The sequence below is a fragment of the Amblyomma maculatum genome, chromosome 6 (genome assembly GCF_055883805.1).
Source record: "Amblyomma maculatum isolate TAMU_Amacu chromosome 6, ASM5588380v1, whole genome shotgun sequence".
Classification (NCBI taxonomy): domain Eukaryota; kingdom Metazoa; phylum Arthropoda; class Arachnida; order Ixodida; family Ixodidae; genus Amblyomma; species Amblyomma maculatum.
In genome coordinates, this window is record NC_139349.1 from 139,176,901 (window position 1) to 139,290,328 (window position 113,428).

A 113,428-nucleotide genomic window follows, 5' to 3' on the forward strand; every position below is an offset into this window, starting at 1 on the left:
TTGTGCGGCAAAGGCACAAAATATGTGTACCCTATATAGTATATATTTATGCAGGCCATGGGGGGTGTCCAGAGTGGTTTCATTTCAGTGCCCTATTATGTCTCTGAATCAAGTTTCTGTATTCTTGTAAAAATGCAGATAAATCTTCCGTTAATAAACTCTACCTATGCCTATTTTTCCAAGCGTCTAATTCCTACACGTTATCTCTCGGCAAGATAATCACAAGAGATTGACCTGTCAGAGACACCATCTGCGGGTTTTGCATGTAAGGCGGCTTGTCGAAAGGGTACGGCAGCACTTTGACTCTATGACAAGGAAAATGTGCTCGACCTCTTTGGCCTGCTAGCTGAGTCACTTCCGGGAATCAGCGGCTGCATCTTTTTCTTTCACATTACGCGTGGAAGTCAGCCAAAGAGGTAAGAAGCTTGAAAAAGGAATAGGGACACTAGAAAAGAATAAAACAAATTCTGGCCTCGTTTACGCCGAAAGAATGAACAACGAGCGATGGTCTGATCCGAATAAAATGGCTCCCGTCGGCAATCGGTTTCGGGCTGGAGCGCCCCCTCTCAGTCTCGCGTTCTGGGAAATGAAGTGAAACTCCAAGAAACAGTGGCCTGAGGAGAAGATCTGGCTTTGATTCTCACTAGGCTGCGGCGCTTGGCCTGGAGGAGTTTCTCTTTCTCGCTTTTCGCTCGTGTCTCCATTTTCACGCCATTGTGCCCCACAAGGAAAGAACAAAGCCCGTCGCGGAGTGCGGTCGCAGTCGGGCGTGAATCCAGAGTGCCGGCTGCTTTTGAGCTCTGCATCGAACAAAGAACACGGCTTGAACGTGCATAACGTCTTTTTTGCGGGCATTGTTACCCGTGACATGACTAATACACTTCGGCATTCAGAAAAGCTCCATTCGGCCACTGGCATATAATCGCTCATATTCGTTTTCTTTTCTTTGCTTTAATACTCTTCCCCTTTCTTCAATAACTATAATCGGGTAACAAATCTTTGACATACTGGTTATTCATGGCTGACGTAACAATAATCACTGTGTGTCCTGCACTAATTGAAATAAGAATCCGGTGCGAGTTCATGCGGCGGGAAAATGTAGACTGACACCCTGCGCTCTTTCAAAGCTTACTGCATTAACCTACCTAAATATCCTTGCTGCTTAATGCTTCGTCACAGTACAGCTCTCTCCGTATCCCGTTCTTGTTCACCTTACGACGTGGCCTGTAAGTAACTACAAAGAGATGAAATCGATTATCATAGAACCAATCGTAGCCACAAGATCATTCTTTTCAAACAGATGTAAGAATGGTATGACCCTACGGACGTCTTTCTATGACATTTTGCACAAAACCCTAACCTGATGAAGTATTCCCACCCAGCCACCCTTTCTACGTGTGTAACACTCGTCGTTTCATTCTAATTGTAATAGAAGACCTTGAACAGGGCGCTAGGCCGTCAACAGTCAATGGAACATTCGGCGATCAGTCATTGAAATTTCAGCACACGCACGAGCGTCGAAGCGAGCTTCGTCACCGTTTTCTTTACTGACCGTCACGCGCGTTGAACATGGTTGTTGTCGTCCGCTTCAGCATCGGACGCTGAACATATCATAGCCGAATACCTGTTTTAAATAATATATTTCTTCATAAATTTGGGTTTATTCCTGCACCCAGCCCAAATGTATAGCTGAAAAGTGAGACAGTCTAGTTTTAAGACAGTTGTCGCTCTACTGTGGCGCTGAGCCGCCTAATGAAGCAGCTATCATTCTTAAAGTGTTAGACTCTACTCTACACTATCTTCATGGTCTCACAAAAAGCTAAGTAGTGCCAGTGAAAGGTATGGATGGATGGAAAAACTTTATTTTCGTCAGAGAGCATGTGTGGATGATTCCGTGTTAGATGGCCATCAACCCATGGCTGACGGCGACCTGGGTGGCCCACTCCACGGCCCTGGTCTGGACGACCGGGTCTGAGCTGGCCAACACGGTCTCCCACTGCTCGAGAGGAGGATCACGCATAATATCCGCCGGTGGCGGTGCTATGCTACAGCTCCATAATATGTGGTCATAGGTTGCCAATTCCTGACAGCATTTGCACTCCGGCTGAATGTCCGGGTAGCTTTTGCTCAAAACGTATGGGTTGAAGAAACATCTAGTCTGCAATTGTCGCTAGACACATTCCTGCGCCTTCACCAATTGCTTGTCCAGGGGTGGGTAAACCCTCCGCTCAAGTTTGAAATGATTAGTAATGTCATGAAAGGATACCAGCCCATCTCCCGTGGACCTTCACGGAACGTCCGGCTCACCTACTCGGCTGACGAAACCTCGAGCATTCACGTGAGCCGTCTCGTTCCCATGATTCCCAGAGTGTGCTGGTATCCAGACAATTTCCGCCTTCGTAGTCCCTCGCCCCGTGGCCAGATTCAGCAATCGCGCCGCTGTGAGATATTCTGCCCCTCGCCAAATTTCGGATGGCTGTTTTGGAATCGCTGAAGATCAAGTCAGCATTACTACTAGTAATAGCTAGTGCTATCGCCGCTTCCTCTGCAGTTTCTGGGGAGCGGGTGTTTACAGATCCGGAGGCGATCAAGCGTCCCCACCCGTCCACCACCGCAATTGCAAATGCGTCCTTGTCCTTATACTCGGCGACATCCACATAAACTGCCCCGTTGTACTTCTCGTACTTAACATGTAAAGCTTTGGCTCTTGCCTTCCTGAGGTCCTCGTGATGTATTGGATACATGTTCTTGGGCAAAGGTTTATGTACAAGCCCTTGTGCATTTCCCGCCTAATCTGAAATTTAGTGTCACCGGCTGGAGCGTCATCTCCAATGCCGACCCTTTCCAATATGTCGCTTCCTGCTTTTGTTTTTGAAAGCCTACCGAGCTGCATCACCAAGTGCGCCTCCCGTAGTTCTTCTAGGGTGTTGTGCACCCCTAATCCCAGCAGCCTTTCGGTAGACGCATTGTGAGGCAACCCAAGGGCCGCTTTATACGCCTGCCTAATCATAGCCTCCACCTTGCCTTTTTCCGTCGCGCCCAACTTCAAGTAAGGCGTCGCATACACTATTCTACTGAGCACAAACGCCTGCACCAGCTTACAGAAGTCCTTTTCCTTAACACTTCTCTTACGATTGGCGATTCTCCTGATTAGCCTCACGGTAGCATTGACCGTATTTTTAAGCCTTTTCAAGGACTCGCTATTCTTCCTGTTAGTCTGCAGATACATACCCAGGATCCTGATCGTTTGGACCTCAGCGACCGGTACGCCCCCCACTTTGACCTCTAAAGACGGTGGGGGCACATAGTGCCTCGCATGTATCCCTCTTGGTTTGTCCCTCAGCTCAAAAAGCTCGGACTTGGGCTGAGAGCACGAGAGTCCTGCTTCCCCTGCTAGCTCCTCAACAATATCCACCAAATGTGCGTCACTGCCTCTTGTTACCCAAAGAGTAATGTCATCCGCATAAAATGTATGTTGAAGTCCCGATATCCCTTGCAGCCTGGGTGGTATCTTGACCAAGGCGAGATTAAATAGGAACGGCGATAATACCGACCCTTGCGGTGTCCCCCTGCCCACCAATGGGAAGGGATCCGATTTCATTTCCCCGACTTTAATCTCCGCAGTCCTACCCTCCAGAAACGATCAGATGTACCGGAAGGTTCTACCCCCCGGTCTTATGTCCGATAGCTTCCTCAATACTGCCTCATGGGTAACGTTGTCAAAGGTCTTAGTTAGGTCGAGCCCCAAGATAGCCTTTGTGCCCGTGCCATACCCAGAATCGACCACGTCTTTTTTGATCAGTAGCGTGGTTTTTTGGGCTTGTTGGTACATGATTCCAATACACTATAGCGCAGCAAAAGACGAGGACACAAGTGGTGTTCGTCTCTCGCTCTTGTGTCCTCGTCTTTTGCTGCGCTATAGTGTATTGGAGTCTTTTTTGAGCTGTATCATGACGTCTTGCGTTGATCTGAAACCAATCATTTTTTCAGGTATCAACTCCTTGTCCTCTACATAACCCTGAAGCCTGTTCAGGACCACATGCTCCATCAATTTGGCTAAACACGACGTTAGCGAGATGGGACGCAGATTATCAATGCAGAGCTTCTTCCCTGCTTTAGGAATAAATGTAATTCTAGCATGCTTCCACTCTGGTGGAATCTCCCCGGCCACCCAAAATTTATTCATCAAATTCGTGAGTGCCCCTACTGACTTGAATTCCAGGTTCCTCAGCATCTTATTAGTAACCCCGTCCGGACCCGCTGCTGACGTGGTACGGAGCTGACTCATTGAAAACTCCACCTCCGCAACCGTAAAGTCTGCATCTAATTCAATGTTTTCCTCTCAAGATAAATTCGGCAAGCAGCTGCCCGCCTCTGCGTTTATGTAACGTCTTCGCAGTTTTGTATAAACTCCCCAGTCGTGCCTTGATACCGATGCACTAACCTAGCCATTTCCCCTTCTGCGCAGATTTGGTTGCCGTCGGGTCTAAAAGGTGCCTCAACAACTGCCATGTTTTTTTGCATCCGAATTGCCCATTCATCCGGTCACAAATCTGCCCCCACTATTTGCACTGCAACTCCAATGTGTACGTTTCGATTTCTCGTTATAACTTGGCCATCTTTCTACGGAGCACACCATTGTGCCTTTGTTTCCTCCGCCTCCGAAGGAGACTCGCATGTGCTTCCCACATGTGTAACAATCTGGAGTCAGCTGTAGAGCCCTCCTCCTCCGTTGGAACCTCTTTTGTAGTACTCTTCACGGCCTGCTTCAGTGCCTCAACCCAGGCTCCTAAGTCCTCGATTTCCCTGTTCACTGTGTCATTCCTGACTTCCCGAAACCGGTCCCAGTCAGTCACTCGAGTTCCTTTCACCTTGTCTTTGTGCTTAGCAGCACTAAATATCGTGGAAAGGATATAGTGATCACTTCCCAGTGGCTGTCCCTTGTTTACCCACTTTGCATCCCTGATACCATTCACAAATGTGAGGTCTGGATAGGTGTCTATGCTCACGCTGTTGCCTATACTCGTATGATCTAGCGGGTTGTTCAAGATCGTCCATCGCAAGTCCTGGGCAACCTGCCAAAGTTTATTTCCCTTCGGGCTGACTCGGATGTAGCCCCACTCCGGATGAGGCGCATTAAAATCCCCCACCACGATGAGTTGAGACCTAGCCGCTAGCCGTTGCGTCTTTATCAGGAGTTCTGGCAAGCCCACCCCCTTATATTTTGGAGAAAAGTATACATTAAGGGGTGCAGCGGTGGCGTAGCGGTAGAACATCCACCTCGCATGCAAGAGGACCGGGGCTCAAATCCCGGTGCCACGCAATTCTCCACCGGATGAAAAAAAAAAATCGAGTGTTGATGGAATTGCATAAACAGGTTTGGGGTGCGACCTGATGCCGATGAACACCTCCGGCAACGCACTCCCTCACCAGAACAAGAGTTGGCCACCCTGGTGCAGTAATTGGCCGCAACCTCCTATGATAAGCTCCATAAAACCCCGGCCCTCAGTCACCAGCGGCTGTGGAACAACTGACCACGGCGGCGGTCAGACCTGTGACGCAGCAGGGGGTGCTAAGAAAGCCTGGCTCCGCTGGACAGGCCGCCATTGGAAACTGACCCTGGCAACGTTTAATGCTAGAACCCTAGCTAGTGAAACTAGCTTAGCAGTGCTGTTAGAGGAAGTAGAGGGCATCAAATGGGATGTCATAGGGCTTAGTGAGGTTAGGAGGCCGAATGCGGCATATACTGTACTGAAGGATGGGCATGTACTGTGTTATCGAGGCTTACCAGAGAGGCGACAACTAGGAGTAGGTTTCTTTGTCAATAATTATATAGCGGGTAATATAGATGAATTCTATAGTATTAATGAGAGAGTTGCAGGCATCGTAATTAGGCTTAATAAGCGGTATAAACTGAAGGTTGTACAGGCCTATGCACCTACATGTAGTTATGATGACCAGGCAGTTGAAAGCTTCTATGAAGATGTAGAATCGGCAATGCGAAAAGTAAAGACGCAGTATACTGTACTAATGGGCGACTTCAATGCCAAGGTAGGGAAAAAACAGGCAGGAGGCAAGGCAGTAGGTGACTATGGCATTGGATCTAGGAATAGCAGGGGGGAGTTACTAGTTGAGTTTGCAGAGCGCAATAACTTACGAATCATGAATACCTTCTTCAGCAAACGGAAGAACCGAAAATGTACATGGAAAAGTCCTAACGGAGAGACTAAAAATGAAATCGACTTCATAATGTGTTCAACCCCCGCCATTGTGCAGGATGTAGAGGTAATCGGGAAAGTTCGATGTAGTGACCACAGGATGGTGAGGTCCCGAATTAGCCTAAATCTGAAGAAGGAACGCAATAGATTAGTAAGAAAGAAACCCATCAACGAATTAGCGGTGAGGGGGAGGGCAGAAGAGTTCAGGATCTCACTACAGAATAGGTATTCAGCTCTAACTGAGGATGGCGACATTACCCTAGAGGCAAGGAACAATAATTTCAGAGATATCATTACTGAGTGCGCGGTAGAAGTAGGCGGTAGGATAGTTAGAGAGGATACCGGTAAGCTGTCTAAGGAGACGAAAGATTTGATTAAGAAACGACAGAGTATGAAAGCTTCCAATCCAACAGACCAGATCGAATTGGCCAAGATATCAAAGCTAATCAATAAGCGCAAGGTGGCCGATATAAGGAAGTATAACATGGAGAAAATTGAGCATGCTGTAAAGAGCGGGGGAAGCCTTAAAGCGGTAAAGAAGAAATTGGGCATAGGCAAAAACCAGATGCATGCGATAAGGGACAAGGCGGGCAACGTCATAACTAATATGGAAAAGATCGTCAAAGTAGCCGAGGAGTTCTATACAGATCTCTACAGTAGCCAAATTAGTCAGGACCGTAATGAGATTGGCGGTAGGGAAAAACAGTCAGACGTTCCACCAGTGACGAAGGACGAGGTCAAGAAAGCACTAAAAACTATGAAAAGGGGGAAATCAGCTGGAGAGGACCAGATAACCACAGATTTGCTGAAGGACGGGGGGGATATCGTGCTAGAAAAACTGGCCACACTGTATACGCAGTGCCTGGTGTCATCGACGGTACCGGAACCATGGAAGAATGCAAACATTATCCTCATTCACAAGAAAGGGGACTCTAAGGACCTTAAAAATTACAGACCAATCAGCTTACTGTCTGTTACGTATAAGGTATTTACTAAGGTAATCGCTAATAGAATCATGACAACCTTAGACTGCAATCAAGCAAAGGATCAAGCAGGGTTTCGGAAACGGTACTCTACTATCGATCATATCCATACCATCAATCAGGTGATGGAAAAATGCTCGGAATATAACCAGCCCTTATACATAGCATTCATTGATTACGAAAAAGCATTTGACTCAGTTGAAACCTCGGCGGTGATGCAGGCATTGCGAAATCAGGGGGTAGACGAGCCTTACGTGAAAGTGCTGGAAGATATATATAGTGGCTGCACAGCAACCATAGTTCTGCATAAAGAAAGTAACAAAGTTCCCATAAAGAAAGGTGTTAGGCAAGGAGACACAATCTCCCCAGTACAATTCACAGTTTGCTTAGAGGAGGTATTCAGAGACTTGGAATGGGAGCAGTTAGGGATAAGGGTAGATGGAGACTACCTCAGTAATCTGCGATTTGCTGATGACATTGCCTTGCTAAGCAACTCGGGGGATCAACTGTAAATAATGATTGATGACCTAGACAGGAAAAGTAGAAAGGTAGGCTTGAAAATCAATATGCAGAAGACTAAGGTAATGTTCAACAGCCTCGGGAAGAAACAGCAGTTTACATTAGGTAGCGAAATACTGGAAGTAGTATTCGAATATGTCTACTTAGGACAGGCAGTAACCGCAGATCCGGACCACGAAAAGTAAATAACAAGAAGAATACAATTGGGATGGAGCGCATTTGGCAAGCACTCGCAGATTATGACTAGCAGCTTACCGGTATCGCTCAAGAAGAAAGTATACAACAGTTGCATCTTGCCTGTACTCACCTATGGGGCTCAAACGTGGAGGCTAACCAAGAGAGTTCTACTTAAGTTGAGGACAACCCAGAGGGCTATGGAACGAAAAATGGTAGGGGAAACATTAAGAGATAGGAAGCGTGCAGAGTGGGTCAGAGAAATAACTCAAGTTACCGACATTCTAGTAGAAATTAAGAAGAAGAAATGGACATGGGCAGGACATGTAGTGCGAAGAGAGGATAACCGATGGTCGCTGAGGGTAACAAACTGGATTCCAAGGGAAGGAAGGCGTAGAAGGGGGCGGCAGAAAGTTAGGTGGGTGGATGAGATTAAGAAGTTCGCAGGGGTTAAGTGGATGCAGCTAGCACAGAACCGGGTTAAGTGGAGAAATATGGGAGAGGCCTTCGCCCTGCAGTGGGTATAATCAGGCTGATGATGATGATGGTGATGATGATGATACATTAAGAGCAAAGAGACTCTTATCGCCTTTTCTTTTGGGTAAAATCTCCAGCAGGACGTAGTCCTCCCCGCTGCTATCTATGGTATGCTGAATCACTGTGGTGTTACGATGGACTAGCATGGCCGTAAAGACGCTCGATACGCCCCCTCGATCACTATCTGGGGGTTTAAATGTCCTAAATCCCGGCAATTTAACCGAGCCGCTAGCCTCCTGCAAAGGTATAATGTCCGGCTTACTATCTAGATTTTGTAGGTGCAACTGCAGGTTCCCCCGCTTGCGACGGAAGCCCCTGCAGTTCCACTGCCAAACCTCAATTTGCTGGCGAGGGGCCATGGTGACGCACTAGGTTCACTAACATCGGCTCCTGGGCGACTACGGGAGGCAATCTAGCCTATAGCATAGCATTTAGGTGTTTAAACATACCCATTACTTGGGTCTGGAAACCCCTTAAGTCATTGGTGAAGGCGTCAAGACGCTTCTCAATCTTGCCTAGTCTGGCTTCGATCCTGTCGACCCGAACTTCCAACCTATCCTGTCTTTCTTCCAGTTTTCCTGCTCTCTCCGCAAGGGTAAGCATGTCCCTCCTAAGACTAGTGCCTTTAACTACTGGCTGCGGCTTGTCCGCCGCCGAAGTTTCTGCTATTCTCTTTGAATGAGCTCCCTCATCTGCCGGCGGCGGCCTTTTGACCGTCCCCCGATTCTAAACTTCCATAGCTGTACAGTTATCGTCCACGCTAGAAGCGTTCGCCTGCGCCGCTTTCTGTGGGGCCTGGGCCAGCGGCGTCTGTACCCTTTCTAATCTGCCGGTTTTAAGCGCGCGTTCCATCTCTGCCATACAAGCTTCCATCTTTATGATAGTTTCGGCTTGCGGCAGCACCTGCCTTTGTAGCTCCTTCTGTCGAGCAGTCTCATTTTGGGAGCCCGCGTTTGGCCAGCTCACCTTTTTCCTTGTGGCACTTGGACTTCTTCCATGACCGGAACCTTGCCCTCCTCCTTTGCCAGGCTCGGGTCCGGGCAGTGACGGGAAGGAAGCTGACCGGTCCCTTCTCTTGCTATCGCCTCTCGCACCACTAGATGACCGCTTCCTGGGCCTCAAACGCCGCTCTTCCTTGCCAATTTGGCTCTTGTCGTCGTTGCTGTGCTGCGAACGCCGCTCTTCCTTGCCAGTTTGGCTCTTGTCCTCGTTGCTGTACTGCGAACGCCGCTCTTCCTTGCCAGTTTGGCTCTTGTCCTCGTTGCTGTACTGCGAACGCCACTCTTCCTTGCCAGTTTGGCTCTTGTCCTCGTTGCTGTATTGCGAACGCCGCTCTTCCTTGCCAGTTTGGCTCTTGTCCTCGTTGCTGTACTGCGAACGCCGCTCTTCCTTGCCAGTTTGGCTCTTGTCCTCGTTGCTGTACTGCGAACGCCGCTCTTCCTTGCCAGTTTGGCTCTTGTCCTCGTTGCTGTACTGCGAACGCCGCTCTTCCTTGCCAGTTTGGCTCTTGTCCTCGTTGCTGTACTGCGAACGCCGCTCTTCCTTGCCAGTTTGGCTCTTGTCCTCGTTGCATTGCTGCAGACCCGTCGGCTGCTGACGGGCTAGGCGAAACTTGCAGTTGCGGCTTCCCGTGCTGTGCGCCCCATGGCACACGATACAGTCCGACGTGCAGGTCAGCGACTCTCCGTCCGGTGGTGCAGGATGTTCCTTCCCGCAACGGCGACACAGATTAGTCTTCGGACGACAGCAAACGTCTGCCCGATGTCCCACTCGTCTGCAGTTATAGCAGGTCTCGACTAACTCTCTATACGGGACCACAGCGTACAGACAGTTCCAATAAATAACTTGCCGGGGAACGCGCTTCCCGCCGAAAGTGATCTGAATCGCCTTTGACTTGCCCAAAGTTCTGGCATCCAAAATGACCATGTCTTCGTTCTTCTTCAAGAATCCTGCGCGAACTTCTGCCAATGGGCATCTGTTGTACGCATTGTAAATTACTCCGCGCACAGATTCTCCGGCGCCGCCACGTACGCCGAAACCTCAAGGTCACGACCGTCCAGCTTGAGCATCTTTACATTCGCATATGCCCCACTACGATTCATACACGGCGTGCTCACCGTCATCGTGTTGTTTGTCTCATTGACCCGCACCAGGTCTTCTTCCACCGCAGTCGCGTTCGTCAGCTCCGCTGCCGCTCTCAAGGCACATCCGAGCTCCCTCGGCGTCCCTATACTCAAGTCCCAATTCTTGGGCCGGCACACCACCTTGAAATCCTTGGCTGGCATCTTCAGAAACGGTCCCTGTTTCTTCCACACCGGCGCTTTCCCCCGCTTGACTTGGGCTGCTCCGTGCGTCTGGCGCCCGTCGCTAAAACAGGCCGCTAAAACGCTCAGTCGAAGAAATCAAGTGAGGGAGAAACATGAAGTCGGAAACATCCTTTGGGCAATTGCCTTCTCTTACGGGTGCATATAGCACCTGTATAGGAAGCTTTCTAGAAATATAATCATATTGTTACTTAACGGTATTCGTTGGTCGTGCTGAGGATAAAGAAGTGTGATAGACTCCCAGAAGAAGACGATGCAGACGGGTGCTGAGATCTGTGCTGTGCACATCGTTAGTGGTGCGGACAGCGGTCGGACTGTGAATCTTCCTGTAACAATATAATGAATTTTAAAGGATAAGTGCACATATCATCCATGCCTTTTAAACTCTCGTCTGGATGTTAATACCTGTCTATGTCTGTAGTAGTCGTTCAATTATTTTGAAACAGTACGCAGCTCTACGGAAGATGTCAAAGAAGATGAAAGGGAAAGGTCGAATGCACTTGAACACATCTTTTATCTTAAGTGCCAGCGAAGGGACTGCCAACAGAAGGCACTTATCCAGGAACGCTATCTTGTTTTTTCTGTAAACGAACGGGTGGTTTTGCCGCGCAACACGTGTGCGGGTTTTTAGCGATGCGATATGCTTCGAAAATTTCTTGCCTATCGGCTTACTGGAGTTGAATTACATAAGCGTATCAGACAAGGCCAGCAGGCAAGAGTAAACGTCCTGATCTTTGTAAGCAGTGCAGCACGAGGTAAAAAGAAATGTATTTTTTTCATGTCAGTAATTTACGGTGTCTCTCAGTGTAATCATTATGTACCGTCTTTGCCAAAAGTAACCAGGCTGCAGGGTTTCCTTCTCTACCGAGTTTGGAGCCCTTGATCTATTTCAAAAGGCAAAAAATGGTCTTTACAGATAAGAGTGATGGTTTGTTTGTTTTTTTTCCGCACAGGCAATTAATAATTTCGCATGTCCTGTAGAACGCTTAACTACAGGGCTAAGGAGCAAATCGAGCAGCCTGGTTACTTTTGGCAAAGATGGTACAACCTTTGTCAAAAGTGTCAACCCAGGGTGTCTGCTTTTCAGCCACTTCGTGCGGCTTGTATTACATTTCCAGTGTTCCGAATCCCTTGATGGTAAGATTTTTGTCCCCTCCTCTCCAATAAATCAGCGCCACTACACGACTCAAAAGCAGACCCCCTGAGCCCTACACTTTTGACAATAGCTGTACCTACCAGTTTCCCCGTAATATATCGTCCTTCATGACAAAAGAGTCTGCACTACGCTTTTTTACAGTTAATAAACTTGTCAGTGTGCACCACTGTACACTGTTGATTGTCCTCTTCGGAAGAGGCAGGCTGCATTTTGACATTCACTGCAGCGCACACTTTATCACCTTTATTTTAGGCTGAGAACACCATTTGCTCGGTTAGCCACCCTGCGATGTTTTTCAATCAATGTCAGACAGTGACCAGATAAGGGAAGCAAGCTATCTTCCTGCGTGCCACGACTGAATGCAAAAGCAGTAATCGGGTAGGCAGGAAAATTTACATAGCATATCGAATCAGTAAGAACCCGGACCCGTACGTGGCTAAACCACGGTCTGCTTTAGGAGGAAACGAGATAGCGTTCCTGGATACGTTCTTTTCCTCTTGCAGTTATTCACGTTGTTCTGCATTTCATTTTATTCGCACCCTTTCCCCCAACTTCTGTATTTCTCGTCTCTTCTAACAATGAACATTCAGTTTTTAGTCAACGCTCTTGTCGTCTTCTGTTTCGTCTGCCAATTGTCTGTTTTGCGCTGGGGTTGAAGACGAACGTTAACCAAATCACAGCCTGCTAATAGATTACATTGAGAGACTTCTCTGTGTTGTCCTTCGTCAGTACCTAATGCTCAGTGAAACAGTGCAGAATGCATCTTTCGTAAAAGAACAAGCAAACAAACATCTTTTATTACATTTGTTTCGCAAAGAAACCACAATCGAAGATCTGTAAAGCCGACGTGGAGTTTTGCGAAATACACTAGCAGCACTCGAGCGACAAAAAAAAAATGATAATAAGAATGACAACTAGAAATATTTCTTTCACGTACACGCAGCTTCAACAAAACAAACTCACAATGTCGGACGCCGGCCTTTGAACATCTCCGACAGCCCAGTTATTTAGTGCTAAACACCTCTAGCAGCTTGTATGACAACGGCAGGACTTTTGCGTACACTCCAGAAATTCGTGGGCTTGAGAAAAAAAAATCTGAATAAGGTAACATAACACACTGCGAAACTGCACACTGCATAACAAAACGTTCGGGGGTGTGCGTTCTCACCGCTAGAAAGCTGCGTGAAAGATTTTTGTAGCATTTTGTTCTATCACTTGGATGCGTGTTTGTTCTATCACTTGGATGCCTTGTCAATTCGTTTAAACAAAACACGTGGATGTTTTGTCAAAGGAACGCTCATCTTTCACTGGGGTTTAGCATTTTTCCAGCTTGTGTTCACGCATACGAGCATTCGTAACAAGGGCGCACTAATAATCACTAAGCTGACAATGTTCAGCCAAATCGAAATGCCATCACGTTTTAACCCCTTATGCCGAACCGTGCCTTTGACTAGGCTCTAATCCTTTCTTTTAGCGCAGGCTTAAAGAACCCTTCCTATTACAAGCCGCTAGTGTGTGTTCTGTTAATTGATAGTATATAACCATCCCGTGATTTGCTTGATTTATTTAAAAACCTATTTCTGCAACATGAATGCTCACGAATACCACTTTGCATTTTACTCACTATTTACTGCTGATTAATTATTGAGAAATAAATGTTCCCCCTTACATCATCGCTGCTGGCGCCTCGGCTTATTTGTGTGTCTACTTGAAATGAAAAACAACATTTTAAGCGAAAATTTCATCGTGTTATAAATTTTTAGCCCCATTACTACATTGACTCTGCACGTCCCCGCATGCCCTCAATGCTCTAAATAGCACGCTTGCCCATTCACACATGGTGCGCATGCGCACAATCTTTTTTGCGACCATGTCTCCATTTGCAATTGAACCTCTGCAGTTCGATCCGCACAGCCGCTACAAGAAGCATTTTGAACACAGGAAGAGAAATGGACGCTAACAATTAAACACGCCCAGTGATGTTCCAACGCGCGAGGAGTACATTAAAAAATCTACGCATTCAGGAGAAAATATTTCTGCCCTCCAATTAACTCCATCACTACCTAGGTTGCTGCTAGAGACAAAATCTCTGCTAGCATAGGCTTTCACCATCCTCTACCGTTTTGTAAACATTCTCGGGGTTTAGTTAAAGTTAAAACAAATTCTTTTTAGAGAGCATAGTTCACCTGCACGTAACAGCTAGGAATGGCGAATATGACGCTTTTTTTTTTTTTTAGAGAGAAATATGCTATGAAGAGATCATCTTTACTTCAGAGAATGTGACCATATCAGGTGTGCTGCTGCTTCACCACAGGCCTCTCTTTAAAAATATCTTACGGAGTGCTTATTTTCTCCTTTTTGGTCCTGTGCGCTCTCTGGTCCTAGTACATATTCCTTTCCGTGGAATGGCAATGTTGCTGTCTAGCATCTAGAGGGTGCGGCGTTTATTTAGGATCAAAAGAAAAACGAATGTACGATGCTCGAACATCCCGATATTTCCGGACGCTGGTGAAATTACTAGATTCACTGTCCAAAAACGAATTGGCATAACGTAGCCGGATTGCTTTAGTACAATTTATTGCGATACTCGGGGGAGCCTTTGTGCTGTGCGCCCGAAAAGCATTTCTTGCCGAGTTCTTTTTGACAAAGGCGAGCCTGCAAAATATTATGTTTCGGATTCTTTGCTTTCGCTGTCGTTTCAAGTGCAAGAATACGAGTGCTTTGCTAAGTGGAGGGGAATATTGTTTAGTGGGTTTGTATCTTTTCGAGAGAAACATCAATTGGAAACCGATAAGGGGTTCTTTTGTGATTATTTGTCTTTTGTGAAGACAAATAATACACAATAGTTACTCTTTCTTAGTCGTTGCCAGGCGTCTCGAGAAAGCAGTGTACATGAAAAAGTGTATCCTAGACATAGCAGTCATGGCAGTCGTTGTACCTGCAAATCTAGCTAACCCCAAAACTTGTTTTGATTTGCAGCTTTATTTATTCATTGCTATTGAACAAGATTGAAAGTTTTCGAGCGCGACGTAATGAAGCAATGACGATCTCAACCACTCAACATCAAAATCAAGTCTCTTGGTGGTCATAAGAACGACGCCAAACAAGGGTTCTCCTTTCCTGTCACGCTCCAAAATTTGAAGCTGATTATGAAAAGGGAGCCAGACTCGACGTCAAGCGTTCGTCATCAGGGACGTGGACGCTCGCCGGGGAATATAAAATATCGCACAGTTTTCGCAGCGCCAAACAGCAGCGGCGATTCTTGGATGATGAGACTCCCGAAGACCAAAGCGGCGTCGTGTTGAACTCAGGGCCTACTTCTTCTCTGAGGCGCCGCCCTGAGGGCCTCGGCTGCCGGGCACCCTCAGACGGGGCCTGAGTCTTCGGCGTTTAGGCTTAGCAGTCGTCGTCGTCGTCGTTGTCGTCGTCGTTGTGGTTTCCTCATCTTCGTACTCATACTCATCGTATTCTTCCGGCGCTTCCGTAGTAGTCGTGGTTGTAGTCGACGTCTTCTTCTTGGATGGAGAGGGCTTCTTGCGTGGGGGCGGCGGGGGCCTGAAGTATAGATGAGCGTGTTAGAAAACGAAACGACTGCCAGCAACGATAGACAAACAAATAAGAACATCGAGAAAAACGACAGGATTACGTTTGATCACATTTAGTCCCCCCCCCCCCCCCCCCCAATCGCTTTCAAACTATAGACAGAAACTTATCGATAGCCTCCGAAAGAAAGTATTCAACAGTTGTATTTTGTCAGTGCTCAAATTTGGGGCGGAAATCAGAACGCGGAGATATCAAAACGGCAATGTTAGGGGTAACTTTGAGTCACGAAGACGGCCGTATGGATTACAAACCGCGTTATCTGTAGCTTAGGTAAAACAAAAGCATAATATGGACTCGGCCCAGACAATGATAGGGCCCTCGGGCACCAGGTATAGAACGCAACAACATATGGTGCAACAAGGGCCATCGGTACAACAGGTGGCCGTATAAATGAACGTTCAGGCAGTCGCTGATGAAAGAGAATTTAGCAAAGTGGTAAATATATCTGAAAAGATAATTTAGCCGCACTTCGTTGCTTTCTTCTGCGATCCTTATTGTTTATTAACACGTTCACATATCAGGTTGCAAAACTAGACAATAAAATGCGGAGCGTGGTAAAGTTCCTAGTTTTGATCAACTATTCACTGAGTCTGTGACTCCTCCTTTCAATTCGGAATCACTTTTCAAAGAGGGAAGAATGTATTCATGACTTTTTTTTTTCTGTTAGTAGCAGCATTTACTAAAGCTGTTCGAAAGTGGACAATACAACGAAGGAGTGTGCTCGTCTTTTATGCGCGTTAGTTTCCATTATGAACGATACAAACCTGAATAAAATGCTAAAATGTTTTGTATTTTTTTGTGAAAAAATGAGTATTTTGGTAGACTGTCTGACAAATTAGCCCAATAATCAATACTCGTCCTACGTTTGGGTGTGTTCCTTTTTTTCAGGCAGTGTTTATTCGTCAATTATCTATGAACCGACTAGCCGATAAATAGCGCTCCTCCTGTGTTGATGAGTATTCCTCTTTATACATGTTCTTTCGCACTGCTGTTCCCGTCAAAAAGCCTGGTATTACTGCGATGTCTATAGATATTTTTGAGCACTTTTCTGCAGCGGCTATCGGAAGCGGCAAGGAGATGCGTTTCTTGCTTACCTGGGAGGCACAGTAGATGGCGGCACCGTAGTAGTCTCCTTGTAGAGCGCCTCGTTACGGTCGTAGTGTTTCTCCGACTTTTCGCACTCAACCGTATTGATGAAGCGGCAGGTGAAGGTGGTCTGGTCGTACAGCGTGTAGTTTGGACACAGGAAGTCGTAACGTAGCCCACCGAAGCAGTAGTGGAAGAGCTGCACAAAAAAAAAGAAGGCCAACTTAGGCTGAGTACATGCTGAGTGGCATCCTATGTATGTACATGCTTACTAACAACTTGTCCTCTTGCTACACTTCTAAATACATGTGAGCATTACGCATGGCCATGTAGTCATTTTACGATCGCGTGCCTTCGGGTCCGTAGTGACTAAACTATGTACGAATTCACAACATTCCACACAAATTTTATATGCATGAATTTCAGCTTTCCATACTTCTTTGTGTATTCATCGCTATGAAGAGTAGAAAAATTTTCCTTAATGAAAGTTACTGTCATTTGAAAGAGTGCGCTGTTGCGTACTGTGGCTTAGTTTTATTGCGAAGGCAATACTACTCTAGGTTTCGAGCCTTCAGAGTAGCGCGGCGGCAGCCACGTCTTACCCACGTGACGCTATGACCTCACACCCCACATGACACTAGGGTGACAGCTGGGCTACCAACTCAAGCGGTCGGCGTAGTACGGCGGTAGCCACATCTTACCCATGTGACACACGGGCTGGCAGGAGCTGCCAACTTGGGTCTCTCGTTTCACATGGGACGGTTATGTCAGAATCAGCCTGCTAGGAGCCTGGCATTCACGTTACCCCTATAGGCCACTAAGGCACGTTCATACGGCTTGGTTAAAGCGGTGCTTTATATGTGGGCTGAGAAAGAAGAAAACAAAGAAGAACGCTCGGTAATGCTTTCGCTCAATACTTGGTTCAGCAGCGTTGAACCTTTGCAATTTTTCCCCCGGGTCTGGTGTCTAGTCCTAGAAACAGTGTAGATTATGCAAATATGAGAAATTAACCAAACCGTTCCATAAAATTGCAAACTGTTTTATTACTGAAACGTACGAGACTGGCAAAGCATTTCCCATTATGGACTGGCCATTGATCAAATTAACAGATGTTGGTAACATTCTTACGGTTTATTTCTGTGCAAGCGGGCTGTTCGTCTTATATTCGCTTTCCTAGGTGACCCAGCGACGTTTTCAACTTGTGCTTAAACCATTATCGTATAAGTGCAACAAAACATCGTACGTAGCTTATTGTTTGCAGTATTTTCTCAGACCCGTCCCCCCCTCCCCCCCCCCCCCTCCCCCCAAAAAAAGCAGGAAACCTTAAAATTATGTAATGAGCGAAGCTGAATGTTCTCCCAAATGTTCACATTTTGCTCGAAACGGGTTATTATCTAAGCCAGCAATAATTAGTATAACTGCCGGAGCGGTCGCACACTTAACACCGGCTAAATAAAGCAGAGAAACGATCGCTATATGTATTATAAGCCGTTGAAAAACTAGTGCTACCAAAAAAAAAAATTTGGAGGACGCTTCAGCTCCACCTTTAGGAGTTATTGCGACCGCGATATCGGGCCCCGTTCGCAGTCCTTAGCCTTAAACTCCAATAATTTGACGATGATGGATGGATGTATACGGCTTTGAATTGGGCGACAGCTCGCGCCACCTGTTGTGGCAGCGCCATACGATCGAAGGAATTATCCAGGGAGCGCCGCATCGCACGTAAGCAAAGCGGAAATGTTCTTTGCTGCTCGCTTAACTATTACTTAAACACACCCAGAGATATCATAGCACAAAATCCTTAAAATTAAGCACAATGCACTCGCGGTGAAACGCATGCAAAAAAAAAAAAAGGAGAATACGGCGATAGGGAATCAGTCGGCAGAGTGATCTAATGTATTTACTAAAAATGTGATGACTCCAGTAAGTTTCTAATGCTAACTGAAATAAAGATTATTCTGTTATCGTGGTGATTCAGGGTGGTAATTCATTCCATTTTTTTATTGATAAGAATAATGATGAATGTTCGTACTTTTTGTAGCTGGCAGTCATGAGGCAATACATAAATTAGGTCCACCGTTATTCTTAGACAAGCAATTCGGTTCTGTGGCGGAGAGGTTGCGTGCTCACCTCGCACTGCGGAGGAACCATGTGCGACTGCGCTGGTTCCCTCAAAACTTGTTACTTATATTCTTATTTTCCCGTTATAACCCCAACGCCAACGCTGGCTTTTCTGCGATACGAGGTCCTTAACACTATCGCCCAAAAAACAAAGGAAAAAAAAAACAGGTTAAGTTCTTGAAGGCGTTGCTAAAGTTCGTGATACCTACACAGGCAACGCTTTCTCCTCGCAGCTGGTTTAGAAATAGCATTTCACCATAGGCGCGGATGCTCGGCGGGGCGCACAACCTGAAAGCTTCTTCGTGGAAAGAGCCTCTTAATGCACTAAGAAACGCCCTCGCGAGGCCGAACCACTTTGGCAAGCGCAGTAAAGCAATTCGTCTTTCGCCACGCGTTTGTCTCGATTTTGTTCCCGCTCTGATTCCACGCGCATGCACAGTTCGCATGACCCGGACCCTCTCGAGCGAAAGCTTTTCTACAGCCGACCAGGATAAATAAACCTACCTCTAACAATCGCACGTGTGGCCAGAACCATAGTCATGCTACAAACCCAGACAGCGCACCGGATACCCTTCTTGGCGGCGCTTCGCAATTAGATTAGTATTTTCTCAATCCTGTTAGTGTTGCGTAACGAGGGGACGTGAACATCGAACAAGAAACGCTGCAAGACGGACTGGCAGCGTCGACTGTAGTTTGAGCTGTTGAAGAGGACGATAGTTGTCGAGTCGAGAGACGAAGCTTTGTAATTCTACGAAGCACTTTTCCTTTGCTCAAGCCCCCAGCCGCGGTTCCATGTTCTTTCCCTCTTTCGGCTTCCTTCTGGGAAAAATAAGTTCTACCGCTCTTTCAACTGCTCTTCGAAATTGTCCGGCCAGTCGAGAATAGGCCAGTCACTCTCCTGATTGCAGAACGGAAACAAGGCGCTCGCTGTCGATTCGTCTGTCAGCAGCTTCTTCCCACATCCTTTCTTGTTCCCCACTGATGTCGCTTCCTCCGTTCCTCGTGCGCAATCCGCATGCGCGTAGAGAGCGGAATGCATTCGTTTTGTGTCTTTAACTGTGTGCACGATACAGGCAGCATTCCATATGCGTCTGTCTCTTCTGCGCCTTTCTTTCTTCGTGTAGTGAAGTTCGTATAATATGAAGAGGGGTGAAGGGGAAGGGGGGAGAGAAATAAAGCTTGCAGCATAAGTTTGTTCGGACACCCATTTAAATGCGACTACTGCTTCCAATGTGTATCACATGACACAGGAAGTGAGATTCGAGGGATGAAATATTCGGACACCTCAAGACCGACGGTCAAACCAGCGACTGCAAAATATTGCGCAGTATATCAATATTCTTTACGTCCAAGGGGTTCTGGAAGGTTTATAGCTGTCGCTATCAAATGCTTTCATTCCAACAATCACATTTGTCGCACCCTCTCCGCCACCCTCACTCAGATTTGTTTATAAACACCCAGCTTCTGTTTGTTATGTAGCGCAGAAAGGTAGCGAGCCGCCGGCACCGCGGCTTGCGGATAATGAGCGGGTGAAAATGTTTTTACATATAGTGCTACGCGCTGCCGCTGGCAAGCAAATCCCCTCAACACTCTCAGAGCTTTCCAATTTCTCCACGGCGCTCTGATAGCGTGCACAGAGGTGCACGTGCCTGCAAACGCGAGGGTTCCGTAATACACGCAACATATATTACGCATGTTCCGCAGCACCCCCCCCCCCCCCTCCCCTCCAACCCACGCACACCTCCGCTATTTGTATTTGAAGCAGTCTGCGCGGAGTCCTACCTGCATCCCTGCCTGCTCCCTGCAGCGACGTATCACTTTGCCTCGCTCACCTGCTGCCTAAACCTTGGCTGCTCCCCACCTGATAGCTGTGGGCTCAAAGGCGATTTCTGATAATCTGACATAGACCTTTGGCCTAAATATCTATCGGTGTAAAAATATGGACGCAGAAGGGTGGAAAGAATCCCACCGAGGCCAGTGGACATTTTAGTTAAAAACGCTCTCGTTTGCTGTTCGCGAGTCGCGCAGAGCAGAGAAGAGAGATTGTCACGCGACTGCACAAGCCCATCGTCCTCGTCCTGCGAAACTACCGAGCTTTCGAAGACCTACCGGCCACATCATCGAGACTGACAGCAAGCCCTGTCACGAGGCGCAGAAGACACACACTCAATGACATCAGTTTCCGCGTATTTTCTGATTAGCGATGTAGGCTGCGTGAGCCCAGTATTGTGCAGCGAATTAGGACTTGGCGGCGCTGTCAGCGAGTCGGCGCTAGGGTGCCTCGATGCGCTCGCTCCAAGTTTGGGCTAGCTCAGGAGTGAATGAGAAACAAGATAAAAAAAAAGAACATTTCTCATGAGGGCCGTTCTTTCGACGACATTATTGACACCTTTACTTGCGATATGTAGCTTGGGGATATCCGTAGGCCATTTGAGATGCTCTTATGGTTTATGCAATTAAACTCTAGCACTCCTAATTAATTCCAGAATGCATCGTTTTGGCTCTTCATGATGGTTTGATTTCTGGGGTTTAACGTCCCAAAGCGAAGCTCATCATGATCACATGCTTTGTAACCCACGCAGTCTTTACGTGTCACCGTATTGTTTTCATTGGCAAAGTGGCGTAAATACGGCAGCAGCATACTATGTCCAAAATGCCTTGAAAAAAGATGATTTTCGTATTAAAACGCCATATGGCTGCAACTGCCATCCTGAAGTCACTCAGATGTGCGTTTTCAGCTGTTCGTGAGAGTAACGAACAGCGGCGCATTGCTCATGCATGTCAGCATTGCAATCGAGCGGATCGGTGAGGGTACACCGAGGCTAGCTCCCTTGCAAGCAGGGGGTTGAAGCGATGGCGTAGAACGGAGTTCAACGGTCTCACGGTTTGCACGGACGAGGGCAGACTTCTTGAGTAGCAGCCCTCAGTACAAATGTAAGCTTCTCTTCGATTTCCGCCTTTGGGAGCCAACGAAGAGAGCGGTAGGCTCGGCTCGAAAATCTGGAATAGGGCTAAGTTTGAAGTTGGACCTCCCGTTTTGTTCAATGGATTCTGTGTTTGAGTTCCACAGTGGCCAACTGTGGCCTTTAACTCGATTTGAGCTCGCGAGAACCCAACTGTGTTGATGCTTACTTCGTTAAAGTATACGTTTCCTAAAAGCCAAGCTATATCCGAAGCTCGAGTGTTCGGTGTGCTGAGCGTTATACTAATGATTATGCTAACCATTACATATGCCAAATACATTTATTTTGAGCTGTTGAGCGAGCATGCGGGATAAGTAAAGCATTTCGACATAAGGATAAATTTTGTCATCAGCGTTGGTTACCCGTCCCTTGCTCGTTTCTTTTTCTGTTTATTAGGCCTTAAGAAAAAAATAGAAAAATAGAGAAGAAATCAATTAATTTCTAAATATGAAGAGGATCTTCTCCCTTCGACATTGCGATCTACAGCTGCATACTAAGCATGTTCGGCAGCGCGCCAAAATAAATACTCGCACTCGCAGATCATTTGTATAATGGAATACTTTTTTTTTCTTTTAATATAAGCCACGAGAAGCTGTTCGCGAGTAATAGAATAGTTATGAAGTAATGAACATCTCAGATCCAAACAATGCCACCGTGCTATAATAGCCTGTACTCATAGTGGGACGAGTGAAATATTGACACACGTAAAAGTACTTGATGCAGGGCTTGTTGGTTCATTCTACAAAATTTCAGTGGCGCAAAAGGCACAGGCACGGGAAACAACAGACAGAAACGGAGAGTAAGAGCGCCATAAATGGCGCTCTTACTGTCCGTTTCTTTCTGTCGTTTCCTGTGTGCGTGCTTATTGCGCCGTTCAAATTTTGTATTGACACACGTTTACGAAAAACCGATTCAGACCTCTGAACATCGGAATAGGTTCCGTGAAGGTCTCCACGATGCCGGAGACACCATGCGGCGGTTGCTCTACTACAGCTTCCCTTTCTTGTAGGGGAGCCACTTTTGTAAATTCCGGATAACTGACAATAAATTACCCGGTTGCTGCCTTTTATCAAGCACCCGGCGTTCCCATCAAAGGCATTACTTTAGAAACTGGAGCGACGCACTGGCGGTCTTTCAGCCCCGCGTAGCCCAAGTAATTACGGTTCTTTAAACGAGTGTTTTATCCCTCGTATATTTATCTTATGTGACATTTTGTACACGGGTTCCTTTAAAAGTGGCGAAAAATGCGAGCGGCAATTTGACTGAAATAACGCACAAGCTCATGCGCGTTCCACTGTGATACTGCACAATATTGCGCGCTAAGTCACTTTAAACCATCTGTTATGCTTCTCAAACTCCTTCCGAGAGCACGTGACGTCAAAATGACGTGTTTTATGCTTTTCGCTAAACGAATTCTGTAAAAATCAAAGCTATATCCCTAAAACCAAGGAGTAAAGCTGTATGCCGCATAGTTCCTCGTGTTGTGACATTTAGTCTACGTCATACAAAGTATGCTTTGATGTAGCCATAAACCACAAACGTGCACTCTAGGACGACAACACTGTGCATGCCGTTAGGCTCCGAATCTGAAACATCCGAGGTCCAGTCCTTTAACTTTTCATTTTCGCGATATCCGGCGCAAGCTGCTAGCGCGCTCCTACTCTCGACACCAGGCGACATCTGTCGGGCGCGAGCGGCCAGGGACTGCGGGACCGCGGGTCGCGCGGCCGCCTCGCGTTGAATACGTGTTCGTAAGCGATCGTTCTTCAATTGTGTCGTTAACGCGCTCTACCACTTATGCATGTAGGTGTGTGCTGTGCCTTGCTACTCACATTTGTCCCTGTTCCAGAGAGCACTAAAGCATTTTGAAGCGCACAGTTCTCTCGTGGACGCGATATATAGACTACCATGCAGGTTGCGAAATACAAATTTTATGCGCACCGGTGGCGTTTTTTGTTTTCTGGGGCTGCCTCCACATGTAATCAATGCACATGTTTTGCTTTCTTACATTTTTTATTCTGCACACGAGAATGTAGAATTTTGGATCGAACTCCATGGTGTCAGATGTAATCGGATCGGCGAGCTTCGCGCTGAAGGTTGCTTAGGCAAAATGTGTGTTTTCGGCCACCAGTTGTTGGTCTTTGGCTTTCGTTTGCCATTCCTTAACGGGTTTTTAAGTCCCACTATAACAGACGCTTGGGCGAGTTGGTAATCCATGAGTGCAGAGAGGGCAAAGAAAAAAAAAAGGGGGGGGGGGGGGGGCTTTTTTTTGCGCTGTCTGCACTGCGACTAAAAGCAATCGGAAATTGTTATTTCCTTATTTTATATAGAAGTAGGCGTGCAAAACGGTTGAGTGTAGTAGCTCTTTGTTGTTTCTGCCCAAGACTCAACAAACGTACTTTCATTACTGGCTATCACCTGGCCCGAACGGCTAAACAGATCTTAAACACATACCAAAAGCATCGACGCTGCGTTATATTTGTTCAAAACTTAAAAGAAATACAGAAACGGTGTTGTGCCCTTCAGCGGTGGCTCTGTGGATAAGGCTCTTGACTGCTGAGTCGGAAGAGATGAGTTCGATCACGGAAGCTATGGCCGCTCTTCAGTGAAGACGAAGCTGAAGGCACTTGAGTAGTGTGCAATGTGCGCGCACGCTAAAGAACCCCAGGTATTCGTTCCTAAGTCTCCGGGCGCTAGAAACAACATTAAAAGTAGAGAAGCCTGGGTAACCCTGCTGCGAAGCGACGTCCCCGCTGACCAGCAAAAAACCGTCCGCCTGGCGGCTGAGGCCGCGCATAACCAATGTATATTCGCCAGTCCTTAGTCACGGAGGTTCCAGCCCCCGTTCCTCAGGCCTGCGTGCCATGAGCGGGGAGTAGGTAGCCTCCTAAATCGGTGGAAATTAAAGTTTTAATCAATCAATCAATCAATCAATCACCCAGGTATTCGTTAAATTTTCAGAGCACTTCACTACGGCGTACCTCATAGCCGATGCCACTTTTGGACGCTAAACTCCATATACCACATGAAAACTGAGTTGCCTTGCTCTAGCTAGCATTTCTTTGCTGCTGTTTCTTCCTTTGGCATGTACGACAATGTACGTGCAGGATTTAAAAAAAAAGTATCATGCTTTACATGCAGGCGCTAAGGTTTGATAGGGGTTCGATTTTCCAGCGATAGAAAGAAACAGTTCTAATGCGGCGGTATTTATAAATAAAGCGCAACATAATTAACTTGCCTGCCGTTAGCTTGTGGATTCTGATGAGCACACCGCGATAATTGGTTGGTGTTACTGGCGCATACTAGGCAAGCGACAGCACAGCCTAATTGGTGAAGATCGAAATGGCTGGCAGTAAGGAAGAAGAACTCATTAGAAGCGGAATTATATGCGAGTCGTACGCTAGTGAAATACTTGCACAAACGTTTTCTCTTCAGTCAGGCACCGAAGCCCACTGAGCACCAACATGCTTAACGTGAGCGTAAAACTAAGTCCCATTAATAAAGAGCCGATTGCAACTTTACTACATTGCAAATAAATTTGCTCCAATACAACCGTGCGGTGAAAATAGTTTTGCCAATGATCTCTAGCACCCGAACGCCAGCTAAACGTATACCGCGGCCCCGTAGTCTCCAAGGAAGCGCCCGCTCGGAGGCGGGCCAATCGGCAGAAAATGGTGACGCCCCGGAGCGGCAAAAAAATCTTGTCCATAAGACAAGACGGAATTGCTTCGTGAGGAATATTACCAACCGCTATGCATAGCATTCACTGATTACGAAAACACATTTGAATCAGTTGAAACCTTCGCAGTCATGCAGGCATTGCGAAATCAGGGTGTAAATGAGCCGCATATGAATGTGTACCGGAAGATATCTATGGTGGTTGCTCAGCGCACATATAGCTCTCCATAAAGGAAGTAATAAAATCTTCATAAAGAAAGCGGCTAGACAAGATGACACAATCTCCCCAGTACTATTCACAGCTTGCTTAGAGGAAGTATTCAGAGACTTGGAATGGGAGCAGTTAGGGATAAGGGTAGATATAGAATACCTCAGTAATCTGCTATCCGCTGATGGCATTGCCTTGCTAAGTAACTAAGGGGATGAGTTGCAAAGACTGATTGATGACCAAGAGAGAGAAAACAGAAAGCTAGGTCTAACATTATATGCCGAAGATTAATGTAATGTTCAACAGCCTAGGGAAGGAACAGCAATTCACAATAGAAGGCTGAGCACTGGGAGCGGTAGGAGAATATGTATACTTGGCACAGTAACCGCGGATCCGGACCATGAAAAGAAATAACCAGGATAATAAGATGGAGCGCATTTGGTAAGTACTCGCGGATTATGACTAACAATTTACCGGTATCGCTCAAAAGGAAAGTATATAACATTTTCATCTTCCCAGTACTCTCATGGGGCTGAAACGTGGAGGCTAGTGAAGAGGGTTCTACTTTAGTTGTGGGCAGCGTAGAAGGCTATGGAACGAAAAATGATAGGTGAGTTCCTTGGACTGCCAGAAGATCAAATCAGTTGATATTGTCGACCATAAACCCTGACTGCTCATTGGAGGGTCAAATTCTAAAGTTAAAGCTCAGCTACTTTGGTCATCTGATGAGAAGAGAGGATCGAGTCGCTGGAGAAAGATTTGATGTTGGGAAAGGTTGAGGGTCGCCAGAGAAGGGGTATGCAGCGAACGCGATGGTTAGATGGCGTCCTCGAGGCACTGCAGATGAAGTTATGTGATGTTAGGAAGATAGTGAGAGAACGGAAAGCCTGGCGTGTCATGGTCCATAGGGTCACGAAGAGTCGGACACGACTGAACGACTGAACTGAACTGAACGTTAAGAGATAGGAGGTGAGGAGAGTGAGTCAAGGAAATAACTTGCGAGTTATTGACATGCTAGTTGAAATCAAGGAGAAGAACTGGGCCTGGGCAGATTTGTAGTTCGCAGAGAGGATAATCGCTCGTAGCCAAGGGTAGCAAACTGTATCCTAGGGGAAAGAAAGCGTAGCAGGGGGCGGCAGAAACCTATTGGTGAGAGGATGGGGTTAGGAATTTTCCAGGGGTGAATGGATGCAGCAAGCACAGCACACGGTTAATTGGAGTAATATGGAAGAGGCTTTCACCCTCCAGTGGGAATAGTCCGGCTGATGTTGATGACGAGACTAAAACCACGGCCCCTTTCTCCGGAACCGTTCACGAGATTCAGCACTACTCACCTGGCATTTGTGTGGTATGCTGGCATAGAATCCATCATGCCACTTGTTGCAATCGAAATTAATGTCCTCCGGCAGGTTCTCGTAGAAGGGGTAGTCAGTCAGGTCAGCGTTCTTCAGCTCCCGCGGGAAGTTCGGGTCGGCACGGAAGTCGATGATGCGACCGTCGGCGCGTTGCCGATAGTTGGGCGACAACGTCTTGGGCGGGTCCGTTGGCGCCGGCGTGGTCGTTGTCGTCGTAGTCGTCGAAGACGTCTGCTTGGGCGGTCCTACGAGGCAAGATTATAAATGCAGGTGTAACGGAATGCAGACAAACGAACGCAATTTTACTGACTAACCGTTGAATGTATTGGCGAGGCTTGCATGCGCTGCTTTTAAAATGACTGATTCTGAGTTTAAAAAACTAATTTTTTTTTTTTTTCTGTTGAAGTCTACGATACAATTTTATAAATTACAGCTCCTCAATGCTTATTCAGCCCCACTATTAATCTGCACGTCTATTTCACTCGTTCCAACGACACGAGAATGTATACATACAGGTGGGATGCTCCATAACGAGCCTACTATATCTCCATTATTATTCATTAATAAAACAATTCAGCAAAGCCTAATGACAAACGTCTATAGGCTTATCTGAGCCTTCAATCCGAATCCTGCGGTAATATTTTTTTAGGTGACGCGTCATTCTGCAGACACTGTATGAGCGCCAAGAAATATTAAGCCATGAACTCCTGACGAGCGCCGTGTTTGTTTGTTTGTAATCTATGAAGGAGTGGTGCTCATAATTCTCGCCAGCTTCCCATTGTACTGCGACAATTCAAGACACTTTCAGAACTTACTACAAAGCCGGAATGGCAGCTCATCAGTCAGGTACAGAATGGCGCCTTGTCTCAGAAGCCGCAATCATGGAAAACTAGGAAAACCTTTTGTGCCCTTTAAATGGCATTATAGCAGCGCTTCGTTCAGTAAAGCAATTATTCAGCGACAAATATTCTTTTTTCTGCTCCCAGCAAGCCCATCTACGACATTACGGAGGCAAAAAAAATTAATCAGGGCTCAGACGAAGACGCATTTTTTAATATGCGCAATTAATTTAAAAACCGCATTTTTTAGTAATCAATATAATGTTGATTAACAGTGCATGTCTCACTCAGGAAGATTAGATGGTAGCCCCAACTACTTCATCTCCGACGCTCCTTCATTTTTAGCCCACTGATAAAAGACAGCCCAAATCTGTATACCTTCCAGGAGACTCTTGATTATATATAGAACTATGGAGATGTGACAGACTCCTTGCCTTGGCGCTTTTTCTTTCCATTTTCTCCCTTTGTCCCCACCCCTCGTGTTGGATAGCCTACTAGGCATCACCTAGTTAAACTCCCTGCCTTTCCATTCGATCATTTCTCTCTCTCTCTCTCTCTGTCCTAGCAAAGCAGGCGGGAGAGAAACCCCACAGGCTCACCGAAGCTGTATCCGTAGTGGGCCAGTTCCTCTTCGTAAGAGGGCGGTGGCGGGATAGGACTCGGCGCCTGCCTGGGCGGTGCTCGGCCCTTGTAGCGGGCCACCACTCGTCCTCGGCCCCTTTGCAACAGACGAGGTGGAGGTGTGTGGCTTTCTTCGGGCACCTCGTAGTAGTAGTAGTCGTCGGGGGCCGCAGTCGTCGACGTGGTGGACCTCACGCGGGCACGCACCAGGCGGAAGCCCGGCCGCGGTTGTCTCGCCGCCTGACGCCGCGCCTGCACGACAGCAAGGTGTTCTTGGTTGTCTCGTTGACACTACAGTGATCGTGCAACAAAAAAGATTATCGCCTGAACTACGCTAGGGCTTAGTCAAAGTAATCGGCGAGAGATGTATTTGATCACCCCGCCGGGGTGGCGCAGTGGTTACGGCGCTCGACTACTGTTCCCAAGGATGCGGGATCTAATCCCGGCCTCGGGGGCCGCTTTTAAATGGAGGCGAAAAGCAAGGAGGCAGTGTGGTGTGCGATGTCAGTGCACGTTAAAGAACCCCGGGATCGAATCTCGGCTTCGGCGGCCGCTTCTCGATGGAGGCGACAAGCAAGGCGTCTGTGTGCTGTGCGATGTCAGTGCACGTTAAAGAACCCCAGGCGGTCGAAATTTCGGGAGCCCTCCAATACGGCGTCTCTCATAGTCTGAGTCGCTTTGGGACGTTAAACCCAACAAACCAAAGCAATTGTATTTGGTCACAAACATACTTCGGATGCGGCTTGCTTGAACCCACGCTTCCTATGCTCTAAAAGCTAGAGTGACTCTCACCATTTCCTCCACTCCTCCAGTGGCTATACAGCGTCCTATGTCCTCCTCCACTTTGTGAAAGTGACGGCTCCAAAGCTTATGTTTGCCAGTTCAGTGTCTCAACATGTTACTGTGGCGCGCTGTCGAAAATGCTCACACCTCTATTTAATGCCCTCAGTGGATAACGTATCAATACGAAACTTTTCACCATTAGACGACTACGTTCTCTACCTTGTGCGCCCACTGTTTCTTTAATTGCTTTACTACCCATCGCAAGCTCCACTTTTTTAATACTTTGAGCACTTGATAACAGTATATATATTATGGCAGGCGAAAATTTGAAGCTAGCCTTAGACGAAGTTCTCATGCAGGTTTTTAAGCCACCTCCAGTGCTCACAGGTACGCCATGTACCGTGCCTGTGGCTTCATAGTGCACATTGTATACCAATATATTTAGCTTAGACTGTTTATTAGAAGGTTTACAAAAGTACGTCTGGCAACCGTGAGCGGCACGCTGATCCCGCCCTGGCCGCCATATTTTGTTCGCTCCATCCGTCAGCGCTCGCCGTTCTGTTCGCGCTTTTCACGTTTTAACTTAATGTGCTGTGCTTAGACCTCTCTTCGGTCCCTGGCGGTTTCTGTTAACGACGCCTAGAAGTGTATTTTGACAGCCGAGACGTGGCGGGGCCTACCAGCAGCGCTGCCGAGCGCAGTTACAAATTGCTCTACGAGTCGTGCATGGGCCCCTCGGCATTCCGCAGCGTCATCCCTATCCAGGTACAGTATCCAGAGTTCTGTAATGTGGATTTTGTTTTGTCTGTGCGCCTTTGTTGTTTACTTAAACGCCTATGAGAGATCATCGCGAGTTTGTTTGCTTGGTTTGGGCAATAACCGTCGCTCATCCCACTGGAAGATACTTGGTGAAATGAGCGAGGATGCATTTTATTTTATGATAAAAGGATCGTGCGTAATTTGACGTAAGTTGTTCTGGCGCTTAGTACTTTCCTTCCCATGCCGTCGACGCAGTAGTTGGCATTAGTCTCGGAAATAATCGAGGGCTGCGTAAAAAAAAAAAAAAGTGCCATGCTAATTTGTGCTTCCAGTGATTAAATATTGATTGGGGTGCGATAGGCGATGACGAGTTAATAAAATCTTTGTAGATTATTGATCAATTGATAAAATAAAAAACGAAAAAAAAGGAAAAATCGGAAAGTAAGGGTTTAAAGGTGTCAGAATGAAAAACCAGTGCTTGGTGATGCTAAGGAAGAAAATTTAGAATGTGTAATTGATTAATTGAAATAATTGACGAATGTGTTCAAAAGTGTCAAATTGCTCAGACTGGAAAGCCGATTGTTGCTCACGCATGCTTATTGGTGTATAAAACTATGAAACGTCAAATAAAATAAAGATAAATAAAGAAATGATAGAAATATAACATAACCTACATACCATAGAAATATAACATACATAACATACAAATATAACATACTACACTTGTGTGTAGTATGTTACTTTTGATGAATTCATATTTCACTGCATTGTATTCTTTTCGCCCCTCCTGCTAGAGCCCAGCTAGGGCCTGCAGTATTTGGTAAATAAAATAAATAAATAAATAAATAAATAAATAAAAGAGCTGAAATATAACACGTGAAGAAAGAAAACATCGTGTGTGTGTGTGTGTGTGTGTGTGTGTGTGTGTGTGTGTGTGTGTGTGTGTGTGTGTGTGTGTGTGTGTGTGTGTGTGTGTGTGTGTGTGTGTGTGTGTGTGTGTGTGTGTGTGTGTGTGTGTGTGTGTGTGTGTGTGTGTGTGTGTGTGTGTGTGTGTGTGTGTGTGTGTGTGTGTGTGTGTGTGTGTGTGTGTGTGTGAGAGAGAGACACTATCGCGTTATACCTTTAACGGCGGTGCTGAAGTAACCCCCTAATTTTTCTATAACGATATGATATAATATAAATCTGATTTTATGAACACAGCCAGTTACACAAAGCACAAACACTTCGCAGTAATGTGAGTTGACTTTTTCAAATTTATTTTCGTTTCAGCCGAGTTCCACCTCCTCCGAGTTCCTCGAAGCTTCCAATGTCAGCGCTTTCATATATTACGGCTTCAAATGTTTACTTTCTGATAGAGGGAATAAACAAGAAATCGACATATTTAAAAAATTCCAGTGAATTTCAGGTAGCTGTGAATTAGCGGACCATCAGGTGACTCGAAAAAACACACAAAAGTGAAGCGCACGCTTCGTTATTTTATCGGCCGCGCTGGCAGGTATAAAACCTGAGCTGCGCGCTCTGGACGTGGACCGGTCGAAACGGACTGTACGTGAGCATGTTGCAACACACTATTGGGATGTCATCTTTTTCTGCTTTTCTAGGCGCCGCGGGTTTGGCAGCCGCTTGCTTTTACAGCGTGAAACACGCACCTCGGGCGCACTAAACAACCGTATTGCTCTCTGCACCAGCACTACCATTTCGTACGACTGTGAAAAGCAGTTTCGGTAACAATGCCCGTCTCTTAAATCAAATACACAATGGCAAATGGAACCTACGCACAAAATGTTTCAAAGAACGTATTTGCACAATAGCGTTCGTTGTACATGCATTGCTCCTTCTCCCGTGTCCTCCATCGCAGCATAAGCTTATCCTTCAAGTTCACAAGGCTCCATAGCGCGCAAAACAACCTTGCTCTTTTAGGTGATAGCACATTCTGTGAGCTAGCTCCCAGTCAGAGGGACGTGCAGTAATGCTTTACATGATGCAAGTAACCCTTGTAAAGCCGATTAGAACTGCAAACGAACGGTCGCATACACGCGTATAGTACCTTGATTCCGTGAGCGTCTATGACGGTGCGCTGGCTGCAGAGGGGCACGCAACAACATGCTGGCATCATTCCGAATAGAGCTTGGAGCTAACAGCGACTGCTGTGATGTTAAAAAATGAAACAATCGCTTGTAAGCATTCCAGTGCACCTTTCGGTGCTTGCACGGGTTCTACGAAGGCGCACGTTGACAGCGTACTCGAGGCGCGGGCGGACTGAGCAAAACATGGCCGCCGCACACAGTTTCTGTTTCTTTCACTACATGGCGCTAACTTTTGTAAAGCCTCTATCGACTGTGTAAGGTGGTAAATGGTAAATGGACAATCTGGGCTATTCGTAAGGGCATTAAAGAGAAGAGCAGAAATAAAAGTACAAAAAGAAAAAAGACAGCCACACTTGTGTGCAGGGGCCACAAATGTTTACTGTACGCGCGGTCTCAGAAAGAAATTTGCGCTAGCTGATGCGAGCGTATCAGCGGCAGATAGATGTACACCTGTTCATACCTAGGGCATTTCAAAGCAGCTCGGTCGCCTGATTGCACCGAATATTTTATGCCGCAAACACTTACTTTAATCTGTTCCATCTAGAAACTCTTTACTTAGCCGACTTGCGCCCACAAAAGAACTAGGCGATTCTTTGCTCGGCGACCGCCAAACACGATTGTTGCTATTGCCGCCGCCGAATAGCTTAGTTCTTTGGCGGGCGCAAGTCAGCCCAATAAAAAGTTTTTTTTTTTTTCAATATACTCACAGTCTCTTCATTTGTGTCATCGACCTTGTCACCACCACGTGACAATACTACCTGAACTCATATACGAGGTTTCCTGCTCAAATACTCTGGACTAAAAAGAAGGTAGAATAGACTTAGCAAAAATGAAGTGATAGACGTGATAGACGACGAAACAAACAAACAAAAAAGCCTTGACGAACTACCTGGCATTTATATGCACATATATTAAAACATTTATGTAGATTTTTATGGAAGCTCCCGTAGGAAGGAAGAATCGTGGACACCAGACCAGCGCTGGTGACGCCATCAATTGTACTTTTCGATTATATGAACGTATATTAACAATAATATGTGGAGTTCAATATGGTCTCTCATTAGAAGAAATTTTCAAACCAGCTCGGCGCTAGACAGTACATGGGTGCAAGTTGTCGTATTTTATTGTTTTTCTTTGCAATAAAACAGTACACAGCTGGGTCTTATTTCATGACTGACAGAAAAACGGGCTTACTGCTAAGCCCTAGTACAGAGCTGTTACTGCACCTCTGAAAAAAGGCAGTATTGAAATGAGAGTGAACTAATCTCTATCTTATGCAGGCAAAGTTTTAGGGGTGCTATAGTTATTCCACCAGACCGTTTAAGAACAAACCCCGCTGACTGGCTACTATTGGCACAGACAATACGCTCGCTGGCCAGATTAAGTAATGATTTAAGAGTCCCCATAACGTTATTAGGAACCGCTAAAACTAGATCCCGTGGAGCCACACACAACATTTACCATGCTATCAGCCTACCCTGAAGACAACACTTTTTGTTTGTTTGTTTTTTTTGCATTTCGCTTAATTATAAACCATAGGTCGCCTTCCCAGGGAATCAACCCTGGCTCAACCATTCACCCATTTCGCTAGAGGGCCAAGAAGGGGATCACCTCAAACTTGCCTTTTCCTCTGTCCAGCCCAGATACACAAGGTAGAAGGGGGGAGGGGGGGGGGACGTTTTGAATTTTCAGAGTTTCGAGTTGCCTCCCCGGAGCACCCACTTTTACGGTGGAATAACACCATCCTCGATCGTCTTCAAAGTTAAATAACTTCCACGTCTGAGTAAATCAACACGCACCAGCGCCTCCTTCGCAACCTCTTCGTTTACTTAAGCAAAACTCCTAGTGTCAATACCGGGGTGTACTTAACCTTCCGGCTCCGTTCTCTCCCACTTCCATTCTCTCGCGAAATTTGCCTGCGTGCGCCCGAACGGCAACGACAGGCGACCCCGTAGGACCGGTCCGAGCGGCACCTGGAGACGATCCCATCTGGAGCCTTTGATCTTTCGCGTCGCTCGGTACAAACACTGATCGGCCGAGGGCGCTCCTGTTTGCCCGGGGCAATAGTTTGAGCCCCCTCTTTTCGCTTTCCTAAGATCTTCCGCCCATATTTCTCTGAACTCTGCCTCCGCGATCCGGGTTAAACCCTTTCGGCTTCAAAGAACAAGGCACGCTGTTGTTGCTGGTATTTAGTAACGTGGACTTTGAGCTCATTCTCCGGCTTCGAATTTCATCTTGTTTCTATGAGCGAATATTATTTGGCAGTGACTTTCTTTACGCGTTATCGTATAATTCGAAGCGTTTCGCTCGCAGCCAACCGAGATAACGGCCGTGCTCTCTAAAAACATTAACGACTGGATAGCAGGAAATGCCAAAACGGGAATATCATGGGGCGGTTTCAACTTGACTGGGAAAATATTGACCCAAAAGAACGCCGCGCTCGCCCTCGCTATAAGCGAGAGCTTCCGGACTTCTCCTTTGAAGAGAAGAACTTTGCAGCCTGAGTTGATTCCCGACGCTTCCCTCAACCCTGTAGAAGATTGGGCACGGGGAAAAACGGAGAACAGGCTTTAAATAAGAGTATGTCGAACTGAGTCACGTAAAACCATACGCCAGAAAATTAATGTTTAGGGGCAAGACAGGCGTCCTCGTAAGTGCTGGCTTATAGAGCATGGTTCCATCCTGTTCCATTGATCGCAAATCCTATATTGCATTGCTATGAGCCAGTACAGAGAAGGTGCACTTTGAAAGAATGTCAAATCTGAATTTGCCTAATGCTCCCCAGCAGACAACCGTAGAGAGATGAGAAGCGTCCAAGGGTAAAATGTAAGGAAGAAGTCAGATGCGAATGCAACCGCGAAAAGCACAGAAGGATGAAACTTATTACTCCAATATTTATTATTATTAGACCCTAGTTGCGTTATTGATTCCACAGAACATGGTTTCGTAGAATGCAGAAGCAAAGGCCAAAAGGGCATTCTGAACGCATGGCCTGCGTATTTATGGTGTGCTTTTGCAGCTGCCAACCCATTTATTTTGTGTGCGATCGATTTGCATACAACCTAGCCTTAGTTAGTGCCACGCCCAGCCGGAACGACGGGCGTAAAACGTCCTGTTCTATCACGGGACGAACCGCGTTGGCGCCCGCCGAAGCGGCATACTTCGACTTGGCAACAGTCCTCTTCTATCCATTCCTGTCAAATTTGTCCTCTTCGTTTTCTTCCCACAGCTCCAATTCGAGAACACTCCAAACAGACATACCACCACACATGTTGCGTTTACGCAGAAAAGTGGACGCTATGGTCATAAGGTGCGCGACACCAGTAAAAAAATATCTGGAGACGAATAAAACAGTCTGAGGAATCGCATTTCTGAAACATCCCTGATGTTAACGCACAACGACAAAAGATTAAGGTTTGGTCGATGGCTTGAAGGAATACACGTCTTAGTGAGGTTCCTACCCATTTGTTCGGAAGTTTGCATGTAGCGACATTGATTCTTCTAATGAACTGCATTATTTGCGAAACACGATTTGCGGAATATCCTTTTATTAAATATTTTGAAGGAGGACCTACAGCTTTCGTCGAAAATGTTCTGACAACTGAGATCAATTCTATAGTTCAAAACATGATTTTATATCTATTTCCAACCTGCATCTCCAGCACCACTCCATGATGAGGGGAGCCTTGTCTTCAACACTTCGCAGCTTAGCAGTGAAGCCTGAAGTAAGCACTCCAAATTGTTTCTATTCACGTGGCAAAAGCCAAACGCTGAGAAATTTATACTTGCAAAAACCACGGCAGTGCAGATGATTTTTTTTTTCAATAGGCATGCAAACAAGCATCTGGGTCGCCCCAGCAGCCTCTAATTGGATAACACGTCTAGAAGCTGAATTGCCAGGGGTGGAATCAGGTTCCAGAGAAGCTAACGGTCGGTGCTGTGATATGAAAAACCGCTGTTCAAATGAACAATGGCGACGCACAACCACTACACGGTGTTATGATTAGCTTGTCTTTGCTCGCAGGCTTAGGCATAATAAACTAGTTAAGTGAATTGTAAGCTTCATCTTTGACAAGCACGACACCACTTCAGCTTCCTTTCTTTTCCAGCTTTTTTTCCTTCCCTCGTTTCCGTTTCTGACATTGGCTGCGCGGCTGTCGACAGTTATATCTCATAATATAAATTCTCACAAGGCCACTAGTTCGAGAAGTATTATAGAGAAAATTTTTTTCACACTCTATGACCGACCGATTCATTGAAGTTCAACCGGAAATTAAGTTTTTACCACAGAATGTCTTAGTCGTGCACCAATCAGCCATAGTGCGGTCTCGTCAGTTTCCGGACATGTCCCACATTACAACGCGCCATCTCTGTTGTTGTTGTTTTTTTTTGTTCTAATTGAATATGCAACACCGATTTAAAATTTTCACCACCTTGTGGAGCTGACGCTACTAATAAGCCATTGTGTAGCGGTTATCAAGTGTGAAGCTTTAGTTTTCAGGTACATTTTGCAGCAGTGAATGTTTTTACCTGTTTTGATTAAAGTTTTCAAGAAAACATTAATCTGCTTTCGATTTTACCTACCACTGCATGAATACTCTTCGGGCACTTTGAAGCCCACACCAGAAAAATTGTCAGATGAAGTGTCATACAACAATCACCTCAAGAATATTGCTGGCTTGCTTTGATTACGATCAGAACGCTGGGAAGACGTTTTTCTTACGTACGTTATACGCGTTTTGATACCATGTGTGCACGCACAAGGGAGTGCACAGATATATCCCTAACAGTTGAGAGCAAGCATTCTTTCCTGTATCGGAGTGTGCATTTTTCAGACCATTTCAGTTGTTTCAGTGAAGTAAAGAATGTCGCACTCACCAACTTGTGTTGTGCGCCAGAGGCATTCTGTGGAATTCCTGGAAGGAAGGAGCAAGACGGTGTCATTAACAAATAATACACGACATGTTTCATCAACGCAGGGCAGCATTTGGATAGATTTTATCTGCATGCACACGTAACCTCTAATGAAAAAAAAAAATAATAAAAACGCTTTGCAATCACCACTTGAAAATTCAGATATTTAAAAAAAACCCCGCTTGCTAACTGTTGTCCGTAGATTTTAAGGGCTTTAATAAGCAAGCCTAGAAATTCGGTCTTCCTCGAATTGCATCACGTGACCACCAGGATGGATGTCTCCTAGGTTCCCTTATGCAATCATCGTCAAAGGTAAGCCGCGCGGTTCAGAAATCAGGATCGGTTCAGGATCAGAAATACGCGCGAAAATCTGCACCGTCCTGCAAGCAGCCCGGCTTCGGTCCCACGAGTTTAGGAACGCTTGTGCGCACTATAGCAAAACGAAGACAGCACTCATACGCACAAAGCAAACGTTCCTTCTACTTTGAATTCTTGCGAAGTGACAATCTTCGCATTCCAGCGAAGTAATACGCCGCCTCAGAAAGGATTCTTATGGTCACGCCTGCAGGCAGGGGACACAAATACTGGGGTTAATTTTTAACTAGCAGGAAAAAGGACAACGACCATGATTTGAGCCCATGCGGAAAAGAGGCCTCCGCGTGTGGACCTTGTGTGCACCATGTGGTGACATCACGTTTTGGCTATGTTTATTTGTCCTTTGATATATGATCATAATTTTTGAATGATTTACGACGTAATTGCTAGTGATAATACACTATTACCTAATCTGCGCTACATCTGGATACCAGGCTACGTTAGGTGCGTGCACTAGATATTTTATAAATTGGACTCTGTTTCGTCGCGGTTCTCTTAACAAAGCTGCAGTAAAGGCTCACGTTATCAGTCAAGGCTGTCTTTTATGCTTCTAAATGGGTCGACGCAGTTAGTTTTGTCTGGATTGTCTTAGACCTATAAGCAAGGCCGTATTTCACTCAGGGGCATTTTACTCGAGACGAAAAAAGGAAAAACAGTATCATTGAGTCAGGGATCGTTTTTTCTTCTCCTCTATTGGTTCCATGATTCGAAACTTTTCTTCGACATCACGTCTACTAGGCAGACTTTGATGTCGCTGCTGTTTCCCTACTAAATGTTCCGAGAGCAGCGTGGAATCGAAACTGTAGAAATGCGAAAACCGGAGGGTTGCCGCTTCACACGGTGCAATACGTTTGCTCTCATTATTAATATCAACTAAATGCATCATCATTATCATTATTATCAATAATTTTAGTGTCATTGTCATCGCTCCTATTATCCTCACTGTAGACAAGGAGAATTACGATCGGCATTTCACGATCCCGGGCGTGGCAAAGTTGGTTAAAAGGCTCGGCTGGGGATCCGAGGGATGGAGGCTAGATTTCCAATGGAGAAAGAATTTTTCTTTTTACGAAGACGTCATCAGGATGATTGATAAGTGACAAATCAGCGCACAGACCCGATGCATAGATCCCACGCACAGATCCACGCACAGACAGATACGATTATCTAACTGCACATTCCCAGAATGTCCCCGCCGACATGACTCAGCCGTTAGTGTGGTGGATTGATGAATCCGAAAATGCATGTTCAATCCAGAGGCGGAAAGCAAGGTGCCTGTGTATTGCGGGATGACAGTGCACGCTAATGAACCCCAGTTAGTCCCAACTTCTCAAGCCCTTCATAGCCCTCACAGCTTGAGTAGCTTTGTGACGTCAAATCCTATGAAATAACATTCAGACAAAGCAATGCATGCACCTAGGTGCATGAGCACCTGGATGTAAACGTACGCGTGCATGACGAGACGTGGACAGCAGACCTTTATGTATAGTCTAAAACAAGCGCCCATAAGTGTTCAGGTTCAATGTCTCCCCCCCCCCCCCCCCCCCTTGAAAAAAAAAGTGAGATGTAGGCCCTTTTTTTAGTGGTCTTAATGTGGCAGATAATGAAAACAGTGTTTTGGTTGAGATTTTCAAATATATCCAGCAATATGTCGAGCATCATCCTTGCTTTATGACCGGTGCCGCTTATTTTACACTATTCTTTTCATCATATTCACCGACAGGCTGACTCGGGCGATAAGTCGTGGTGGTGAATAATCCACGGCCGAGGAGCTGAAAAGAATGCTACTGGAATTTCCCCCTTGTATTAGTGAAGGCCTCTTCGAAGACACGTAAGGGGCATCCGAGAGCCACAAGATATATACACCTGTAGCACGCTGTGTACCGTGTACCGTGTACCGTGTACCGTGCTACCGGTATAGCGTTACGGGACTAGCGTGAGCGCGCCCTTTGCCAACGCGAACGCTCGTGATTGGTCCCGATACGCGGCAACTCGACGAGACGGCACCAGGTGGCGCTAGGTGCTCGACAGCTAAGTGCATTAATACCGTTTGGGACCTATAAAAGTGATCGCACTGGGTGCGGGAGGGCTATATAGTTCTCGGTACTACGGAAAGGGAAACGCTAACGCGCTACACGATATGCTAATAGTTCAGCAAATGCAAAACTGCGCGAAGACTTAAAGAAAGGAGACATCAGCACGCACACAGCGCAGTTTTACAACTGGATTTATTTCGTCAAAGCAGGACATTTATAAGGGTCTTCAACATAACCGAGAAAGGAAAAAGAATCGTCTACAAGGAAGAGCACAACAGGACACGTGTGCACTAAAGCTTCCCAGAAGTTCGGATGTGTCCATCTAAGAACAATTTTATTGATAGTGATAAAAAAGGGGAGCTGACACAATTTTTACCCCTTTTGGCGATGTAGAATGCACAGCTGCGGGAAGTAATTCCCCAAGCATTGCAAGAGCGTCTGTAGAAATAGCGGTTTCCTTATCTAAAAAAAAAAAAAAAGAAAGTTCCTATCGAATGCTACAAATAAACCAGAAAGCGATGTCAGAGAAGCATTTAATATCGCCAAAAGGGGTGACTACTGCGCCATCTCTCCGTCTTTACTGATATCAAGAGAAGAGATTGAATTGTTAAACTGATACACCAAATATTTCCGGCAGTCTAAATGAATACGTGTCCTTTTTTTTTCCTTGTCGGAGTCTTGTGCGCGATTTCTTAGTGTTTTATCCTTATTGTGGTATGATGAAGATATTTATAAATGCAGTGTTTTCGTTAGATGCAGTTGGAAGTCTATGCTATGTTCTTCGCTCACTTGAATTTGCTGAATCTATGAAACGATTACCCCAACAACGCATCTTACATACTAAATCAGTCTAGTAAACGCTAACGTGTCTGACTTTCATCTCCCCCGCAACGCATCCTCCACAAGTGCAGCGTTGGCGTTTGCGGGCGTACAAATTGCGCGAGCCTCCTCAGGTGGCAGCCGCAAGATGGAGACGTTACTGGCAGCGACACGCTTGGTGAGTCACGCGACCGTTCTGTCCCTTCCTTCAACACGCACCCCTGAAAACGCCGTGGTCGTGTGTTGGCGGTGTCTTTCTAGAGCGTGACTCGCACTCCATACCTGTTGGCTTCTGAACGCTCCGTTGCACCCCACACCCACTCGACTCCCCGTTGGTCCCATATAGCCGTTTCTCAATTTGCTTCACTTGCGTGCGCGAGCGTGCGTGGCTACTCGCGTTGCTTTCGTCATGTTTGTAGAACGCGCGGATGCGCCACGCGGTCCGTTCTACAACGTGTAGACGTATAAACGAAACATCAGGGAACATGCTCTAGTTTGGAGTTTATTTCAAGTTTACTCGTACCTGGAGCAGCAAATGACGCGCAATGAATTCTGTGCGCAATGGTTTGTATACACTTGACTGGGCACGAAGTGAATACGCGTCAAACTCGTGTTTTAGAAGTAATATTTCAGCTCATGCTAAAAACGTGCGCACTTTCCGAAATCCTCAATAAGCTGGAATTTGGTACCAACGGTAACATTCGGTTGTAGTTTCTTTCACTATCGTAGCTCTTCTTTCTGAGAATAAAAAATACATTATGTGTCAGTTTTTGCAGCGATAAGGAAGTTTGACGTCTCAGTCAACATGTTAATGCAGCACCAGATCGCATTCGGCAGTTTATTTACACTCACGATAAGAAAACAAAAGCCTCATTAGTCGCGAAGTATTCACCCCTTCCATCTGAGAGATGGTGCGGGCTGGTGATGCGCACAAGTATTCCTGTATATACGTGTACACCAACGATAGGGTACCGAACTCACTTAAACAAAGCCTCTCCTTCTCCTTCTCCTTCTTCATATGGATAATTTTTATTCATATAGGCAGCGCAACATGAACATCCACGCACTGAACGAGATATCACGAGATGAGTTCGCTTTCTCAGGCTACCGCGACCAACGTTACTCGACAGGGTTGACCGCGACCTCCCCAAAGACAATGTCATGGCGCCACACACTCGCCACTATAACGCCGCCCGACGCAGTGTGGCCAAATTGGCAGCAGCGCGATGCGTGTTCAGGCATTTAAAATCGAGTGTTACCGTGTTGCGTCGTGACCTCCCCATTAGGCGTTTCTCTCTTTAACAGCTCGCGAAGCTCTGTTTTCCTACGCCCACATTTACACCATTCTGAATTTAACTGCTGCCATTTTCACAGCATGTTCAAGCCGACCAGCACAGCCAGATGAAAATAGAAGTAGGAAGCGTCTTGCAGAAAACGATCGCTTTGAGAATTAAATGCCATGGCAGAATACTGCTCCCACTCGCCGACAATTCCGTGTTTATGCGGCCACTCACGAAGGTGACAAGGCAGCCACTTACCACAACTTCATATATTTCTAGATAACTATATACAATTGCAGACCAACGCTTCTACGCGATGAGAAAAAATAACCGCTAAATCTATGGAGCGGGCTGGCCTGTTAGAAGAAAAAAGCTCGCGCCGTGGCGCGCTGTGCACTGGCCCATTTTATGATTGTGGTTCAAACCATCTACATACAATTTCCTGGGCACGTAACCATTTCATTCTCAGTGTAGAGGCAGTAATTTTTCCATCTTCTCCTTGGCTGTTTCTTCGTGTCCTTGCTGTTATTCTTTTTTGTTTGCTTCGATTCATTCTCTTTCCTCTCCTTTAAACACCTCCTACAAAATGCTCATCATGATCAGAAAATCTCCTTCTACATATTGGTTCGAATTTCGATCTATAGGCTTACTTTTTCGCTGCCCACACGTTAAGGATGTTTGCATCGTACTTCACCGGACAAAAAGTGTTCCAACTTGAGTGACTTTTTCCAACAGTGCGCTTTGTAGGCCAGTTGGCAAAGGATTTTTCTTTCATGAAAGTAAAACAGTGCTATTTTCACACACACACACACACACACACACACACACACACACACACACACACACACACACACACACACACACACACACACACACACACACACACACACACACACACACACACACACACACACACACACACGCACACGCACACGCACACGCACACGCACACACACACACACACACACACACACACACACACACACACACACACACACACACACACACAGAGAAAGATAGACAGGACGGCTACTTTCTTTTTCCACATCGTTGAAAAGCTAATAACCTTGTGGGGTTGGAAGGGATGCTGATGTTATGTCCTCACTATCATCTGACGATGCCCTTTTCTCATCATTGTAGCCTACATTTTGGTAGTGGAAAGGAGACTCAGCGTCCTTGCGGTATTCCTTTTTAATTGAGGTCTATGAATTTAAAGTCAATATGACTGCACGGTAGGAGTTTCAATAAACTTAAAGCACTCTCACCTGCGGCCACAGAATTGTGAAAGCGTAGGACAAGGTAAAAAAAACAAGTAGTTGCCGCAATTTTCATTGCTGCAGAGGAAAGGAAAAGAGTTCCCAAAGAGATCACGTCGTCTCACTAGGCATAAGTTCTCCAGTACTCAAGATCGCTTTGTGCGCTGGAACACAATCATATACCACCTCTATTCTGGAGTACAGACGTTAGCACCCGATAAGGAAACTAATAAATTGGCTATGTTTGTCAAAACCTTTCATGCGCGCGCGTGCCCCGTAGGCCAGGCTGAGCCTGCAAGCATAATTTCAATCCGGCAATGCAAGCGCAATTACTTATGAACGCCGTAACATCATTCCAACAGTGGTTGTTTCGAGGATAACATCAGAGTGTGTACTGTTGGCTTGAAGAGAAACCACCTACGGCTAACACCCGCTTTATGCTGGTGGTATACCTACACACTTCAAAGACTGTTTACGCAGCGAGCGTGTTTGTATTTCGAAGTCCTGAGCGCTCCTGGCCCCTACTCCGTAGCGAAAACCAGGCTATGATACGTCAGAACGCTTTTGACAATGAAACTGAACAGGTACGGTGCAATTTTGGTTAGAAGTATACCTTGTGCAAACAGGAATGCGGAAATAGTGACCCAGCACCACCGTATATTAGACATAAGGAAGAGAACTGTGCAAATAAGGCGGGGTTTCAAAGCATAACATTTTATTATGCTTGTAGTTGGATCGAGCAGAAACTGCACGTTGACAGAATAAAGAATAAAAACATAAAAACTAACGTTTTTCGTTGCCATTCTACCTTAACCGGCGCGATATTAAACCGATACCCGGTATTATTGAAGAAAACTGTCTCTATTCTTCTTTCAGTCAAGTAAGGTGACTTTTTATCATTGGGCTGAAAGAACTGGAATTCCGCATCGATCGGATGACAACTTCTCTACTTCCATCTGTGAGCAAAGGAGATATAAAGTGGAGATGGAGGGCAATGAGGTGAAGTGTAGCATTAGATAGCATCTTCAGAACGATTATCTGAACTTCTCTTTTTCTTCTTTCCACTCTCTAGCCTTCCAATACTTCGCAGAGCCGATGATATAACTCCAGAAACACTCCTTTAGAAACGCCCGCGCCAAAGCTTACCAATATAGCTGCATAAGCCTCGCTGCGAGGTAGATTTACGTATAGTACATGTCAAAAGCACTCCCTTCAAAGCACTTTTGTCTCAGCGACAAAGCGGAATAGTCACGACACTATTAAATATACCTATGGAGATTTGAATGCTAGGATATGACTTCTTGTAGTAAGAAACCATCTGCTTAGATTTTCAGAACTCTTTGAACTTTAAGAGTGCCGCGACGGTTCAAATCATTTGTCTTGAAGACGTTTGACCAAGACTGCACATCCCAGCGTAAGAGCCTATCGCTTAATTGTAAAGTAACTGCTCACCACGAGATAGGCAACATATTTTGGACACATCATTGGAAAGGCTTTGAGTGTTTTCTGACACCTTTATGTGTGTTTTTTTTTTGTTTTTTTTTGTTGCTTTTAATTCAATGCCCTAGGGAAACACACAGGTTCAAATCCAGCGGAGATATCCAGCACCTTTAGATATGCGAAAAAAAACGACATATAGTGCATTGTATGTAATAAATGAAGTGGACAGGCACAATTGACGAACTGCCGTAACGGCTCGGAACTAGTTTGAACACATTTGCTGTGGCTCTGCATTTTTGCTAACGATAGCGGCACATTTTCCAGCTCCTGAAGAGATTCTGGAAGCTATGAATAAGACAGCTTCTATTACCTCGGAACCGTGCTTCCACGTTTTTTATTTCATTTGTTGCACAGTAGTAAGTAGAAACTGATAACTACCTCGAATACTGAACTAAGCAACAGACGTAAACAACGTGTGTGTGCATTTCTGCGCACTGCGCGCGCTGCACCCAACAACGCTGTGCCGCAGTGGAGCCCTGCAAGGTGTCACGTCGAAGTAAACGCGTCGCCAGATGTCGCCACACGCGCAAACTAGCTCACTACACCGCGTCGCACTCCGTTCTCCTTGGTCTCTGCAGTGTTTCTGTCTCCGGCACTACGCTGGTGCTCCCAGAGACGAAGCATCGTATTGACTGCTCGGGAATCGTGTAGCTTCTTTCATGCATTCACGCGCAAGACGGGAGGCACCCGCTGTCGCCTCGTCCTGGAACGAAAGGCCGCATTGAGCGGATCACCTCAGCCGCGTCTTTGTGGCCGCCCGCCAGGCCTAACTGAAGAGGCTGCAAAGCATTCGCACGACGCCACGACGTAATGCGACGCGCTTCACAGCCCTTGCTCGCCTCCTCTGTGATTAAGTCAACACCCGCCGGGCGCACATAGCTAGGCGGCGGCGGGGTATAACGAAACGCAGCGGGCCTCCTGCGTGTCTCACCACGTCGGCTGGGCTCGCAGCGGAGAAGATGACGGAGGGGAAAGGGGCGTTGCCACTGTTGGCGTCTTGATCACGGCATCGATTGGGGAATCGCAACGAGACGGGTGGACGGACCGGCACCATGAAGACTCTTTTCCTAGCCCCTGCGTCCTTTTTCGGTCCTGCAATGCGAAGTTGCCTCCCTCCCCTATGATCTATAGCACCCTTTTGTGCTTCGAAAGGATAGCCACCTCCCCTTGTAGTGTCACTGACGAGATAAGCTGTTACACCATCTGGCGGAGGAGGCCTGGCTCGTCGTCAACGGCTGCTAACAGCGCTACCAATATTATTGCGTCCGCAAAAAGGTTGACCTTGTTCGTGTCGAGATGCGCCGTGTTCCATGATAATTCGATATTCATTGAGTCTCCCTTTTTGGCTTCAATTGCCTTTGAAAGGGTCCACTCTCTTTTTTTTTTGTTCTTCTAGTTTTTTTTCTTCATATTCGGATCACTTCACAATATCTGATTTCATCAGGATCCGAAGATGATGAATCAAACTAATCATATCATGCGCATGGCGACGCTTTAATGTAGAGACATACCCCGTCATTGTTGCAGAGAAAAATGATGAACTGTCACAATAACTCCTCTCCCTTTTGAGATACACGCATCCTGGTCGCGTGGATGCATCCAAGCACAAAAAAAAAAACTTCGTGAGCACTGCAGAGCTCTGCATTGGAGAAATTCGAAAGCGTGTGCGTTGGCTGCTCTTTAGTAGCTATTAGGGTGTGGTGACTAAGCACTTTTAGTGTCATGACTCAGCAAGTTTGAGAGGCATGACTAGACACTAGTCATGACCATCGTTGACTGGCTTACACATGCCATGGACTTCATAGTCATGCACATTGGATCACCGATCATACTGACTAATGACAAGTGACTATAACTCATGACGGAACTATAATGACTCCAGGACATGACATTTATTTACCATTTGTAATTACATACGCAATCATTACTACCCGTCTCATCTTATGCGACGTCATATGACACGTTATATTTTGCTGCCACTGTTTGCTCCCATGTTTTGTGGACACGTTTTCACAAACATATCCAAGTAAGGCTTTCGCGTTAAGAAGTAATGCGATAGCTTGCAACGTACACTGTGGATTGCTGTGCCGCAACACCTGCATAAGTAAAGTAAAGCTGGCGCTCCAAGTCCTTGAACTTAAATGTTATGGGGCCTTATACGCAGATCTGATATCGAGGGGTTCTCTGGTAAATATACCGGCGCTTTAAGGTGGTTAGATGGTCCGACGAATGCAGAGCTGCGGACCGTCGAACACACGCTCAACTCAGCGAATTCTTGAGCAGAGCGGGGATGCAGTATAGCGTAGACCTACGACGAATTACCGAAGCTTGCAGCGCACGTGTGGTGGCCCGGCCTAGTCCTGCCCGTCACTGGCCGCTTAGGATCCGCATATATGTTAATGCTCGTGACTTTGCCAAGCTAAACAGCTCTGTTGAGAACAGAGGCATGACCGTTTGATGCGACTCTACCAGCATCACATAGCGGCTTCATATGACGCGACTCAACCATCTGGTGCAAGTCTTACAACCAGGCACTCCGCACCGAAAAAGAATGTCGAGCAGCTCTGGAATCCTTTGTATCAATGTTTGCCGATGACAGCGAAGAGCTATAGGGTACATGTAGCAGGTGAGTCTGATAGAGGAGTATTTGCTGCTCGGTATTTTCATCGAGCCTTTCAGGAGTACACGCTCCTGGCAGCATCAAAGATATTTAAAAAAGAGCCGAAAATGTGTGGCTGGCCGAGAGCTTCAGATAAAAGACTCCAGAGCAGTCGTGCAATGTTGAAGATGGCGCCTCCTAAGCCAGCGCATTTAGAAGCATGCATGTGATACGTTTTGAACAATCTGCATGGAGTGAAGAAGAGGGTATATATGCGCAACAACAACAGTGCATGGACTTGTACGGTTATCAAGGTATGTAGAAGAATACACGACGTGATTTTTCGACGTGACTCGTAAATGTCTAAGGCGCTTGTGTCTAGAGTATGATGGCATGGTGCGTCACAAAACGCCCTTTTCATGCGTTCAGGTGTAGCACCCGTGGTTTAAACACTGGTTCCTGCTATCGGAAACGGGTAACAGATAATGTCTCATTCCTCGTTGCAGGGAATTAAGCAACCGAGTCTAATGTCGTTATCGATTTGTTCCAAGAAGCACACGACTGTATCACGTTCACAGCGGAAGAACATAAGGCAGCTCTTCGCGATTGATAGGCGTTTGTAGTCATTGGTAAGCACGGCAAAGGCAACGTGTGCGATAAGAACCGCGCAGACGCTCATGTTTTTCTTTTTTTTTTTTGTCGGAACATTAAAAAAAATTTTTGGAGGCACATAGATCTCTCTCTTAAGTGCGGTAAGGCGAAAGCCATTTCTGCGACTCTTCGCATGCCCCGCCGGGGTGGTGCAGTGGTTTTTTTTTTTTTTTTTTTTTTAAGACGCCCGACTACTGTGCCGGAGTTCCCGGGTTCGAACCCGACCTCGGCGGCTGCGTTTAGATGGAGGCGAAACGAAGTGACGTCCGTGTGCTGTGCGATGTCAGCGCACGTTAAAGATCCCTAGGTGGTCGAAATTACTACGTAGCCCTCCACTACGGCTCCTCTCTCTCTCTCTCTATCCACTTTCACTCCCAGCTTCCTCCCTTCCCTTAAGGAGCGGCTGAGGTGTCCAGAGAAAACAAGTGAGGCAGTTACTGCGCCTTTCGGTTCCAATGAACCAATTATTATTATTATTATTATTATTATTATTATTATTATTATTATTATTATTATTATTATTATTATTATTATATGCACTCATCTGCCGCTTTGTCGTTCATACGTTCTTTTTCTTTTTTTGTTTTTGCTCCTTTTTCCTTTTTTACTGTCTAATTTTTTCTCTTTTATTTCTTTCCTCTTTTTTGACTTTCTTCCTATTTAACAACTTTTTTTGTCTTTTACTAGGTACCTTTTTACAACTCCTGACAGACTAGTTGTCAGCGATATTGTAACGCAATGACGAGGCTGGACATTATTGCTTTGCAACGTTTTTGCCCGTTATTTGCACAACTTTGACGTATTTGCATAATTTCGACGTAAGTGCTTGTTTTAACGTCAGCACACTATATCGACGTTCATGGCTTTTTCAAGTTCAAATTGACTTTTTTGGCTCTAATTCATTACCTAATTACTCCACGTCAAGGAGATTTTCCGCATAGAGGCATTATTTTTTTCATCGTCTACCTAATACAGCAATTCTTTTACTCATAAATGACGTCGTACTTCGACAGGGACGGTGTGACCCCCACTGTAGAGGTACACTTTTCTGCGAACACCCATGAACCTTAAAAGGAGACTTAAAAGGCTGTCTCGTCTTAAAAGGTTGTAAATATAGAGACGACGGCGGCTGGTCCGCTACGACCATTCCAGGTTGAAAAATTACCTTTCTCAGGCAAAGAAGATTTTCGGATCGCGCTCTTGCATGTTACAAAAGAGTGCCAGAAAAACAGAAAATAACATGATCTGGCGTCAGGTTTGACATAGGACAACAGGACTGTGGTTATTTCGTACATGAATTAAATATTGCGTTTCGATGGAGGCGAAACGAAGAGGCGTCGTGTGCTGTGCGATGTCAGCGCACGTTAAAGAACACCAGGTGGTCGAAATTACTCCGTAGCCCTCCACTACTGCTCCTCTTTCTCTCTTTCCACTTTCCCTCCCACCATCCTCCCTTCCCCAACGGCGCGGTTGAGGTGTCCACAGAAAACAAGTGAGACAGTTACCTCGCCTTTCCCTTCCTATAAAACGAATCAAATATTGCATATGCATGTCTGAAACAAGGACAAGAGGGAAAATACGCAAGAAGCTTAACGAGATCCCCAGGTGGTCGAAATTACTCCGTAGACCTCCACTACGGCCCCCCTTTCTCTCTATCCACTTTCACTCCCACCTTCCTCCCTTCCCTTACGGCGCGGTTCAGGTGTCCACAGAGCAAGTGTGACAGATACTGCGCCTTTCCCTTCCATGAACCAACCAACCAACCAACAATGATAAGCACGAAAGCTAAGGAGGATCTATGTGTTACCCTATAGTGCATTTTACAGCGAGATGCCAACAAGATGTTTATGGCTGCTCCCCGAAAAGAAAGCCTGCGGGAGCACTTCAAAGCGTTGAAACGAATCAGTGCGCTATAAATAGTTATAGTCGCTACAAGAGGCACAAAAGATGCGCACCAATATGAACAAAATGCGGGTCCTGACCCGAGGCAAACTTAGAGAAAGTACGAAAATTGCGGATGCATACATTGTTGGCCGAACGCGAGGACGCCCGGCAGCTAGTCATCGAGAGCGTTGACATCTGACCAGGCTAGGTATGCAGGACAGCTAGCAATAGATGGTTAAAAACAGCGAAGAGATCGATGTCGAACTCCTCCGTATTTCGAGTGGTGGCACAAGCGTTCCATATCCATTTAAAATGTTTTTTGGCCGAGATAGGCTTATTTGATAGTTGTCCTACCTCCTGTTGCTAGCTGTCTCTTTCTGTACGCCATCATTCCATTCCGTTCTCACTGAGTGTTTTGATGGTGGGAGTGAAGAAATATTATTCTTGTCCGCAGACCGGCGCGTATATACTCCTTCCATAAGGAGAAAAAACTGGGACTGTCGATGTAGTCCCCATCTCAGGGAAATGCATGCATGGTATAGTGCGGTATTCGTGCGTTAGCTTCGCAGAGTCGCACTAAGGCCATCAGGTCATCATCATCATCATCATCATCATCATCATCATCATCATCATCATCATCATCATCATCATCATCATCATCATCATCATCATCATCATCATCAGCCTGACTATACCCACTGCAGGGCGAAGGCCTCTCCCATATTTCTCCACTTCACCCGGTTCTGTGCTAGCTGCATCCACTTGACCACTGCGAACTTCTTACCTCATCCGCCCACCTAACTTTCTGCCGCCCCCCCTGCTACGCTTTCCTTCCCTTGGAATCCGGTTTGTTACCCTAAGCGACCATCGGTTATCCTCTCTTCGCTTTACATGTCCTGCCCATGCCCATTTCTTCTTCCTAATTTCCACCAGAATGTCGGTAACCTGAGTTATTTCTCTGACCCACTCTGCACGCTTTCTATCTCTTAATCTTACCCCTACCATTTTTCGTTCCATAACCCTCTGGGTTGTCCTCAACTTAAGTAGAGCTGCCCAGTATCAGGTACTGTGAGCTAAATGCTAAGAATTAATTTAGGCCCTCTGAGGTAGAAGGCAAATATGCACAACTCACGCTACTTGGAGTCGTATAACGAGACTGAAATAGTTTTTATACTTTGTTTCGATCGAAGTGCAGGCGCTGCAACAGGGATTATAACGCGATAGAGCAGTGGCCTCGCTCTCCCGAAAAGCCGTCGCTGCTACCTTGCTGATAAAGGGGAAATCAAGCAAAAAAACAAAAATCTCGAAAAAATTTTGCACCAGATTTCATACCGAATCTGTAACGCAACTGTTCTTTTTACGAAATTCAGGATGGTGTCATGCAATTTAGTTTCTCACGGAATTTCGAACGGATTGCATACGTTCCCCCAATCGTATGCCGCTAATTTTAAGTGTAGATGTCCTTCAAGAAGTAGCGTACTCTGCGCTCTCTTGTCCCCAAAACAAACTTAAATGATGAATATAAAAATTTGCGGAATGAAAATGGCTAAGGCCTGCTAAACCTAGTTTATCGAAGCGAAAGTGTCGTTTTGCTTGGATTTGCTCATGGTTAGGCTTAGACATAGGCAAACGTGTTTTTGCAGCGATTATATTACCCACGCTATGGATTCGAGGACGCCAACTATAAGGGGGAACACGTGATGCGGCATCTGCCGTCAGGAGTCAAGTGGTAGTACACCACAGGTGGTATTATGAATGCGCTATATAACCCCACTGTGATCTATGGCTCGTTGAAGGTCAAGCGGGCTGCCAGGTTAACCTCGGCTGATACATGGAGTAGTGAAGATTTCGCTTCAAAAGGCAGTGTTAAGTGCGGTATCACGTTTATACTTAGGACGGAGCTTGAGAGTCCTCCTATTTCGTCTCACCGTGTGATGATAAGGAGAAGAAAGCCCTAGTCACTGTTCCAATTTAACGGATCAAAGCAGTGAACGTACTCATTAATTACCCTATAACTACACTTCAACGTATTTTTTTATTTATATTTATTTAGAACGTTTGCTCCTACAGCCTGTTCCGCCGGTTTCGCGATGCGTGCTTTGCGTCTACGTCAGTGAGCTCACGGTAACGTGACCACCTTCACACTTGTGAGCCAGGAGTGAGCAAGAGACGAGGAAACAAGTGAAAGCTGAGGGGGGAGCGCATGGCAAACGGTGCAACAGGACATGAGGTGCCGGTGGCATGATGTCACGGCAACATGACGTCTACACTTGCCGACAGCCAGTCAGTGGCGGGATGGACAGCATAGGTGCGGGCAACGACCGGAATGTTAGTCGGACCTAATGCAGAAGCCATTTACAGCGATTCAAAAGGCCAGCCTCAATGAAAACTGCGACTAGCATTTTGACGAAAGAAAAAGGCGCCGCGCCGAAGCCTGTACTTTGGGCGGCGCGTATATATGGTATATTTTGGAAATGTGCTGTATCGACAGCCTGACAAGTCGAACGTCCTGTTGTCGCGTTTCGACTTTTCAACGTTAAAAACGCGGACAGTGTCACGGCGGCGATCGGAAACACGAAGCTTATAAGGACCTTAAAGATGTACTGTTCCACAAACTGTAGCAAGTAGATATCTTTGAAGATTCCGATATGCAAGCTCGGCAAAGGATCGACCAATTCTTCAGACTGAGACGTCTACCAGGACCAGGCGAGGGAAGCAATACACAAGGGGTAAAATGCACGACATATGCGCATTTGATTCCTGCTCATAGTGGTACTAGCGCTGTTTAGGCTAAAAAGGTCAACACACTTCTAATTGATATTGTCTTTCAGATAATCAAAGCGGTTTCTGATTGCCTACGACGAGTAAGCGGTGGTGTCATCTGCCTTATCATGTAGCTTAAGCGTTGGCTTAAACACTATCGTAAGAGTTTTTGTTTCTTTTTTCTTTTACTCTGAGCTGCATGCTTGTTTTCCCCACGGCCCAGAGGCCCACATTGCTTAGGCTAGTTCCACATTTTCTTTTCATTTTTTTTTTCAGCCGCCAAAAGCGTTTCTGCCAGTCGAATGACAAGTACTGTATTGTACAGACATCGCATCTATTGTACTTTGTTACATTCCGTTGTATGTATTAGCAGTGTATTATCTTTAGGCTGCATTTCTTTTTATCTACCCCTACCTCCCGTATACGCAGCACTTGAACAGGTAAAATTTATGAGTGAAATATATTATAGCGATAGACGATGATGATGACTGACTCAGATAATTTGACCGGTAAATCCTCTGTGCGTTTTCACAGCATCAACTCAGGTTGCGCCACCTGCAATTCAGGCACACTGGAACGCTTCTCACAAGAAACCGACCTTAATTCTACCGGCAGCAATTCGATAGGAAATAAATGCAAGAACACTACCGAGCAACGCATTTCGTTCGTGTTGAAGAACACCAAGCGTCCGACGTTGCAGTGGTATATATGCTGAACTAAACTACTGTTTGAGTTATATAGTAAATGCATGACACGTAAATAATCTAAAAATACATGAAGATGGCAACCCTTGTGCCACGTAGGTGAGTGTATCAAAACAAGGGGCTGGGTGTTCGCCAACAGTGGCCTCTAATAAAACACAGCCTCCCAGCCAGAATCACGCTCCTCGTCTCTTGTCTCGCCGCCGCACTCAGTCGAGCACTTTAGAAAGATCGGATAGACACAGACAGCGATACCGCTTCCGCAACATCGACAGTCAGGCTTAGGAGACGACAAAGCTTTTAGCTCGCTTCGCCGTAGCACTCCACAACCGGAAGCACGCTGAAGTTCAGCAGAACAGAGAATGGCGCCGCCACCCGCATCCTTTCTCCGAACCGAGACAAACAGGAGAGCATGCTTCAAAGAGGAAACTCTCCGGGCTGCTTTCATCGCTGGCCCCGCAAATTGCGTGAGTGGTCCTACAGCTGTGTTCTATACCATCGTTTGCGAAGTGGCAAGCTGAAGTTTCCTCCACTGTCGCGAAATGAAGGAAAAAAAAAAGTATGTTCACCCTCCACCGAGCCAGTGCTGGGGAACATCCGCCTCCGCGAAGGCAGACTGCGTTCGGGAACAAAATGAACATACAGCACGACTTGTCGTAGTCGACGCGCCCCCATTCTTCTGAGTAGGCTTACCTCTGGTGTTTTGTTCAGCGGCAAGCAAGATAGACCTGTACTAAATTGCAGTGTTTCAATACTATAAGCTCGGGCTCGCTATTCCAGGCCCCAGTTTATAACCTTTACGTGATGAGAGCGTTCAAGTAATGCGCGCTTATGTTGGAAGAGCGGATGTCTTTACTCGGCACTTGCACAGCACCGAGAGAGCAATTTGAGCTTCACAAGTTTTAACCTGAGTTCGGTTCTCCTTTCTTTAGTTTTCAGAAAGCACACGTGGCCATCGTACAACCCCGGAGATGAACATAAGGCAAGACCTATATAAAACATTCCGCACCTTTCCGTCAACACGGTTGGCAGCAGAATAGTTTTATCATGCATAGTTTCTAGAGGGACACACGTCCGCTCAAAGATAGCAGTCTCTGTTTCCGATTCATCAGACGTCTTGGCCATCACTACAGGATTTCGAACTACTCGTTGCAAATAATTCTCTTTGGTTCCGAGTTTCTTGACGCTCACTATCAAGGCTACTCCCCTAGCCTTTTAATTCAGTTGACTGATTCAAAAGAATTGCCTGACTCAAAAGGCATGCACACTGTCCAGCTGACAGAAGCAGCCAATCGCGCGAAAGCCGCAAAGGCAGCCAGGTTGATCATGGGCGCTCCCTGCAACTCAAAGAATGACTCGTTCAGAAGCCAATACGCGTAGCCGTCATTGTAGTGTGGTACTGCAGCCTATGGGCTGTTTCTGAAAGCGCTAAAGATCAGCAAGAGTGCATTTAGTGCTCGCTACAATCATCGAATCGCAGATCTCTAGCTTGCAGCTGTATATTAATGCAGGGCAGATCAATATTGCCAAGTAATTCTCAAGGAAAGTCACACAACTGTCACGTAGTTCTCAAGGAAAGTCACACAGTCATCGGAGCGGAACGGTCCAATCCCTGGATCCAGGCACTCAGTGCATTGCATTTGAAATATAACTATACAGAAATTTGTACAATCTGCACATATCGGCTTGTGATGACTACCTGCAGTCATGTACATGCATATAGCGCTTCGAGCAATGTGGTGAATGGTTTCTTGAGCACCACTCATTCTCATGTTGTTCGAGCCTTTCTGTTTTGTCAGTTTTGCATCGAATGTGGTCCTTTTGCTTGAAAAGTGCAAACATGCCATCAAAACACCGAGCGCTTCTACTTTTACAGATCAAAAAGTGCCGATATAAGTGGAGAGGGGAGGTCTCGAAGTGACAGTCGATATAGGTGTTTGGGGAATCTTAGCGTCATTCTGTGATGACGTCTTATTCCTCCCAACTTAATTATTTCTCTTGCTGATGTCCATGCTGCCTTACCTTTACGACGTGCTTCCTTCATGGCCTGGGCATGGCTCTTCCTCAATTCCTTAATAAAGCACGTTTGGGTATGATACAATTAATGCGTGTGATAGGGCTATTTGGTGGTTGATCCTTACTTCAGCACAAAGTACGGGTACAGAAAAAACATAGCGTAACCTAGTTCCAGTCTTGGATTGTTTGTTCTATGTTCCTGCCTTTTACACTACGACTATTTAATATCTGAGCTTCATTTAAAAGGGGAAAAATTTCGCTTACTTGCACGGATGAACAGTTTTTGAATGCGAGTTTTTGAATGTGAGCTGGCTTTTTTCTTAATTCAAAAAACGGTAGACCTAACATTTCACTTCTCAAAATACTTTATTTTAAAGGTCGGAATCACTCTGAATGTCCCGGCAAATTTCTCCTCTTACGAGCGCTTGTGCGCACACCCAAGATAAGAACAGGGATTAGCATAGAAAGTTGCTGCATATACTCATCATAGGTTTTGTGATAAAGCGTTTACAGGCACAAAGACACTCAGATGATTAACAGAAGTTTCGGCAGCTCACATTTTGAGGTTCATAGAAGGAAACAAGATGGAACAACAGCACTCACTGAATGCACGAAAAACTTGCGACGCCACTGTCACTGGTAGAGGAGGACTAATAAGCTAATTAAATGAGATGATTCCGTGCCACCTGAAGTGAGCGTAAAATCTAAAGCTTGCACGGAGTACTCATTTAGTCAGTTCTGAGGTTGTTTTCCCAATGTAGGGCACGCTGTGGGACTTCAGAACACGAGTACGCCCACAAGAAGAACTCTCCGATTAAACCAGTGCAAAGCTCCCTGCGGAGCCCATGCATCAAAAATCTATCGCCGGATCGGATCACGGTCTGTAAGTTAGCAGATTGCCACGCCACCTATCGCTTTCAGCCAAACTGCTTAGCGCTGCTAAAATAATCAACACACCGCACAAGCGAAAACGTGTATAGCGTTTCATATAATCGAGGCTACAGTTTCCTAAACTCCAGGAAATGGCCACCCGGAAGAGTTTGTGTTTCTGGCGGAGGGCAGCTAACTGGTATGCCACGCAGATCTGAACTGAAGCATATACCACAGACCCACTTTCCGGCTGTCATTTACGTAATACAGCCTGCACTTGGTCCAGATACGCGTTCGGTGATCTCAACTCTGTCCTCCGTCATTTTCGTTTTCACTGCTCTGATTCAGTCGATGACATCAATTTTCGTCGATACACTGGGTGGAGCCGTGCCTGCCAGAATTTCGGAGTTGATATTTGTTTCACTTCGACACCTCGATGACACAGCGGTTAGGGCACTCTACTGCTATACTAAAGGATGCGGGATAGAATGCCAACCGCAGCGGCCGCTTTTCAATCCAGACGGAAAAGAAAGCATCCCTGTGCTGTGTGATGTCCGTGCACCTTAAAAGCTCCAGGTTGTCGAACCTGCTGGAGCCCTCCACTACAGCGTCTTTCACAGCCCGAATTTCCTTGGGACGTTGAATCCCATTAAACGAAAGCTTTTTGCAGTTGAGTCGGCAGAACCTACCTACATCAAATGTTAAAGAAAGAATCTTATTTTATGCTTCCTTTTTAGGCACATGCGCACCCCTATTTACATCTGCCTTTTTTGCCATTCATTCCAAATAAAACAAGTTCTACTTATGCTGACCCACTAAGAAATCAACTAGGCCACGAGAAAGACGCGTATAGACCCGGCTCGAAGTGCGAAGACAATGTCATTTCAAGTTGTCGCAGAATGTCACAACAGGCACTATATATTAAGTTGTCTTCGCAAAAATCGATATGTACTCCCTGCATATAAAAGATAACTGCCAGGAGACGAACGGACCTTCTCGATGTCTACGTTGCGTCACCAGTACCATGCACACGTGCACAACCTCTTTGTTGTTCAGTTTACAGTGATTTCTTTTTTTCGCCACAGACTCGATCTCTGCTTTTTTTTTTTTTTTGTGTGTGTGCGGCTGTGCACAGAGTTGGCAATAGGAAAGTGGAGATATAGACCGGGTGGCGACGGTAGAGGGATTCTCAGGAGGGGTCGAGGATCTGAGCAGTAGCGATAGTCGGGTCGGAGAATCCTCTTCTCGCCTTTCAAAAAAGCCAGCGTCGCACACACTGAAGCCACGAAAGTGTGAAATCAGTCTGGAGAGAAGTTTGGCGCCCTTTCAGATTCTCTTTCAGCCTCCACGACTGAATGTGGGGAAAACAAAAAGAAAGGAATTGAAAAGAAGGCAGAACCGTGGCTGTCCTTCTAGAGGGCCCGGGTCCCGTCTCTTGTATGTGTTCGAGCGGCAACGGGGTGCAAGGGTGCGACTATCTGTTTCCCACTTTCGTGCCTATATGCGGGGTAGCGCGCGAGTTAGAAACGGGAATAACATGAAAAGAATATCGCAATTGAATTTAACCCTACAGATCCTTATTCACTTCTTTTTTCTTTGCTTCTCCTTACTCTTTCTTAAAGCCAGGCTCTTCATGGTCTCGTCTTTCCTCGCCGCGTTCGAGAGCTGTTTTCTTTCTCTCCTCTCTTTTGCCGCTGAACCGCTTTTTGTAGCCCCTTTCCTTTTTTCTGCGGCTAACGGCTCTGAGAGCTTACAAAATACCGCGCCATTCCAAAAAGCCGCTAAGTTGCGAAGTGAAATATATCTGCGTTAGCACACGGCCTGGGCGTCTGCATAAATTGGATTGCTCGAACAAATGCGAAAGAAGCGGGCAATTCCGAGCCCAGCATGCAGTGATAAAAAGAAGTGAAGACTAAAAATGGAACAATCTATGCCTCTTTCTTTGGTGCCGTAGCGTGCGCCACAAACACACATACGCATAACTCATTCGCAGGCGCTTGGAAAGATACTGGCTGACTGCATTTTGTGTCTCCCCCTTTCGCGAAATGCGTGCGCAGGGGTATCTCATCGGAAGTAGGAATCTCTCAACATTAATAACCGGCTCGCTTGTTGTCTTTCAAAAGTGCCGATGAAAACTGCTTTATGCGATGACTGAGTGCAAAACGGATAAGAAGCGCCGCACATCCACCTTTTTTCTTCTTCTCAGTATTCGTAATCTCGACGAAGCAGGACGGCTCGCGTCAGCGCTACTCCGTGGCTTCGGCGGGGCTCGAAGCTGGGCCGCGTTAACAAAGACAAATTCAGGGAAGTTCAGCGTCTTCGGCGAAGACGTTCCCGGTCGACTTGATTTATGCGAGCGGAACGCGCAACTACAATGCGATTCGGATTCTACGTCTTGCGAGAACGATAAATGAGGGTGCCGCTAATTCGTCCTTTCATCTCCTTAGCATTACCACCCTTTGCGACTGGGGAAAATAATCTTACTAAGCGGCGTATTCTTCTTACTGCTAATCGGGCTTTTATAAAGGTTCGAAGCCAGATAAGTCAAAAGTAATTAGCACATTCTTTTTTTTCGCAAATAGTCAGCAGTCGCATATGATGCAGTGCTAGAAAATTGTCATATCTGCGGTTGGTACTTTTTCCCTTTTAATTTACAGTCGCTGTATACAGCTCCTCTCCACAGACTCACAAAGAGAGAAAACGAAAAGGTGTTAACATATTGTGACACCAAGTTGAACGTCACCTATGAGGGAGGTCGAGGGTGAAGCTTGTTTGAGGGGCTTTATGGGTCACATGACGCATCCATATCAATTATGTGAAATATAACGGATAATGAAACTTATGGCACACCATGATTTCATACGTTGTCATGATCGATCACATGCGCTTTTAGTTTGGTGATCAAGGAATCACTAACCTAAAGGCGTATGTGACCGATCATGATATATTTGAGGACCTGCTATGGGTTGACTTAATCTTATACTAAGGACGATGACGAGATCACCAGGACGCTTGTGCGTACAAACTTAAGTCGCCATAAAAAATAAAGCGGGGAAGGAGTCGTTGAAAGCCTACGTGTGCCATAACTCTAGCAATTAATTGTACTCTTGAATCTGTTTTCATTGTGATCGTTTTGCTGCTCAGAGAAGGGACCGCGGTGGAATGTCAGAGCTGTTACAAAGCTATGTATGTGTCGCCTGACCGATCTGCCACTCAGGCACTTTTTTAGATTAAAGACTGTCGTCGTACTATTTGCCTCGACAATTGAAAGGGAAGTGAGGGGCTCGTTATTACTGAGTTTTAAAGGAGCCGACAGTCTACGAGTCCAAGGTAAACATTGCGAATTTTTTTTCATGTTTTTTGTTGTTGGTATTTGGCAAGAATTAAAATTATGGTTATTGTCGGCATAAAGAATGTTAAATGCAAAGCGGAAGGAACACCAACCCGCCGATGGTGGGATCGGCGCGTTGGTTTTTCTTCCGCTTTGCATTTAATATTCTTTACCTCGATAATCACCATAAAACTAATTCTTGTCAAATACCAACAACAAAGAACATGAAAAAAAAAAAAAAACGTTCCCAATGTTTTCCTTGGACTCCTAGACTGTCGGCTCCTTTAAAACTCTATTTGCCTATTTGCAACATCAAAACCTCTTTAGGATATTTTCCACATAGTTTCATGATGTAAGACGGTAAGGAAGCTGAGATAAATTATCCCACTCAAGTATTGTGCACGCTCTGATCGATACTAATGAAGATTGCTACATGCTGGCGGTTAGCGCTACCCCGTTTGACCTTTCGGCTGCCATCTGCTAGTTCTGCTTAGTTATCTAATTAGGTTAGTTACCGTCTAGATTATATTAGCTATAATAATCGTAACGGTAAACAAATGGATACGCCGCGGATGATCGCAGTGAAGAGTCGGGCTCGACCACCAGACAAATAATTTCAGTGAAATGTTAGGCCAAATTCTCTGCTTGTTCCCGCTCATTTACGTAATTTCCTTCTCGAGTTATATAAGGCTGCTGCAAGCAATCCCACTGCTCCAGCATGGGAGAAAAGTGGTGTGTGCGAATCACAACACGCTTAACCAAATCTCTGCTCCGAGGCTTGTCTTGTCGCTAACAATTTCGTTCTCATGTTCGATTTTTAACAGGTGATTGGCTAAAACCGAAGCTATCTTCCCAGTCTCCCGATATTAAGCATGTTTTGACATTTAGTGGAGTGATTGAAACGTAAATTATAATTGACACCAATTGCCTTTTTCTTATTTTTCTATGTAATTTTTTATGTTAAGAAACCGTTTTCAATAAAAATAGAGGCTTTCTTTTTGCTACAAAAAGTCCCATAGAAGCAATCCGCAGATGTTGCCATTATCTGCCGATTTCGCAAGCGAACAGTGGTGTGCGTATACGGTTTCTGACACTGATCTCAAAAGCTTCGCTATATCCCGATTGCCGTGGAGACAGTGACCGCGGAGTCCTTTTGGATGTAGACACCACGAATATGCCCAATGTTTCAGGGAAATCCCCCAACCAGGCGTAGAATGAGTAATTACTGATTCCAATTACTCTCCATTACTCCTTATTGCACGCAACATTAAATAACCCACGGGAACATCTTTAAGTTGTTAATTTACACTGTTTCTTTGTTTGCAACCAAACAACAGAAAGCGAACTATGTGATTGATTGTCGCTGAGAACACCAAAGTAGCTCTAGAACTTCCCACTGTTTAAGGTACTGATAGTTTCAATGCATACAACATACCGCGACCCCAGGTGACCCACCGCAGCTGCAGCAGAGCAGAAATACAGACCCTTATTTAGGCACAGTTTGTAGCGAGATGATAGTTAGTGGTTGGATGGAACCAGCCTTGTAGGCGTTACTAAAAAAAAATAATAAGTTACTTGTTATGCTAAAGTAAAAGAAATGTGTTATTAACGCGGTAGCGTTAAGGAGCTCGTGTCGCAGAAAAGCCGGTGTCGTCGGCGTCCAGTGAGCGATAATTCCCGGCATGCACTTCATAAATAAACATGCACTTCATAAATAAAAAGCAAGTTCCAAGATGGGTTGGGTGGGAATCGAACCAGGGTCTCCGGAGTGTGAGACGGAGACGCTACCACTCAGCCACGAGCTTTTTTTTTTCTTTTTCTTTATTTCCGAGATATACACGAACAACGAATTGTCACACTTAATAAAACACTTCAGCTGCCCTTGAGCTGACGCGTGTGAGGTTAAAATTTCTTCAATTTTACCAGGTCATCCAGAACTTCTGCCCACTGTGGTGGTTCGGGGAGCGCGCAGATACCACTCAGCCACGAGTTCGATGCTTGAAAGCGGTACAAAAGCGCTTCTAGTGAATGCGGTGTTGCCTTAGAAACATGCCGTAGAACGTTATACTGCAGTGTATATCGGTAATTATGAGCATGTTACTTACAGAAGTCGCAGTTACACGAGTAGCGAAGTACGTTTCCGCTACATTTCTTCTGCGCTCTGCGCACATGCAGAGCCATCTTGCGGCAAACACAGAAGAACCCCTCCTCGCAATATGCGGCGCTGCCCCGACACGTGGCGCGCCACTCGCCCCTGACGTTTCGCCGTGCACCCTCACAGGTTGTAGAATCAAGCGTCTTTCCTTTCTTTAGATCACTATCTTCGCTCACCCGCTTCTCCCCTTCGGGCCGCGCGGGTACCGGTGCGAGGATGCCCCAATACCCTTGCGTTTAGTAAGTTTTCTCGACGAGGTGCAATAACGCTATCGCGTTCCACTCTTGAAGGCGAAGCTTAAGCGTCCTCCAAATTTTTTCTTATGCTACCTAAAAACGAAAGGTAACACGTTACTGTTGTCGTTACGAAAAAAAGTACCGCGCGTGACTGCCGTTCTAAACAGAATTTTAATCAGTGCGACTTCGCTGCAAGTTTGACATACAATTTCTAGCCCAAACTATGATTTTACCCAAAATCCTGAATTAACGAGAACATTTTGAACAGATGTGAAGGAGATTAGCAAAGTTACAGTGGCCTAAAGTTGCCTCTTGAATTACATATGATGGCTTCTAGTTCTATTGCACATGGTTAAGCCATTTTCTTAATCTGACATTAAGCTCAAAATGACACTTCATCGTCAATCCTAACTTCACAATCTACGAACTGTCAATATATATACAGAGTGACCGAAAAATGTGACATTCCAAAATGCTAGGTGCGTTTCTACTTCCAATATAGACGCACAAGTTGAGTAGCAATAACGAAATGCTAAAATACATAAAGAAAATACAAGTGTTTATGTGAAAGTGTTCACGACCAGGCTCGGTACATCAGGAGTTCAGAAATGTAGCCTCAGCTGCAGACAGAAAGAAACAAAAGTTATTTTGAGAACGAAGTTTATAAACAGTGCTCGAGTGTATACTGCACTGACAACTTCATAATAACTACAACTTGCCGTTGAATTTAAGCAACAGGCCGCTGTGCGAATGTGTGTTCGTGTATGTGTTTCGTGCTCTATGGGCATTCTGTCCTTCCTTTTTTTTATTTGGGCGCGTCATCAAAGGCAGCTGTTTTCTCAAATGCATGCGAGCCGCGACAAGGGTCAGCGAGAGCACCCGCACATTTTGCTTATTTGAAACATCACTTAGGTAATCAAAAAGGGGCGGAGGAAGGGGGGGGGGGGGGTAGCATTTGGAATAAAAAGTAACTAGTAACTGATAACGTTTCGCCTCCCGTCACGGAATAACGTTAGTGCAAGTATGTTACCTGTAACATTTCCGAAATGGAAACGAGTATGCTTCTAAGTTAACGAAAAAAATAACGCGTTACCGGTAACTTCGTTACTTGGAACGCATTACCGTTAACGCTGGTTGGAACGTTCCTGTTGCTGCTACCTTCCGCTTACTTGTTTTAAGAAAAACGAATATTTTCACGCCTACAGCCTTAAACTGTAGCCCACTCTGAGACGTTTTTTAACTGAAGACCGTTGTAACTGCCGCAGACGTTTTGAAGCCAATCCAAGCCCAACGAAAGGGGAGAGAAAGAGAGGGAGTAGAAAAAGGAAGACAAAAGGGGGCGGCTTGATGCTAGAGAAACAAAACAACGATAAAACAGGAATGTTAACAATGGGCGACATTATTCTAATGTATATGCGCGAAAGGGAAAAACGATAGAATGTACAAAAATAGAGTAGCTGTGGAGATCAGTTTCGCTCACATTCGCAGACCATTACTATTAGGATAAGAAAGGGCAGGAAAGGTTAGCATTGAAAATCACGAAGTGAACAAGAGTTGAGAAACATTAGCTAGTTAGCTAATATTTCAACACAAGTAACTTTCTGTTCAGTTTGAATTTGTTGTGCCACAAGTACAAAATTATTTAGATAGGAACTTGTCATCGATACTCAGCGACGTTTTCGCTGGTACATGCTGACCTACCCTGATTATGATGATACGCTCTAGGCCCTGTGTTCAAGGGGGTTAATATCTACGATAGGCATAATAAGAGGCACATGCAGATTGGTGTATATTTCTTCCACGCAAATCATAAGTGGTGCATAACTGTCGTCCAGCGTTGTTGTACGGCGAGTATTTTCTGTGGCAAGACCAGTAACGTGAGTGTTTTTTTATTATTATTAATTCCGGCTTACCATCATAGGATATTTCTGAGCAATATCAAGAAGCGAGCTCAGTGCACAAGGCTGAATAACCAGCGACCCATGATTCTCGCGCTAATCCACCTGGCAGGCTCGGCGCGCGGTACGTTTCTGCCTCACGCTTGAGTTGACGCGACAAGGTTCTTCATCGCCCTTTCTCGCGTTTATTTTTTTACCCTCGCCCGAAGAAAGAGAGTGGAGAGCGCTGCAGACAAATAAAAACAAGGAAGCCAGGAGGAGGTCAACAGAACGGGGGCCTAGATGCTCTGCTCGGCACGAGACGGCACGAAAGGTGACACCGCCCTTGAATGGCGCGGGCTGGCTAAGAAAGCTGCTTGCTGCTGCCTTCGAATAAAGAGGATTGTGCGTTTCGAAGGCCTCGCCAATATTAGAGGCCGTTTTACGAACTGGATGACTTCGAACGGTCTTCAGGCTAAGGAGCCTGTTGATCATAACCGAGGCTAATGTATAAAACAACTCTTTTAGACATATTTTCTTGCGGATAAGTCAAAGTGCTACTCCTTTGAAGCGCAATTTTTGCAGATAACTTCTTATACACTTCGTAACTCAGAAAACATGGGCAGCATCACCGCTGGCACTTCAGCAGTGTCACGGTTTCAGGTGCGCAAACTCAACCGGTACGTGGGCGGAAGGATCACCGCAATATTATGCAGCTCCCCTCTGTACTGTACTGGGTAATAATAGGTTCTCAAAAAAAATTTTTGTGCATGCCGTCTACAAATTTTGCACGCAAAATCAGCGCGTCTATCTTGGAGCAAATGCCGATTTTCCTCTAACATCCTATATTATTCAGACTGCATACCAACCAGCTGCTTTCACTAACGTCGTGTTGGCATTAACTGCTGGATCGTTTTCTCTCTAAACTCAAGTTTCCTTCTCGCGTTTGTTTCGAAGCTATTGTTTTGGATAACCTTCGAACATTACAGGCAAAATCTCCACCTGTCGTTAAGCAAAGAGGCTATTCTCTCTTACGGCATAGATATTCCTGTGGCATTTGTAGCGTTACTTGACGTCCCAGCGAAACGCAGGTGTTATAAAATTGCGCCTAACTGCAGGTTCTTCCAGAACTTTGGGATATTCTCCGCGTAAGGAGCAAGAATGCAAATCCATGCATCTAGTGGACCGTTTCTTTTCCTTGATAGCCTTAGGAGTATTTCCTCGTCGCGTGACGCCATGGCGACCTCGGAAGTGACCCGCAACGCCTACGGCACTGAATGCCTTCGGCATAGTCGCAGGCCCCATCAGCGAACCTGTGGGTTGCATGGCGCAGCTGCCAGCAGGGAAGTGTGTTTTGACACGGCTCAGTGACCTGGCTCTCGCTTGCAAGGCTCTCTAGGAAGGTTTAACATAACGGATCAACTGACATAAATAGCAGTTGAGTATGACTTCGTGACTCTTACCTCGCATTACCGAGAAAAAAAAAATAACTGATAGTTTGTAGCGGTCGCAACATACAAGTGCGACGCGTATCCGCATTGTGTGCTATTTAAGCGTAACCACGAAACCATTATAAAGGCTATCATATATCATTTTATATAGATGTTTTTCTTCCAAATAAGGCGAAAGACACCACGGCGCGGTCTTTTCAGGGGGATAAAGCGCTAAGGAGGGCATTATGTAAGCTATAGAACCTAAATATTAATTAGACGAGTGGGTAGCTTAATTACCTAACAAATGTTTCTTTTTTTTTTACATCAAGAGACCATATATCATATTGCAAAATTTATAGCCGTACAAAGACGACTCCTCTTTTTAAATTTCCTTCATCGGCATTGTGGCTCTAAATATCGAAAAAAAAAAACGCTTCGGAAAGCTCGTTCAATTCTCGTTTACAATATTTTGCTATTTCGTGTGGTATTCTCGCACGAAGGAAGTTAACTTCTTCATCATCCAACATGCAGGCGACATCTGTTTTTGATGCACAAAAAATACTGCATATTTAACGCCGCCTCTTCATTATACCACTTAAAAAAAAAAAAACTATCTTTATTTTAAATTATATATATTATTGTATTATTATTCCTATTATTCCTATTATTATTATTATTATTATTATTATTATTATTATTATTATTATTATTATTATTATTATTATTATTATTATTATTATTGTTATTATTATTATTATTATTCTATTATTATTAGTATTATTATTCCTATTATTCCACCTAAAACACACGTTATTAACCCATGCTTTCCGCGCCCGCCTGTTATGCAGAGGGCGCAGGTTCCACTGATACGACAACAAATACAATAAATTGAATTGTGTATTCTTTCCGACGCGCTTCGTCTCACGGTTCTCAATTCTGGGGTACATAGGCGGCGTTTCGGTTGAGCGAGCCCAGTAGGCTGTCGGGTAAAATGCAACAGAGCAATTTCATAATTGCGTAATGCATGAATGTCAACTCAAGAAGAATTTGGAGCAATATATTTGACGCTGGATATTTCGAGCAGCGTTGCTGGTTAAGAATATTTAAAAAAGTGACGATTGGCCGTGAATTTCACGCTATAATATTCCTATTTAAGTATACAAAATAAAAAGCTGATTATGTAACGTTATTTAGATTATACTGAGAGTAATATACTTTAGAACTCGTATAATGTACACCTGGTCATGTAGACTCCTGCTTCTTATGAAAATAAGACCAAAACCTCTGCAAATGAATCCGCGCTAGAAAAGACTCAAGCAGTTGAAAAATTTGACGGCCTCTTAGATGCCTCGTAAGAGGAGAATGACGAAAGCCTGCCCTTCCTCTCCAGTCGTTTGCCTGTCATTGTTTGCCTTTTATTGGCGTTAGTTGCAGTGCTACATATAATTATAATTGGTTTACAGGAAATGAAAGACACAGTATCTGTCACACTTTCTCCGATAAGTGCGCGCGTGGACGGTACATCATCGCTCCTGTCGCGTCGCGTTCCTTGGCGCACATTCAAATGTGAGATACAGATGGCAGGAACGATAGACAAGATGAGACTTCTGGTTGGCCGCTCCGAATTTGGCGGCTGGTGAAGTCACTTCTCTGTAGATCAATCAGGTGCGCCGCTCGCGCGGACAGCTTTTTTCGACGAAAGTGTGAGCCATTAAAGTCTTTCACCTTTATATAGGGATCGCGACGATCGATCGCCTCTACCTGCTATCTGCGGTTACAGGACCATTTGTGTGTGCGCACGCATTTGTGTGTGCGTGCATGTGTGTGTGTGTGTGGGGGGGGGGGTAAGGACATTCACACTGGCTATGAAAGTTTCTCGGCACTTGGCTTTAAGCTAAAACAGAATAAACGGCATCAGTGAAGCGCAGCTACTAGTTCACATTGGCAAATCGCTAGCCGAAATCTCGAGCATTTACCACGCAACAGCGGTTGCTATAATAGGGTTGTCGTCATCAACACGGTAACCACCTTAGCCTGGTGCTGTTTTGCAAGAGACCTTTATAACGGCGCAGAAGTTTTCAGCCAAATTTTTGGCGCTTTCGGGGCCGTGACAATTACGCAGGTTTGCTCGCTTTCTAGAGTAATACTACGTACTCATATAGGGCAGCGACCGCCGCATGCGAGACAGAGTACAGAGGGAGGTATCTGTGGTTTCTGCAACACAGTAAAGTTTCAACCTGCATTACAAGTCGGGTATAGTTGCAGCCCTCCTTCGGCTTGCGTATTTTCTCGTGCACATATCTACAGCGGCGATCCGTTTTCCCCGCTTCCCTCGCCCTGCACAGTCGACCAATTATCGAGGTTACCGCAAGATTTCCGGAAAAAGTGGCTTAGTTCTAAGAAAATAATTGCTTCGGTCAGCAGCTGAAACCGCTAGTCATGCATAGTCTCACTTTTGTCTGACCGCTAACGGTCGGAACAATAATGTATGATGAAGCATTGAGGAAGGAAAGGGTCATCAGATGAGATATCATGAAGTGCGTGACGTAAGAATATAGAAACTAAAATCCTTAACGTCGATCGCAGTAGCTGCTCCTCTTGCTTCCTTGACGGGCACCTTGAGATTTATTAGAATGAAATTTTATTTCGGCCAAGCCCTCACAATTCCGTCGCGGTCACGGAGAAAATTATTGGTGCCGCACATCCAGAGTGCGTTGAAGAGGCGTCTAGTCCTGTAGGCATTTTCTCTTAAAGTAGACTGAAGACTAACCAATACGTTAATTTCCTTGCTCAGCCTCTTGAAAGCGCTTTTTCACACATATGAAAGTACTCTAAGTTATCAAATCAGGTTATTTGCTCGGTCATTGGGCAGTTCGGAATTTCCGCTCTCTTTCCAGTCGTAATTTACGGTCCCCAAACAACCAACAAACTAGCTAAAAGAGACATACAGAAAAAATAAAGCATCGCGCTCGTCCGCTTCGCTACTGATAAAGCGGCAACAGGGAATGTATCTAACGGTGAGCAGGCTTCCGGTAGCGGTCGCACACCAGCCACAGCAATAACGAAATGGCGCAACTTTAAAGGACGCAGAGAGAAGCACGAGGGGGCGCTTGTCGAAGGCCGACGTACTGCGCGATTACACGCACATAAATAATAGGCCTTCGCCGACTTTGTGTTTCGAGGGCGCACCTTTGAATGGCGAGAAGCATTTACCGCTTCCTCGTGTGCGAAACCACCACATGCTCACCAATTAAGCGAGTAAGCGAAACAGGCACCTGGGTCGACCAACTCACTCCCTTTCTATCCCCCTCGCTGTCGTCGATCGGCAGCGGCTGAGCAGGTTTGTCGGCGCCCCTAAACAACAACCGGCCGCGGCGCGACGGGAGGGCGAATGCGATGCCCGCTACCGATGCCTGCCCAATTTCCCCACTTTCGCCGAGATCGTGGCTCAACTCTCGCCGCTGTTTGTGCATGGAATGGGCGCGGCCGACCACTTCCGCGTTCGATCTCGGCACCCTCCGACAAGCCGGGAAGACAAAGTGAGACGTACGGCCGCTCGGTAAATGCCAGATCTGCGCCAGGGTTAACTGACGTCAAACGCGTCTTTTTGTGTGGTTCGATCAAAATTCATATTTACATGCCACCTGCCACTCCGGCATTGATGAGTGAGTTTTGCAATGCACAGATCCCCATTCAGACCCTACGTAACCCAATCGCCATAATTCCGATCCTTCCACTCCGGAAGCCTGCTAACCGCTAGGTCACCAACTCGCATCCGCAGCAAAAAGAGAAAAAGGGTTGCGTGATGTAGGCACACCCGTAACTTCACTCGGAAAAGACCGAGGAGGCCGAGATATTTTTTATTTGTTTTTGCTTTGTTTTTCCCTGCGCCAATCCATAAGGAAGCAAAAGACAGACCATCTTTCTTACGCTTTCCACCGGACACCGGCCCGCTTCACGAGACCAGTGAACGCGCGGGAGGGCAGTTTTTCTTTGCTGGACAAACATTGGCCGGGGTGGTTCCAGATCACCGACGGGAGCTGATCTTTCAATCTCTCTGTGGCGGAGGGGAACGCAGCTCTCTGCTGCGCAACCTCGCAGCGCGCCTCCCGTCACAACGCTAAGTGGCGCGGAGAGAACCATGAACCGAGCGTGTCGCGTCTCGGTCTCCTGGGAACGCGTGGAATCTGGGCCAGCGGAGAAGTCGGCTGCCTGCGACGCCGAGGCTTGCCTCTTTGGCCCCGTCTGACACGTAACGGGACGAGGCGTGCGCTGTCTCCCCGAACTAAGGTCCTTCGCAATAACATTGCCAGTCAGCTACAATTTGCTGGGTTTTCCTTTCCTTTGGAGACGGGCAAGGAAGAGAGCTTCTCGTTTTGCTTTCAGTAACGTTGTCCCCAGGGAACACAAGACTGCTGGGAAGTTAATGCAGTGGGAAGTATATACGAACATCTCTTCTTGAAAACCTGATTTAATGTGCCTCATTAGCATTGCGCTCATTCGCAACAACTGTAGCATGTCGTCAAATTACAGAAACAAATTGGTCAAGCACCAGAATCAAAACATTGCCTCAAGGTATGCAATTAACAATTTTAAATGCATCATGGTAAGCATTTTTTTTTCTGAATAGCGGAAGCATCATTGTGGCATAAAAAGTGGGGTTAAATGCTGAATACGAATTCATATCGTAGGAGTAACTTAGCTGCAGCTTTTGTACATGCCGTTTAATGATACAGAAAACATGCGTCCTTTTCTCACATTCTTTTTATTCGACGGTAGTAGATATATATCACTGGATGTGGTATCGGCTAAGAATTTTTCAGGTAGATGATATTGCTCTGGCTTCTTTAATGATAAGGATTTCGGAATTGAAATCACAAAAACACTGAATCACAGCTGTTCGATTGCGTTTCGATATCAAGGCGAAACCAAGTGGCGTCCGTGTGCTGAGCGATGTCAGTGCACCTTAAAGATCCTCAGGTTGTCGAAATTACTGCGGAGTCCACCACTACGGCAACTCTGTCGCTCTTTCCGCTTTTACTCCCACCTTCCTCCCTTGCCTTACGGCGCTGTTCAGGTGTCCACAGAAAACGTGTGACAGATATGGCGCCTTTCCTTTCCTGTGAACCAATAATAATAATAATAATAATAATAATAATAATAATAATAATAATAATAATAATAATAATAATAATAATAATAATAATAATAATAATAATAATAATAATAGTAATAATAATAATAATAATAATAATAATGATAATGATAATGATAATTATTATTATCATTATCATTATTATCATTATTATTATTATTATTATTATTATTATTATTATTATTATTATTATTATTATTATTATTATTATTATTATTATTATTATTATTATTATTATTATTATTATTATTATTATTATTATTATAGTCTCACTCGTAGCACTCCTACAAAGCTATCTCCTTGATCGCTCCTGCTTTGTCAGTGTCAATGGACAGACCTCCTTCGTTTACCCTGCAACCAGTGAAGTTCCTCAAGGTTCTGTATTAGGGCCGCTTCTCATCTCCATTTTTATTAATGATGTTTGCTCGGCGATCATGAACTCCTCGTTTCTTCTTTATGCTGTTGATATAAAAATATTCAAGGTAATATATTCCTTTCAAGATTGCTTGTTGTTGCAATCGGATATATCTGCCTTTCCTGATTGGTGTGTGAAGAATCGACTTACCCTCAATTCTTCCAAAACTAGGGTTGTCTCATTTACTCGTAAAACACACAGTTTCTCTGCCATTATTCTGTGAATTCTGTGCTGTTGGACCGGGTTGATGAAATTAATGACCTTGGTGTACTTTTTGACCGCACTCTCAGCTCTCCTCTCATACTAAACGCATTGCTCAGCGGGCTATGCGGATACTCGGATTCGTTTGCAGACTTTCTAGAGAGTTCCGTACTCCACTCCCGTTCTTAAAACTGTACCTATCCATATGCTTGCCGCTCTTGGAGTACGCGTAAGTTGTTTGGAATGGCACTTGCAAATCGAACTTGGACAAGGTTGACAGAGTACAAAAAAAAGTTTTTATGGGTATTTCGATATGGCTTTCCTTGCGCAACTTCCTCCTCTCGCTCCACCAGGAGCACCCAACTGAATCTTCCATCTCTTCACTGCCGTCGTGTCAGAGTAGATATCATTTTTCTGTACAAACTCCTTCGTGGCCACATTATGTGCCCTCAGCTTTTAGAGCACATTCTACTGCGCGTTCCGCGAAAGAGCATGAGGGAATTCAGACCATTTCAAGTTTCTCCGTCTCTTCATTCCCATTCCCCTCTGGACAGAATGCAGTGGTTATTTAACTATTTTTGTCCTCACCTTGACATCTTCCAAAACTCGCTGTGTTTATTTATATTGGATGTTGGTAGTGTTGTATTGTAAATAGTACTTTATCACATATAACTCTCACTTTCTTGCCTAAAATATTGTATTTACTTCACTTTTTGCTTTTTCTCCTGTTAGCTTGCGTAAAAAAAAAATGCTGTCTGTATCTTGAACTACTTTTTATCTGTTTCTTATATATATTTTAACTTTAGACTTTATATATGAATCTTACGCGTTCAATTCTATTTCTTTATTGTATTTTTCTGTAATTCTAGCCTGTGTTTTACGTACCACGCACTTGTTGCGCCTGGAATGGTTGTTTATTTTATGTGTATTTCTATATTACTTTAATCAACGTTAGTTATTTGTTGTTGTTTTTTCTCTCTATCTATCTATCTATCTTTTTTTTTTCTTTCGTGATGTGCTCAACAATTCTCTCGCTGTGTATATAAGACATGCTACTCATTGATTTCTTTATTTTCGTGACACCTTTCATCTCAATTTCATTTCATGTGTTATTTATTTCTTCTTTTGAGTTCTATCTGTGTGTGTAAAACTTGTGTGTGCATTTTAATTTTTTTTAATGTTTTTTATTTGTGCTGCAGCACGAAGACCACATGGTTGTTCCTGCGTACATTAAATAAAGATTGATTATTATTATTATTGTTATTATTATTATTATTATTATTATTATTATTATTATTATTATTATTATTATTATTATTATTATTATTATTATTATTATTATTATTATTATTATTATTATTATTTTTGTCCTCACCTTGACATCTTCCAAAACTCACTCTGTTCATTTACATTGGATGTTCGTAGCGTTGTATTCTAAATAGTACTTTATCACATATAACTCCCACTTTCTAGCCTTAAATTGTATTTACTTCACTTTTTGCTTTTTCTCCTGTTCAATGCTGTCTGTATCATGAACTACTTTTTATCCGTTTCTTACTTGTATTTCAACTTTAAACTTTATATTCGAATCTTACTGTCCCTTGTTTAATTTTACTTCTTTATTGTATTATTCTGTATTTCTAGCCTGTGTTTTAAGTACCATGCACTTGTTGCGCCTGGAAGGGTTGTTTATTTTATGTATATTTCTATACTACTATAATCAATGTCAGTTATTTGTTGTTGTTTTTTTTTTCTCTTCTATCTACCGTTCTTTTTTTTTTCTTTATTTCCTGGTGTGCTAAAAAATTATCTCACTGTGTATATAAGTGATGCTACTCATTGTTTGCTTACTTTCCGTGATACTTTTCGTCTCAGTTTCATTTCATGTATTATTTATTTATTTATTTTTTTTTTGTGTGTTCTCTCTGTGTGTGTAAACATGTTTGTGCTTTTTCATTTTTGTTTTTTTTTTTATTTGTGCTGCAGCACAAAGACCACATGGTTGTTCCTGCGCACATTAAATAAAGATTGATTGATTGATTGATTGATTGATTGATTGATTATTATTATTCACGTTTATCAAAAACTACTTTTCTGTCGCGTTTCCCCAAGGATACAAGATTGGAATACAGTGTCGCGTCAGAGTGCTCTCTAGGGTGCCATCAGTTCGTTCCTCCCAGCATTAAGGACACTTGTAAACTCGAGATATCTTGAAACATTCTGTACGAGCCGACTGTTTCCATAATGATTTATGCTGTTTACTTCCCCAAGCTTCCCATGAGTTTCGAGAGGCACTCCGAGAGAGATTCACATAAATTTCTACTACTTCAGCTTTTTTAACTTGTCAGCGCGGATAAAATTGCCTCTTTCGGCATTAAAAACGCGACTTTCATGGCTGTCTGATTGTCCCTGCTGACGCGATTCTAACCCCTGTCATTGGCCTCAAGAGTCCAAAGCCAAATCCACTCTGCCAGCAAGGCGGGTGCCTTAGAAGCAAAATAAAGTGAGACAGGGCAATAACGCATTGCTTCTAGACTACGGATCCCAATCCAACTTTGTATACGCTGCTTTGACTTGGAGTTAGTAACGAAAGCCGGGGTGAAAAAAAAAAAAAAAAAGAACTCGAGAGTGTACGTAATCCATAATTTTGCAGTGGTTTGAGCTGATTTGGTGACTCCAGTTTAGCTGTTCTTCACTCCACCCTAATCCATTTGTATGCCGTCAACTTGAACGTCACGCGATAAAAAAAAAGGAAAAGTCAAGCAGTCGATTACTGAGCTTTTCTTATACCTCACAAACATACTACATATGAGATAGTAAGGTGTTAACTAAACTTACCAACGTCAGCAATAACTCATGGACATGGACAGTTATCGCAAATGTTGCTAATGCATATTAATATTTCCGTTACATACATTAACTCCTTATTCGCGCAATTTGGTCATTTTCCAAGCAGTTGTGGTTCTTATATATCTGCACAAAGTACTTGAACAGTCGGGCATTTGGCAGGTGGCATGTGAGGACACTAGAGGTTACACAAGTCCGGATAAATCGGATTTAGGAAACAGTGATGCAGAACATAATTTCTTACTTAGTGCATTTTACCGTTCGAAGGAAAGTTCGAGCAAGGAACTACATTAACTTCACATTTCACTTATAGTATGACCCACCACGTGACCGCTATAGTGCAGCCTTTATCTTTCTGAAGTGTGAACAAATCACGAAGTGAGCATTGACGAAGGAGAAAGCGGCAGAAAAGGAAGAATATAGTGCAAATAACCCTTTTCGGAACTGTACAGCTTAATCAACCTGAAATCGCAGCTTATTCAGTTATTAAACTGGCCATTGTCCTTGCCTTTATCAAATATAGATAAGTTTTCAGCGCCGCAAATTTCAGATAGAGATATGTTATCAGCAGGCCATTTGGGAGACTATTGCGACGTTAGCATACTTTCGACGGATTAAAGTAAATGATATAGTTTCATCGCTTGCTATAAATCTCTACTCTTGCTTTCCTGCTCTCTGGTGTAGTCTCAGAACACACGAGGAAAACACTGACCGCCAGATGGCAGTCAACTGACATGAACAATGCTCTGGACAGAGCCAAGCTGCGGTGTCGCTGTCAGGCGTTTTGGTGCTTTATTGGCGCCCATTACAAGACAGGAAAGAACACGAAGGAACACGAAAGGCAGAGTGGGAAAGAAGGCTTGTGAACTTTAACGTCTCACTCTGATCGACTGGCATGAATAGGTATCGATGCAGCATATTCTGACAAAAGAGCAAGACGTGTTCGGTCTGCTGTACAATCATATTCAAATCTTTGTGTTCACGTACGCGCTACGGAGAGAAAAAAAAATATCCATAAACACGGCTAAGCGAAAGAACAGCAACTGCGACGCTGAAACGCCAGAGATTGCGACGAAAGTAGAAAAAACAAAACGGTCGTGAAGCCAGAGGTACAGAGTTAGCCTGGCAGTCGACCTGTGTAGACTGTATATATAGCGATCCATCAAAAACATGTATCCCCGGCTCGCCCTGGGCACAGTGTCAGTCATGCGAATATGTTTGCAAAGATTGTCTAAATGTCTGCAGAGCCAACTTCGGGCGAATCAGCTGCAAGGATGAGTGATAAGTAGAATTTCGAGGTGTATCTCATTTTTCTGGCGCACTCTCTCGTCTTGTCCCACGAAGAGGAGTGAAATGTGACACATTTAACTTTTCTGCTTCAATCACGTGTACCGGCTTCACCTCCAGCCATATTTGAATACTTTCTGAGCCTGAGCATGTAGCGGCAGGAAATATGCCATATTTGTTGCTACCTGCGACTAAAGAAATAACGGCGGCTGTTTACAAGTTTGTGTTGTCATTCGCCCCACCCTTCTATGCCTTAATTACTTGTTGAGCGATTGGATGAGAGGGTGCGAGATTACATAGGCAGGCGCTTAAGCTTAAAGAGAAACGGGGGAAGAGAAGTAGGGAATTCAGGTAATGCAAGAGGTCTGAGACTCGAGACGCAATAGATAGCAAAATTCGTTTCAGATCTCCTTTCAGCTGCATGGCTCTTTTTTTTTTTTTATTTGTTGTTTCGCGCTCAAACATAAACTTCCAAAGGCGGATCGCTGCGCGAATATTTCTTTTCCCTTGGATCAAGAGCTTGGAGCTGCAATATTTCCTGTACTTGGGATCGTGTTCCAATTTCGGGTTAGTCCTACCCGTTTTTATATGCGACCTTCATACCTTCATCAATTAAGCGATATTTATTGCCTGTAAATGGCAGTGAGAGGGAGCTACCGCTTCAAGTGCAAATGAGTGCGGAGTCTACATAAATGCAGCTCCTATATTGGGAATATTTTTGAGTCGCCCTGCTGCCGCTCTTTACATGCATGGTTTGCGCTGTTAGTGAAGTCTCAGCCAAATAAGACTTGGTCAAGAAGCTTTGGTTTCCCAGATTTTACCTACCCCGCCCTTCAGCTGACGCTCTAACGGCACACACCTGTTTGTTAGCAACTCATGCCGAAAGGATCGCAGTGGCACGTACGCTGTATACTTGTTTACAAGCAACATCAAGAAAGAAATTCTTTCTGTATTTTTGTTTTTCTTGTTCTTGCTTGTTTTCGTTGTATTTTGTAATTTTTTCTTCACCTTTTTCCACATTCAAGAGTTATAAGCCATGTTAATTCGCCTCCGCTTGTGTAATGCACTCGGGCCCTTAAGGAGAAAATAAATGAAATGAAAAATCTCTCAACTCCAGTGATAATATCTTAGGAATAGACGACGCCAAGGTACCGTGAAAGCGGCACCAATAAGCGCGAAATTTTACGCAATGCTTTAATCACTCGCTTTACCAGCTTCCAAGGATAAGAAAACCAGTATGGAATGCGGTAGTACGAGGGGGAGCCGAGTATCGAGTCGCTTGAATATAACCAGCCGCTCAACGGAGTTGCACCGTAAACAGGACGTAAGCGAGCCAAGTCCTTGGCCTCCGGGCGCCAAGGTCCGGCTTGTAGTCAAACGGGATGACGCAGTCCTTGAAGCGTGATTCCATCGGATTCCAGACTTGACCGTAACGGTTCAAAGCGGCTTCCATATGGATGGGATTATGTTATGGTGAATGTTCCAGACACGTTTACGTGTAAAAGCGGCTTCCTTGAACGCTATTTACCGGCGATTTATCATTCCTTGATGACCTTGTGTCTCTTTATTCTGTGCGTCAAGTTGCCTTTCACTGTATAGGGATGTTGAGTAACTGCTTCTGCAGTTAATAACAAGTCTATACGAAAACATCAAATCAAAAATAAAATGCATAAAGAACTAACTTCCCATGCCGGTTCTGGGCTAACTGCACGTCGTAAAACCCCCCTTCTACAGTGCACAACCTTAGTTGAGATGAAACTTTCCCAATAATCTCATTTGATAATCCTTCTCCTAAAACGTCTAGCTAGTCTACATGCACTGAGCAAGGGTAAGCAATCAAGTCACTTTCCTTAAGGTGTAGTGCACCTCAGTAGTGCCAATGTCCTTTCGAAGGCCTTTTATGAAGCATGAACGTTTTTTCCGCAGTAATAATTTTTCTGGCAACTGCAATCAGACCAGTTTACGACAAGAAAATATTCAAAGAACCAGTGCTATTTCGAAAGGAATCGCTTTCTGCAGTGCCCTTCTAGGAATAAAATGTCCTCTCTTTGATGTCAAGATTATTTCCATCGCATGAGCGGTCACCACATCGAGGAGCCTACATTAGAAAGCCGGTTGTGCGTCTATGCTTCTTATTCTTGACTCCAGTGAACCCTGGGAATCGCACTCTCTTTAGCGCACAGGTACATGAAATAAAAAAAAAATAAAACGGGTAAAAAAAAGCCTTTATCGGTAGCAAGGGACGTCGGCGCTCATTGCATCGCATCAGCAGAATCCGCGGCGGCGTCGTGGCGACCGGTTTGAAGGCGTATGTCTGAATACCAACGAGCCTCATTTCACGTGGTTAACCTTCTTCTAACGCCAACCGAGAGGGCCTCGTGACTGACGCTGACATCGCGGTGGGTCGCTCGCAAACTGATTTGTGGAGACAAGCTCAGAGAGCGCGCGGTCCGAGGCATGTAGAGTGCAGCGAGTGGGCAGCACTTTGGAGGATGTGGCAATCTACACACAGTTTCCGCGGTTATTTCGCGAGTGGAACCAGTTCTTGCGCCACGGTGACGAAAAAAGCGAGCCGTCGCGTCGCAGCTGTTTCCTCTTTTGGCGTTCCGGCGCGGGCGAAAAGCAGTGACGAACTTTTAAAGCATCAACTCGAGCGATCTGAGTCGTAACTGCAGTGCTTGCGTGACTTTCAACTAAATTGACGCCCAGTGTCATAATCTGGATCACCTGAGAAATGCTAAAAGGCCGCTAGCATAGGCTTTTAAATGGGAAGTGCGTGGAAGTGTGCGTTGGTAAGGACTCCTAAGGACATGGTGTCTCTACATCGTAACGACTGCCGCTTTTCCACTGAAGGGTCATAAGGAGCATTCTAAATGACTGTATGGCCACGTAGACCGGTCGGTACAACGGTCAAAGGACAGTAAATTCCAAGTTATCAGCGCGTCTATTTTCTACATGGCTCCAATCAAAAGGTGTCTTCGAAACCATTAAGCACCGTTCGCTCCTTCCTCCACAAGAGTATATTCTTGTTTTCACCCTTCACTTACCTAAACTCCATTTACAGTCAAAGCTCGATTTATCGAAACCCGGTTTAACGAAAGTCCCGATTTAACAAAGATATCGTAATTCCCCATCAGACGCCCATAGGATCCAATACTTTGACCAACTCGAAATAACAAATTTAACGAACCTTTTTATTTTTCTTCAAAAAATGAAGGTGAAAATGGGTTATTTGTTGTATATTTTGTTGAGAACACAGCAAAAATTATTGATTGCGAGCCCACGGTAACAGCACGGGGCACCTTCATCCCGGTTTGTTTAAACTGTGCGGCGCAAAACGACATTTGCAGCGTTCAATTGAATTCACCAGAATGTTCCAGTGGTAAAAAGGTCTCATGTCGCATTACAAGGGGCAGTGTTGCACTTCGGTGCTTTTTTGAGGGCTGCTCCGTTGTGTTCGTTTGCCATTGTGCTTCTGCGGATTATTTCCCATGCCTTTGAGGGAATGCTTCTCATAAGCTGAGCTTGTTAGGCCTACAGCGCTACGTATACCTCGAGAAATCGGTGCGGTCATTGCTCATAAAGCGCACACAGGCAAAGATCAGCAACCTCTTTGGTGGAAAATAAACTTGTAGTTCTCTCGGGCTGTTCTTGATGAGCAACAATTGTTTCTTCTTGTGTGCTACTGGCGCCGGTCATTTTTGCTGGCCGCATTTCATTTTGGGAGCATTAAAAATTCGCAAGTATGATGTCGCGGCAGCTTTTTGGATACCACTTCACCTTACAATCCATACACCAAATTATAGGACCGAGAACTGGATCGCTCAATATAACGAAGTTCCCGATTTAACTAAATAATTTACGGCTCCCCTCAACTTCGTAAAATCGAGTTTCAACTGAACTTGTCTTTACTTTCATAAAAAAACACCACATCCTCCATGTTCTTAACTATTAGGGATGACTGACATCCGTCGCGGCATTATTTACTTAAAGCTGTAGGTCTCTACAGTACATGCTTGATTGAGTACATGTCCTATATTCTCCCGTAAAAGCAAATGCACACACTAGCCTTATAATTTCCGCCGTTAGAACTTCATCAGCCGGTAGCATCTGCTCGCGATGAATCAGGCCTCTATTCGAAAATCAAACTTCTTCACCTCGAGTTGTCGCAGAATAAAAACCGATCAAGACTTCCAGCGCCCTCTTCAGCAGCAAAAAAATACCACTTCTTGCTCCTCTCAGAAGGACGTGGTCGTCTTCTTCGAAGACTAGGAGCCAATTCAACCTGAAGACGAAAATCTGGGAGCACACAATATGCTTACATCAGGAAATGAAGCTACATGCGATTAGTATAGAAATGGCGAATGCACCGAAGAGCAAACAGGACAAAACTATAAGCATCTGCAATAAGTCCGTCCACACATTCCTGAAATGAAGAGGTTGTACGGTCCACCCAAGTTACCGATGCCACTTTCACGTGTTAGCAACATAACCACGTTTGTTTTTTCAATGTAATAACGGCGCACCTATGCCTCTCCGTTCTTAACATTCCCAGGTTTACAACGCACTGGGCCTTGTTTAACATGGCAACATTTCGAACGTCCCAGCCGGAACTAGTGAACGCGAACCATAAGTGGAACGAGCGGAGGAGAAAATAAAGTAAAGGAATGGAGCGAACTGAGCCAGCAACCGAGAATGTCGCAAACAAAGCGACGAAGAGGGCCGACCGGGTAATTCGCGGGGCAAACTGCCTCTCGGCTAACGCTGTGCCCGAGTGGGCCCGAGTCGCCGGCGCGCGCCCTATTTGGCCAAGTGCGACGCCGCAGCGCTGCTATTTGCGAAAGAAATCTCGTCTTGCAGCACGACGCCATCCGCTGATGGAAAGAGGCTCGACGAGTCGTGGGGAATTCGCGACGAACGCTGTTAAGACACTCAGCTATTTCGTCTGCTAATGGTCTAATTGCCTTAGAAGCGAGCTCCTGTGTTCCCTTTCAACTTGCCTTTCTCTACTTGTGTTTGCTTATTTCGTCTCCTCGCACTTTCATAAAGGCCTTAAGCGGCTGCTGAGCGCATAGCGCTTCCCTCGGAGCGAGCGAACTGTGTTGCAACCGTTCTCCCCTTTCCTGTGTTTGTTATTTCAATTCAGGCTCTTGACAAGACGTGAAGCATCGTGTTGCTTATACATCATGCCTGGCCGTTCAGCCATGCTTCGGAACGTACGTTAGCTGCTCATAACGATGCTTTTGCGGGGAAAGAGCCGTTGGTTCACGCATTATTTCATTACGGCGTATCTCTCCATGAGCGTGTAGTCGATGCCGCCGACGGGCTCGGCATTAGCTTACTTGACGCGGCAAGAGGGTGTTTCGATATTACATCGCATTGAGGCAATCCTCTGCTTGTTCAAAGCGTTACTAAAAGCAGCCGCACCCAGGGCTACTTTGGTGCCCGCACTGGATTGGAAAGCTTAGATTTGCACAGATATCGACTGCTGTCGATCAGAGTTGCAGTGAGTTGTACTCAGCCGTTAACCATGGCAGCGCAAACCATTCAGCCAATATTGGCACTGCATTGGCAATGTCCGCCCTATATAGAACCAGTACATGTGAACACAGTCCAATATTGGTCCAATGCTTCGTGCTTCCTTGGTAGTGATCCCAGAATTCGCCTGAGATTGTGTCTAAAAAGCTTCACTCGTATTTATTACTTTTTTTTACTCTAGGATTAGGTTCCCACCCGCTCTCTAAATAAATTACATGACTTGCTTACACTCCCCTCATCCCACACACCTGCTCGATGATTTCGTAACTTATCTTGGCAGCACGAAATTATTGTCGGCAATGAAACTTCGTACCTTCTAGAAATCTCCATTCCAGATTACCTGTTAGAGAGTACGGAGCAAGTAGATCAGCTCCGCTAGTTTTTTCTGAAGTTTCACTTTTGTCAGGTTGGTACGTAAGAAGGCAAAGGACTTCGAAGCCCTTTCATTCGGTGAACGATCAGACACAAATAACTATTAGTGTTCTATTTACCCGCAAACAAGTTTATTCCGAAATCGTGTGGCAAAATGTGCCATAACGTTCACGACGCTCTTACTGCCTCCATTGAGATGAAAATCAACATAACCTAGGGGCTGACGTATAAATAAATAAGAAAATAAACATGAAAATAAATTAAAGAAAGTATAAATGAGGGATTATTATACTATCAAATCTCATTCGCGCAGCCATATTATTGTAAAGATATGCCATTGTTATTGTAAAAGCTAAAATTAATTTTTTATTTTCTAAAAGAACAATGTAGAGTCATTTTATTAGCACAAAGCACAATCTTAATCCTCATTTACGAGCCAGACAGCACACCTGGGTACGAGAAAAACTTGTCAATGTCTGTCTTGCAAGCATAATTTTATGTGCTACGGCTTAAATTTAAGTAAACCGCAGGCCCGTACGCAATGTGCTGTGTTGTTAATTAAGAAACACCTGGGGCATATTAGCAGCTTTCGGGCCGATTCGGAGCAACTGTGCATCCGGGAGGATGCGTCGTACAACTAGGAATTTGTTCGCTGTTTCAGATCGGGACTCAATCCCTCCTTTTTATTTATTTATACTGCGGACTGCCTGTTGGCAGTAGGCTGTATGACCACAAGTATGACTACATGAGAGTGGGAGCGTCACCAACTTTTAATGCTTAGACGCTGTAAATATATCTGGGGCGCCAACGATAACCGGATTTTCAAATCTTCATGCCACTCGTGGAGACTGTGGCGCGCATGTGACTTGCCTTCGAAATCCGTCCAGATGTGTTCGATATCCGAAAGATTTTCCTTCCTGACTTCGTCAACCTTCGCCTTTCTTAACCCTACCCTGCTCTGTCCATCCTTTCGTTCACCGTCCGAAACCTTAGCCGTGGTCACAGAAAGCGTTCCATTATCCACCCTGCCTCAAGCTGTCTCTCATTGCTTCTCATCGAGGGGAACTCAGCCCCCCACCCGACCGCCCTCTCCCCCGGCTCACACTTTTCAATCTCATTTGCTCGAGTGCCTAATAAATGGGTGAGGCATTGAAACTAACAGCAAATGCGAATATATTGTCACGTAGTGGTGACGAGGTCGACGACACAATTCAAGGGTCGATGATTGCACTAAAGAAACTGTTTATTTGGGCTGACTTGCGCCCGCAAAAGAACTAAGCAACTCGGCGGCGGCGATAGAAACAAACGTGCTCGTTGATCGTCGAACAAAGAATGCCCGTCACACTCGGCAACGCTCAATTTAAAGGCTGCACAGAACAATCTAGATAACGTCGCAAACAGCTACCAGCATGGGCTGGAACATTGTGGAAAGACACCCGAGTGGCCGGAACCTTCGAGACAGATCTCGGTGCATCTTGTGCTACAACAAAACTGATAAAGGTGTGACTCGCGACATCGAGCATTAACAAACAAAGATTACGGAACCGATACGCGGTCCAGAATCAGAGTGATAAGCCTGTGCGCCGGCGGCCGCCAAAAAACAACAAATACTCTTTTGAAGGTTTCGCGGCATTACTCCCCCCTTAAAAAAACATCGCCTCGATGTTCCAAAACAAAGCGACTTAAACATAAACACTGCGAAGTTTAAACACCACAGATTGTTTAACGTGCGTAATAAGGCTTCAGTCGTACAACATGTACAATTTCTGGGCGTGCGCGTCGCCGTTGTGATGCTGAAGTTCCGTCGGGAATGACTTCATAGTCCAGTGGTCCGACGCGGCGAATGATTTTGTACGGCCCAAAGTATCGATGCAACAACTTTTCACTAAGTCCACGACGGCGAATTGGTGTCCAAACCCAGACTTGGTCCCCTGGATTGTACTCTGCGTGGCGTCGTCGTAAGTTGTATCGTCGGCTGTCGGTGCGCTGTTGGTCTTTAATACGCAGCCGTGCGAGTCGTCGAGCTTCCTCTGCACGCTGCAGGTAGGCGGCGACGTCGAGGTTGTCCTCGTTGCTTACGTGCGGTAGCATTGCGTCGAGCGTCGTCGTGGGCTCCCTACCGTACACAAGCTTGAACGGGGTCGCTCTGGTCGTCTCCTGGATTGCCGTGTTATACGCGAAGATCACGTACGGCAAGATGGCGTCCCAGGTCTTGTGTTCAGCGTCGACGTACATAGCAATCATGTCCGCGATCGTTTTGTTCAGGCGCTCCGTAAGGCCATTGGTCTGGGGATGGTACGCAGTTGTTCGTCGATGGCTTGTGTGACTGTATTCCAGGATAGCTTGCGTCAACTCTGCCGTAAACGCCGTTCCCCGGTCCGTGATGAGCACTTCTGGGGCGCCGTGTCGCAAGAGAATTTGTTCGACAAAAAATTTGGCGACTTCTGCCGCGGTACCATTGGGCAGTGCTTTTGCTTCGGCGTAACGGGTAAGGTAGTCAGTGGCCACGATGATCCACTTGTTACCCATAGACGAACATGGAAAGGGGCCAAGGAGATCCATCCCAATTTGTTGAAAGGGCATGATTGGGGGCGGAATCGGGTTTAGTAGTCCTGCTGGTCTGATCGGCGGCGTCTTGCGTCGTTGGCACTCACGACACGTCTTCACGTAGTGGGCAACTTCGGCAGGCAGTCGCGGCCAGTAATACTTCTCTTGGATTCGACGCAACGTGCGCGCAAATCCGAGGTGGCCTGCTGTGGGCTCATCATGCAACGCCTGCAGAATTTCTTGCCGAAGGGTTTTAGGCACTACGAGAAGCTGCGCGTTCTTGTTGGGTGCGAAGTTCTTCACGAGGAGGCCATTGCTTAACGTGAAGGATGATAAATGTCGCCTGAACACACCAGGAGGGGAAGCGGTCTTTCCTTCCAAGTAATCGGCTAGCGCTTTCAGCTCAGGGTCTGATCGCTGTTGTTCTGCGAAACTGCTGGCGCTTACCGGTCCCAAAAAGGCGTCGTCGTCATCGTCCTTCGGGGGAGCATCGACGGGAGCGCGGGATAAGCAGTCTGCGTCGGAATGCTTTCGGCCTGACTTATAGACTACAGTCATGTCAAATTCATGAAGTCGTAGGCTCCATCTGGCAAGGTGGCCGGAGGGATCTTTCAAATTAGCCAGCCAGCAGAGCGCGTGATGGTCGCTTACCACCTTGAATGGTCGGCCGTATAGGTATGGACGAAACTTAGAAGTGGCCCAGATGATTGCAAGGCACTCCTTCTCGGTCGTCGAGTAATTGGCTTCGGCTTTTGTGAGTGACCTGCTAGCGTAGGCAATTACTTTCTCCTGTCCGGCACTCTTCTGGACGAGAACGGCTCCTAGGCCCACACTGCTCGCGTCGGTGTGAATTTCGGTCTCGGCGTTTTCATCAAAGTGGCTAAGTACAGGAGGGCATTGCAGGCGGCGCTTGAGTTCGTCGAAGGCTTCTTCTTGCGGCGCTTCCCATTTAAAAGGTACGTCAGCCTTTGTAAGCTGCGTCAACGGTTCGGCGATCCGCGAAAAGTTTCTGACAAATCGCCGATAATAAGCGCAAAGCCCAAGAAATCGGCGCACAGCTTTCTTGTCGGCAGGCGGTGGGAATTGTGCGATTGCAGCTGTTTTCTCCGGGTCTGGGCGAATACCGTCCTTGCTAACTATGTGACCTAGGAACCGGAGTTCTTCGTAGGCGAAGTGACACTTCTCTGCTTTTAGTGTTAGTCCCGATGACTTGATGGCTTCCAACACTGTCTGTAGTCGTTTGAAGTGGTCTTCAAAGGTTGACGAGAAGACAACAACGTCGTCCAAATATACCAAACAAATTTGCCACTTCAAGCCTGCCAAGACTGTGTCCATTACTCGTTGAAACGTGGCTGGTGCGGAGCAGAGGCCAAATGGCATCACCTTGAACTCATAAAGGCCGTCCGGTGTGATGAATGCGGTCTTCTCGCGATCTCTTTCGTCGACCTCAATTTGCCAATATCCGCTCTTCAGGTCCATCGATGAGAAGTACCTTGCATTGCAGAGCCGGTCGAGAGTGTCGTCGATGCGGGGAAGCGGGTAGACATCCTTCTTCGTTATGCTATTCAAGCGGCGGTAATCAACGCAGAAGCGAAGTGTGCTGTCTTTCTTCTTGACCAAAACGACTGGTGCCGCCCAGGGGCTGTTCGATGGCTGGATTACGTCATCACGCAGCATTTCCTCAACTTGATCGCGAATGGCCTGGCGTTCTCGCGGCGATACACGATAAGGGCTTTGGCGCAGAGGTCGGGCGTGTTCGTCCGTTATTATGCGATGCTTGGCCAGTGGTGTTTGTCGTACCTTCGATGACGATGAGAAGCACTCCCCGTAGCTTCGAAGCAGACTGAGAATCTGGTCTTTCCTGTTGTGGGTCAATGCCGGGTTGATGTCAAATGTGGGCTGACGGAATAGGTCCGGTGCGTCTTCCAGCGTTTGGTCATGGAGGGAGAATACATCTTTGTGGTCCGCTAATTCGTCGAGAAAGGCGATCGTGGTGCCCTTGTTGAAATGCCGGTATTCTTCGGTAAAGTTTGTTACTAGAACCTGAGCTTGACCTCTCCGGAATTTCGTGATGCCTCTTGCGATACCGACACCTCGTTCTAAGAGCAATTGGATATTTCCTTCGACGATGCCTTCAGCGGTTTCGATGTTTGCGCTACCTACGCAGACTGCGATGCTTGATCGGGGCGGGATGGTCAATTCTTCGTCGAGGACGTTTAGAGCTATGTGTTGCATCGACGTCGTCGTAGCAGGAATGGCTTTGTCTGCAGAGAGCTTGATAAGCTTGGATCGCAGGTCGATGATAGCCCTATGTTCATTTAGGAAATCCATGCCTAAAATCACGTCGCGGGAGCACTGCTGCAAGACCACAAAGCTGGTGGGGTAAGTACGTCCATTTACGGTTATTCTTGCAGTGCATCGTCCCGATGGAGTAATCAGGTTGCCACCTGCTGTGCGAATCAGCGGGCCATCCCAAGCGGTGGTAACTTTTCTTAGCTGAGAGGCTAACGGTCCACTAAGAACTGAATAGTCAGCTCCGGTGTCTACTAGGGCAGTGACTCTGCGACCGTCGATATCAACTTCAAGGTCACTTGTTCGCGTCCTCGCATTGCATGTGGGCCTTAGTGTCCGATCTCGGCTCCGTCGTTTCTTCAGGTCATGGCCGGGGCATACCGTTGTTACTTCGGTGGGCGGCGGTGTCTGCGTGAACTCTGGTCGTGTTGTCGTCGATGTCGTCGTGTGGAGCGGCGATGAAATGATTGCGTCGTCGTTAGAGGTCGTCGGCGGCGGAGGATCGTTGTCTTTTCGCCGTTGAGCAACCTCACCTCCAAAGGTTGCTGCCTTTAGTTTCCCCTGCGCGGGCTTGGGGACCTTCCGCGCATACTCTCATCATAGTTACGGCCTGGCGACGCAAAGTGGGCATTGTACGGCGATGGGGAGCGTGATAGACGCCTCGGCGACGAGTGCTCTCCGCTGCGCAGGAAGTCGTTGATTTCCTGTGGTCGCTCGCCAGGACGCGGTCGTGGGGCGTCGACAGCGAAACCACGGAGGCCGATCCGCCTGTACGGGCAGTGACGGAGGATGTGTCCTGCCTCACCACAATGGAAGCAGAGCGGTCGGTTGTTTGCTGTCCTCCAGGCGTCGCATTTTCTGGGGCTTGGGGTTCGTTGGTATGCTTGGCGGGCGGGGGCCGAGGGGCGGCTTTCGGGAACAGGACGGTTGCGGCGAGGGCTGGGAAAGTCATCACGTCGGGGCGGAGGGCGACGTAATGCACCAGCGTAGTTCATCGCTGTTGCCTCGTGTGCTGGAACAGTCGCAGCCGTCGCTTGAGGAACGCCCAGCGCCTGCTGGACTTCTTCACGGATGACGTCCGCGAGCGTCGCCACCTGCGGTTGTTGAGATGATGGCATCAGTCGGCGGAGCTCTTCTCGCACGATCTCTCGGATGAGGTCCCGAAGGTTCTCTCCGCTTGTGGATGCGTTGGGGTAGTGGTTTGAGCAGTCCGGCTGAAGCGGTCGCTCGTAGTGGCGCATCCGGGTGGCCAACGTCTTCTCGATAGTAGACGCCTCCGTTTCAAATTCCGCCACGGTTTTTGGCGGATTTCGGACAAGGCTTGCAAAAAGCGATTCTTTGACGCCTCGCATTAAAAATTTGACCCTCTCTCCTTCGGTCATGTTAGGGTCGGCGCGGCGAAAGAGGCGCTTCATCTCCTCAACGTATGCCAGGACAGGCTCGTCAGTAAGTTGAAGTCTTGACTGAAGGAGGGCCTTGGCTCTTTCCTTTCGGACGACGCTAGAAAAGGCAGTAAGAAACGCTTCCTTGAAAGTCTCCCAATCATTCATAGTTGCTTCATGATTTTCGAACCAAACTCGGGCATGTCCTTGCAGAACAAAGTAAACTTGCCTAAGTTTCGCGGCGTCGTTCCAGCCGTTGAAATCTGCCACACGGTCGAAAAGGTCCATCCAATCTCCCGCATCTTCATCCGGTAGTCCATGGAAGCAGGGGGGCTCACGGGGTTGGACGAAAACAACCGGTGCTGTAGGCCGGGCCATTGTCAGCGTCGATGTCTTCCGAGATCGAATGGGGTCATGCAGCAGACCGTGTTCGGGTTGTAGGCCTTGAAGTCGGCGGCTGGCTCGGTGACCTGTAGGCTGGTCTTCCAGGGCGGCAGGAACACGGCTTGGGTCTTCGCTCGAAGGATCAAAGGCAGCACCTCCACCAGATGTCACGTAGTGGTGACGAGGTCGACGACACAATTGAAGGGTCGATGATTGCACTAAAGAAACTGTTTATTTGGGCTGACTTGCGCCCGCAAAAGAACTAAGCAACTCGGCGGCGGCGATAGAAACAAACGTGCTCGTCGATCGTCGAACAAAGAATGCCCGTCACACTCGGCAACGCTCAATTTAAAGGCTGCACAGAACAATCTAGATAACGTCGCAAACAGCTACCAGCATGGGCTGGAACATTGTGGAAAGACACCCGAGTGGCCGGAGCCTTCGAGACAGATCTCGGTGCATCTTGTGCTACAACAAAACTGATAAAGGTGTGACTCGCGACATCGAGCATTAACAAACAAAGATTACGGAACCGATATGCGGTCCAGAATCAGAGTGATAAGCCTGTGCGCCGGCGGCCGCCAAAAAACAACAAATACTCTTTTGAAGGTTTCGCGGCAATATCTAATCAGGCTCATGCAGGTCTCTGCCGGGTAGCTGCTTTACGCCCTGGAATCTCGCTTGAGTTTGAATGTCCTTCCGTCGTCATGCCCTTCTAATAGTCAGCTATTGCACAAGAAAGAGACAAGAAAAATCGGACAGAACCTGGATGGCACTTAGAGTTAGGCTTCGAGGTAGGTGACGGCTAAAAATTTCAAAAAGGTCAAAGATAAAAACTTTTGCCTAAGCTATCCGCCTACGCTCACTATGGCACCGATTGGGAAAGTGACCTGTGAGTACTGAATACTGAAAGGTGCACGGCTTTAAGAATAATTTATTCATTTTACTTTCTGACACTTCTCCTGCAACCATACTATAGCCACACGGAGGGCGGGGGTGAGAGGGGGGGGGGGGGGCTTTGTCCTGGTGCTGTTCTTCAAATGCATAATGGTGAAGCTTCACATTCCTTCTTAGCACTACTTTCACTTCATGTTCTTTTATGATAATATACTGACAGATCTAGCTTTAAATATATGAATAACTCATGTTCTCTTCCATTTCAAAAGAATGGCGATCATAGTTGTATACTACCGGATTTGCATGCCCCAGCGCAGCTAGTAAAAGCTATACGACCGTAGATGATATCCTTACTACCACTTAATCACAAAAAAAAATGATCAGAATGTAACCAAGCCTTACATATAGATACGAGAAAATATTTGAGTCTGCCCAAACTTCATCTGCAGAATCAGGGTGTAGATTAGCCTTATATACTGAAATATATTATAGTTGTAGTAGAGCAAGCATAGTACTCCATATATAGCCTTCACAGGAAAGGGTTCTAAGCAAAGGGGACATGATCTTCTTTTCAGATTTATTCACGACCTTATTAAACGAAGTATTCAGACACCTGAATCAGGGGTGGTTGGGAATGAAGGTTGTTTGGGAATGGAGGTTGATGGAGAATACCTGAGTGATCTGCGATTCACTGATGACATTATTGCCTTGTTGAGTAGCTCAGGGGGTGAATTGCAAAGAATGATTATTGGTCGGCTTGTAGGGTTCAATATCCCAAAGTGACCCAGGCTATTAGAGACGCCGGAAATTTGGACCATATATGGTTCTTTAACGCGCACTGGCATTGCACAGCACAGGCACGCCACTCCCTTTCGCATTCATCGAAATGCCGCCACCGGCGGTCGGGATCGAACTCGGGTATCTCCGGCACAGCAGTCCGGCGTCATTAACCACTGCACCACCGTGACGAAGCGCAATGAATTTTTAATGACCTAGACAAGCAAAGCATAAGGGTAGGTCTAAAATTAATATGCCGGAGAATAAGGTAATGTTCACCAGCCTCAGAAAAGAATAGCACTTTACAGTAGGTAGAACAACACCGGAAGTGGTAGGCGAATATGTCCACTTAGCACAGGTAGTACGTAACCACAGAACTGTGCCATAAAACGGAAATGACTAGGAAGGAGAATAAGATTGTGATAGAACAAATCAGATAAGTATCTAACAACATGAATAGCAACTTATCAGTAACCCTCAATAGGAAAGTATATAACAGCTAAGAATTGCTAATACCCACCTATTCGGAAGAGGGCGCCGACTCTAACGAAAAGGGTTCATGTTCGAAGAGTACAGATGCCAAAACATATTAGTGTTTAATTTTGTCTTTCAGATAATTTGCAAGGCAAAGCTGTACATGAGTCGAAAATAAGAATTCATCTACATAAAAAAAATGATTTGAATTGAATTTTTTGTCGTGCAGTCTAGGTTCCAGTTCAAACCGCCGAACGGCGGTTGCTCTGTCAAAGACGAGTTGCAGTCACGCGAGTCATAAAAAAGCAATATAATTGTTGGTTATTTATTCTTCGTGATTTTCTGCAGGCTGCGTAATATTTGGTGCAAACTGAACAAAAAAACAAAAAACAAAACACACTGCAACTTTTTCAAGATTCTTGTGATATGAATGCGTCTGGGATGTCGCAGCCTCCGCTCAACATTTGAAACCGAAAACAAAACATCATTACCGCAAAACGATTCAATTTCAAATTATTTGCCGGCTTTTGCGCGATCAGCGCTACTATTCATGTTTTGTAATGAGCTGCACATCGTTCAAAACATACAATACGAAAATAAAATTTGTTATTTCTAATTCCTTGAATTGAGGACAACGCAGAGAGGTGTGGAATGGAAAATGGCAGTCGTAACGTTAAGTGACCGGAAGCGTGGAGAGTGGATCAGGAATCAAACGCGAGTTACATTCTAGTCGAAATCACTAGGAAGAAATGGCCATAGGCAATGCATGCATGCAATCAGAAAGCAGAGGTAACTGACGATTCATAATGGCGACAGATTGGAATCCAAGAGCGGAACGAAGTCAGGTGGGCGGATGAGATTGGGAAGTTTATGGAGATTATGTGAATGTTGATAGCAAATGACCGGGTTTATTAGAGGGATATGGGATAGGCGTTTATCGTGCAATGGGTGTGGTCCACTGATTGTGACAATAAGCAAGTCTGTCTAGAATAAACTGACATTTTCTGATCACGACAACTGCGTCGAGATCAGAAAATAGTTATAACACTCAACAGTTATCCTGTTGAGCATGGTAACTGAAACCCAGCGACGAAACTTCCGCATGAAATGTTCAAACACATGGCTACAATCTTTTCAAGACAATGATGCAGCAGTACTGTTATTCACGTGCTACGCTCGACGGGCTAAGATCCGTTCGTTTTCACTGCCCAGCGCGTGGGGACAGTATTTATTTTAATAAATTCTTTCCTTGTGTAGCAGCTGATGTGAGAAGCAGTGGGAGGAACGGTACAAGGGTGACTCTATCCGACTGAAAATGATAGTCATTGTAACAGGTAGGATACAATAGTTTCGCAACTATATCTAAAATTTTAGCCCGAAGACGAAATTGATACAAGCTCTCAATGATGGCGATAACATCGGGGATGACGAAGATATTGGTTGTGGTAAGAATAATAGGCGGAAAGTAACAAAATGGTAACATTCCCCGTTCGTCTTCCGTCGAACTTTCATCGAAGCGAGCACTACAAAGTCGTCGGTGCTCGGGTAACGAGGATAACTGGTAAGAAAGTGTCGCCAAGGCATATATATATATATATATATATATATATATATATATATATATATATATATATATATATATATATAAACGTAAAGGAGATGACGCACGGTAGAAAAACAGTAAACAATAATCCGATGTTTCGGCAGGTCCGGCCTTTGTCAATGAATGTGAAGGAATATATACATATTGTGCGCCACTAATGGTGTCGTCAGTAGGGTACTATGTCGTGAGCGATAGCTGCCGTTAAACTCCTGGACTTCGCGAACGTAGTTCACAGGCGCTGGGCATTTCGCACAGCGAACAATGTGCCTGGCATAGTATTCAATATAAACTGGTTTGATCTTTCTTCTGCGGGCTTTCAGTGAGGCCATTAGGGGCAGAGGGGCCGGATACATTTGCTTCTTTCATTTCCTAGTCCCCGGTTTAGGTCGAGTGCCTGAGAAATATGTTTTTGGTTGTCTAGTAATTAGTCGAGGTGAGGAAATGATTCAATAGCAGCCTAGATGACCTTGATAGTTTCCTTCCTTCCTCTTTTACTGCCCAATTACGATGTAAATGTGGAGCTTGCAGCCGGGAGAAGTTTGGCCAAATGTGAACATCTTCTCTCAACCCATATATAACTGCAAAAACTAAACCTTAAATATTCGACTATTTTGTATTTTAATTCATTTAGAGTTTTCTTTCTCAAAGACAAACGCCGAGAAAATATATCGATTCTCTGGTATAACGTGACTTTCAAAACAAAACTCCAAAATTCTTTACACCAACACTTCATTCAAGTTGTTTTGACTGGGTCGGCGTCTCAAACCACAACTCGGGAGATATCAAGGCAAGTGCCCGCTTTCCAATGACCCCAGAAGGTATAATTATTATTCGGCTTAGCTATCAATTTCTTAGGGAACCAGTGCTTTCATAATGCACCGTTTTGCTTCAGAAGTGTCGAAATATTCCTGTATGTTGCGACAAAAGCGAAAAACATTACTGTGACACGCAATTGTCGCTCTGCGACGACGATGTGTTAGCATTAGGCCTTCTCCATTTTGTTGATACTCTTATACTTCTTAAAAGGTTTCTAATTTTTCTTGTCATGTACATTGCTCACTAAAGATTCTGTGAGCAACTGTTATAAGAAAATCACTCAGCAGATTTTCCATGCTTCTTGCTGAGCTATAATTCATCGTTCATTTTTGTCGCACAATGCTTGGTAAATTTTAACTTTGTTGAGTTTTTCTTTTTAATTACTAAGAATTTTCAGTTAAAAATTTTATTTTTTGTGAGAAAGCTTCTCACTCCTTCTGGAACAGGAGACTTTGCTGTTACCACTCTACCACCTGTCAGCCTCAGCTGGCTCTTCCGCATGCTACCCGTGCAGATGGCAAGACAGGACGCGCGTGCGGTGGTGGAGCTATAGATTGACTGATTGATAAATTTATTTGTTGCAAGTTAATGATTGCCAATGGCGCTCTGGCAACGTGGTTAAAAGAAACAAAACGACACCCCAAGGCAGATGTTGGAACTGCAATAATTTTGGAGTTTTCCTTTGTTAATGCGAAATATTTTGTGCTAATGGGCATATAATATAATTATTCGCGTTTACAGAATGCGGTGGCGACGTCCATGTCATGCTAGTGACATGTGACGTTCAGTCGGACACATGGATTGTTGGCATGCAGAGGGCGGTGTCACCAGCCAGTGGCGTGCTCATGAGAACGATGAGACTGAGAAGCACGCGGAAAGAAAAATGATTTTCGGCGGAGTGGATTGTGATCATCTACCATTATCGATTGAATCAGTCTAATCAGAAAACATTAGAGTTACCACTGCCAGGGAGACACATCAGAGCGGCACGGAAATCAATGCCGGATTATGAGAGATCATTTGATATATGGCTTGTGCACTGAGTGGTCGGCGGTTTGTCTGAATCCACGACATCACATGTCATGACCGAATTGGCGGGAGCTGCCAACTTTGGTAGCACATTTAGGATGGGAATACTATATCCCACCGGGACCATTGGATCCCCAGTCACACACCCCACTTCTTGGCATATAGGCAAGCCAGTACGGATTGGTTAAAGTGAGAGTTTATATCAAAGTCGCCGTTGCCAAGCTGGGCAAAGTCATCTCGCAGTCAGTGTCTTGGTGCTGCTAATGGTCAATGTGCAACCTAATGTAACCTAATGCTTTCTCATTCCAAAACGCAAACAGTTTTAAGCGTCTCTGCGAATGTTTACGATAATTCGCATCGCACCCGCGACACATTTGCGTTTTGTATAAAGGCTAGTTGGTTTAGGCGTTCAAAGACGCTTTTTTTATTAATGTGGGCAAGGCGCATAGGCTATTTGTGGTGTTTAATTTCGAACAAGTGTTTTGTGGGTGACCAAAAACATTCACGTTGTTCCTCTGACAAGAAATATGTAAGGGGAAGAATAGACTTTTACCAGGAAGGAATACATGTAGGCAAATCTATGTTGTTGTTGTTTTGTAAGTATAAAGAAGCATTATATCTACATGATAACATATGTCACTGGCAGTTGGTCTCGTGTATAACGCAAGAACAAATGCTTTGCATATACGCTACACTGAATATTTTCACTATATTATATCAAGATTTAAGCGCAGCCTTGTGCCTTTCATAATTTTCCCAAGTATGTTGCTTCATTTTGCCAAAAGGTATAATACTTTCGCAAGCCAGAAGAGGAGGCGGACGTGAAATTGTAGAGTTCTAAAGTGACATTCAGCGAAACTTCTCCCAGCTTATATTATTCGCCAGTAACGTGGTTATTTGCGTTTTCGATGATTAACTAGTGCTCTATAATATCACCCCCCCCCCCCTCTCCTGACACACGAGTGGATATTTCGCGTTCTTTGTAATAATGGCGTTAGAAAAGCTTGAGAAAGAGAGAGAGAAAAGAGCCGGCGCTCATTGAGCCATGGAGAGTGCCACCCCAGGTCATCTTTTGCTTTTAAATTTGCGTTCTGTGCACTTTCTCGCGGGCTGCTTTCGTAGTGGGCACGTGGAGTCGAATGAAAAGCTCCACACGGCGATGAAATAGAAAGAGCAGGCCCTAAGTACGGCCTCTCCAATAATTACCTCTTTGCAAACTCGCTCGAGGAGAAAATTGAAACAGTTTGGTCATAAGGCTCCCTTCCGACGAAGTAATATCGGCCGCTCGGAGGTTCCTGCCGCAGAAGGCTCATGCTGAGCAAGGGAGAGAGCTATGTTCGGCCCGGGTGCCTACGGAGGGGCGTAGTAATGTAATGACCTAGGGAGCTGACACATGGGCGCTCGTAGTCCTGCCACCCTCTTCCTCTTTCCGAGCGTAGCCTTCATTCTCCCGCGAGCAAGAACAAAGCGGAGACGACGCCCGCGCCGCAGCGATGGCAATACTTGGGGGCTTTATTCGCGGCTGTGATACCCTTCCCGACCTACGGCTGTTCTAAAAGTGCTTCCCGGCGATCTTGCACACCGTTCAACATCTTTCTTCATTTCTACATTATCTCATTTCAATCCTACTGTCTTTTCTGGAGCCGTTTTTTTAACCTCAGTTTATTATCTTCTTTTCCTTTTTACTTGTTTATTTCAACTAGCATCCTTGTTTCACTTATTGTAGTATGTACATGAATAGTTGTAACAGCTATCACGTAAAACTGCACTGTTTACAACTGTCATTATCATCATCAGCCAGCCTGTACGCAGTGCAGGGTGAAGGCCTCTCCCATTTTTCTCCAATTAACTCGGTCTTGAGCTCGCTGCATTCACTTGACGCTTTTTTCTGTCGCTCCTTGATACGCTTTCCTTCCCTTGGTACCCGATTTGTTATCTATTTAGACCATCGGGTATCCTCTCTTCGAACTACATGTCCAGCCCATGCCAATTTCGTCTTCTTTATTTCCGCTATAGTGACATTAACAAGTTATTTATCTGACCCACTCTACACGCTTCCTATCTCTGAACGTTACACCTACCCTTTTTTGTTCCACAGCCCTCTGCGTTGTCCTAAACTTAAGTAGTACCCTCTTTGTTTGCCTTCCCGTTTTAGCCCCAAATGTGAGTACAGGCAAGATGCAACTGTTGTACACTCTCCTCTTGAGCGATACCGGTAAGCTGCTAGTCATAATGTACGAGTACCTTCCAAATGAGCTCCATCTACATCTTATTCTTCGAGTTATTTCCCTTTCATGGTCCGGATCTGCGGTTACTATACGTGTTCTAGGTTGACATATTGGCCTACTACTTCCAGCGCTTCCATCCATATTTTAAACTGTGGTTCCTTTCCCAGACTGTTCAATATCCCCATACTCTTATGCATATTGATTTTCAAGCCTATCTTTCGATTTTTCCTTTCTAGGTCATCAATCATTCTTTGCAGTTCATCCCCAGAGTTGCTTAGCAAGGTAATATCATAAGTGAATCGCAGATTACTCAGGTATTCTCCATCAACCCCTATTCCTAACTGCTCCCATTCCAAGTCTCTACATACTTCTTCTAGGCAAGCTGTATATAGTAATGGGTAGATCGTTTTTCCTTTCCTAACCCATTTCTTTATGGGAATTTTATGTTTCCTCAGGCATAATAATGATCGATGGGCAGCCATTATAGATATCTTCTACAATTTTCACACACGTCTCATCTACACCCTCATTTCAAATTTTCGGCATGACTTTAAATATTTCGACTTACATGCTTTTTCATAATCAATGAATGCTACGTATAAGGGCTGGTTATATTCCGCACACTTTTTATTACCTTGTCGAGAGTATGGATACGATCGATAGTAGAGTACCCTTTCCGAAAACGTGCTTGATTCCTTGGTTGATAGAAGTCAAAGGTTGTCCTGGTTCTATTAGCGATTACCTTAGTAAATATCGTGGCCGTAACAGATAGCAATCTGTGTACTTTTACAGGTGCTTACGCAGATTTACAGTGTGTACGCAATTCATTTCTTGTTAGTTACTACTTGGCCTTAGCTGTCACTACGAGCATCACTGATTTGATGCTTGCTTCATTTTATCAGGGCTGGTCATCGGCATGAGTCATTGGGACATGGTTAAAACGCACTGAGACTGAAGTAGAGATTGAGGCTATTGCGCATCCCAGGTAGCACAGAATGTGGGGCCCCAGTAGGTCCGATGTAGGCAAGTGGGGCTGGGGCAACCATCATAAAACCTGCATCGGTCCCCGATGGGGCAAATGTGGGCAAGCCCCATTTGGGCTTGCCCCTGCTCCTCCTGCATGGGTCCCATAGCGGCGTTTCTTGGGCTAATGCAGAGCACATTCCTGCATCCAGACCACAAGGGTCCCTTGCCGGGTATTTGAGGGCAATCCAACCTAAATGTGGGCTTTTTATGGGAAAGCCCTCATAGATCCGAAGTGAGGCCGCCCCCATTAAATCTTTGTGGGACCAACATGGGCCGTAGTGGGGCAACAAAACGGACATACCCACATGCTGCCCAAATCGGCCCCTTGTAGGTTACTTGAGGGCAGGTGAAATAGGAATAAGGGCTCAATTTGGGCAAGCCCTCGTGAAGCCCAAATGAGGCAGCCTTAGCTAAACCGCTTTAGGTCCCACATAGGCTGTAATGGGGCTGGAAGGCGGGCGTGCCCGCATGGTACCAAAATCGGTCCTTTGTGGGGCTTTGAAGGCCCGCGCAACAGCAGGTGGGCTCTAGGTTCAAAAACAGCGTCCAGCCCAATTGGGGCTGCCCACATAAGACTGCTTTATATCCCACATGGGCCGTAATGGGGCTGGAAGGCGGGAGGGCCCGCATGATACCAAAATTGGTCCCTTGTGGGGAATTTGAAGGCACGTGCAATAAATAGCAAGTGGGCTTTAGGTTCAAAACCAACACCCAGCCCAATTGGGGCTGCCCACACAAAACCGCTGTAGGTCCCACATCGGCCGTAATGGGGCTAGATGGAGTGCGTGCAATTTGCGTAATCATTGTTTCCAACTTTTATTTGCATTAGATGTTGCCCTAAAATACTATTATAGATGATTTGTATAACAGTTGTGGCCATGTTTAGTCGATTAGAAATTTACATGGCTTTAGTTCTCGCGCTCGTGCAAATTGCGCTACGTATACTAAAACAAACTGATTGCTAACTGTTGCCTCTTATGTGGTTGCTTTGGACAGCCTGCAACTCGCAGTACAATATTACTGTTCAGAACACACATCTCCATAGCCTGAACAAGATGTACATGAAGTCATTTCGGCTGGATGAAAGTTATGAATTATTGTAAAATTTAATATTGTGGCTGTTTAGAAAGTGCAGACATTTTTAAAGTAACTACTTAATTATGTGCCTAAATATTGATTGAGAAAACTTGGACTAGGGCTTTCCATCAATTTCCCACGTCGGACCCCTATGAGAATAATGTGGGCAAGCCCAAGTGTGGCTAGCGCTATAGAACCCGCATTGGTCCTATGTCATTTTCTGAGGGGCTAACTGAAATAAAAAAAAAATGTTCCTCCAAAGCGGCTGCCCAAATCGGTCCAAAGTAGGACCATCGCGGGGAGTTCGCGGGATGTGCCCTTTTAACAATGCCGGAAAAATGTGGGCAGCCCCGCAAGGGCTGCCTGCATCGGCCCCTAGTGGGGCCAATTGGGGCTTTGTCGACAGCTCGCTTCGGGCCTACGTCGGCCCCTCTTGCAGCACCCACATTGAGCCCACCGGGGCTGTCCTGCATTGCCTACATCGGGCCCACCGGGGCCCACCCTTCATAGCCCACTTTGTGCTACCTGGGATGTACCCAGGGTCATTAATGCCGACGCGTTTATTTTCTTAAGTGTTCATAAAAAAAGGAAGCTTCATTCTAAAGTAGGATACAAGTTGAGAAAGAATAGAAAAACGTTACCGCGCTAAAACAGACAAAAACCAACGACGTAAGCAACTGCAAATGCGCAATTAGTCTTCGTCTGTATTGCAGCAAGGTAACGTTTCTTCAATCATGAAATAATACCAACTTGCCCAACTTCCTGCTTTACCGCAGTATGTTTACAAAAAAAAAAAACAACAACAAAACACCATGGATGTTTCTTTAGTATCAGAGCAACAAGAATAAGGAGCACTTGAAAGCGGTTACGTTAGAATGAGATCAACGCGGTGAACCCTTAGCGTGCAATTACCTAAACAAAGTTGTACAAAAAAGCAACGCCATCATTTCTGCGCTAACAGTGTTGCTTGCTGAGAGCTGACAGGCGGCAGCAGACTGAAATATAGTAAAGAAAATACTTTCGGTATGTTTCTCTGAATCAGTTTATCCCGTCTGAAGGAGACGACCAAATGAGTGCACTGCTTCGAAATATACCCCGAGTGGAAGTTTTTGGCTGGCAGTTCCTTCTGTTCTTTAGTTAAAATTCAGTAATAAACGACTCACACATCACATCGGAAAGCGCTTAGAATACGAATTTCTTTTCGACTATCTGAACACATGCGTATTGCCTAATTTGAAGGAGCGTAAATGGGATAGCACTGCAGAAATACTTGGTATTCAGTCCTATGTCTTTACAGTATGCGCTGCATAGGGCTTGTACTATTAGGCCACTTGCTATGAATCTGTCATACGATGTAAGTGGAGGAGGAAGTTGTGACTTGAGGAAAGACGGATAGGCTCCTGCAACTGACTCGTACAGCAGTGCAAACTATGGTGACTTCACTGAGCGTTGCATCCGAAACAGTCATTAAGTAAACGTGCGCTTCAAAAAACACGACGTTTAAGCACTCTGGGATCGCTGTAACCAGCATCAGAGAAGGAAGGCACACCAGCCGATTTCAGAGATGCTCTTTACTGCAGTCCCAATATGGCGGCCACACAAACGTACCCCCCCCCCCCCTCTTTTCTCCTTCTAACTGCCAAGACACTCGTTCTCACGACCTTTCTTTTGTCCTTGTCAAGCATCACGCGCCACTCTTCAACAATTAGTATCCATTCTAAGCAAAACTAGGGATCCTTACATTTTTATTCCAGTTTCTCAGAGTTTGCTCCTTGTCTAGAAAGGACTGTAACGAATGGCAAGGGCAGCTTTGTGAAAATATTCAAAAGGTATATACAGCTGCGTGCATGCCCAAAAAGAAAAGCCGCGCACAATTTATTTACTGCGCATACTGGAGGTCTTTTATCCTGCAAATTCAGAACGAGAAAAGTATACAAGCAGCCAAATATAGGCCAAGTGGTAGGGCGCTGAACGGCTGATCAACTGCTCAACGACCGTGTATCGATAGAAGTGATACGCTATGTGATCTGTTTTCAACAAGCTGACCCGTAGGGCCTTCCGAATATAGGTTTCGAACTTTGTTTCTGTAGATTGCTTAAATGTGACGGCAAGAGATAAAAAAAAAAATCTTTTATTATCCATTTCTTACCTCAAGATAGCACGTTATAGATTACAGTAATTGAAAACAGCTCTTATTTGCCGCTCAGCTGAAATTCAAGCCCCATAGAGCCCAAAATGACTGAAAGCCAAAGGACTGCGCTGGATACGTTAGCTGCTCACGAGGAGAGCTATGCGTGTACTAAATTTCCTTAGCCTCAAATTTCGGTGCCAACCACATTGCTGCAGAATATCACTTCAAGGAGGGATATTTTTAGCCTGCATATTTCATTGAGCTCAGTGAGCTGATCGTTTGCTTACTGAAGATTTGAAACACAATACTGAATATATCAGTCACCAGAAATCGCACCTTTTATGATGTCCTGAAACACAGCCTCATTAGATGCGACGACAGGGAGAAATAAAAAGAAAGAAAGAAAGAAAAGAAAGAAAGAAGGAAGGAAGGAAAGAAAGAAAGAGAGAAAGAAAGAAAGTAGGAACGAAAGAAAGAAAGAAAGGAAGAGAGGAAGAAAGAAAGAAGGAAAGAAAGAAAAAGAGAGAGAAGAAAAAAAGGAAAGAAAGAAAGAAAGAAGGAAAGAGAAAGAAAGAGAAGAAAAGAAAGAAAGAAAAAGAATAATTTACCAAGTATCAAACGCGAGTGACTACATGCTAAATCAAAAACGTTCAAAGAAAAGAGGAACAATAAACAGGTCTAACTGTCCGCTATTTCTATTTAGCCATCCTAACTAACGAAAAGGATGTATTTCCTAAAAGAGTTAAGATATGCGTTGATGAAATCAGGCAGCATTACGTTGTTTGGTTTATTTCCTATTCAAAGCAGTTCCAGTATTAACAATGTCTTTACCATTTTCGCCTGCGTACTACTGACAATCTTGCACTCACTAGTACTGGCAGATATTTGTCCATTTCGAACTCAGATAATTCACCACATTCAGAAGGAAATATTGAAAAAATTTTAGGTCTAACGAGAATTTAAAAAGCTTGAATAGCGGTTTCAAAATAATCCCGTCAGGAAGCATGCATCAATAGACTATTTACAGGATATAGATTCTTCACGGAAGATTGCAAGATACGCAAAGCACTTCGCAAATGAGCAGAAAATTACACAGAAAAGCCCACGAGTCATTTTTTTAAAAAGCTAAGCATCACAAGTTAGGACTAGTTGGCTTCATCATCATCATTAGCCTGATTATACCCACTGCAGGGCGAAGGCCTCTCCCATATTTCTCCACTTAACCCGGTACTGCTAGTTGGCTTGGTACACCTTAAAACGAAGGGAACGCGGTGAAAACGGCATGAACATGTGGATGATAGACAGCGTTTACCTCGAACTGTATTTTTGGTAAGCAACGGCTGCATACTGCCCAGCGCAAGATGGGAATTTGAAAAAAGCATACCCAGAACCACTGGAAAGGTTAAATGAGATACCCTTTCCTCCCCTTTTTTACGTGAAAACAAACTCTGGCTCCGAAGCACGCAAACACTTGCCCCTAAATCACAAGTATCTAGATCTGCAATTAACTGGACACCGAAGCTAATTTTCTCAGCGCAGCATTACTCGCGCACCCTAATCCGCGTGCAAAAATGTTAACAAGCAAATGCCACAGAAAACCCGAAAGGAGTGGGGAGCCTGACCCGCAAGCCAGCGTTTCAACAAGAGGATGAAAAAAGTTTTCTCGTCGAAACGTTGGGCTGTGAGCTGAATATCCCCTGCCTCTCAGCCCCCACCCCCTTAACCCTGTTCTGCTTTGCTTTCTGTGATTTTGTGCAACCATCTTCATCTCGCTCTATCGTGAATCTGTAAGAAAGGAAAGTATTACATCCCTAAGCAGCTTGATAAACAACGAAACTAAAACGCTTTACGGACACCGAAACATGCACCGTATGAGCAAACTGCTTAATTATAGAGCAGGCCATTCCAAGTGTGCTTTGCCATAAGTTTGATAAGTTGCCGCTCTCAATGAGAGCACTCTGCGCGCACCCCAGTTGTTTTCACCACAAATCTTTCCGTAACTGAGGTCAACAAGCCTTTGTGCACAAAAGCAGAAGCTAGAGAAATGTTAACAATATCTATCTGTCGAAGCTCAGTGCCAAAGCAGACTTTTCCAATTTAGCCGTTTTACCACTTCAGCCTGGTTCACCGCTGTGGGGTCTTCTGACTGCTTCATTCGGGATGAGCCACACAGATACACACCCCAAAAAAGCTAAAGGCGCCGAAGCAATCTGTTAAAGGCCTGTCTAGGAAAACCGTTATCAGCCCTGGACGAATTCAGTCCAACACAAACGGATCCACGAAAAGCTTTCGCTGTCGGTCGTGTCCACGTGGAGAAAAATGACGGCGGACGGTGCGCTTTTGCCTCGAAAAGGAAATGCCATTTCATGATGGCACTGCTGTCAAGGATTTATTGCCAAACTCTGTCCAGAAAGCCTTACGGCTGTGTTTAGGCAAAGTACACTTTTTCTTCGTGCGCCTGGTTCTCTCCGCTAACCAGAGTGCACCAAGAAATACACAAGCTGTACATACGTCGCTCATAGCAGCCGAATAACAGCTAACGACGGTCAGGTAAACGCGGCCCATAAGGAAATTACAAGCCATATCCAAATAGCATCCGACGTGTTATTTTGATACGTCAGCTTTTTCATCGCATCCTGTTTGGAATACACATCTTTAACCGGCAGCAGCGTAAGTCTTGATTTTCATCGTGTAGTTGAACCTATAGACAAATGTTATTGACCGCTTTCTGGTCCTATATTACGACCTTGAACAACAACACTAGCTGCTTTGACAACAATCAATTAGACACCTTATTTGTGGTAGTCTCAGTTTCTATAAACACACTTGTTTGTCTATTGAACGTTTTTTTTTTTTTTAGAGTAATGTGACATAACTTTCGCCACTATTTTTCGGAATTCGTCGTCTTCTTTTAACGAAAACATTGAAGAGAGTGTGTAAAGTGTTATGTTTTCAAACAAAAGGAGAAAACCATGGCTACCACCCAGCGAAAGCACAGCCCCCACTGACGCAACCCCCTGGTACGAAAATTGTCCGTCGTCGCAAGAGAGGCCGCGCATCGGTCGAAAGGCCGGCGAAGTCATTAGACATCTGGCGCGAGCCGCCTTTGCGCGGTCCTGCAAGGAGATGAAAGGAAAACAGAACCCAACAAGAAAAGAAAATGTGCCGGTAGAGGCGGCAAGTTGTCCGAGCAAGAACCGTTATCGAAAAGCGTAGTGAGGGCAACACGGACACGCTCGGGGCAGGATAACGAAAAAGTGAATAAAAAGTCGACAGCAGATTTTTTTTTTTTTTTTTTTTTTTTCTGTCGCGGAGCCAACGTCGCAAGAAAAACAGGCGCCAGAGTGTCGTGGACAACGGGGTACCGGATGGCTTCGCGCTGAAGATGTGCAAGGTGCAAACAGGTAGTGCTGGTTCTGGGTAACCTTGGCGTTCTGAACCGGCGATCAGACCCCCCCCCCCCCCCCCCCCCCACACGGCTTTTTAAGCAGCCGAAGCCGTAACGGCACATTTTCCTCGCGGAATGGACGGGGCCTCCCCTTTCGCTCGTTCAAGGACGCAGGGACGGCTCGTCAAGGCTCGTCGAAGCGTCTTGGGGCATGAGACCGCGGGGCGTGTCCGGCACAGACAGCTAACGGAACATGGACGTCCAGTCTGTTGAATCATTGAAATGCATACGATTCGTTCGTGGTTAGAGTTGAACCGCGCTGCGATTATTCATTCATCCCTCAGACGAAAAACCGTCACAAGGATCTCGGCCAGTGGGTTGCCCTTCGTAATGCTTTCACAAGTTACTGCGCAGGATCGCAACAGTGCGCAATTAAGCTGTGAATGCTGAGACTTCAGGGCCTTTTAATTTGAAAGCAGCGCTGCCCACAATCCTCTGTGACACCTACTGATGGAAATGTCAGAATCTGTTATCTGCATCAATCTTCAAACTTCGACAGGTTGAAGTGTTCTCTAAGAGGACTTTCGAGCCGCAGACTGACGGCTGCATAATAACTACTGGTATACCCACTTTTAGCAGTACCCGCAATAGCTAGAGGACTATTTCTTTTTTACGTCAAAATAGCGAACCTTTTTTGTACACTCATGCTTTTCTCTCATCTTCTTTTGTACAACCCGAGGCACGGTTGCCATCAGGGCCTTCCATAACAAAGAATCCTCACCGGAATGTTGTGCACTTTGTTAAAAGCTACAATAAACATTTACGCCGAGGCTAGTGCGCTGTGTTACAACTTACGAGTTTCTGTCGTCATGATGCAATTCGGGAATCGCAGACGGAAACCTGAAGTTTTGAGGAATACCGACAGAATTACGATCCAAGCAGCCCTTTTCACACAGGAGGAAAGTTAAGCAGGTGCTGCCTGAGGACCATAACAGCGTGATAACGAGCCCATCACACCCTTTAAAGAGCGGAAAAAAAGATGTCCACTTCCCCACAGTGGCCGCTGGTGCGCCCGAGGGGCTCTGGGCGTTCACTGATCTCCGCTGCCGCTATTCATGGAAAGAAACTGGACCACGAAAGAGCGAGACGAATACCGACGACTTCGGCGCACACGGACGGATCATAACGGTCGGCGCTTTCGCACGACGGGGGAAGGAACAACCACGTATTCGAGGCTTTCTCAAACATAACCGGACATCGTTAAAGGCGGCGGAGAGCGCCGATGCATTGAAGCCTTCCTTTTTGGAAATGACATCATCTCGGAAGCGGCTCGAGGGAACTAGAACGGTCGGAGGCCCCCCCGCGGGGTTCGCCGCTAGGGGAAAATCTAGACAAACTCAAAGAATGAAGCACAAAAACCAAAGAAAACAAACGCCGCCGACACAGATTCGAACCTCCTCGATGGGCGACGCCTTGCGAGTGCGAGGGTGACGGGCGGGGAGGGATCGCCATATGGTCCTACGGCGGACATTTCGTGTCCACGTGCCGAGATCCCGTTCGTGCTTCGATCACGACGTGCAGCGGAAAATAGGTGCCCGCTACAGCGCGGTGACTACTCACCGGTCTGCAAGGTGACGACCAGTGCGAGCAGGGTTATCCAGACATTCATCCCGAGAGCAGAGGAACAGCAATCCACCACCACACACACGCGGCCAGAGAACGAACCCCCTTATTGCCGACAGCGACTGACTGCTGGTGGCCTGTCCTGCTGGCCGGCCAAACAACGCGCTCGCTACCTACAGGTGGTTCGGCGAGATCGCAGTCGCAGCCAAGTCGCGCAGAGCATCGCACTCTCTGTCTCTGCCCTCTGCCTTCCTCTCACCCACCCGCCGCACACGCAAGCACAGCGCGCCCAAACGAAAAAGAAAACTACCAAGGCGAGAGTGGAGGCCGAGGAGGGAAAGGTGAGACAAGAACTCCTCGCGTCCCCGTCCAGGAAAGCTGCGCGGAACCGCCGACGAGATGACGGCGTCGTTCGCTTTCGCCTGGGCGCGTTGCAGTGCTCCTGTGTCGTCCCCCCCTCCTGCGGGACGACTCTGGGCCGCCAGACTGGAGCGGTTAGCGCATGCGCGACCGGCCGAATGTGACCCATTTCCGTGGGACCGGTAAAACGAAAGGGGGCCCCCCACCAGCGTACGTTGGCGGCCGCCTCGGAGGAAAAGAAACTCGGCTCGGCTTCGGCAGCAGCGGTCTTCGGCTGGAGCAGGGCCCTCGGCGTACTTTAGACGCTGCACGTAAGCTGGGCCAACGATACGCGTTTTCTTGCTGTTACCACTTTTGCTCCCTACAAGCGCGGATGGCACCCGCAGCGACCAGCTAGGCCACTCGCCTGACCTGCAAGACGCGCGTCTGGCAACTACGGCTGTCCCGTCTTTTCGCTATTCGGCGCTCCAAGCGACGACGTGTGGCATGATGCTCGACTATGACTATCACCGTACGATGAAGAGATTTGACAGTGGTCGACCAAACGTATGAGTGAGAGACGAAAAACAGAATGAAGAGACCCTTGGACGTGTCGGAAACTGGGAATGATCGTAGCAACTACTATTCGCTACGCCGCGCCGACATCCCTACATGGACAACTCCATCTTTGTAAGCCCGTAGGAATGGACTGCGCTCGTTTGCTGCAACTGCCAGGGCTTGCAACAGTCATCTGGACGGTGATTTGTCTAGAGAATCTCGAAGACTTCGGTGGTCCAAAGAAAGTTGATGCACTTGAAGCCAACGGGTGCGAGCATTCTTGTCTCTTCCATGAAATGTTTCTGCCTTGCGCCTGTCTCCTTCTTATCCAGCTCAACATCCATGAGTGCAGTTTGCGTAGGTGAAAATTTGTTTGGAAGCAATGGCGTCCCGCCAGAGTTATCCCATAGTACAATAGTGTCTTCAGTGTCCGGTCTAAAACCTTTCTGAAGCGAGGAATAATTGGCGTGGGAATCATGATAGCGCGGGCCGCTATCGACACTTACGTTGTTGCAGTTAGAGTGACGGTAAAGACTGCTTGGCACTCTATCGCTGCAGTAGCTCTTGAAGGCTTCCCGGTCACCTTCGCAGGTCTAGACTGTATCTAGGTCCCAACATCGATGCATCTTATTCGTGTACGACGGATGGAGACTGCTGGTACGATGATATCTCGATCATCCCAAGGAAATGTCCACCATGTAATCTCCAGGCACCGTTGGAAACACAACGGAAATGCGCCAAAACGTTTTTGTCCTTGCGGATATATTTACGACAAAAATAGACGCAGTTCCTTGAATTCCCATAGATACCTTTTGAGTAGACACGTTTAAATTTTGTTTTTCGCAAACACACAAATCTTTACTTCAGTGCTATGCGGTCAATTTGTTCAACTGGAAAAACTGTTTTAGCAACTTGAGTTGAACACATATAACAATTACGTCTTTCTTCCTTCAAATATCGGGTGAAATATCTGTTGCGCTGCAGGCTTTCAACGTCTTCTACCGGACAAAGAAGTCTCACTGATTCCATCGTGGTGACGGCGTCAGGAGAGCGACCACTCATCGCCGAATGCCAGTTATAGGCGTGCAAAGTGCTGGAATTGGCTTCAGTGAGTTCTGAAGCCCTTTCAAGCTCACCAACGCATGCTCACAAAAAGTGCGAACAGCCCAATAATAATAGTAATAATAATATTTTTCGTTTTTCATCCAAAAGATATAAAAGGCGGCCGATAAAAGCGGCCGAACACTCGGCAATTTGACAAGAGCCCACAGCTCAATCGTACAAAGCGACAGTAGGCATGCAAAACACTCACAAAATAAATTATTCTTAGCTTGTGAATGGCGGACACCATTTCTATGTTTACGACATCTGAAACTAAACCATAGTTTGGTGTTGAAACAATAATGTGTACAAAAATAACCATGAAACTGCCCAATGCAATGAACACAAGTTTCTTATAGGTTCAGTTTAGCCCAAGTGCGCAGCGCTAGCGTCCGTAGAAAATGTGCACTAAAATTGCGTACACAAAGTGTGTGCAGAAAAGTTGTACCGAAAGTGTCGATCCGCAATGCGCAAACGCTGCCTACTCGAGCATCTCAATTTAGTTAAGGCTTTGACATTCTGAGGAGATCTCGTTTCCTCATATCTACCTAGGAGAAGCACGAAAGATCAGCAAGAAGCGAAGCCTTCGCCGGTGATAATGGCTGCAAGTGAGCACAGAATGTGATATATTAAGACGGGCTGCATCCAGGCACATTTTCTTGACAGGGTTTTTTTTTGTTTTGTGACAGGCGTGTGACAGGCGCACACAGGCATCGGCGTTGTTCACGATTACTGGCCAACTCGGTAGTGATTTCAAAATTTTTGGTGTGCCAACCCAAAAATTTTGCATGCTTCCGCATTTGGCGTACCTGGAAGGCTACGTATAATGGATTTTCTTCATACAGAATTAATGTGACGAGTTAAATAATTCCGATTTTTCTGTGTGCCGGGCAGTGTACGTTGCAGTACTTTCAATTTGTGGTGGTGATAATTCGAAAACAGTGATAATTTTTGTAGGAACATAGTTTTTTTTTCTGTTAATTTTTGTTTGAAAGCAAGAGTTAACTTACAGTTCAAAAAATTGAACCGGTATTACGCTGAAGCTTTGGAAGACACTGTATATGGCAGTTACCCGGCAAACCATAAACGATGACGAGGACTCTCTAGGAATAAATAATTTATACTTATAGAAAAATAATTTCCCTTTTAGGTTTAAATAAAAAAGGATATGATGCCCTTAAAGCTAGAGAATAAATTTCGAATGAGAATAAGAAACAAATTTTATTTTAATTGGCAAGCGCGATCTAAAGCATGATATGATTCTAATAAAACGAGATGACGGTGTTAACACAGGCTGAACATTGTCGCACCACAAGGGGTTTGGAAAACAACTTGCTCCCAGGATTTTGATCTTGTTGGTTATCTGGGGTTGTTCATCGGTATATTTTAAACTCAGAGGAACGTTTAGCTATTTTGATATGATATGATTTTATAGGATATGATATACCTTTGGTCTTATTATTGTTAATTCTTAGCTCTTGCTAATGATCACATTCTAAGGCGTTTAAAGAAAGCGTTTGCCTGATTTTCGAGTGTGTCACATCCAGGAGGGATACCAAGATACTGGCAACATCCGCGTAGAGAACATATTGTGGCATATTCCAAATATTTGTAAAATCGGTGATACGGTGATATAAATATCCCATAAAGTTAGCCAATGAGACTAGCCTGGGGAAAATCTCTAATGACTGCCCTAATTCAGATTTATTTATATCAATTTCGAAAAACTGATATTTGAAATTTAGTTGTTACTGACATGTTCTAAAGCATGTTCCCCAATTCGATGACCTTGAAGGTTTTTGTAGCAAAAGGGTAAACAGAGAGTCTATATGTGCGCATGCGCCGTAACCATGGCAACCAGAGAGAACAGCAGCGCCGCGGCCGCGAGCCCGCTCCACCGTCGGATCCGCGCGTGCCATCACACGGATGAACAGCTCTGCGCATGCGTCAATACCATGGTAACCAGTGACCCCACAGGTGCGCCGTGCGCTTCGTCGCCGCACGCATAGGCCGTTGTTTCACAACATTTGACGTGGATACAGAGAAGGAGTATGCAGCCGCTGCTAAACGGTGGTATAGACAAGATAATATTAACAGTCCTGATCCGATGGTTGTCGTCTGCAACTTGGCTACTCAACAAGGTCGAAATGAGCGTAGGAAGGCGAAGAGAGCAGCGGAGAGACCCGAACAGAGAAAGGAGCGGCTTGCCAAACGGAGATGCAAGACGATTGAGCGTAATAGACGGCGCTTAACCACCCAGATGGAGCCTATGGAATTCGTCAGTCAGCGGGAATCAACAGAAAAGGATGTGCAGGCCCATCGTTTGACTGATAACACCATTCGAGTTTCTGAAAGCGAATCTACGGCCCGGCCATTTCAAGCAGACTTTGTGAACAATCCGTTTGGCCACATGTGTAATGTGTGCGAGAGACTGTGGCACCAACGGAGTTGACACTGGTGAATAATCCAACGTGTGAGAATTTGCGTTTGGCATTTCCAGAATGGTCGGATGAGGCTGTGGCGAGTGGTTGTGGAGCGTGCAAGGGATTTCTTTCAAGCGAAATGAATAAAAGATGTGTATACCCAACGTCTTTCATCGCTAAACATGCAGTAATCACAATAAGCTCTGCCAGGAAAGCATATCTCTCGCTGAATATATCCTGGCATAGCCGAGCTAAGTCAATGCTAGCTTTTTTCACTAACGTATCAAGATGAGTGCAATCAAAAGCTTCAGAGAAATCTACGCATGTACCAAAGATATGTATATTTTTTTTTTCAAATTGAGACAAAGTAGAATCTTTAATGTGAAGCTAGACTAATTTTGCAAATTTATTGTTTCTAAATCAAAAGTCTGCAGGCGAGAATTATTAACGTCTAAAAAAAGCTCCTCCTAAAGAAAGTAAGTTTTTTTTTAGGAAGCTTTTTCTGAGCTATTGGAAAAGTTCATGAGTAAAGAGAAAGGCCGATAGTTATGCACCTAATTTCGATCTACTTTTTTAGATAGGAAAGTTACTTTGCCAGTCTCCATTCCTTAAATATGAAAACGAGGTGAGGACAGTATATATATGTTTAATAGGCCGATATAGCATGTGCTCAACCTAATCGTTCGAACTCTTTTTTTGGGGAAAAAAAGGCAGAAATTACAGCAAGCATGTTGGATCTACGTTTTAGGAAACGCGGGAAGGTTGTTGCGGATGGGCACAAAGTCGATGCACTTATTAGGTTCCCAATAGTCTTAACTATAGAAGGAAAAACATTGGTAAAGTGTTTGAGAGATGAATGCAGGATATTTCAAGGACATTTACTCAGATCTTATTTCCGGCTGTAAATGTATGAGCTTAAAATTATATTTATTTTTCAATAGGCTATCTGTATTGCCAACTCTAAAATTTTAGGTGCCGAGGGTATTTCAATAAACATTAGCATTTTTAAAAAGCTTTGGATTCTTTGTATCCAGAAAGGGATCATAGGGCACGTTCCTATGTGGTTTATTTTTTTCTACCCGGCCTCAATGTTTTCATCCCAAAATGATGCTTACATACCTGCAGGGTATTACTTAAAAGCGCCATTTTAGATGCGTCCTCCGCATTACTAGGCACCTGAAGCCAGATTGCCTAAAATTATAGGGGACACTGAAGGGCCCGTCCAACATTTGGAAACCTTACAGAATATATGCGTGCTCTGCCGTTGTGGAACAGTGGTTAGGGCGCTCGACTGCTATGCCTAAATATGCGGGATAAATCCCGACCACGGCGGTCGATCGCTTTTCGATGGAGGCGAAAAGCTAGGTGGCCGTGTGCTATTCGATGTCAGTGCACGTTAAACTCCACCTAGTCGAAATATTGGGAGCCCCCCTAATAACTTGAAGTTCCGGCTTCCACCTGGCCTACCCCGACGCGAAGAAACTTTCCTGTGCCGCCTGTGGGTTGGTGTAGCATTCACAAACTCGAATTCTTTTGTGATAGGTACGGCAAACAGCCCTGCATGTACAAACTGTGGGTGCGACGAGTCTATTGGCCACATTCTTTGTGAGTGCACCATATACAGTGAGGAAAGACAGTGTCTATGCCGTGCGCTGGAGCATCTAGATGGACGCCCATTGACTGAAATTTAGATTTTAGGTCCTGGCCACGGAGATCGTCTGCGGTGAGTTTGCTGTTATGTTCCGTGATATGACTGTGACTTGATGTGATGTGACATGTCTGTGATGTGACTGAACTAACTTCACCCATCCCTCCCTCACAACTTTTATATCCACTCACCCCTTTCCCCCAGTGCAGGGTAGCAAACCGGTTTCTTCTACGGGTTAACCTCCCTGCTTTTCCTCCTCATTTTCCTCCTCCTCCTCCCTTACCCACTTAGGCGTTTCTCGTAGAATGAGTCAATTTCAGACGTTAAACCCATTAAATCAAGCAGTGAAGGCGAAACGTAGTGGCGTCCGTGCGCTGTGCGATGTCAGTGCACGTTAAAAAACATCAGGTCGTCGAAATCGCCGGAGTCCTTCACTACGGCGTCCCTCATAGCGTGAGTCGCTCTGCGACGTTAAACCCTACAAACCGACCAACCAACCAAACAATGCGTTCGTGCTTTCAGAATCTGTAGCGTGCGCAAAGTTGGTCGAATTTTCATGCGGTTTCCGACAATTCTTTATTTATTAGCAAAAGCAAGTTATAGCGGGGAGAGAATTTTTAATAATTTTTTTGTAACGCTTACCTAAATATTGAGGAAATTCGAAATTTAAAGGATCCCCTTATTCCGGCTTTTCCTGAAAAAATAAGCTAGTTATCATTTCTTTCGCAACATTTCCTCCCTTTCGCGCGTTCTGTTTTAAGCAGCGCAGACTTTTCATTCACATCGGTCTAGTGGATTGCGTTTTGCAAGTTCTGAAAGTGTTGTGTGTATCTTCAGCGTGTATCTAAAATTCGGGACAAGTTTTCCTCGAACAACGGGAGTCTGCCTAGTGCCCGTATTTAAATATACTTCTGCCATCAACCTCTTGTTAGATTGTGTTCGTACGCGTGAAGCTGTATTTGTGCGCGAAGTGTTAAACAGGCTGGGAGGAATTTCGATATATTTTATAGACCTGGTTTGGATTGCTGTTTATTTTTTTGTGTCTTCTACCATGTTCCGGGCGACTAAGATGAAATGGGACCCCTTATTCTACATGTGTGCATGAGTGGGGCACGGGTGCTCCTTTGTGTGTCCCCTTTTAGCACTGTTTCGCTTATAACGCATACAGTCTTCTTTCGAGATAATTGTACAGCTAGGGGCTTTGGTGCGGACGACAGTAAAAAATGTCTAGATTTTTTGGGCTATGTCATAGATAGGTTGGGTACCCTGAACTTTAATCAGGAGCTGGACATAAAGTTTGACTTGCGGTGGCTTGTCAGCTCAGCTGCAGTGCAGTTGAACTCAAACAATATCCCTGAGAAATGTGTAACAGCGTGGTAAGGTGTACAAGCCACAACAGTGCCTTCTTAGCATTTAAAGGTGCAGTGCCCGGTCAACACCTTACGTGAGCGTGCAGCAGACGTGCGTTCTGTAACGAGGATGGGTAACATGCTGTTAAGCATGGACACAAGGTTTTATGTGTTAGGAAGAGTGTGCTTGGGTGTGTTGGGCGGCATCGATGTTCATTTTTATTTTACTGTTATTTATCATTATTATATTGTCATCACGTCGTTCTGTTTCTGTTTTGTCGCCGTGTGCCATCACTTGTCATGTCATCACGTAACATTTGGTTGGAGGTGCGGTTCATCCCCATCCTCGCTTTGCACCGTCGAGGCCAACCGTACGTCGGGTCCATCTGCCGAAAGCTCGTGGAGATCGCCGCCCAGCTCTGCCCCAGCCCTTTTTGCTCAGACCCGACCAGCCGCTGTCCCCAGTCTCGTCCGCAGACCTGACCACAACACACGACGACCAGGAAGAGCCCAAAGCCGACCCGACCGACCCCACGACGAAGCGACCTCACGACTACTCGATCGAAGACAGCACCCCCGCCCAAGCCGTTCGGCGTGTCCACGAGCCTTGTCCTTCGGCAAACGGTGAAGATTGGACTTGGTGCTGCGGTGCAAGCATTATGACCATCTTCGCATTCATTCTGGTGTCCAGCGTTTCATGTCCCAATCATGTGTCTGTGTTCATCGTCACGTTATGCATTGGATTTCTAGCAAACGATCGGGATGATCGCTTAGTGGCCCCGGGTAATGCTACGAAGATGACGAAGCGGGCAGTGGCGCGGGGCGGAGCGCTCGCGCCAGGCCCGCTGGCCATTAAAGCAAATTTCATCGTCATGTCATCACGTCGTTCTGTTTCTGTTGTGTCGCCGTGTGCCATCGCTTGCCATGTCATCACGTAACAATATCAACGGATTGCATCCAATAGAAACGAAGCGGAATCACTCAAAGAAAGTACTTACGCGATGTGTAAATTTACATTCAAAGCACGTTAGTTTGTGTAATGTACTGCGTATAAATATGAACGAAAAATGAAAGATGCTACTTCTGCAGCAATATGTTTAAATATCTGCTTTGTCGCGCACTCTGGGTGCATAACAGTCATTTTTCCTCCTTTAGTTATGTGTCTTTTGTGTTTATATCTTTCAAATGTACGTCACATTTCTCTTATTTCTTTTGCGTTATACCAATTTGAACGGGAGAAGGCTTTTGGCAGTGATATGAATAAACAGAAGGAATGCGTGACTGGCAGAAACAGCTATGCGACCCATAAATATTAATGTCTGCTAGCTAGCCTATGGCTTGTGACTTAATGCGGAGAAATGCGCTGCAGCAGCGCTTTCGGTGTATGCCCCTAATCTGCATTGAAGGAATTGTTAAAAAATAGTGAGAATAGCGCGATCCACTACCACTAATCGGTTCCTGACCAATCTCGCATGCGCAGATGGTGCACACCTCTGCTTAGGCGGTGTGAAGGAGCTTCCAAGTCTCCACAGAAGCGGATTGCAGTAGAGGATTGCGCATTTCACTTAGTAAAATCAAAGTGGAAACACATTTCGAGTTCAGTGTGAAATATTCAGAGGTAGCGAAGTTGTTTCTGCATTCAGAAAACACTTTACTGGAATAGTGACTTCAGTGCATATGTGCATTGACATAAACTATCATGCACCTCTGCATACCGAAACATCTACGACGCTGGGCGTCATCATCATCAGCCGGACTATACTCCCTGCAGGGTGAAGGCCTTTCCTATACACATCCACTTAGCCCGGTCC

The 113,428-nt window shown here is 45.6% G+C and overlaps 1 protein-coding gene across 1 annotated transcript; it reads right to left on the reverse strand.

Annotated features, from left to right (window-relative positions):
* Window positions 1–14,742: 14,742 nt before the first annotated feature.
* LOC146186873 (uncharacterized) lies at window positions 14,743–104,336 on the reverse strand. The gene is made up of 6 exons (XM_084607479.1): window positions 104,197–104,336; window positions 36,893–36,930; window positions 28,364–28,637; window positions 26,905–27,170; window positions 16,609–16,799; window positions 14,743–15,466 (listed from the first exon to the last, which is right to left on the reverse strand). Exons 1-6 carry the CDS (start codon window positions 104,243–104,245, stop codon window positions 15,226–15,228), a joined length of 1,059 nt encoding a protein of 352 aa, XP_084463605.1. The 5' UTR covers window positions 104,246–104,336; the 3' UTR covers window positions 14,743–15,225.
* Between the last annotated feature and the right edge of the window lie 9,092 nt (window positions 104,337–113,428).

Bases quoted from the DNA above. Each gene is read 5' to 3' on its own strand.
- LOC146186873 (XM_084607479.1), bottom strand. From the start codon at position 104,245: ATGAATGTCTGGATAACCCTGCTCGCACTGGTCGTCACCTTGCAGACC. The intron at 36,931-104,196 runs GTGAGTAGTCAC...CCTTCCTTCCAG, and splicing joins GGTCGTCACCTTGCAGACCG to GAATTCCACAGAATGCCTCT. The intron at 15,467-16,608 runs GTAAGCAAGAAA...TCTATACTTCAG, and splicing joins CCATCTACTGTGCCTCCCAG to GCCCCCGCCGCCCCCACGCA.